The sequence below is a fragment of the Balaenoptera acutorostrata genome, chromosome 4, assembly GCF_949987535.1.
Source record: "Balaenoptera acutorostrata chromosome 4, mBalAcu1.1, whole genome shotgun sequence".
Classification (NCBI taxonomy): domain Eukaryota; kingdom Metazoa; phylum Chordata; class Mammalia; order Artiodactyla; family Balaenopteridae; genus Balaenoptera; species Balaenoptera acutorostrata.
In genome coordinates, this window is record NC_080067.1 from 136,987,389 (window position 1) to 137,131,567 (window position 144,179).

Sequence of the window (144,179 nt, forward strand, 5' to 3'; positions counted from 1 at the left end):
TTTATACTGGCTGTCTCATCTACACTGAAAAATCTGTTGTTTAGTGTAGCCACCTTTATTAAAAATCTTAGCTAGATCTTCTGGATAACTTACTGGAGTGTCTATGTCAACACTTGCTGCTTCATCTTGTACTTTTACGTTATGGAGATCACTTCTTTCCTTAAACCTCATGAACTGACATCTGCTAGCTTCAAACTTTTCTTCTGAGGCTTCCTCAGCTCTCTCAGCCGTCACAGAATTGAAGAGAGTTCAGGCCTTGCTCTGAATTAGGCTTTAACTTAAGGGAATGCTGTGGCTGGTTTGATCTATCCAGAGCACTAAAACTTTCTCCATACCAGCAATAAGGCTGTTTCTCTTTCTTACCATTTTTGTGTTCCCTGGAGTAGCACTTTTAATTTCCTTCAAGAACTTTTCCTTTGCATCTACTACTTAACTATCTGGCACAAGAAGTCTAGCTTTCAGCCTATCTTGGCTTTAGACTTGTCTTCTTCACTAAGCTTAATCATGTTTAGCTTTTGATTTAAAGTAAAAGATGTGTGATTCTTCCTTTCACTTCAACTTTTAGAGGCCGTTGTAGGGTTATTCATTGGCCTAATTTCAATATAGTTGCATATCAGGGAATATGGAGACCCAAGGAGAGGGAGAGAGAGATGGAGAAATTCCCAGAGGAGTACTTAGTACACACACACACAGTATTAATCAATTAAGTTTGTAGCTTATATGGGTGTGATTACGGCTGTGGTTCAAGGCACCCCTCCCCCAATTACAATAGTGTTCTTAAAGATTACTGATCGCAGACCACCGTAACAAATATAATAATAATGAAAAAGTTTAAGATATTGCGAGAAATGTGACACAGAGACACAAAGTGAGCAAACGTTATTGGAAAAATAGGGCCAGTAGATTTGCTCAAGGCAGGGTTGCCAAAAGCATTCAATTTGTAAACAACACAATATTTATGAAGTGCAATAAAGAGAAGTGGAAGAAAATGAGGTCTGCCTATATGAAATAGTAAAGTGAACGTAGTTGGTCTCTCTGTAGGAGGCATCAAGTTTTAACAAAACTCCCTGGTCTGTTTTGTCAGATTACACCAAGGAAGGTCAGAGAAAGATCAAAGGAAGATCTGCCATCTTCCTCTTCCATTTTAATTGTTTCCTTTCTGTTCCAAAGGCCATGGAATGTTTCACACTCACATCTTGAGAAACTCATCAAAGGAATTGGTGACATTGTAATAAATAGACTTCAAAACCCCACCAACAAAAAAAGTGGTTCACAAAAAGCCAAATGTTAGCTAGGCTTTGCATTTGGCTCTAACAGTTTTTACTTTTAGTACAAGTAATGTGTGTTAGCATGACTGTCTTTATAGCGATGTGAAGGTGATTCTCTCACGAAAAGAACTTCCAAGGCAAGCAGCTAATTAGTTTTTGTACAGCTACCAAAGGAGCAAAGGAGATTGAACAGTAACTTCAGTTTCTTCCTCTGGAAGGGGTAACTTGCTTACTTGATGAGAACTGGAGATGAATGGAGACTTTTACTTTGTCAGCTAAAATTAATTCATACTACAAGGGGAACGTATCTGGATGGTATTTGGAGTTGCTTTAAACAAATACAGGAAGGCTGAAATGCTTATGAGGAAATTTTGTCAGGGAGCAGTTGGCAATTTTACAGTGATTCCTCTCTCTACTGTTTTTTTTTTCCCCCCCTCTAGAAATTTCTCGTATATACTTTGCTTGGCAAGACTGTGTGGCTGAAGTAATATGTATGTTCTTCGTGTGCACCTTGCTGGGGAGGTGAAGAAAGAGAAGGGAGGTGACAGGATTAAGTAAAATATGTAGAATTATGATACTGCAATCCTATACAATAAACATAGTTTCATCAAATGAATAAAACTCTCTTTCTTTAAATATACAGAGACATAACTATTTAATAAGGCTCTTCAAATGCAGAGGCTGAGGTAATTGAAGCAAAGGAGTACTGGTTGCTTAATTAATGTGACTATTCTGGCCTCGAAAACAGTATTTTTGTTATAAAAGCTCCTTTTCTTTCCCCAGTTGTTGGGATTTTTCCCACATTCAGTACAGTGTTTCACATTGAACTTGGGATGAATGGATTTATCAGGATTGGAATAATTTTATCTGTTAAGGGTGTTTATATTTTTAGGTAACCCACAGGAATTCTTAACGAGTAGTGTAATGGGTAGTAAGTTAAAGTATATGACTTCCAGTTTAGTCCCTTATTTTAATTGGGGTCTGTAACCATATGGGCCATCAACTGAAGAATGCACACCTTCATAGCAAACATATTGCCATATGTATTGGATATAACAGAATTTTAAACAATGGTCCTAAGCTTTGTCCTTCAGCCAAGTAAGAACAAAAATGATTTGTTCTCTCACTGTGACTTTCTTTAATTCTTTTGATTTTAGTAAATAACAAAATTGCTTTCCTTTAAAAGAAGAGGAAGCTATGAAAACTCTGTAAGAAACTTGACTCTCCTACTATTCTTGTTGGGCTGGAGTGGGCTAGGATGTGGGAATGACAAGGATCAAACTGCCCTTTTTTTGGTTTCATTTATTTATTGAAGTATAGTTGATTTACAATATCGTGTTAGTTTCAGGTGTATTTTATATATATATATATATTTTTTTCATTCTTCAGATTCTCTTCGCTTATAGGTTATTACAAAATATTGAGTAGAGTTCCCTGTGCTGTACAGTAGATCCTTGCTGGTTATCAAGGATCAAGCTGCCTTAAGCCCTCATTGACAAAGGTAGTGAGATGGAGTAAAAGTTTAAGGCATAGCTCCAGCTCCCTGCCTTTTTCTCCAACAAAGGCATGAATCTGATGCTATGTGCCATTCCACTGCCCTGAAGTGAAGTGACACGTACCAAGCAGGAGGCTTGCAAGAGCATGGCCTACCAGCCAGTGTGCAAAGAACACACTAACAACCGTACAACTACTTTGTATTCCTTCAATTAGATAATTATGTTGCTAGAGGATCAGTGTGGGTTCTAGAATTCCTATGTCGGGGGACTTCAGACATGAAAATCTGGTTTGAGAGGTGACTAATAAAAGCATTACTTTGAACTTGCATACAATTTTTACTTTATGTTAATTTGGGCTTGCCTTTTGTAGCTGGAGTAGCGCATGTGACAGGTTGTCCCCGAGAGCCAAATATACAGAGCAAGAAAAGTATTTATTCAGAATGAGGGTGTTAGCTGGACAGGCACATGTTGGACTGTTGCTTCCATGTTGCCATCCAGGCTAAACCCTTGGCGATGTCCCCTGAGGTGAGTGTACCTTCTCTCTGTACCTCAGAGTCAGGATTTTATGTTGAGTTAGTGCTCACAGTATTCGAATTTCCATCTTTGCTCTCATATCACTAAATAATAAGCTATATGGCCATCTGTACTGTTAAATCCCTTTACAATGTTTTAGTGCTTTTTGAAATGTCCCTGGGAGACAGTCAGTTGCCATCACTTTTATTTAACCAGTAAGGAAACTGAGGCACAGTGAAACTAACTGATTGTCCAAAGAACTAATACTCACAAGCTTACAGCTGAGTCTACAAAATTGAATTAATTCATCCTTGAGAGAAAACTATATATTTCTTTTGAAGGGATTCTTAAAATAAGTAAATGTTTATCATTTATTTATAGGTATGAAAAACTTAAAATTTTTTGTAGAAATGACGCATATTTATTACTCTCCCTAAGATGAACTTCAGCTCTTATTAACGTAAATGTCTATGAAGGGAACTTTACAAAGTCTAAAATATTTAAATGTCATTCAACAGCATAATAAAATCTTGAATGTGTAAGGAAAATTTATTTTTTTTAGGAGGGCGTGTATGTTGGTAACAGATCTTATTGTTAGGAAATTCGCATTAGGTTTTTTTCAAGGTCAGGTTTCTTTTTTGACACTTTAATTTCTTAAGGGCTGAAGGATTTACATTACACTTAAGGGAAAGTTTTGTGAGATGGTAGTTATCACTGAACCATAGCATCAGAATACTTCTGTCTGCTTTGCATACTTCAGTTACTTTAATTTAGGTTAGGAGGTGGAGGCACCTAATGCCATCATTACTGAGATGTTACTAGAAAGCTACCTAATCAGTGCCATACATTAAAAGCAAACATCAGTGAACTCGCATCCTTTAAAATGCATTTTATATGTCATATTTTCTTCCTTTTATTTCAGTAATCACCTTATTTAATAAAATAACAGTTGTAGCCTGTGGAGCACTTGTGAACTTTGACTGCAACCAAAATGGCACTTGTAAAATGCCTTTAAGAGGGATTTATTTCCTTTAGATGCTGACTGGGAAAGGTATCACCTATCTGGTCCATATAATCATATCTCACACTTGACGTTTACAATCGTAAACTTCAACAATGAGTAGAGTATTACAGGGGTCACGTAGAAATTTATCAGTGTTATGAGATCATTTCACACAGTTTTAAAGAAGAGTTTCTCAACCTCAGCACTTTTGAAATTTTGGAACGCTTAACTCTGTGTCTGGGGGCTGGGGGTTGTCCCGTGCCTCATGCATTAGAAACTAGTAACACGTGTCCAGTTTTGCCAACCAAAAAATATCTCCAGACATCGTGAAACGTTCCCTGGGGCTCATAATCAATCCTGCAATGAAGAGTGCTAAATGATTGTGGGTTCCTGAGAAGGTGTGTTGCCCCTGACCACCCCCTAGAAGGCAGAACCTTGTAGGCACTGTGGGACCCTCAGATGAAGTTGAGATTCCAAGAACAGAAAATACCCTGCTTTGCTTCCGGGGTGACAGAAAACTTTATAGAGAACACTGACCCAGTGTGGTTCTGGAGCAATAGCCTAAAGATGCCTGGGCACTATCTGAGTCAAGCGGTTCAAACCAGCCTCAGGATCCCTGAGCACTTTAGCATAGCCTTGAAAGGAAAAGACGTTCTCCTGAGGTCTCAGAGTATGCAAGCAGATGCTGAGAATGGGCAGCCTTGTGGTCAGGGGGAGATGGGCTAGAAGGGATCTATGGGGACCTAGAGTGTCTCTGTAGAGGCCCACGGCAATAGATAATGATAATTTGGGACTAGTTTCCATTCATTCTGCCAATACAGCTGATACCCTATATATGATCCCTAAACATAGATTAAATCCACTACCGTACAGTAAGTGATTATTAATTATCCTAAATTAGGTGAGATTATATTTTAACCAACCCAGTGGAATGGGGACTCCAGATAAAATTAAATTGAATTATAGCAAAAAGTCATACATTTGCATAATTTATGCATTAAGGTTCATATCTGCTTTTGTTGACATGGTATGCAGAGATGTTGAGATACCTCCCAAGGTCAGTATAAATGTCTTCTTTCCCTGTGACTCTCTTTTCCAGCAACTAAAATCAGGAGACACTTTTTTATTTTATATCTGTATTCTTTCAAAAGAAATGTTTAATCTTTGAGCCAATCAGGGTTTCAGAAGCCAAGATTTTGACTGCTTTGATCTCCCATATTTTCTTTACAACCTGAGATAGTATATTCTAAGTGGAGGGAAGGGCAAAGAAGTAAAAAGAAGATATGCATAGGGAACAAAAAAATGTCTAAGACTATATAATATATATGAAATCTTATGCCACTCTTTGCCTTATAAGCCTTTTAGCACGACAACAACTGGAAAGATGGGACCCAAGACATTAAACTTCCTCAAGACACCAGGCACTATGCCTTGGACCTACGTAAGGCAGTAACTCCAATAGAGGTGGAGTCTTAGAGTAGGGGAGACATATTTATCAAATAAAAAATAGGATGCCCAGTTACACTTGAATTTCAGATAAAAGACACATCATTTTTTGGTGTGATTAAGTCTAAAGAGATATTTGGGACACACTTAGAATTAGAAAAGAAAAATTGTTCTTTACTTAAATTTCAAATTTAACTGAGTATTCTATATTTTATCTGGCAATCCTAGCCTGAGAGAGACTGAGGTGGATTCAAAAGGTTTAGGAGGCTTCCCTGGTGGTGCAGTGGTTGAGAATCTGCCTGCCAATGCAGGGCACACGGGTTTGGGCCCTGGTTTGGGAGGATCCCACATGTCGCGGAGCGATTGGACCCGTGAGCCACAGCTACTGAGCCTGCGCGTCTGGAGCCTGTGCTCAGCAGCAAGAGAGGCCGAGGTGGCGAGAGGCCCGCGCACCGCGATGAAGAGTGGCCCCCGCTTGCCGCAACTAGAGAAAGCCCTCGCACAGAAACGAAGACCCAACACAGCCAAAAATAAATAAATAAATAAAATTTAAAAAGCTTTAGGAAACTTGGTCTTTTGCTCAAATAAATCAGAGAACCTTTTCACTCTATTGTCTTTTCTTTCTCTCTCTTTCTCTCCCTCTCTTCTTCCCTTCCTTTAACTTCTAAAGGCCTCCAATATCAGATCCAGTGAGAACTGCTACTACTACTACTACCACAAAAAGATAAATAGGCAGAAAAGATTCTCTCCCTCTCTCCTCTGTTTCTCTCTTTCTCTTTCTCTTTCTCCCCCTCTCTCCCTCCTCACAAAACCTTTAGAAAAGACTGGGGCTGTGCAGGCTATAATGACCTATATAATCTAAATATATTTTATTTCTATTTTAGTAGAAAAAATAGATTCTAGGTGTCTTCTCTGTGTGTTCAGTGATTTTAAAATAAGAATACCACAGAGCTGAGGGTAGGTGGATGGGATACTGAAATGCAATCAGGATAAGTGGTACTGCCTCTGTGCCTTTGGCTGGGGGGGAACAGATAACTGGAAAAGGGCAATGACGAGGGTGGAAGAGGCCCCGCCCTCTGCCCTTCCCCATCCTCCCTCTGTCAAATGGAATGAAGGGCCGGGGCTGGAGTCTCTGGAAGTAGATGGTTCCAGCGTGGGAAAGGCAGGGAATAGGTAGTGTGGGCAAAACGAATTTTAAGCAGGGAGAGAAGTTGCATCTCTATGTCTCTACAGTCGCTGTTCCTCAGAAACACTGGTAGGAAGGAATGCCAGTCACTAAGCCTATGTATGCACGTTTGAAACTCTCAGAATGAGCTTAAATGCTAATTCTGGGCACAGCTGGGGAATGACATAGAAATTAAAACCAGAAGTAATAAAATATCAATATCCACTTACTTGGGGTTAGTGAGCACTACGTTTGTCCTATCAGCACAGGAAGTACCTCATTATATAGACATGAAAAAGACACTATGATAGTTTATTCCCACATTTATATTCTACAGTCTTCCTTTCTGTGTTGGGACCTGCTCTCTCCTCTTGCTATTTGTATCTATTTTTACTCACTAGATACACCTCACATCTTTAAGCTATTTTATACTTTTCATTGAGTTCAAATGTATGGAAACTATTTCAAGGAAAAAAATCTCTTTTAATGACTTCACTGAAAAAAAAAAAAAAAGGGCTTCCCTGGTGGCGCAGTGGTTGAGAGTCTGCCTGTCAATGCAGGGGACACGGGTTCGCGCCCTGGTCTGGGAGGATCCCACATGCCGCGGAGCGGCTGGGCCCGTGAGGCACAACTGCTGAGCCTGCGTGTCTGGAGCCTGTGCTCCGCAACAAGAGAGGCCGCGACAGTGAGAGGCCCGCGCACTGCGATGAAGAGTGGCCCCCGCTCGCCGCAACTGGAGAAAGCCCTCACACAGAAACGAAGACCCAACACAGCCAAAAATAAATAAATAAATTTTAAAAAAAAATTCTATGAGAACAAAGTTTAAAAAAAAAAAAAAACACAATTACTGAAAGCCAACTTTCCTGGCTATGTAAGATATTATCCTAGGCAATAGGGCTTGAGGGGACTTAGAAAGATTTTTCTAAAAAGTAGTGAAAGTGCAAAGAAAGAATATAGCCAGAAAGACTGGTTAACTTACCTCTCTGCTTAACTTGCACAGTTTCAGCTAGCTAGCTAAATCACAGCCTTCTCTAGAAGGCATGATGATTTCATCATCCCCATGAATGCTAATGTTCAATTCTCCTTTACAAACTTTAAATGAACAAAAGTTCGAGTGAACAAAAGATAATAGAAAAATTAAGGTAAAAAAAAGGAAGCCATTTTCTTTTTTTTTAAATTAATTAATTAATTTATTTTTGGCTGCCTTGGGTCTTCGTTGCTGTGTGCAGGCTTTCTCTAGTTGCGGCGAGCTGGGGCTACTCTTCGTTGAGGTGCACGGGCTTCTCATTGCTGTGGCTTCTCTTGTTGCGGAACACGGGCTCTAGGCACGTTGGCTTCAGTAGTTGTGGCTCAAGGGCACTAGAGCACAGGCTCAGTAGTTGTGGCATGTGGGCTCAGTAGTTGTGGCGCACAGGTTTAGTTGCTCCGTGGCATGTGGGATCTTCCCGGATCAGGGCTCGAACCCGGGTCCCCAGCATTGGCAGGCAGATTCTTAACCACTGTGCCACCAGGGAAGTCCCAGAAACCATTTTCTTAAGTGACAAAGAAGACAGCAGATTTGCAGAAAGCATTTGGTGTTTCAGCCCCTATAGATTCTTATCTGAGCCAATGCCAAAATAAAGACAGCTCTTGGAGGACTTCAAGTTATGTCATGTCAGCTCTCTATGAAATATGGCAAATTGCTTGCTTTGCACTTATGTCAGGAATGGAGATAAAATTTAAAAAAAAATAGTTTTAAGGGAGGCAGTTGAATTCTGGGGCAGAATACAAAATCTCAAGTTTAATTGGAAGGTCAGAGAGAAGGAAAGAAACAAATAAGCTCAAAATGTACACTTATGAGCTACACTGACTATCTTACAGACATCATCAATTCATCCCAGGCTTTCATTAATGTATCGTAAAACACCATGGTTAAATTAATGAGAAAGATTGAGCAGTTAAGCCAAACATCTATGAAAGATCAAAACATAAAAAATATACAAAACTGAAATTCTTGTAGTACAGCTGTAAATTGTTTTCAGTACCCACAAAGGAGTATATGTAACAAGATGTCAGAAGAACCAGTTTAAGTAAATAGAAATTCAATTAAGGAAGAAGAGAATCAAGGAGTCTCAGAAAAACAGAAAAACAAGAATGTATATAGCAGTGCTCAGTGAGGCCTCTCTTCTCATCAAAGCTACTGGTTTACTGTCCTCATAGTACACCTAGTACACTGTCCTATATACACATGCCCTCTGCAGAATACCTTGTTCACACCATGAATCACTGAGCATCAGACCTTGTCCATCACTGCTTTAGATCTGTGAGCTCTTTCATTTTAAAATGACGGGTAGTAAATAAAATAAAATAAAATAAAATAGCTAGTAGTGATTGGCATATTCTATCCCAACTTATGCTTAATATATCCATGAAGTCTATCCCAACTTATTCTTAATATATCCTCTTCACTTGCAAACAACACCACAAGCTAGGGCTATAAATTAACCCATTGCCAGAATTTTGAAAGGATTTCAATTATCTTAAGGGTAATAGATTACTCAGTTAATTAAGAGTAATGGGAGTGAATGTAAAACACAAGAGTGGACCATACCCATTCTAATCACCCCCCTGCCCAGTCTCTCCTTTGGATTAGAAAATTGGACAGTAAACCATGGCTTTGTAGCTGCTATGTTCTGAGTGAACCAGAGTATTTCTTCTGTCCTCTCACCGTAGTACCTTTTTTCATATGTGGAGAATGCATGTTCTAGTAATCGTCTAAGCCAGAAATAAGGATTAGATGTTGGGAGGGAAAGGGTGACAGCAACAGAATAGAAGTTATCACTCTGAAAAGCAAAGGCTTGTTGGTGGGAGTGGGATGGAAAAAGTGATATCAACAATGCAGTCTGAAGAGTGCACTTTTACAAATATTTATATTAGAGACCATTCCAGCCAAATGGATTCATATTAAATAAAAGCCTATTAGACAGTGGGAGTTATGAATACAGATTCATATTCAAATAGAGAGTAGTGTCAATGCAAACCACACATTCTGCTTATTGGCAAACATTAGTATAGATAAATCTCCCTTTCGCTTGATGATTAGTGAAGACAAAAAATTTGAAGCAAAATCTTTGTAATTCTAAGTTGAAGCCTAAGAAACAATATAGCAGAACAAGTGAAAACATTGGGTAATTATTTATTTATTTTATTATTATTTTTTATTGGGGTATAGTTGTTTTACAATGTTGTGTTAGTTTCTACTGTACAGCAAAGTGGAGTTCCTTGGGCTATACAGCAGGTGATCATTAGTTACCTGTTTTATACATATTAGTTAGTGTATATATGTCAGTCCCAATCTCCCAATTCATCCCACCCTCCCTTTTCCCCCTCGGTGTCCATACATTTGTTCTCTACATCTCTGTCTCTGTTTCTGCCTTGCGAACAGGTTCATCTGTACCATTTTTCTAAATTCCACATATATGCGTTAATATATAATATTTTTTTCTCTTTCTGACTTACTTCACTCTGTATGACAGTCTCTAGGTCTATATATGTCTCTACAAATGATCCAATTTCGTTCCTTTTTATGGCTGAGTAATATTCCATTGTACATATGTACCACATCTTCTTTATCCATTTGTCTGTTGATGAGCATTTAGGTTGCTTCCATGATCTGGCTATTGTAAATAGTGCTGCAATTAAAGGAAGGACACATTTGACATCTTCAATAAGATACACAGAAATAGGAGGTGGGATGAATCTACACGATTGTTGTCATGCTCTAAGATCAAAAACAGAGAGTAGTGGTTGAGAATGAAGCTCCTACAGTTACTGTTCCTTGCAAGAATTCCATGCAAGACAGGGGCAAGCATTCCATGTAAGACAGGGACAAGGGCAAGAGCCTGAAGTCAGGCTCTAGAGAGTGCTCTGCCACCCCTGTGAGGACATTGAAAGAAAATGAGCCTTCTATTGGCTGGACATACTGTATAGTTTATCAGATACTTTGGGCTTAGGGAAGTGGAAGGACAAAGGAAGAGTCTCCCAACAATGAATTGACTTGATTTTCCATATCACCCATGCCACAGTATAGCTGCAGGCCAAATAGGAAGTCAAGCAGAGCCGAAAGAGAAGGAACACAAATTCTAAAGTCTCTGGCTCAAAATAATCTCAAAGGCAAAGAAATCTATTGCTATGAATGACAGCCAACTAAATAAAGAATCAAAATATTAATTCACCCAAGATAAAATTGATTTTCTGAGAATAGATTGACATAGACTTTCAAGTAAGTGCATTTAGGATACTCAATAAAGGAAAAATTGTGTTATGAGTGAACAAGAATATATGAAGAAAAATAGATAGGTATGAATGAAACAAATACTTACCAACATAAAAAAGAATCAATTTAAAATTGTCAATGAAATAAAAAACATTTATTGAACATGGAGAATAAATTTAGAGTTTCCAAGATGCACCAAGAGAAATTCCAGAAAAAGAGAATGGAGGGAATGACAAGGAGGATAGACTTGAAAATAAAAAAGCAGTTTTGTTTCTTATTTTTTAAATGAAGAAACACTAGAATCCTCAGATGTAATTGCCACTCTAAGTACTGAGCAGTAAAGAAAAATATATTACCATGTATTACCATGTTCATGGGCAAGAAGACTTAAAATAATAAAAATAGCCAGTCTTCCCAAACATATCTTTAGATAGAATATAATTCCAACAAAAATCCCAGCCATGTTTTTCATGGAACTCAATAAGATGATTCTAAAACTTCTATGAGTGCTGAATTTTACCATTATTAGTTTTTAACAGTATTTCCCAGTAGCCTCTTCCTTGTGTGATTTCCTGTTAGAGTTGGCGCAAAGGGAAATTTTTTCAAAATTTGAGAAGCAGAAGTAAACCCACAGCCATTGCTTTCTGAAGGTCACCATGGTTAGATGTGGTAATAGGCAAACATAGAAGTGCTTGTCCTTATTCTCCTAGGCTTTGCGTCCAGCTCTTTTTTTTTCTGACTGGTAGCTCTGGTGACCAGATATGATGCCAAGCCCATCACCAGATATTTAATGTGACCCAAAGAGTTGACAGCTTCTTGTAGAATTTTCTACTAACTTCCCCTTTACACTTTAATTTCAGAAGCTAGATTTGCTTGGCTTCTTGACAGATGCACTGGAATTTCTCTTATTCTTCAGCTTCCCCTATTTCAGTTATCTACTGGTGCTTAACTAGTTATTCCAAAAGAACAATTTTATTTTGATCACTTTGTGTGAGTAAGAATTCAGGAAGGGCTTAGCTACACAGTGTCGCTGTCATTTTCATTATAGAGGACCCACTTCCGAGTTTGTGTCACCTACTCACATGTCTGGTGTCTTAGGATCCTTGGCTTCTTTCTTTATCCACATGACATCTCATCTTCCAAGGATTCTCCATGTGGCTGGACTTCTTCTAGCATGACTGTTTCAAGACAGCCACTTTTTACATAGCAGCAGAATTCTAAAAAGCGGGAAACAGAAGCTACCAAGCTCTTTCAGTTCCTTCTACATTTTCTCTCACAGATATTTCCCCAGTACTGCATTGCGTGTTTCATCCCATCTCCATGTCTGCTTCAAGAAGGTCCAGGACTAATACAGACTCTGCCAATAAATTCAGCAAGTTAGATAAAATGGATATATTCCTTGAAATACACTAGCAAAACAGATGCAAAACATAGATAACTTGAATAACCTTAAAGGAATTTTAAAAGTTAAATTTATAGTTAAAAACTTTCAAAGCAAAGTACTGACATGGATGGATTCACTGGTGAATTCTATGCAACATTTAAGTCATAAATAATACTGATTCATACATAAGAGGAGAGAACAATTCCCAATTCACTTGATAAGGCCAGTATTACCCTGTTACCAAAAACAGACAAAACCAGACCAATTCCCAATGAACATATACATGAAAGTTCTTAACAAAATTTTAGCAAATAGAATTTAGAAATATATAAAAATGATACCTGTGATAGTTAATTTTATGTGTCAACTTGATTGGGCCATGAGGTGTCCAGATATTTGGTCAAACATTATTCTGGGTGTTTCTGTGAGGGTGTTTTTGAAAGAGTTTAACCTTTAAATTGGTCAACTGTTGGCCATCGAATTCACTGGTTCTTTTTTGCTCCTTTTAATTAAGAACACAGTAAACTTTCAACAATATGGAAAAAAATTAAGGTACTGAGCTTCAAACATTTATGTTTTTCAGTAGAGTTAAGTAATATGAAAAATGAAACATCCTTACTCATAATAATTTTAACATTGATGAAATCAGTGCTCATTTTCTCAGTTGAGATATTCAATCTGATAAAAATAATGAGTCACCTTTTTGAGGTACTGTTTTTTTTGACTCTTTTCCAGAATGTGGTGCTCTGGACACTTGTGAATTTAATTGCATGGTTCTATAATCCTTTCAAATTAGTTGCTGAGCTTGAACAACTTACTTTTAAAACAATGTTTAGAGTATTACCCCATTTTATAACTGTAATGTATCTCCTAATTTGACTCCTTAAAGAGAACACAACTTTTGAGAAGTATAAGGTTGAAAAGAGACAAGTCATCAAAATCAGCATTCGGATATATATTAATGATAATTTTGCAGTTGTTGACATCACTGAAAATGCTTACCTGATAGGGAGAACTTTGAAATTAATATATAAAATCCCTGGGTTTAATTGTTATGTACTTCATCAGGTACCCAACTTGTATTTTTTTCTTAGTATAGATGGATTATGTATATGTACTCCTTAGTGGTAGAGCTGCTGTTTGTATATCGGCAATATACAGTGTGTTTTTGTAGGGTTTTTTTGTATTTTTATTGTTCCATACAACTGTAATAGTCCTTTGTCAAATATATTTTTCATCACTGGACATAAAAACTATGTCTTTAATTTCTCTCATTGGATGTAAAAGTTTATGATGTGCACAATAATGTGATATTGATAAAAGATTTCATGTTTTACTAAGATAATTTGAAATCACTATTATACATATGCCATCCAATGCTTCAATTGTTTTCATTTATGACATTTAAATATAGAAATTTCATATTACATGATTTCTGCCCAAGAAATCTTATGTATCTGAAACTAAAATAGCAACTGGCTCAGCTGTTTAGACTAAGGATTTATTCACTTTTATGATTTTGATTTCCAAAAAGTTACCTGACATGTATATCAATATCTTTGTTACTATCATTTTCTGTTCTTATCTGAACACAGGCAATTTAAACTGCTCAAATTTCAGTAACATATTCTTCTGTAAAATAGTGACTGTAATCTATTTTTATATCATAAGAAAACTTAAACTCATTGTAACCTTTTGTCACTCTGAAGTTGTTCCTCTGCTACATGTGAAATTTAGTCTAAGTACTGTGAAATATTCAATTTAATATTGAATATTTATGAAACACATAAAATCCATATTTATGATGAGCATATTCGTTCAGATCAAAGAGAAGCTTTACAAGAACTGATAACGAGGTGCAATGATCACATTTGTCAGGGTCTGAAAGACCAGTGGTAAGGTTGCTATTTGTGTTTGAAGTTCAACTCTCAATCTAGTATCACAGAAAACTGAAATTTCTTTTGGAATCTATTACACATTTTAATCTGATTTCTCCGTATAATGTAGTTAGCCTCAAGCCTGTATCATGGTGGGGCAAATAGACTCTGTAGAGAAACCGCTCTCTTCTTCCAAAAAAGATGACGAGGCCACTACTTTCTAGCAGCAGTATCAGACTTTTGAAATAAATGCTTAAAAAGTATTAAGACTCTAAACTAGTTCTGTATGGGGCTGGTTCCTTTGGCTTCCAAGAGCAACTGTGCACATCTCTCAAGTCCATGTTCAGCATCACCATGTTGGGAGCTTGAAATCAATCATGATGGGACCATTGAACTCAGAAACATTACAAATCAGGGATTTTAAAAACATAAACACACCACTGCCCTGACCCAAACTTCTTAGGCTGGTTTTCATAGTTGGACCATTCATGAAAAATATATAGGATTTATCAATGATTGATTATACAAAGCAAGTACAACCAACTTTATAAAGAGAAATGAAATGTGATCACAGAGAATTAGTTCTTTGCTTTTAGAGATTGTATTACACACTTGTCCATGTGGGGATTTTTGAAGTTGATTTTATATAGAGATTTGTATTCTTCAGAATAGTTAAATGCCCTATACAGTATGAAAGAGTTCAGTGATTTTCCAGTAGAATGGACCATATAATAGATTTCTGTAGTTAAAATTTAAAAACTAAAAGAAAGAATAATAGCCAAAGAAACTTCTTACTAATGCCCAGGGATTTATGGAGGGGTGGGTGGTAATTTAATTACAATTTGCTGATTTAAAAAATTCAGTTCCATGAGCATGTGTTTTTATCTAATGGAAGTTTTTGAGCATAGTCTTGTTCACAAGCAAAAACTTTGCTTTCTACTATCTATAGACATACTAGTCATGTTCTGTTGCTTTTTAAAAAGACAAAATTGAGCCAGTATAATGTTCACCCACAAGGCAAAAAGATCATTTGAAAAACAGACATGTCATCATTATCTGACCACTCATAAACTGCAATAATGTCATGAGAACCATATTTTGTTTCTTGCCCACTTTTAGCACTATTTCCTTCATCTGCAAGTCCAGGGATTGACGTTTTCTGTAAAGAGTCAGATAGTAAATATGTTAAGCTAGGCAAGTCCCATAACATCTTTGTCACATGCATATTTTCCTGTTCTGCTTTTCTCTTCTTGAATTTTTTTGTTTTCTGTTTTTTGTTTTTTTGGTTGGTTGGCTTTTTTGTTTTGTTTTGTTTTCTTCAACCTTTGCAGTCTTAGCTTGCTGGCAGGATTTGACCAGGCTTTGGGCAAATCAACTCAGTTGTGCCCATTTTCACTCTCTCATATGTATTTTCCCAAAAATATCCTGCCAAACCTCCCATGAGTTCTATTCGTTAATCCTGCTATCATTGTCATAGATACCCATATTCTCCTATCTTATAAACGCTGCACCCTCTCATAATTATTTTTTCAAAATTGCTTCTTTATTTTCTCTTTTGTTCTTAGTATTTCTTTCCTGGCTGTTTTTTATTTTTCTAATTCTCTGCCACCCTCTCTTTTAGATATTAGATATTTTAGATTATAAAGTGTCCTAGTTATCCTAATTTCTATTAGTGACTCATTCTCATTTATTTTGTGTAGAGTGTATTATTTATTTCTTTTCTTTCTCTCTCTGTCTCTCTCTTTTCAATCTGTGGTCTTTCTTGACTTCCTCTTTATTATTTTTCTCTCTTCTTGTAACAGTCAATCTTGTTTTTTCTACCTTTATCCTGTTGTTTATTTTTGTTTACCTTATTCACACACCATACAGTGTATTTTCTGATAGCTACACAACAGTTCTTTCAAAAGTAAAGAGAGAAGTTCCCTGTGAAAACCTCATTTACTATCAATGCTTTACACCTGATAACTTTTATCATTTACACCTACCATTTGTGCAAAGGAAACACATAAACAGCCCTATCTAAATGCTTCCCCCTTTGCCCTTAATGGCATTATTTTGTTGTCTTATGAGCTCCCATAAAAATTTTGATAGATGTTTAGCAAATTATATAAAGAAAAGCTAGAGATGGAAATCTACTGTTCAATACTCAGATTTTTCTTTTGGAGATAATTTCCTGGAAGGTCTTTGACATGTATTTTAAGAGGAGATTATGATTTAAAACAATAAAGGCCATTTAACAAAGAATAGAAAATAAAAACAATTATCTTTCTACATTAAGGAACAAAAAGAAACAACTGAAATTTTGAAAACCTGAATAGTCTGTATATGTATAAAATTCTCCACAGTATTCTGTATATATGGATAGACATTAAAACAATGTTATATATTATTCTCAAAATTGTTCAAAGAAGTTTATAAAGAGGTCAAAATATTTTATTGATTTATATATTTATTTTTTTCATTTTTTACTAATTATTTGTATATGTGTCTTTAAGATGATTTCTTTAGTAAATGTTTCCCTACAATTTGAATGCATTTTTACTGAATAAATCAAATTGACTTTGCTTCATAGATAGTACCCTAAGAGAAGTTCAGCAGATTCAAGACCATTTTTTACGACATGTTTTCAAATAGGAATCCATTATGTTATCAGACTGCCCTTTGAACTTATTTTAAAGTTTGTGAAAAGTAACCATGTTACCATTTCTTTCCTTTCCAAGTCTTTGAGGAAGCATTTAATCTGGTATATTTTAAGAAGTAATCAAGACATAAAAAGTGTTGAAGAATTGTCTGCTTTACAACACAGCAGTTTATTGGTCTAGATAAGAATTGGATTTTAAACTTAGATGATTAATATATAACTCTTTTAATAGACTTCTATTATTTTGTCAGAGTAGTTGATGTGAAATCTTTGTTAAACACCTTTACATGATAAATCTCCAAGTGGCACATACCTTCTAAAATAAATTCTGGTACTGGAAGCCCAAATCCTCTTTCCTCTAGTAACTTAATAAAAGTGCATATTTCAAGTTTTCTTAACTTTTTTTATGTAAGTCAACTCCTCTGGATAGTATAAAGGCCATAAATTATAAAATGGCTACTTCATAGTAGATTAACAGATTATGTAATGCATGGGTCTGAACTACATTGATTTTAATTATTTTAACTTGATAAAGATTTCTGGTTTTAATATTTCCTATTAAAATTAGATATTGATTTATAATCACTTATTTTCTCTTAAAGATAAAATACTTTAAAATAAGCAGTACGGGGTAATTTTCTTAAATAACATAATTTGTTTCAATCTATTCCTTTAAGCATCTTTATCCAAAGTAATTTCCTAAGTATCTTCTGAATAAAGTTCTCTACTTAGGCTTATTTTGGATTTACAGGAAATTGCAGATGGAAACAAATTAAAAAAAAGATTAAAAGATTAAACTGGGGAAGGTCTGGAAAGAGGGGAGGAAGAAGATATGATAATGGTAGTAATACTGCATGATATTAACGTCAGGATTCAAGGATGTGAGTGCTGAAGCTTATAGACTCTACTTGAGCACAAGAGACTGTTCAAGTCTCAGGGGAAAGATACAAATCTTTGCCGTGCAGAAGCTTTTTAGTTCAATGTAGTCCCATTTGTTTATTTTTGCTTTTGTTGCCTTTGCTTTCAGTTAGATTAAAAAAAAAAAAAATCATCACCAAGACCAATGTCAAGGACTGCCTGTGTTCCTTTCTAGGAGTTTTGTGGTTTCTGGTCTCATTTTGAGTTAGTTTTTGCATATGGTGTAAGACAGTAGTCTAGGTCTAGTTTCATTCTTTTGCATGTGTCTGTCCAGTTTTTCCAAAACCATTTATTTAAAAGACTGTCCTTTCCCCATTGTATATTCTTGGCTCCTTGGTTGAAAATTAATTGACCATATACATACTGGCTTATTTCTGGGTTCTCTATTCTGTTCCATTGACCTATGTGTTTGTTTTTATGCCAATACCATACTGACTTGATTACTATAGGTTTGTGATATAGTTTGAAATCAGGCACCATGATGCTCCCAGGTTTGTTCTTCTTTCCTAAGATTGCTTTTGATATTTTGTGGTTCCATACAAAGTTCTCATCTCAAGAAAAAAGAAAAAAAACAAGAGAAAAAGAATTTTTGTAACTATGTATGGTGACAGATGGTAACTCAACTTATTGTGTTGACCATTTCACAGTGTATACAAATAATGAATCATTATGTTGCTCACCTGAAACTAATATAATTTTATATGTCAATTATACCTCAATAATAAAAATAAAGGTACAAACCATTGACCACTATAAGGCAACATTAAATGAAATGTACACTGAGTAGTTTGCCATAGAGATATGATTGAGATACTAATGCACTTCTAAGTGTTTTTCCCCACAAGTTTTACTAAAACACAACTTTACCATTACCTAAGATTGATACATTCCCTGGAAGAAGAGTGGACCTACTTATTAGTAATATCTTCAAGGTAAACTACAGTTAATACTATCTGACTACATACTCTTTTCATCCAGCATAATAATAAATGTGAGCAATGGAACATAATATTCATCCATACCTAGCACTTAAACAAGAGTACCATCAAAATGAGCATCTTCATTTTTTTTTTTTCAAGTAGAAAATCAAACAGGTAGAAAGAGACAAATGCAGCAACCATTTTATCCTACATAGACATTAAATAACTCACATTAATGCTTTAGACTACTCCCATGCTCCCCAAAGTACAGAATAAATCCATAAATTAGAGCTAACACATGAGATTTTAATAATACTAAATGCTGATTATATGTATTTAGGAAAAAATCCCTTAGTTTATTTTTACCTTTTTTAGTTGTTATTTATATAGAAAACTTATAGTACTGTTTTCAGAACACATTATTAGGACTTCGAGACTATTTCTCTACTTATAAGAAGAAGCATAGTTGTCTACCATGTTAATTATTAAAAATGAGAACAAAATTATGGCTTAATTGTTTAACATAATTTTTGAGTATCCATCATGTTCCTCTTCTGTTCTATTGCCAAACTGCCACAACAGTAATTTGTACCTATATCTGAATTTTTTAACCATCAACTTATTTTAAAAACATTTCTGTTTTTGTACCTTCTCCTATTCCTAAATGTTCATCCAATACTTGAAGTGTTGAATTCTCATTTCCTAAAATGGACAATTATGGACTTTCTCAATCTGACTGAAGGCAAGTATTCTTCCTTTTCTTCCGTGACCTTTCTAAGTGAATGACTATGCTTCCCCAGTCTAGTGTTTATTGAATAGCTTTGTCCGAATTCTATGCCTTTATTACTGTCATTTCCCATGCCTGGAAATGCTTGCTGAGCTAATTCTGTTCCAACCTTACCCAGTGAAAAGGGTCAGCTTGAGTCACACTTAACTATCAGTCTTTCTAAGTCTATTCTTTCATCTATAATGTCTGAAATCTAATCTGTATTATCAAATATGTTAGTCTATGTTCCTTTACTACTGTGTTGTCAGATGGGTATATTTTAGTGCATTTATACAAGGAGTTACAAATCCAATATCTCTGATGGTCAGTGTGATAAGTTAGTGAATCAGCCCAGTGTGAGTGCAGTATGTGTACATTGTAACAGTGGAAGGAGCTGTTGTGACTTGCAGAATGTGCCACCCCATTCAAGGAAGCAGTCCTTTCTCAGCTCCACCCAACTGGTCCTCTATAAAGATACAGGGCTCGTGTTCCCAGATCTTTTTGTTAACAAATAAATAAATAAATAGATAAATAAATAAAGTTTAATAAATAAATTGGAACTTTGAATTTTTTTGTTAATTTTTTTGATTTTTAGAAGTTGGCTCAAAATTTTGAAAAATATAGGATGAACTTCATTCAGCCATAGGTCACAGTGTGTATGCAAACTCTTACTTATATCACTACTGAATCCATTCATCCACACATTTAACAAATGCATTTCTATGTATCAGGCCCTATGCCGATTACTAGAAAGAGTGGTGAATAAGGTAATGGTGAATAAGGTAAGGTCCTTATTCTCAAGGATTACAATCAAATGAGCACACATTATAATATTTTCCAGGCAGACATATCCTGATACATATTTAGTATTTTGATTTGCTTGAACAATAAATTCTGTGACTAATAGTAAACCTTTGCTACAATAAAAACAAAAACAAAATAGCAAAAGAAAAATTTCATATGAACCAACAAAGGTCAAAACAATAACTGTCCTCTTCACACACATACACATATGTGCACACATGTGGATATGGGTGAAATAGATCAGATAATACTATATTCTGACACTGAATCTTCTGTCATGCTCACCTGCAACTGAGGAATATATATATATATATATATATATATATATATATATATATATATACACACACACACATACACACACATATATATAACTATATTGTATATATGTGTGCATATATATATGTATGTATTAATACTGGGCTTCAAAGCAATATTCTGTAGGAATATTATTGTACTGTCTCAATTTAGCACTGATTTCAACAGTATCTTTATGACATTCATGAATAGTCTGTGATCTTTTTCAAATTTTCAGATAAAGTGAAACATGAAGTAGCTTCACTAAAGAGATAAAAAACTGTGCAATAAAAAATAACCAATAATTCTAAATTCTGTTATATTTTTTAAAAAGCGGAACCTATCACCTACAGGGTACAGAAATAAACAAATTCTCCAGAGAGTTTTAAATCTATGTTTCTCATCTGGTGTTTTCTGAAAATAAGGGACATATTTATAAGACATTTGCAGAACTTGTGCTTTGACAAATCTATGGAAACTATTTTTAAATTGCTTATTTATGTTTATTTATTTATTTATACTCATTTTAAAATGTCCCACAGGTCTGTCGTGTGAAACAGTTGAAAGAAATGTACAATAAAGAAAATAGGAAAATATGAGAGTGGGGAAGAAAAAGGAACATTTAGTGTATAGTGTATACTGGAGAAAGTCTTTTTTTTTTTCCTCATCCTTATCCTCATTCACCTCCAATTCATCATCATCCTCCTCCTCTTCTTCTTCTGTCCCAACTATACCTTAATAAGCAAAATAGGGATTATAAGGAAAAATACAATTTATCTCTCACATTTAAGTACTGGAAGCAAAATGGTTTGTGAGTTTGATTGATACAGAATATTCTACAAAGTAATCAATAGCCAAACAGTTTCTTTCATAGATCAAACATAAGATTCAACAAATTATAAGGACTGTATTTATTACACAAGAAATCATGAGAAGGGAAAATGCTTTCCCCTCCTTTAGAGCAGCTCCATGCAACTGGATTACAGCTAGAAGGTCAACGTGTCCTCCCAGTGGACGCAAATCAGTTCTGATATGAGGAGCTAGAAACAGAAAAGATTAAACTCTGATTACTTCTTTGAGGATGAGATGATTTTAAATCAGAGTTGGCAAATCCTGCCACAAGTGCATCTGTCAGGGATCAAACTCTATTGACCTTAGCGGTTCAATATAAAATCCAAAATGCACTTCATTAAGTATTTTTTCTTTAAAGCTATCATGCAGACTTCCATTTACAGTAAGTGCATAAGGTTTTGAAGGGCTTTAATGATCATTTTTTTAAGTTCTTTGATGTCTAGAAATTTCTTGAAATAAAATCTTTTAAAATTAATTGAAAGTGAAATTTACGAAAGGCAAATGTTCACACAAATCAATTAGTTCAGCCTTGATCCAAAAAGCTAAATCCACAATTTCTAAATGGAGTCTAAACTTTGAAAATGAGTTCTCCTTTCCTTCCGTAGAATGAATAATTTGGGAGAGAAATCTAAAAATAAGATGATGTAATTAGAATTAAAATTCCAAATTGTAACATTCATGGGGTATTCTTATTTACTAAATTCTTCTGGTGTGTGATTTATAAATGCTCCTCAAATGTAAAATTGATATGCAGACACAAGATTTTCAAAACCTTGAAGTAAAAATGGCCACCTAAAGTAGTACAGGCTGAAAACTAATGGAGATCCCCATTACTCTAGTTTAGAGCATTCCAAGGTATTGGACTCCCATTTCTGCTCCAGGAGCTCTGCTGGTGAAGGGAATCTTCTGGTGAAAAATCTGCCAACTTGTAGAAAATACAGGATTAGAAAAAGAGGAGGATGTGGTGGAAGACTGAAGAGGAAACATTTACAGAAGCCTGCAGTTGCTCTGCAGTTAGAATTGTTAGAAACTATAGAAAGATTTAGGGATTCAGCTTATTCGCTATGGAGAGAAGAGACTGGAAAAATGGCTAATAAGAAACATGGAGAAAAATCATCAGGAAGAGTTGCAGAAGTGCTAAGCACAATGAGATTTATGTAGTTTAATACAATAACATTGTTTTTAAACATCTGCTGTATGCCAGACACTCTTCTAAGGTACTCACATATATTGATGTATTCACAGGTAGCAGTCCTATGAAGGAGGAACAGAGGGTCAAGAGAGGTGAGGTACTTGCCCAAGGTTCACTCACCAAAAATGTCTAGCTCAGGATCGAGCTCTGAGCTATCAACCACTATTGTATTTCGTGGACTCAATCTTCTGGAAAATAGATTGTCAAACCCAGAAATCAGTTAAAGAGACCGGGCATCTATGAATTAGTTCAACCAACATCATCAAGCCATTTTGTACTCGGGACATTTTGTGACTTGTATTCAACATATGTACTGTAATTTTACATCAAGGTAGTAGAGGATGTGTTTTACGCCTTCTAGCTTTCTTCTCTAACAGTAAGCATAACTTCTCTGACCCCTCTTTTGCCGTGTTCCCACTCTGCTAGAATCCTGTATTTTCTATAAATTGGCAGATTTTTCACCAGAAGAGTCCCTTCGCCAGCAGAGCTCCTGGAGCAGACATGGGAGGCCTCCACTTTATTTTATTTTATTTTTTTAAATTAATTTTTATTGGAGTATAGTTGATTTACAATGTTGTGTTAGTTTTGGCTGTACAGGAAAGTGAATCAATTATACATATACATATATCCACTCTTTTTTAGATTCTTTTACTGTATAGGTCATTACAGAGTATTGAGTAGAGTTCCCTGTGCTATACAGTAGGTCCTTATTGGTGGTCTATTTTATATATAGTAGTGTATATGTCAATCCCAATCTCCCAATTTAAACCTCTCCCCCCATCCACCTCCCCAGTAGCCGTAAGTTTGTTTTTTACATCTATTACTCTATTTCTGTTTTGTAAATAAGTTTATTTTTACCATTTTCTTAGATTCCATATATAAGCGATATCATATGATATTTGTCTTTCTCTGTCTGACTTACTTAACTCAGTATGACAATCTCTAGGTCCATCCAAGTTGCCACAAATGGCATTATTTCATTCTTTTTTATGGATGAGTAATATTCCACTGCATATATGTACCACATCTTCTTTATCCATTCCTCTGTCGATGAACATTTAGGTTGCTTCCATGACCTGGTTATTGTAAATAGTGCTGCAATGAACATTGGGGTGCGTGTATCTTTTTGAATTATAGTGTTCTCCAGATATATGCCCGGGAGAGGGATTACTGGATCATATGGTAGCTCTATTTTTAGTTTTTTAAGGAACCTCCATACTGTTCTCCATAGTGGCTGTATCAATTTATATTCCCACCAACAGTGTAGGAGGGTTCCTTTTTGTCCACTCCCTCTCCAGCATTTATTATCTGTAGATTTTTTGATGATGGCCATTCTGACCGGTGTGAGGTGATACCTCATTGTAGTTTTGATTTGCATAGCTCCAATAATTAGTGATGTTGAGCATCTTTTCATGTGCCTCTAGGCCTCCACTTTAGAATGCTCTAAACCAGAGTAATGGGGACCTCTTGAATTGAACTTTGTTTCTCATAACAATTGTCAAAAAGGAACCCAGGTGTTCAGGACCACCTATAAAGAAGTTGACTCCTGACCATATGTTGTAGACACAACCCCTCCATCTCTGTTGTTGTGTCTGTTGATCAAAGTACTCCTTTGAAAATCTCTTCCCATGGCCCACACTGTAGCTGTTGGTAAATATCAGGAATCACCAGGATTCTCTACGGCTTGCAATAAGCTCATAATTAATTATAATTTTAGTTCTTAATACTCAAAAGGAAAGTATGGAGAAAGGTAGGAGTGACAATTCAGCAAACCCCAAATGTTGAAATATGAGCACTGAGAACTTCTTTCTTTCTAGAATGTATTATCAAATAAGACTTCCCCTTCAGTGGGAGAGTTGACAGAAAAAGAAGCCAGTGTAAACTCTCTACTGATGCTGATGTCCTTATTGGGAACTCAGTTTACTTTGGAAGAAAATAACTTGCTCAAAAATGGCATTAAAATTAAGTAATAAGAAATATTTAAGGGCATATAAACCATTATTAATACTTAGCTCACAAAAAGATAGAATTAACTGAAAACCTATCTATGCAACTAAAAGATAAAACATAAAAAAATTAGGTATTCAGAGTACATTTTTTCTGTCTTAAACTGTTTGAGAACGTCAACTATTTTTATAAATATTTTGAGCTATGTTGGAAAATATGGACCCAGATTTTTAAGATGACTTGATGGTTTACTAAGAACTGACTTCGGAAAGAAGAGAAGTACAACTTGAAAGCAGAAGGCTTCAAATTCTTCAATTCCTTGACACATCAAAGTTATAGTCTTCCTTTTATACAGGAATATAGCCTAAGATCTTTTCTAAGAATTTGTGGTCAGCAGGGGTGGGGAGATTTGTAACACTCTAGGTTTGTACGACTTTATGACACTCAGATAAGGGAAACCTTGAAGCATTATCAAGGGGGATAGAAGGAAAGAAAAATATTAGTCTGCTGAAATTTTAACTCTTTCTCTAACTGGCAGCATACATGATGTGTAGCTGCGTTTATCATGAGGACCACTTTCTTCTCTGCATCACCTAGTCTCCCTCCAAGCTACTGGCAATTTCAGAATGAAAACACACCCTGTTACCTACCAAGGGCAAGAAAACAAGAAATACTAGAACCCTGTCTCCCACAGATGCCTTTGCAATTTCTCGTTCATCCCTTCTGCACAGATGGAGACAAAATTCTCTGGAAAATATCTAACATATATTGATGTTATTTATGCTAATCAGGCAAACAAAGAAATGTGGGTGAAGGGCCACTGAATCAACTGTGTGCATGTTCAACTTCCATTTCAGAAAGTTTTTTGGTTTACATTGCTTATTTTGTTGTTTTATTTTTCCTTCCAAATATGAGAGATGTAATTTCTGTGGCCCTGCTTCAGTGTATGTACTGTCTTTGCCTTGCTCCAAACGGATGCAGACTCTCTTTTATTGATACCAAATCCATCTGTTAAACCTGAAATGCAGAAGGCTCATGACTGGTAAAGATGCTTTGCTTCTTAACATCCTAAGTGAAGGACCATAAATTAACACTCTAATTTTCTGTTGTAAATTATCTGTATCAAGGGCAACAGTGCCCCAATATTTCATGTATTTTCCCTATAATATAATAATATAAAGAGAGAATATATGTCTTAATTTAAACAAGTACAGCTGTTTATTGACTAGGTCACCAGGAGTTGGATTCTCATAGTGTGTTTTAAAGAAAAATAATGCCAATAATTATTAATTTTGCCAGAGTTTCCTTTCCTATCTCTAAGATCTGACCTAGAGGACATGGGGGTGGAAATAAAGGTGGGGATGGTATATATGGATAATTCATGAGTATCAAGACAGGGTTGGATTTTGATAACTTAGGAAAAATTGGTTATCAACTTCTATAAAGAGCCACATGGAAGACAAGGAGGTACCTTGAATTTGTTTCAGAAGAGTATGGGTTTTGGGCCAAATATTATGAAGTTGCAAATAATCCTTCTCTCCCTTCATCAGAACAGAGGAGAGAGAACTCTTTTCAGGAAAGATGAGATCAATCAGCTTTTGCTCCAGCCACACAATCCTTTGTCCTTAGAGAAAAGCTTCTAGTGCCTTTGACACTAGGCATCTTGCAGTAATCTGTGCAGAACCACTGAAGGATAAAGCTTTCCTTGTCCCTTTAGTTCCTTACCATGTCTGAGAGCAATATGTTAATTAAAAATACTCAAAATTACATAGACCTCATGTAGCTATTTAGGAAGATATAAATAATTCAAAGCAAAGAACGGTTACACTAATTAGTTTCTTTAATTGATCATAAAATATGGTCTGTGAAATGTTCTTATTGACTGGTCTTGGGGTGCAACTAAATCTGGAAGCTTGATACCTAGGTGGAGAACTCACAATATTTGTACAGTTCTTACTAAAAGCATCTTTACAGTTAATCAAATATTTTGTTTGTTTCAGGCACCTGACTAGAATAAACACAAAAGTTCTATTTTACATGGAGAAAGCAAATTTGGATTTACCAAAAATAAAAGCAATAGAACTTATTTGTAATGTATTTTATCATTTCCAGGGCTTAGGTACATCAAATAATAACAATAATAATACATTATTATTATTATATTATTATTAACATGTCATACTTACAATGTTCCAAGCACTATTTCAAACGCTTTGTACATATTACATTAACTTAGTTAATCTTCACGATAACTCTGTGAGGTTGATATTATAATCTCTACACATGAGGAAACTGAAACATAGGTAGGTAAAGTAAAACACCCAAGATCATAGAGTTATTAAAAAATAAAACCTGAATTGAACCCAGACAGTCTAATTTGAACCCGGAGTCTAGGTTCTTGATCATGACATTGTTATTGCATCCTTTGGTATTTTTGTTTTTTATCAACACATAACCTGATAAACTCCAGCCTGGACATTACGATTCTAAAAGATTTCACCTACAGTCAACTTCTTTTATACTTCATTGTATAAAAGTTAAGTATTATTGGGTTCACTATTATTAATAAGACATTACATAACTGTTTGATATTATTTTACTATATTGACAATTTCTCAATTATGATTGATCTTGAAAGCACTATCTCTAATATTACATCCTTGCTTCCACATACTTAGCTCTGTTCTTGATGATTTCAAACAAAGTGGTGAGTATAATTAATAATTGATCTGATTTTGAATCATGGCAAATATGCATATTTCTATGGACAGGAGCTTCAGGTCAAATTTCGTCTTCTAAAGGAATGGGTCAAGACATCCACCTTTGTGTAAAATTCAAGCCTCCTGTCTCCTCTTCATATCTTCAGGGTTTTTTTTTACCTAAACCTTAATAATCCATAAAATTTCAGTAAATGTTGCTACTTTATTTGCTTTTTTTCTCTCATTTAACTGAATTCTGGAAGAGTGTTCATTATCAAGATAATAATAATATATAACCACTATGTTACACTACACACAAAAATTAACTCAAAATGGGTTAAAGACTTGAATGTATGACTTGAAACTATAAAAATCTAGATGAAAACTTAAGCCGTAAGCTCACTGACATAGGTTTTGGTGATGATTTTTTGAATCTGATATCAAAAGCAAAAGCAACAAAAACAAAAATAAACAAGTGGGGCTGCATCAGACTAAAATGCTTCTGCATTGTAAAGGAAACCATCAACAAAATGAAAAGACAACCTACTGAATGGGGGAAAATATTTGCCAATCTGTATCTGGTAAGTACTAATATGCAAACTATATAAAGAACTCATACTACTCTAAAGCAAGCAAACAAACAATTAGAAAACAGTATCATTAAAACATGGGCAGAAGATCTGAAAAAACATTTTTCAAAAGAAGACAGAGAGATGCCCAACAGTTACGTGAAAAGATGATCTACATTATGAATCATAAGGGAAATACAAATAAAAACACAGTGACATATCACCTCATACTTGTTAGAATGACTATAATCAAAAGACTAGAAATAACAAGTGTTGGTGAGAAGAAAAGAGAACATTTGTACACTGTTGGTAGGAATGTAAATTAGTGCAACCACTATGGAAAGTAGTATGAAGGTTCCTCAAAAAGTTAAAAACAGAGCTACATATGATCCAGTAGTTTCACTTCTAGATATTTATACAAATAACAAAAACAATAACTTGAAAAGATATATACATCCCCATGTTCATTGCAGCATTGTTTACAATAGCCATGATATAAATGAGATCTTGCCATTTATAAAAGCATGGGTAAATATTCAGGGAATTATTCCTAGGGAAATAAGTCAGATAGAGAAGACAAATATCATATGATCTCTCTTATATGTGGAATATTATCTATATACTGTTGTCCCTCATTATCTATGGGGGATTGCTTCCAGGATCCCCTGGGTATACCTAAATCCATGGATGTTCAAGTTCCACAGTAGGCACTTTGTATCCATGAGTTCTGCATTCAGGAATTCAACCAACCTCAGATGAAAATTTCAATCCACAGTTGGTTGAATCAGAAAATGCAAAACGTGCAAATATGGAGGCCTGACTGTATATTTATTGAAAAAAAATCTGTGTATAAGTGGACCAGTATAGCAGTTCAACCTCATGTTGTTCATGGGTCCACTGCATATAAATAAATAAACAAACAAACAAACAAACAAATAAAACCAAGCTCATAGATACAGAGATCTGATTGGTAGTTGTCAGAGCTGGGGGGGGGGGTGATGGGAGAAAGGGGTAAACTGTTTCTGTTTTCTAGTTTAAATACATTTATAATTAAAATGATATGTCCCCTCACTTTTAGCATTGATTGAAGAAATCACTAAGCAACCTAGATTCAGGGAAGGGGACATAGAGTCCCTCTTGATAGGATACGTGTAAGTGGATCATGACACTCTAAGGTGGTTTCCTGAATGCAGAGAGAAGGGCAGGAATGAACTCTCTAAATATATGCAAAGTTTTGTCTATATGAGCACTTTACTGAAGGAAATATGCATAGCTTTCATTAATTTCTCAAAGATGTGATTAAAAAAATAGCATCTCCCTTAGGATGTCAAAATTTTTTGTTATTCCTCCCATCAAAAGAGGGGTTTATATTCCCTCCCCTGGAATCTGAACTAACTTGTACTGCTTCACCCAAAAGAGTATGGGGGAGATGATGCTGTATTACTTTTGAGGCTGTCATAAAAGAGGATACACTTCTGCCTTGTTCACTGGAACAGTCAAGCTTGGAGTCTGAGTTGCCTTGTAGGCAACCTGACTACCCTATGTCTGCTGTTCTCTGAAGAAGCCAAACCACTTGGAGAGTCTACTTGAAGATGCTACAATCAGGAGACCTACCCTTGGAGTCATCCTATCACAGGCACCAGACATATGAGGGAATAAACCTTCAGATGGTTCCAGTCCTCAGTCATCAAGTTACCCCCAGCCTTCGATTCTTCTTGACTAATGGCCTCAGATATCATACACCCTCAGATATTAATCTCTGAATTCCTGATCCAAGTAATCCATAAGCATAATAATATTATTTTTTAATTATGATATTTCATGGGACCGTATTATTAGTAGAAGCAAAATATGTGAACAAAATCACAAAGAATGGGAGGATGATATTACACAGTTCTAAGGTTTTAACATTATATGTGAAGTGGTATAGTACTAATTTAAGGTAGACTAGGATAAAGGGAATATGTGTAGTGAAATCCCTAGAACAATCATTTTCTTAAAAATATGTATGAACAAAAGCCCAAGGAATGAAGAACCAATGGGATAAATAGAAAAATAGCAATTTGGTAGACTTCAACCAACCATATCAATAATTACATTAAACACAAATGGACTAAACACCCAACTGAAAGGCAGAGATCATTGAACTGGATAAAAAAACCAAGACCCACATTTGGATTCTAGTCTGTGCTCTGGGATAAGTAGCTTAGTGATATTTTTTGACTCTCAGTTTCTTATCTGTAATAAGGGGAAAAGCAAAACTGTCTCACAGCAAATGGGAAAGTGGGATAAAATAGGTAACCGCAAATTTATGTTTATGGAATGAATGAAAGTAAATGTAAACATGCAAACATATTTATTATGTATATAAAGATTAAAGTCAAAGTTTTGGTGAGCCCTTTATTTTTCTTGCAAACACTGGGAAATGTAGCCAGGGAGATTTTAATAGTGACAGATGGAAAATAACCAAAAGAGAAAAAGGCTTTTCTGTAATGGCAGCAAGTCTTGATGCTGGACTGAAGGGAGAAGAGATCATTTCCTCAGCAAGAGCCAAAGAGGACAATAAAAATCTCCTGCTGTGGAATTCATAGACACAGGCATATGTGGAGTCAGACTCTATTCAGGGAAAGCAGCACTTCCAACAGTGAACATATTTATGACTCAGGAGGAAATCACAGTGTCCCCAGAAGGGAAGTTGACACAATGGACTTGACCTACAAGGTTCAGCATTTATTATTGGAGATAACTGTGCTTATTTAAGTCACCACTTGCTACTTGGACAGTCAAACTCAATAGCCAGAGACAAAGAGCTAATCTGAAATGCTCAAACATTTTGAATGCTATCTTAGCACAGTAACATGCTTTTTTAGAAAGAACATTATACCTATAATTATTAGCTTAGAAACATAAAAAAATAGTTTTCATTTTTCAATTACTGAATTTTTGGCAGTTGATAGCAATAATTTTAGCAAGTTTTTGTTTAATATTTGGCCTCCATAAACTCTAAACTATAAGGAGATTTCTTTCTAAACTATTCTTGTAGAAACCAGTAAAACCCAAAAATTGGATCAGTGAGAACAAAATATATTTTGAAAGTGAGAGAGTGGCATGGGCATATATACACTACCAAACGTAAAATAGATAGCTAGTGGGAAGCAACTGCATAGCACAGGGAGATCAGCTTGGTGCTTTGTGACCACCTAGAGGGGTGGGATAGGGAGGGTGGGAGGGATGGAGATGCAAGAGGGAAGAGATATGGGAACATATGTATATGTATAACTGATTCACTTTGTTATAAAGCAGAAATTAACACACCATTGTAAAGCAATTATACTCCAATAAAGATGTTAAAAAAATGTATTTTGATAACTCAATTACTTTTCTTCTACTTTCTTCTTTTCCTCAAATTCTTTATCTCTTTAGTGACATTTACATAAAAGATGATTTATCATAAATGATGCTTAGTTACCATTTTGGAGTTTTTTTCATCTTGTAAAACTTTTAGATAGCAAAGTTGATATTCTGCTTCTAATATATCTTCATAGGGTGTGAAAAATTTCCTGTAGGACTTTTAAGATTCATGATCTAACTAACGTGAAATAAATTTAATACATTTAAAATAAAAGGAATCTTTAAAGTTGATTTTGCTTAACATTATGAATAGTATTGTAATAAGCAAGTTTAAAAGACTAGAATATAAATTTATATCTAATCTATTAGTCTGTCTCGTATTATTTAACTTTTATATACATTTGTTAAACAATATATTATTCTTAAAATAATTCAGCTAATGTATTATTCTTAAAGTTATTTAGCTAATATATTTTCTCTTACTTTGTAATTATTATTTTATTTCCATATTTCACTACTTGAATGTTCTTAATTTGATATTATTCATTTAAACAGCTGAATTCACAAAAATCATTAATTTCCCGCATGTAATGATAAATCATCATTATATGTTATGACTGGGAGTTTTTTATATTTTTCAATATAAAAAGCAAATAATGAGATATTCAGTCCAGGCTATCTAGAATGCTACTAAGCTTTATATGAGAATTGTCAAATATTACTAGTAAATCTAAATAAAATGCTTTGCTCACGTTAATGTGAAATAAAATTTATATTTTATGTGAAAGCAAGAAAAATTTAAACATAAAAAATTCTTCTCTGCGCTTTGGCCTTCCCTCTCTCCCGCACTGTGCATTGTGTATCTGCATTATGCATCGACCAGACTTTCTCCATCTGCAGGAATACCTGTTCAACAGTAAAGAGCAACATTCTTCTAGCATCAGCAAAACGACTCCTTAAAAGCTAACATTCCTTCTTGATCTCCTAGGGGTCACATGACCCACCATGATGACACTTAGATCTGAATTACATAAACTGTCAATAATATGTCATTTGATGTACAGCCCTCTGTCTCAAAAAAACTTATATTAAGTGTGCCTTGACTTCTAACGGGCAGAACAGTTCTCAGAGCTTTATGAGATGCTCTTCCCAGATTATAATTCTCAAATTTGGCTCAAATAAAATTTTCCATTTCTTTCTTAGATCAACTGATTCTTTTTTTATCAACATTACTTGTGCTTTTTTTCTGATAAAGATTTGGTGATTGCATGTGCTATCATGGATCATTAATCATGCAAAGGTCAGTTCAGGCAGGCCAGAAATGGCATTGGAAAAGGTATCCAGAGCTTCAAACTTCTGAAGGCTGAGACTGAAACTGAAGATGAAGAGCAGATTTTGGTTAAATCTGTGACTAAAGTCCAGCTCTGTGCATCTTTAATATAAAATATATTAATAAAACAAAAACACTAGTTAAGAAAGTACTTTGCGTTGTGTTCAGAAACTTTCAATTCAATCTGGTAACTGAAACATGTGCTCTGATACCAGAATTTTTGCAAAACTTGACCCAGGAGTCAAGACTAATCTGAATCTAGTATAACTATGGATATACTAGACCTATGTACCAGTACCTCAGGTGTCTGTACTGGTAGGGTGTTTTGCCTTATTGAAGGCAGTTTAAGTTAGATCTTCTGCTACCTGTGTAACCAGAAGAATCATAATAGAAGGGAAGATTTTGCAAATGTAAAGCATTATAGGAATAAAAATAATATAGAAAACAGAGCCTCTAATTAAAGCCAAATTTGTTCTTTAATTAAAGATCTTTATTTATAAAGTTATAGGGACATAAAAGAGAAAGTAAAGTTAAATGGACATACTAACTCAGGGGGGAAAGTAGCAACTTTTCCTTAGGAGTTGGGAGATGGTGAAGGTAAAGCCTAGAATACTGAATGATAAATTGGTACCCCAATTTTTTTTTAAAGAATTTAACTTAGGTAATGACTTTATAATGTGTGAGCAGGGTTAAGGGAAATCATCAAAGAATGGGAAAATATCCCATTTTACTAGAAGGAGTGAGAAACTACCATTACCCCCAGAACTGAAGATAGGAGTTGTTAATAGAACCTAGTGAAACCTACAGGCTAAAAGAGCCTGACAAGAGCTGAAGTTGTAGCTAGAGGAATGTAGCTACTGAGAAACTAAAGAGAGGTCTAGGCAAATAGGTATACAAAGCTGTCCAGCTAAATGGCTACTTCCTGTTAGTCAAGTCCAATCAATATGGCCAATGTGATGGACTAAAGTGATGTCCAGGAGAAGAGAAATCAATCAAGTTGCCTGAACACTAGACTATACCAGAAGGCTGGAGAGTTGCTACAGCCTTGAGGTAGGATTGTGAAAATTACTGCTAGCCCTGCTAGAAGAAAACAATCTGGTCCAAGGGTCTTTTACTAGCAGAGGTATCGTTCACTAGCTTGATAGGTTCATATCAAGTGGTAGGGGGTGTATTCATTTTCTCCATTAACAAAACCACATCTGGAACAGCAGCTGCATTGGAATCACCACCAGATAAAGTGTGCACTCCATTTTATTCTGCAAGATCCACGTGTCTTATGCCTAGGCCAAATAGTAAAGTTGAATAAATATGTGGTAGGAATCACCATCCCTGAACCCTTCAAGTTCTTGATGGTGGCCTTAATCTTGGCAGCCCCTCCAGTAGTGCAGTAGTGCTTTTAGTTAGTTATCTTGGTAGGTAGAGGCAGTTCTAGTGGCTTCCACTTGGCCTTCCTAATCTTAACAGACCTTACTCCACAGGTCAAGAAATCAATGTACGCATTCTGCCAGTTGCTGAGTATGTCTATTCCAACCAGGCATTACAGAATTGGAAAATAACCATGGGTTGAGTTTTGGAACCCATTTGGCCTACTGACAGTTACAATCAAACCCAAACTTCATCATCACCTCACTTCCATATATTTCCATTCTGATTGATAGACCACAAAGACATTTTAGACCTCTAGGAAATAGTTGGTTCAGAGCCAGTGACCAGTAGTCACCAAAAACCTAGTTATTTTCTCTTCCCCTGTGTATAGTCACCCTGCTAAATGTCTGCAGTTCTCTTTATGGAATGTTAACAGGAAGATTCATAGAATAATATTTTGGTAATATAGCAGGGTCCTTCCTTAGGATGACCCAGTTTTTCCTTCATTCAAGGGACTCTGGAACTATGAACTGACTCAAGATGGGGAATTGTTTGAAGGCCTATTACTCTCTATTGCAGTGATTTAAATCAATCTTCTGTTTCTCAGACCTAGAACTTTTCCCCTTATACAAATTAACTAAGACTTTAAGTAAGCTGATCACCTATTTCCTTATGGACACAATGACTAATGAACTAACATTAATATTCTAGTTAAGTCAAAGCATTCTGATTACTGATTTTGCTCTGCTGCCCAATATAGTAACCATGCATCCTTGGCCCTGGCAATTCAGTGTCAACACTTTACCCCTAGTCCAAGATACATTATCCCCATTTAATTTAGAAAAGTCAGTTTGAGGGCAGCAATTTACACTCTCATTCCTGGCTAGCAGAGAATAATTACTACAGAGCTCTTCAAAGAGGCTGGTGCTCTCTCACCAAGTTTTCTCAAAGCTACCAAATTATTTCTCAAATATAATGTCCTCTGGAATCTCCTGCAGAACATGGTTAGAGGATGAGTGAGCAGACCTTATAATAAACCAACTTCAGCATGTTAATTTTCCTAGGCTTGTGATACCCTATAATCCAGCAAATTTACTCCTAGGTACATATAACAAGAGAAATGGAAACATATGTCCACACAAAACACTTGTGCACAAATGTTAATAGCAGCATTATTCATAATAGCCAATAGACATTTGAAATAATCCAAATGTCTATTAACTCATGAATGGATAAATAAAATGTGCTATATTCACACAATGAAATATTATTCAACGACTTAAAGAAATTAAGTACTGATATGTGCTACAGTACAAAGGAACTTCGAAGACATTAAGGGAAAGAAGTCACTCAAGAAGGATTGCACATCCTATGGTTCCATTTATATGAAATGTCCAGAATAGGTAAATCTATAGAGAATAGATTGGTGGCTGCCTGGAGGTGGGGTCTAGAGGAATGGAGGAGTTGGAAGGATGATAGCTGACGGGTGGGGTGAGGGTTTCTTTCCGTAGTCATGAAAATATTCTAAAATTGATTGTAGTGATGGTCACACAATGCTGTGAATATACTAAAAGTCACTAAGGTACAATTTAAGTGAGTGAATTATAAGGTACATGAATTATATCTCAATTGAGCTGTTAGGCAAAGCAGATGGTGAGGGTGGGTAATAAGGACGGATTTTCCCTGCAAGGAAACTACCTCGTGGGAGGGAAGAAAAGACTGCTCCCACTGACAAAAGAAGGTCAACCAACCAAACTGGGGGTTAAGATCCTCAACCGCATCAGAAACTACCTACATGTCTCCATTCCATTTTTAAGGGTACCACTTCCTTCCAATCAGTGCCTTAAATTTAACATAAAAGATGCTGTGAGGATTTGAAAATATTTGGGGGGGGGGAATCTTCAAAAATTTTGGCTTTGCAGCTTCAGGAAATAAGGATTTCTTTCAGGGCAGTCATAGAAGATTTATGGTTTATAATTTCACCTTAATCTGGGCAATTAAAGCCCTGCACTCATCATTTTCTTTTTCTTAGTTCTCCAGCATATTTAAAAGCAACCAACAAAACCCACATTCTTTATTTTTTTAGTTCCCCTATAATATTCTATGTCAGCAGTTACTTGGTCATACAGAGTCTTGCCTTCTGAAGGCACTTGATCCTAGGTGACTACAGGTGATAACTTAAGTATTGTTTATCACTGCATTCCATGGACTAACAGTTTACTATTTACCATGGAAATAAAATAATCAATGTCTTTGTATCTAAGCAGATGAGAAAATCAATTCCAGATCCTCATCTTTAAGGTTTAATTCTCCTGGAAACACATTTGGGAATAATCACTGTATCTGTTAGAATTCAAGAAGGAATTCAGAGCCATTATTAGTGTTATGGGGTTGGGATTTGTTGTATGAATTAGATCTCCCACATTTGTGAACAGAGTCTATATAAGTGAAAGTTCAGAAGGGGAATTTGTAGTATCAGGTAAAAGCCACCAGCCATTCCTCCTGAAGCTTTGACTAGGAGACAAGTTAGAGGGGATTATAAAACCAAAAATGTACAGTGACCAAAGTGGAACAGCAAAGGCTGAGTTCAGGTAGAGGACTATGGAAAACTGTTACATCTGTGTGATTATTTCCTCAGGGTTCATAGCTAAAAATTTCATGGTCATCCTGGGGATACAGTTATTCAGCTAGAAGAGAGCAGTTGGGACAAATATCTGAAAATATTATATAGCAGAGGGAAAAAACGCAGAAATTGGAGAATGTAATTCCAAGATTATCCAAGTTGACTTTAATATAATTCAGCACATTATCATCCTGAGTCATTGGCCATAGTGGTCTCTAGAGGAGTGGGGTAGGCTGGTAATGAGAAGAGAGAAACAGAAAAAAAGCAGACCTTTTGGTTTTACTTTCACCAGTCACTCTAGGCCAGTTATTCAAAATCCAAGACCTCTGCAGTCATTGGTTCCTATTGCCAAGTCTTGAACACTTGATGCTATTTTTGGTTTTCTCACATCTCCACTAGGTAAGACCTAAAACATAAGAGGTCCTCAACATGTATATGTTAGTTGTTCGAATGAATTCATGACTGAATAAATAAGGATTTGGTTTTCAAAGTCCTCTAACTGCTTTTTAGCTTCATGCTCATGTTATTTTTGCACCCTGTACTGGTAATAGCCACTTGCCCTAGAGATAAGGGACTCAGGGACCCTGTGGTTGATGCACAATGAAAGAAGAAAGGAATAGAGTCAAGCGTTTCATGATTGAAATGGAGATTCTGCAGACTGTACAGTTTAAAGAGAGTGCTTTCATTCAATTGGAAACATCACAACCTTCCTTATTAAAGAAAAACATGCTCTCTCCTGACCTATTGCGGAGAAGTGGCCACCAGGAGCCATGATTGTGTCTACCGGAGGAGAAAATTAAGGAGTGGATGATCTATAAATTAACCTCATTTCTTTTTTTCTTTATAAAGCACCTTTGAAGGAAACGACATGTCCTGAAAACCATTTCCCTATAGTCTGGGGCTAAAATGGATAAGTCTGAAATGCCCAAATATGGACTAAGGTTACCCAAACTCTCAGAATCCGGATAGGATTCAAGCTTTTGTAGAACTTAACACATAGTTAATATGAGGAGCTCTTTTTAAGAAAAATAATACAAAACTATGAGAAAAATTAAATGCTTACTTAGAATAATACAATCAACAAATTACAAATTTAAAAAGCTAGTAGCTACCAAAAATATAACAAATCCCTCCCCCAAATAAAACGTAATATCTTTTTTTAGATATAATCTTAATATTAATTAACTTCCCAACCACCTGTTTAATACTTTTTCCTACATAATCTGGCTGCTTTACTTTTTGAATTCTTCTTCATATGACAGTGATCTTGGCATATCATTTTCTATGGAGAGAATAGAAAGATAATTCTGTCTTTAGAATGACTGATTGAAATTTGTTTTTATTACTGGTAATTTAGACCATTTTATTTTATTTTCACAATTTGTTATGGTAACATCATTTACATGTTTCGAATTTTTGTCATGTTTGCAAAAAGTTCTGTCAAATGTTCTTCTTATATGAGCTATATAATTTCAGGGCATTTCACATGTTCTTGTGTATTCACTGGTATTTTGAAATGATGACATACATGAAACAGTTTTCATCAATGTCCTCATTGCAGTGTCACTGACATTTTCAACATTTCATGTCAAATCAGCAGTCTTCATTAATTGGCTTATCAAACAATTTAAGAGCTACTCATTACTTCCATTTAAAATTTTCATTATCTTCATTACTTCTTTGACATGATCTGAACATTTTTTGCTCAGTTTTTTCATTATATTAACATAATTCATATTAATTACATCACTCATCTTAGCTCTTTCAATTCACATTTAATTCATTTTATTTCAATTTTCCCCAAAGCTTTAATAAACACATTTAAAGAAGACAAAAGAAGGCACTCTTCATATGCATCCAAATCATCCAAATAATTTCTCACTTATTTTATCAAAAGATTCCAAAATAACTTTTCAAGTATAAATAATGTATTTAAGCTTTATCAACTTTTGAATAAAATTTTGCATCTTGGCTTTTTCAAGCTTCTTTCAAGTATTCAAAACATATTTTTGAGTCCTTTAAGTTTTGCAACAGCTTCATAAAGAGTAAGCCATCTTATTACATTTGACTTTTTAAAATATAAAAACCCGGCAAGGGTTTTAAAGTACTCCACTGACAAGACCTATTGAGAAAATACATAAAGTTTACAAAATAGTGAAATAGTCGACAACTTCAGGTACCACGGGGGCAGGTCTTTTCCAAAGATTATGTTTTATAAATTTTAAAACGTTGTTCAATGGTTGGTTATAATTGTCCAGGAGTACTTTCATTTTGTTGAATAACATCACAGATGCATAGTCTTAAGTTGGTGAAAAAGTTAAAATCACAGGGTTTTCTGCTCTAACAGAAACACACAATGATTACAAATAATCTGTGTTTATAATATCTACTGTGGAATCTACGGCAAGGCCATGATATTTGATGTCTGGTTTTTTTGTTGTTGTTGTTACTTCATTTTATGGAGACTTCCAATTATTTTGATTAATTCTTTTGGGCAAATGAGTTGCATTTTGTCCATTTTGATATTTTCCCGAGTGCTTGTGCAAAAATCAATCAATTCAGCAATTAACTTGAAGTTATCCATTATTTTAGGATTGCAAATTTTCAAAGTAATCTCTGAAGGACAAGTCTCTTTAACCTAAAAATGTAGTAATTGCAACTACTCATTTAAAAGTGATACTATTCTTTCTTGTGTTTAAGACATTGTCCTGGTGCATTTTTATTTATTTACATGAAATCCAAGTAAACACCTGCTTAGTCTTTATGGAGTTGTGTCGAGAGCACACATGAGCTGGAATGGAAAAATTCAGCAGACTTAAGTGATTGCAGTTGACATATTTTACTTTGGCAAATTATACAAAGACCTGTGACCAAGAGAGTACATTGAGGGGGCTTCACCCAGGGCCTGGCTAGAGTTAGTATAAATGAAGGGCCCTGTAACTTAAGCTCCATTGGCTTCGTGGTATATCCACCTCTGCTCAAAATTCTTTCATCTTTTAGTTTTCAACTTTCATCTGGGTAATAGTATACATGATGTCTCATGAAACAGTGTGGACCAATTCTAATCAGACAGATCAGAGGGCATTGTAGTGACAACAGTTGTAAGGAATACCAAAGAAGCTCTAGTCAGAGGAGTTTTTGAAGTTTAAAGCAAAATGGCATTTCATGATACCATTCCCTGCTGCCATCTTTATATCTCTATTTTCTTTTCACCACATTATAAGTAAGAGTGTGGGTCCTGGGCCCCTCTTGCCCTTAGGAAGAGCACGTTTTAAATGAACAAATTTTATACCTCTTCACATCTAGTGCTTGGAAGTTGGGGGATGGAAAAGACAAAAAAATTGCAGAATTCTGGGAAGAAAAGGACAAGTGCTCCTATGTTTTCTTTAAAATATTAACTTATTATACCCATTTGCTTACTCTATTTATGTGCGTTTCCCTTTGTCCATTTCTCTTGGACGCCTGACTCTTCTGGGCTAAGGCGAGATTCCAAATACCAAGTCACAGAAGCAGGGTAACTATTGCATTGACCAGGTAGTGAATCAAAGCCACTTGCTGCAATTGTAGAAACTGACACAGCCTCAGTGACACAGCTGGAAATATCTACCAGCAATGTCATTCCTTGGCACTAAGATTTAGTTCTTCTAGAACATTCTCACTGAAGCACTTCCAAAAGCAGAGGAGAGAGACAGTGTAAAAAAAAAAAAAAAAAAAGCCCTCTGCAGACACCCCATGCCCAGCAGCTGTATGGATTGGGATCTTTGTGTAAAGCAGACCCACTCCAAATAAGATCCTTCTGTAGATCTAAATTTTACATTGCATTGAGTAACTTTTACATTAAAAGTGTTTCCTCACATATCCTTGTCTAGTATTATTAGTATTATTTCTCCATCTCCAACTAGACATGGGAAGGGATAATGACCAGTGTTTGAGAGAGGCATACCAAGTACCCAAACCAGTGTCTGGGTCAAAGCAGGCATTTTGTTGAGGAAATACAATATTCAAGTAAGGTTCATGCTCCAGAGAGATGTATTATGTTTACTCTGTGGATTGGCAGACCTATAGTTCTAACCTTCTGCATCTATGCAAGCATAGGACAGCTAAGTCATGTCTTTAGAAGGCATCAATTAAAATATTTTTTCTGTTACTAGTGAGATAAGATTTTAATACAGATTAACCTGAGCTAGCTGTCAACTAGCAGGACCTTGAAGGCGTATGACACAGAGAAGCTATTAATCTGGAGGTCTGGAATGAAAAAGGGAGTTTATGTGTTATTGGGACCCAAAGTGGGGATCGAGATGCTAAAATAAATTAGAGTGACCTCCCATTTGTTTGTTTGTCTAAACATTTCAGGCACTGGTTCTGCTTTGGTATGATTACAACATTTTCCTCGATTCATAATTTTATTTTGGAAGCTTGGGAGCTTATCTTCTTCAGTCCATCCATATCTTTGAAGCTGAAATTGGAAATTCTGACTGCCATCCGAGAAAAGCTCCACAGTTGATTTGCCCTTTTTTTTTCTGAAGCAAAACCAGTTGAGAAATCCCACGCTGCAGACCTTGTCTTTTCTCTGTGATGTGTTAAATATTTTGACTCCATCTGCAAAAGTTTATTCTGCAATTTGTCCCTAATATTTTAAATGTTTATGAGTCCACTAAAATTTTAAGTATTTTCTTCAAAGTAAAGCTAAGTCTCCCAATTTAAAAAATTTTAAACTTTGGTTATCAATGACACTCTAATTCGGACTACAGTTAGTTTCTAGATTCAGGGATGCTGTACACAAAAGACTTGATCTCTTAACTGAAGATCAAATGCCATCGTGGTCTGACCTCAATCTGTGTAAGAATTTCTGCTATTTGTCCAAATGGTAAGCAGGGCAGGCACCTGGAATCTCCTATACCATTAGTTTAATTTTACCCACATATAAGCATTGCATTTCAAGTCTCATGTGTTTCTGATAGATGACTATTACATTTCTTTATGTTCCAACTTGATTATCAGTTTGCTGATTTTAAGGTTAAACATACCATTAATTATAGAGAGGGCTAATTGGTCCAATTTGGAGAAATGCTGATAATCAAATTGGTGTACCTTCTTGTATTACAAATGACATTTGAAACAGTTTCCAGCTTTTAATTATGGTGAGATTGCATTTCAAAAAACAAATAAGGTACCTTATTGTTTCATCTGCCACCAAAAATTTTACCCCAAGGTTACCTAGGAAGAAAACACAAAGGCAGAGATCAGCAGATTGTTTTTAAGTTTTTGATTCTTTTTTCTTTCTCTATTTACCAAAAAGGCTATATGTTCAGGATAAAGCAGGGTGGGCAGTAGCACAAGACTACTCCTTGGATTCTTGGCGCTCCAAAATGATTCAGTGGTGGTTTGATAAGTCCAAATAGATTTCTTTGGTAAATGAGTGAACAATAAGAATGAATATGTATTCATTCATTCATTCATTCATTCAAGAAATGTTTGTTGAATGCCAACCAGAGGCTAAGCAATGTTCTCTGTACTAGGGGTAGTAGCAATGCACAAATAAAGTCTTTGCCCTTCTGGGAACTGCAAAATTGTGGAGGAGATAGAAAATATATATGTAGACAAATGCCTGTATTTTCTGCATGTGTAGAAAATATACATATAGATAAATGTGTAGAGAAAATACACAGGAAGCTTATTTATTATTACGTAATTTCAAAATTGTGAGATGAAAGTAATTTGTAACTTGCTCAGAGATGTATGCCCTCTATGCAGGAGGCCTGAAATGAAGAGAAGTCCAGCACTACACTATAGAAATAGAATGTGAGCCCTGAACCTAAGACACATATGGAATATTAAATTTCCTAGCAGTCACATTTTAAAAAAGTAAGAAAAGCAGGTGGAATTAATTTTAAGATTACGTTTTATTTAACCCAATATATCCAAAATATCATTTCAACAAGTCAACCTAATAAAATGTATTAGATGTTTTACATTCTATTTTAGTACTAAGTCTTCAAAATTGGGTATATATTTTCCACTTACAGCACATCTCAATTCAGATTCATTACAATTCAAGTTCTCAGCTACCACATGCACCTACTGGCTACTGTACTACACAGTGCATGTCCCTGTCTCTAGACTGTCAGTTCTAGCTGTCACCACCTGTTTCCAGTTCGTCCATATATTTTCTCTGTAATATGGGTTGTTGTCTTGACAGATGTATCCTATTTATTATTCATTTATTGCACTTTTAATGAGTATTTATTGATCAACTGCTAGTTGCTAGGTGTGATTTTAGATGCTGAGTATTTTATAGCAAATAAAAACAACAAAAATCCCTGCCCCAATGGCATTTACCTTCTAGTGGGTATTGTTACCTGGGACCATCTCAGATCCCAGGTTATATTTAAGTGTTAGCCCTTCTCAGCTAGTTTATTACACAGTTTTCACAAGGTGAGCCTAAAATGCATATTCCTACTAAAACCAGAACCTCACTTTGCATTTAATAATTTCCATACATAAAAACCTAATACATATTATTCCCATTCTGTATCAGTCTGAATCAGAAGTGTAGTTTTTACAAATGGTGTTGAGTGAAAAAGAGTGGAAAGAAGGTTGAAAAAATGACACCTAGTACCCCAAAATTTCTGTGCCATTCCTTTAGTGAATGGTATTTTCAATGTATTGTAATTTGTCTTCTCTTTATTAGAAAATCAAGTGAGGAAACTGTTGGTAGAGTTCTTGCTCTGGGAAACTGATTTTAATTTTCTTCCCCACTCACTATCACCTTTGCTATCTCAAACAGTCAAAGAAGCAAACAAGAAAAAAAATATTTCCAAAACTACTCAACTAGCAGTAACCCATTAAATGAAGGGGAAGACACATGTGTTCAACGATGTGTTTTCAATTTGCTTTTGTTTATTTGAAAGTAGATTTTATTTAATGAAAAATGTGTTAATATAACTTGAAATCAACCTATTAGACTGGGCTTGTTCTGTGCCTCAGCAGTGATTCTCAACCTTGGCTGGACCTGGGAATCACCTGATTGTATTTGAAAAATTCTGACATTACTTTACAATGCAGGTTTTAAAAATTATTTACATAGGACAAGGTTAACAGATTAGGATATTACAGCCATTGAAAATATAGTTTTTAAACTCACAGATCCTGAGAGGAGAGGGCATGCCATGCCATGGGGGGACCACATGGAGAAGCACCAGGGTTGGCAAGAGGAAGAGAAAGAGGGAAAAATGTGGGCAAGAATATTTATTATGGTTCCCATGGAAAGGAATAGGTGGGGTCGAGTAAGCAGGCTTAGGATTGGCTAATTTGAACAATTTCAGCATGCTCTGGGACATCGGGGCTGTTCCTAGTTGGTGCTGGGTGATTAGGACAGGTGGCCCACTCTGGACCACTATTTAGAAATTAGCTAGCCCTGGGACGGGCAGTCCCTCCAGAGTCAGCAAATCCTCAAGAGTTCAAAGCATGAGAGTACATAGAAAATAAAATGCATGGGTAATGAGGATGCCCAGACTCAATCATTTTGATGTAGCATTTAATTATGATTTAATTATGATGCAAACCCCTTTGAGAAAGTGGAGACGGCCCTAAAATTAGTTACAAAATCCACTGACTTTCTGAAAGCATTCAGAGCCTGGGTACTCAAAGCATGGCCAGGAGACTGGCAACATCAGCATTCCTTGGACATTCATTACAAATGCAGATTCTCAGGGCCCTGCCCCAGACCCATCGGATCAGCTTCTGCATTTCAACAAGATCCCCAGGGGACTAGTGTGCACACTGAAGTTAGAGAGGCCAAGGGTAGGTATCAGTTAGAGAGGCCAAGGTTAGGTATCAGTTAGAGAGGCCAAGGTTAGGATCAGTTAGAGAAAGGGTGTCACAAACTTAACTGGACATATTTAGTGCCCACACTAATTCCAAGTGATCTCTCAATTTCCATGTATTTCTGCTCAGACGTGCCAAAGCCTGCAGCACACACCCTGCAGACCTCCAGCAGTCTTTCTGCTGAAGAATCTCTGTTCTGAAGCAACTAACAAACAGGATTTTTTTTTTTCCTTAAAGAGCAACGGAGATCAAAACATCTCAGTGTGAGCTTACCAGTGGGTATGGGTTCTTTATATTTGTCTCCAGATCTGTTCTAATTCATTCTGGCAGCCTCCTTTGACGAGGTTTTTTCCCTCACTTCCGTTTTCCCTTTTTTCCAGATTTTGCAACCAAATATGCCTCTCACTGAGAAGTTAGCAATTATAGTTCTCTTTCCTTCAACGCGGGCCCGAACTTTAGCAAGGTTCATCTTGACCTTGTTCGCAGGCAGAGCTTCTCCCATTTATTAGCCCTTCCATTTTAGAGCTAACATCTCCCATTTATTTTCCTTGCCATCATTTACCTGAATTTGTGAAATACAGAAAAGCATTAGAAATAGAGTTGCAATTACATATCCCAAATAATGAAATACAAAGTCATTTCTAAGACCATTTTCTCCTCCTTATTCAGCTTCACTTCCTAGAGAGATTACTTAGCTTGTTCCTTAGTACTTCTTTTCTGCCTCTAAAACTATCCAGTGAAGAAGTATGATCAATCAGCCTTATCTTAGTTAGGGAGGCAGGAAGGCAGAAACAAAGCTCTAAAATTCTAGCCCTCTGTCCTTGCCTACGTCCTGCAGGGTTATGTAGTGGTCCTTGTTTCAGTTTTTTTTTGGCTGACTGTCATGTTAACTTGTTCCAAGTTCTCTGGTTTTAGAATCTAGACACTCATATAGGGAGGAGGTGAGGCAGGCTTCAACATGCCTCACACTGTATATTCCATCATCCTGGCAATGGTATTTGGATCAGTGGTGGTCATATGACTTAAGCAGAGCCAATCAGGGGTCCTCCCTGGGACTGCAGTTCTTTCTCCATCGAGGATTCCAAGAGGAGGCTTGCAGCAGTGATATCTCTTACCTTGTGGAGAAGGGTCTGTTGGCAACCGAAAGAAGAAACAAAAGTCAGGAGCAAAGTCAAGCAGAGATGGAAGAGCACTGAAGAATCCCTGAGGCATACATTCCTGTAGCTCCCTTTCTCTCTGGCAATTTTTCTCTCAGGGGTGGGCCAATAATTTAGTCTTTTGCTTAAGCTGACTTGAGTGGGACTTTATCACTTGCATTTGAAAGAGTCCCAACCAATGCCAATGTATTTTACATTGATATTTATACATTTCTTATTCTGCTGGTCTCCACTTTGCCAAAAGCTTAGCATGTGTGTAGTGGGTTACACTTAAATTCACAGGCAAGTATTCAAGGCATTCCCACTTTAGGCAAAAAGTGAAAACTGCTATTGGAGCAGGTCAGGAAATGAGCTGTTTTGTGATGGAAATACAGATCTAATTCTAGACTCTCAACAAGCTTCCTGCAACCTAACTGAGCAGTGAGATTGCCATAGTGAAATCTTGCAAAGGGTCTAATGGACCTATTAAACCTACACTAACTCTGCTGCCAGATTGCCTGGGTTCAGATCCTTTCCCCACTACCACCTAGCGGTATCTGCATGATGTCTTCTTAACTCTCTGTTTCTCTGTCTGTAAAATGGGATGATAGGTTTCTTATGGGGATTAAACAAATATTTTGTAAAGCATTAAGGACAGTGCTCTGTACAAAGTAAGTGTAATACAATATTTGCAAAAACAAGCAGGTGGACCATTTTTTTCCCCAGCTTGAATGCCACCCACTCTTGAAAAAGATATAACACCCCGTCACAGAACCCTTGATAATCCCAGCTTCAGTGTTTCCTGAAAGCCATCTGGTGAGAATCACCTTAAAGTATGGAGACCAGAGGAAATCATAGTCTCTAGCTAATGCCAGTGAAATCTCAACAGATGGAATGCCGTAGACATTTCCAGTCTTACTTTGAACACAGATGATACTTCAGAATTCATTTGTGGGAGAAGAAAGATAATGTGAAGATAAAGGGAGAAATGTAATTTTAAAAAGAAAAGAAAAGCGAGTTCAGTGTTCTTTTCTGAAATGTTCTTTCTAAATCCATTTGGAAGATATAAGCAAACCTAACATATATATTTCAGGGACACAGATGGCACATGGACAATATGAGATCTGAACAGTGACTTGCCTATCTTGTTTAAATTATTGGCTTCACTAGAGCCCAACCCCATGTTCCATAGTAGGTAGAATTTTTTGACCTCCTCCAATAGATCCGCCCCAAATTCTAAATTAGATGAAATGAGGGAGGAAATTTTCTATTAAGAAGAAAACAGCTCTATTTCCTTTTCGGATTACTGTGGGTATACTACCTCATTACTTACACATTGCTATTCAAAGTGGTGCCCACTGGCAACAACATCACCTGGAAGCCTGTTAATCATGCAAATCCCTCCGCCTTTGTCCAAGGTGACAGTTGTCCTGGCTTGTACAGGCCTATACTAGTTTTCAAATTAAAATTCATGCATCCTGGAAACTCCAACAGTCCTGGGAAAACCAGCTTTCTGGTCATCTTACCCCAGACCTAGTGAATCTGAGACTCTAGGGTTGGACCCAGGAATCTAGGTTTTACCAAGTTCTCCGAGTCATTTTTTTTTTTTAATTTTTATTTATTTATTCATTTATTTTTGGCTGTGTTGGGTCTTCGTTTCTGTGCGAGGGCTTTCTCTAGTTGTGGCAAGCGGGGGCCACTCTTCATCGCGGTGCGCGGGCCTCTCACTATCGCGGCCTCTCTTGCTGCGGAGCACAGGCTCCAGACGCGCAGGCTCAGTAATTGTGGCACACGGGCCTAGTTGCTCCGCGGCATGTGGGATCTTCCCAGACCAGGGCTCGAACCCGTGTGCCCTGCATTGGCAGGCAGATTCTCAACCACTGCGCCACCAGGGAAGCCCTTTTTTTTTTTTTTTTCCGAGTCATTTTTATGTGCACTGACGTTTGAGGAGTGCTACTTTAGGCTATCTGCTCAACGCACAGAAGAATGAGCCTCTGGGGACACAGTAGTCACCTAATTTCTCTCAGTGCTCTCTTTACCTTCTAGTTTTAGGTAGCTTGTGTATCTGACAAGACTAAATTCCACTCACCAGCATCTGCTGTACCATCTCAGAACACTGCCTTCCTCTGCAGAGCCTGTACCATGGCCCAGCCACCAGCCCCGACACTGCATTTTAGATCCATTGTCTGCACTAAGAAAATGAATATATTCACTGCCTGCTGGCAGGGCTGGAGGCCAGGCCACCTTTCCATTCTTTCATGGGATTGTCCTCATGGCTCTCACAGAATCACTTAGAGGAACATCTTCACTGGTGGAAACTGCTGCCTTTCCTTTGGCTTTCCTGATCTCTCTCTGCATTTTTATCAATGAGCTTTGCATGAGCCCCGTGGTTCAGTAACTTCCCACATGGTTTCTCAATTATCCTCTTTGGCTTGAATGTGTGACTTCAGGTCTATTGCTTGTCCATTGCTGTGAGTTCTCCCCAGTGTTGTCTCAAGTCAAGCCCTAGCAGTCTGCAGCAAGAGTGGTGGTTTTTAGACATATTTCCAGAGTCATCCCCAAATAAAATTGTGTGTTGGGCCATGATTGACTTTGTCACCTACTAGTTTACTTTCTTTCCTTCCTGAGAGTTTCTCACCCCACTCTCCATCTCAGTCACTTGTTCTGTGTTGTCTTTAACTGACTATCAAGGAATCCATGCTATGGTTCTGATAGATGAAGTGTTCCCTCAGAATAAAAAGTGTGACACTTCTTCCTCCAACTCAAATGGAAAACAACGTGGAGATCTCAAGGAAAGTGATGGTTGTAGAGGAATTAGTGAGTCAACATATTGCTGCTCAAATATTCTCCTGTGGTAACCTGGATGGATATCGGCCCTCAAACGTGTCCAGGTCCAAGTCCCTGGAAGCTGTGAATACTACCTTATATGGGAAAAGAGACTTTACATATGTGACTAAGTTAAAGATCTTGAGATAGGGAGATTATTCTGAATTTCAGTATTTGGGTGGTCCCTAAATGTAATCACAAGTGTCTGTATAAGAAGGAGGCAAAAGAGATTTGGCAGCATAACAAGAAAGCAATGGGATACTAATGCAAGATGCTACACTGTTGTCTTTGAAGATGGAGGAATGGACCACGAGCCATGGAATGAAAGAAATGCAGTTCTTGAATCTGGAAATGGCAAAGAAATGGACTTTCCCCTAGGGCTTTTGGGGAAAATGACACCTTGATTGAATGAAACCAATGTATATAAATGAAATTTATATAGTTATACATACTGATCACTTAATAATAAATTAATATTGTTTTAAGCCATTAAGTTTGTGGTAATTTGCTATGTCATCAATAGTAAACTAATACACTGACCAACTACATGGACTTTTGCTCAGACATCAAGAGAGAATGCCCTTTCAGTGTTGCTTCTTTTGCTTCTCCAGCAAGGCCAGGCCAGACCACTTTCTCTTACAGCAAGACTACAGGTAACACCTGCTGAATGACCACGTGAAGGCTCAGTTCTCCATGTCTGAGAAGCAGACACTTCCTGCTGTCCAGCAGTGTCTTGAGCCCCTGACTTTTTATCTCTCAAGTTGTGCAAAATAGAAAAATAGCTACTACTAGCTTCATCTCCTTGTCTCCTTTGCCAGACTCTCTGCTTCACTTCTTGGTCACATGTTGTCAGATCCCACGTACCCACATTTATTGGTGATAATTGCCAATGACGATTGGCTGCAGCTTCTACTCTGGGACTAAATCTTGAATCTAGTACTAAGATCTTATTCTTCTTTAGGATAATGGTTCTCGCTTCCTTTACTCCAAAGCTGGAAAGCTCTGTCCTATACACCTTTATTCTGGTACATGTGAAAGAGAAAGAGATTTGGGGATCATACAGCTGGATTTGCATCTGGACTCTGCCACAGAGTAGCACTCTGTTGCAGGATATTGAGCAAGTTTCACTTCTCTGAGTTTCAAATTTTCTTTCTTTCTAATTGTTTTTTTTATCTGTAAGAAACGTGTAATAATGCCTACCTCCTTGGAGGAATGTAAGGACTAACAAACTGAGCTAATATACACTGTATTAGTGAGGGTTCTCCAGAGAAACAGAACTAATAGGAGATAGATATATGTGTACACACACACACGTGTGTGTATATGTACACATAAATATACCTATATGTATATATATATATGTGTGTGTGTGTGTGTGTGTATACACACACACACACACACACACATATATGGAGATTTATTGTACAGAATAGGTCACATAATTATGGAGGCTGATAAGTTCCACAATCTTCCATCTGCAAGCTGGAGAACAAGGAAAGACAGTGGTGTAAGTTCTGGTCTGAGTGCAGGAGAAGACCAATGTCCCAGCTTGAAAACTGTCAGAGAGAATGAATTCTCCCTTTCTCCTCCTTTTTTTTCTATTCAGGCCTTCAAGGGATTGGATGAGGCCCACCCAAATTGGGGAGGGCAATCTGCTTTATTCAGTCTACTAATTTAAATGTTAATTTCATCCAGAAATGCCCTCACAGAGACATCCAGAATAATGCTTGACCAAATATCTGGGTATTCTATGTCCCAGTCAAGTTGACACATAAAATTAACCATCACACGCACAAAACATCTGTTACCTTCCAGGGGCACAACAAATGCAAGTTGTCTGTATTAGCAGCCTTACTTGAATCCAGTGAGTAACAGGGAAGGAAGGAAGGGAGGAAGGAAGAAGGAAGGAAGAAGGAAGGAAGGAAGGAAGGAAGGGAGGGAGGGATGGAGGGAGGGAAGGAGAAAGGAAGGGAAGGGAAGGGAAGGGGAAGGGAAGGGAAGGGAAGAGAAGAGAAGAGAAAAGAAAAGAAATTAAAAGAAAAAAGTGAAAACTCAGCTAAACTGCCCTAAAAGGCTAGGCATTGTGTACCAGGTAAAATAAGTGAAAACAAAAATGATTCCTTGGTGGATACATGTCATTACACATTTGTCAAAGCCAATAGAATGTACAACACCAAGAGTGAACCCTGATGTAAGCAATGGACTCTGGGTGATACGGATGTGTCAGTGCAGGTTCATCAGCTGTAACAAATGTCCCACTGTGGTGGGAGATATTGATAATGGGGGAACCTGTGCACGTGCTGGGAGAGGAGAAAGGCGCATATGGTAAATCTCTGTACTTTCTGCTCACTGTGAACCTATGCTTACCCTAAAAAGTAAAGTCTATAAAAAACCATAAGCAATAACTATCAAATAAAAATACGGTTCTCCTAAGTGGTAGAAATGGATTTCAATACAGTGAGTGTCTCTTATGGGCAGTGGGGTAAATAGCATTTGCAGAGAAAGCTGAAGGATGCTTTGCTTCCTAGTGTCTTTTCTTTTCCTGCAAAAATGTTTGTTCCTTCTTAAAAGGTATTATTTTTCATTGTTTGCTGAAAACCAGCAGAATACAACTACAAATCAAAGCTCACAGAAGGGTTCATGACCAGGGCAACTTTTCAACTCAGTCTATATTGCTTCAGCCCCTCACCTGGAATATTTGCTCTGCCCTAAGAACATTATAAAATCTGTTTAGTATGTTAAAAAAGTCACAGAATGTTAAATGTTCTCTTCCTTAAGAAAATTCACCCAGCGTGCTTTCTTATTAATATTTAACCACGAGGAGACGATGTAAAAAAATATATGGAGAGAACATTATTTCCTCTCAATATCAGGGAAAATAAAATGTCTAAAGGAGAGTTTTTAATAATCTTGAGTTCACCTCAATAAACTCGACTTAAAGCAGAGAGTTTATCTGTAAAGGACCAGACAGTAAATATTTTTGGTTGAACGGGGCGATATGATCTCGGTCACAACTACTGAACTCTGCTGCTGTAGCACAGAAGCTGTCATAGACAAAACATAAATAAATGATCCGTCCTGTCCCGTGTGTGGCAGTAAACCTCTGTTCACAAGAACAGGTTTGTGGGCCAAGGCCCATGGACCACAGTCTGAGTACCTTTGATTTAAATCCTAGTACCATCCATTACCATGTCACACCCTTTTTTTTTTCTTTTTTTTTTTTTGGCTGTGCCACTCAGCATGCTGTCAGCATGCGGGATCTTAGTTCCCCTGACCCGGGATTGAACCTGTGCCCCCTGCAGTGGAAGGCCGGAGTCTTAACCACTGGACCACCAGGGAAGTCCCACCTTGTCACACATTTTGCATCTTCACCAAAGCAAACAAACAAATATGCAAGAAAACACCCCATGACCCAAACATCTCAGTTACTTCTCAGCTCCTAGACATCAGCAAATACTTCTTCAGGGCCCTGTAGCTTCTTGGCATTGAGGTAATAGATCTTCAAATCAACGGAATTCAAAAACATTCATTAATTTCCCGCTGTACACAGACCTGTGCAAAATGCCTTCTTATTCCCTCTTTTTGTCCAGTAGTTGCTATCACTGCCACTAACAGTCATTTGGGTGACAGCATCTCTCTTCCAGAATCTCCTTCAGACCCTCTCAGCAGCCCTCAGGTGCTGTCTCAATCTTTTTAACTAGAAGCTCAATATCTAAAAAAAATAAATTGTAAAAGGTTTTCAGAATGCTTTTGTATTTCTGTAGAGAATGTAACTTTCTTTTTTGTTATACACATGGCGTTTTATAAATAACAGAATAAAAAAGTCAAAAAAATACAGAAATGTGTGATGAGGACAGGGAACACATCTATATAGAGGAAGATATGTAGATCTTAGACTTTGGAACTTTGCTAGTTGAAACTAGTGATAAGACTATTGACACTGAATCTCAACTACTAGGAGAATAATATCTGTGAGTATTTGAAAAGTTAAACTATAGAAGCACCTTCTTAAGTTTTTATCCTCAACGTAGATCACAGGTTGTGTTAGCAAACCAGGTAGCCTGTATGTGGTCCAGTGTTGCTCGTACCTGCTCTAAGCAAAATGAGGTGGGGAACCCCAGTTTCTCCTTTCTTGTCAGCAGCCACTCAGATCTCTTCATAAAACTTTAACCCTCCTGTTCTGAAGACATCCCACTGGGATCTCTATCCTGTCTTTTTAATTCAATTCTAAGACCAAGGCCATGCGATGAATTTGTCAGACTAGTTAGACCAGAAAATATGAGAGGTGTCAGAACAATTTATTTCACTTGGAAAAACAACACTTTAAAATGAAAAAATTCAAAATCTATTATGTCCAGGAAAGCTTTTGGTGACTTTCCAAGATCTGGTGAATATGGGATAATTGACAAATGGAGCTTGTTTATCCATGGAGTGCAGCAGAACAGCTAATTGAATAAATCTCAGGCTGAAATGTATTTTCATAAACAACTTCCTAATTCAATTCAGCATTTTAATGTCTTGTTGCTTACTTTGATTTGAGCTATGAAACAGCTAAATCTTTTTCAAGTGTTTCACAAAAATAATCTTCCCCTGTGTAAGTCACCCTATGCTTCATCAACTAACTCTCCTGTGGTCAAAAGGCAAATAGAATTGACTGCTGGCAATTCTCACACTTGGACCAGAAGGTACCAATTATCTCGGGTTAACCAATCAAAAGATCAAAGACACAAGATCACAGGGATGAGGGATACAAAGTGAGGGAAGCTGGACAAAAAGTATCACTTAATGGGCTGATTGGTGAAATTGATGGATGCTTCTTCCTTTTCTTCTGATAGTAGATAAGCATAATTCTGAATCCTATTACTGCACCTACCCACCCACTTACAAATATGATTTGGAAACAAGGTGTTAACTGATTTCCCCCTCTGCTTCTCATGTGTATATAACACATGGATTCTACTGTGAAACAAAATTAAATTTTAAAAAAGCAACATAGGCTATACTCAATAGAATTTATAGTACCAAGCCGGGATAGGGCAAATTCACTTTTTCACAACAGTTAATATTTTCTGTTTTGTCAAGGATAATGTAATTTACAGGTAGTTTGATTTTCAATTTTCCAAATACTGCAGATAGTCTTAATTGTTGTTATCGATGTGCTTTCCCCTCAACATGCTGAGACATGATTTCTCGATTTATATAAAAAAGTTAGTCCTCATTCTTTGGATGATAATGAAAGGTCAGCTTAAAGGAGTCATGCCCCTCACAGGCAGAGATAGAGCACTTTCTTGCTGGAAGGAAAAGGAGAAGAAGAAGCAGGTTAGGATTCTATTATAAATGTTTATTGATTTAAAATGATCCCTTCTCCCTCCCTCCCTTCCTTTACCTTTTCTCCCCCTCTCCCTTTTTTCCTTCCTCCATTTCTCTCTTCTTTTATTTATTCCTTAGTATTTCAGTACAAAAGCCATTGCTTGAAAACACGCACAAAGAAGCATCTGCACGGATGGCAGGGTGCAGCAGTGTTCTGGGGGTGTCAGGACAGTATGACAAGGAGGGCATCATTGCAAAGTTAGGGTGCAGAGTATGGGTCACTGCAGTGGCCAAAGAGTGGGGAAAGAGCCTGTGTGTAAGGAAGAGCACATCTATGGAAAGGTGAGGGCAAGTGTGGCTTTGGTCCAGAGTGGGGTGCACAGCCAAAGAAATTTGAGGAGGGCAGGTACACAGAGGGGTCGCAATCACTCAGCCAGAGCTGATTCACCCCAATTGTGACAAGGAGGACATTTGAGTAGAGGGTCTCGCAGATTGACATGATTAGCATAAGAAGAGTAGGGTGAAGAGGTCTATGTTGGGGAAAGGCAGCCAGAGGTAGAAGCTTGGGCACAGGGCAGCAAAGCCTGACAGGGTAAGGAGGGTGTCTTAGATGTGGGTAAAGACCCTTAAGTTAGAAAGCTGGTGCTGCTCCAAAGCAAGGTGTCAGAGCCTGAGCAAGGACTACAGAGCATGTGTTGGGGGTTGAGGGGACAACCGATTGATGGTAAAATGGTTATATTCCAAGGTGATTCACGCAATAAGTTGGTATTTTAAGGTTAATAGGAGCTAGTTTCTCACAACTGAGAGAAGAGAATTTCAATGTATGAAAAGAAGGCAAATTAGAATGAACCCTTTTTGTTAATTCCAAATTAGAGTTACCAGTGTTAACTCATGATTTTCAATATATATAGAACTAAATAATGATGTAAGTGTGCTCATTTTTGAAATTGAGTTGTCTTTTTATTGTTGAGTTGTAAGAGTTCTTTATATAAACTAGATAGGAATCTCTTATTCAATTATATCATTTGCACATACTTTCTCCCAGTACTGTGAGTTATTTTCTCTTTGTTGGTTATGTCCTTTGAAGCACAATGTTTTTAATTTTGATGATTTTTTTTTAAATTGAGATATAGTAGATTTACAATATTATATTAGTTTCAGGTGTACAATATAGTGATTCAAAATTTTTACAGATGATACTCCATTCAAAGTTATAAAATATTGGCTATATTCCCCATACTGTACACTATATCCTTGTAGCCTATTTATTTCGCTCATAGTAGTTTGTACCTTTTCATCCCCTACTCCTGATTTTGATGAATTCTAACTTACCAATGTCACTTGGGGTTTTGTGTTATATCTAAGAGACCACTTCCTAATCCAAGATCACAAAAATTTACTCCTCTGTTTTCTTCTAAGAGTTTTGTAGTCTTAGCTCTTATACATAGTTCTATAAAATTTTAGCTAATTTTTGAAATGGTGCGAAGTAGGGAACCAACTTCATTCTTGCGTCAAAAAAATTTTGACATTCTCACTACCAAATTACGGGAAGATTGGTTACACTGGTGGTGAAGGTGGGAGGGAAGACTCAGACTCCATCCTCACCATCAATGACACACAACAAGAAATGGATAAATAGCTGTGGGTGGTCATGCTGGAGAGATGGTATAGCAGACACTGACAACACAGGAAGGGGCACGACCCCTCCACCTCCCAAGCTGTCTATAGTTGGGTCATGCTTTTTCAACACATTGTGCTAACCTCGGCCTTCTGTTTGGAGTGTTTAACCATTCACATTTAATATTAATACTGATTAAAAAGGATTTACATCTGTCATATTGTTATTTGACTTTTATATGTCTAAAGTCATTTTATATTTATTTATTTCTCCATGACTTCTTTCTTTGTGTTAAGGAGGTATTTTCTAGAGTTATTTAATTTTTTTTTTTTATTTTGCTCTACTTTTGAGTTATATTTTTAATTATTCCCCTGGGCAATACAAACATATATTTATACTGTCTTTTCTATTTACTTACATAGTTACTTTTACCAGTGCTATTTTTTTTTTTTTCATGTGGACTACATTTACTATCTAGTATGCTTTCATTTCAGTCTGAAAGACTTCTTTCAATAATTCTTATGAGAAATGTCTTCTAGCAACAAATTATCGGTTTTTGTTTTTCTGGGAATGTCTTACTATTTCCTTCATTTTTGAAGGATAGCTTTGCTGGATGTGGTTGACAGGTTTTTTCTTTCAGCACTTTCAATGTCATTCCCATTGCCTTCTGGCCTCCATAGTTTCTAACGAGGTGAGCTAATAATTTTATATGGGGTCCTTTGTATGTGTTGAGTCACTTTTGTTTTAGTTCTTTCAAAATTCTATCTTTCGTTAGTTTGGCTATGATGTGTCTAGGTGTGGATTTGAGTTTATCCTAATTGGAGTTTGTTACACTTCTTGAAAGTATAGATTGTTTTTCATCGAATATGGGAAGTTTTTGCTATTATATCTTTAAATACTCTTTCTGCCCCTTTTTTCTCTCTCTCTCTCTTCTTCTTCTGAGACTTCCATCATGTATATTTTGGTACACTTGATGGTATCCCACGGGTCTCCAAGGATCTTTTTTTTATTCATTCTTTTCCTTTCTCCCACCGGACAATTTAAATTGACCTATCTTCTGATTCTTTTTTCCGCCAGTTCAAATATGCTGTTGAGACCCTCTAATGAATTTTTCATTTCAGTTATTTTACTTTGCAACTCAAGAATTTCTATTTGGTTCCTTTTCATACTTTTTTCTTTTTTTTTTTAGTATATTCAATTGTACTTGTCTATTTATTTATTTATTTATTTATTTATTTATTTATTTATTTATGACTGCGTTGGGTCTTCGTTGCTGCCCTCAGGCTTTCTCTAGTTCTGGCGAGTGGGGGTTAATCTTCATTGCGGTGTGTGGACTTACTGCGGTGGCTTCTCTTGTGGAGCACAGGCTCTAGGCTTGCGGGCTTCATTAGTTGTGGTGCACGGGCTCTAGAGCACAGGCTCAGTAGTTGTGGCGCACGGGCTTAGTTGCTCCGTGGCATGTGGGATCTTCCTGGACCAGGGATCGAAACCATGTCCCCTGCATTGTCAGGCAGATTCTTAACCACTGCACCACCAGGGAAGTCCCCTTTTCATACTTATATCTCTTTATGGGTACTCTCTTTTTGGTGAATGTATAATGTACTCACACTTTCCTGTAATTCTTTAGATAATTTTTTCTTTGTGCTTTGAACATATTTATAATATCTGATTAAAAGACTTTGTTTCATAATTCCAAAATCTGGAAATCTTTAGGACAGTTTTTTTGACTGCTTTTTTTTTGACTTATGTATGGATCATACTTTTTAGTTTCTATGTGAGTCTCATAATTGTTTTTTGTTGTTGATAGTTGGACACTTTTAATATCAAGTGGTAATCCTAGACACTAGATTATCCTCTTTCCCCAAGGTTTGCTGTTGTTGCTGTTAATTTGTTTAGTCATTTTCCTATACTAATTCTGCAAAATCTGTATACCTTGTCACATGCAGCCACTGAAGGCTCTGCTCAGCATGAGTGGTCAGATAATGATTGGATAGAGATTCTCTAAATTCTTTGAGCCAATATGTTCTCCATACTTTGCTGAAACACCCGGGTTCTGAAACACTGTGTGTGTTTTGAACACACTGTCAAATATTCAGCTATTTTCATCTCTGCCTTAATTCTCACTTCCTATTTGTGCTGTACCTCCAAATCTGCCCAAGGTGAGAGATTAGGGCCTGCTCAGGTCATTTTTGGGCATACATGCAACTCTGCATATGTGTATGGACTTCTAGATTTCCAGGAATAGGCAGAAACTTTTTGAAATCCCCTATAGGCATCTCACGCCCCCAATTTGCCTTTTAAATGTTTTGTCCAGACTCTGGTTTGACCAATTGGCATCACTGCATTAGGCGGCCGCAATGTTTAACAATTGCTCCTGGATTTTTTTTTTTTTTTTTTTTTTTCGACAAATGCCTTCAAGCAGGATTTTTCTCACTGAACAATCTCTAAGTCCGGTTAAATAAAGACAAGCTCTGTGAATGAGACTTTTGCAGGAAGCTTCCACATTGTATTAATGCTGGGATGGGTTTTTTGGGGGGAGCTTCAAGCCCATTCTACTCCCCTTCTGGTCACTGCTAAGCTGTTATTTTTCACAGCTACCATGTTTGTGAGGCTTCTGAATTTCCAGAAAAAAAGGGAGACAGGAATAGAACAAGTAAAAACCCCACAAAGCTCATTATCATTTATGACATGTAGCTTTTTTTTCTGAATAAAGCTGCTGATATCATTGCAAATACTTGGATAATTTCAAAAGTCTTTAAAAAGTTGATTTTCATCATTTTGGACAAAGTTCTTATTGTTTTTATACAGTGGGTTTTCAGCAGTTCTTACTCTACCATCCTAGAAGTGTTTTCTCTAAACTCTTTATGCAACTTTTCTGTTAGTTTGTTTCAAAACAAAGAAACAAATATTAATTTCATTATTTACCCTTTATCTCACCTTTAGCTCCTTGCATTTTCCTCCTTTTTAGACACATTCAGCCCACTTAGTTGCATAAGCATTGCTATTTCATTAGTCAAGATTCAGAGGTGCTTGGAACCTATACATACTTGTACAATGACATCCATGGAAGCTTTAGTTTCTTATTTTTTTCCATTATTCATCAAACTTATGCCAGCCAACTTTATCTTTCTTGTAATACCCATCAATGCCATGATCTTATTGGGGATAAGACACTCCGTTGTCTTTTAAATTCACATTTTTGTCTTCTTCATTAGCAGTTACATTTTTTAATGTGAACTACATTTCAGATATATACTCTACAATTCACACTGCAGAGAGAGCTTCATTATTTTTCCATTTCAATAAGAATGGCCATCACAACTAATTTACAAAAGAAGTACTCCCCAGGCATATTTATTATTGACACAAGTTAATCAAGGGTAAACTGGTAATTTTTGAACAAACAGCCAAAGGTTTATGTGACATCAGAATCTTGAAAAGTAAGAATAGTATGGATTATAGTTTTTTCTATATACCTGGATGCTTTTTTGCACCTCCTGCTTAAATTGTCCATTACAGATGTTGCAAACATTTTTATTTTTTAACAGATGACTAAAAGAAGTGCTCTCCATCTTCCTTGTCCTTACTCTTTCTTCTGTTTCAGCCTCCTTTATTTTCTTGTATGATACTTATTTCTAAGTACTTAAAAGTCATGGTCCAGTTTAAATCACTGCAGTGCTGCTTTGTTCCACAAGAGGGCACTCAAAAGACTTTCTTTTTCTGGTTTTCTGTTTTCTCGCTTGTTTACCACATTGGACTGTGGGACTGATGGATCCCCAAATCCTCTACCGAACCAAGACGATACATATATACATGCAATTAAAATTAAGTTCTCTTGCTGAGCCTGCGCGTCTGGAGCCTGTGCCCCGCAGCGGGAGGGGCCGCGGTGGAGAGAGGCCCGCGCACCGCGATGAAGAGCGGTCCCCGCGCCGCGGTGGGGAGTGGCCCCCGCTTGCCGCAGCTGGAGAGGGCCCTCGCACGAACCGAAGACCCAATACAGACAAAAATAATAAACAAATAAATAATAAATAAATTAAAAAAAAAAAAAATTAAGTTCTTGTGAAAGGTGAGCATTTATATGTTCTCGAAATAGAAAAATAGAAAGGAAGAGACTAAGATATCCCACTATGACATCCATGACAATTTCATTTGCTTTCCCAGGGAAGGCTTTGGATATGGAGTAGACATGATTCCTGAAAAGGAGGTGAGGCACATGTAAAGACATATATTCTGCACTGATGAAATATCACTGATATTTGATCATTTCCAAACTAAATAGAATAGGTAAAGTCTTTTTTTCTTTTCTTTTCTTTCTTTCTTTTTTTTTTTTTTTTTGATAAAGCTGACAAAATAAATTCACATAGGTAAATGAGATGAGTATCAATAAAGAGATTATGAAAAACAATACCTGAGTTTTTTCAGAATAATTGGTGAGAAGATGCTGAGGAAATATTTGCTTTGCTGACATTAGGATGGCAGAAACGTAAAGAAATGAGCTCATTGCTATTATTATATTTTAAATCACACCTTAATGCTACCACGGGAAGGTATTAGACCAAGTCTTAAGCCATCCAAAGATGATCAAAGTAGTCTTTTTCTAAAGGTTAGACTGGTGAGGAGCAGAAGTGGGGTGGAGAGATGAGTAGTGACAGGGTGAGGCATATGCTATTCAGTCATCCCGGAAACTCTGTGTAGTATTCTGACTTTATTAGAATTTTTCTGGTCTACCTGGTAAGAGATCAAACAACACTAGATGCCTTTAGAAAGGACTTTGCCTAGGTTAAAGATAACCAGGACTGACTATTAGAAGAAAGATGTCTTTTTTTGAGGGAATATTGCAGAAGATACTGGGGGTGTCAAAGCACAGCATTACTCTCATAGCTTTTGTATTCGACCCAAAGAACCACATGTTACAATGTCAGTCACTTTTGCTGAATTCTGGATCAAATCTGATAGCCCTAGAAACAACTCTTTGATAACTCTATAACCACCAGGGAGCAAAGGGCAGTATAATCTCAGCATGAAAACCATACAAAGAAAATGCAATTTTTAGTTATTGTGTTTGTTATTTTATTTTATTCTCTTTTATGCCTTTATCTTAGTTGAAAGCCATTGGATAGTGGCTTTCTAAAACAACTGTTTTAATTACTACCATTGGTAGTTCTCAAATAATTAGCTGTTATTTTAAAGATGATTACTTTTTCAAATACAGACAATTTGTAAATGATTAAAATTATCCATGCCTGAATGAACTAGAAACCAGTACAATCTGATAGATTGCTTTGGAAATTTAATCTTTATTAATTTTTTGAAACACTCAATATCCCCTTTGGGGCAATGAATTTGACACTTTTATTAACTTAAATGTCTTCATATCAATTCCTAAACAGGAAAAAATAAGGAACACAAGAGAGTCCTATGAATAATTTTGACATATTTTCTTTAAAACATAGGGGAAAATGATGAAAGACTGTATTTTTTTTTACCACCCATTTTATTACTTAGCATCCTAAAGACCTGTTTCACATCTGTTATTTTTTAGTTATCTGTGCTTCCCATATGAGTTTTCCTAGCAGCATCTGAGGGAGTAGAGAGAACCAAAGTGGTCTCCTTGGTAGCCGATCACCCTGCTATTACAGGTTGGCAAATTCTGTGCATTAAGCCAAAACACCAAAGTTGATGATGAGGTCTGCAGATATTGCTTCTCCAGCTGTTTGAAACACAAATGACATCCATCCCATTCAGGGTGCAGCATCACCCTGAATCACTTCATAATGTGGCACTTGGCTTATTTGACAAATCTCTGGCAATAGATGGCAATCAGAAGCACATTTTAAAATTTCTATAGTTTTGGAGGTTTTCTTAATACATTAACCATTTCTGAAATTAATCAATGCGAAGGTAAAATAGCCCCAAGGACATCCGGGTCATGTGTGTGTGCTCGCATGTGTTCACGTGTGTGTGTATTGAAACTAACTAGAATTTGGTAACAACACTACTATTCCATGATTATGTTTTTTCTTTCCTTCTAATGCTCTATATCTTTCTCTCAAAAAATTGAATGGACACCACTCAAGGAAAAGCGGGAGTTTAATAGATCTCTATGCCTGCAAGATCCACCATACCTTAAGAGAGAAGAAATTAATCTTTGAGGTTAAGTTTACTTACCATATGTTGTCAGTGTTGCACTATAAGAGCACAATTAATGGGGCGGGGTTTGCAAGGGTTGTGGGAACAATCTCCTGGGGAACAAGGTTAATTTGAGTGTTGAGGTTATCAGATTTAGATAACCCATCACAATCTGAAATGTCTTTATGGAGGCTGACACAGTTCTTCTTTTGTAGGGAGTCAACCGTCACATTCAACTACCTCTCATTCAAATTCAAAACATGACACCTGTCAAACACAAGCTAATTTTTTTTCGTTTCTTTTCAAATAGAAGCCACATCAAGATGCTTGCTAATCTTAGAGATCTAAAGTATCGTCCAACACTTTGAATGAAAACGTATGCATATTCTATTTCCAGATGAATAAAATGCAATTTAGCCATGCATAATCAACTTGAACTCTGTCCCTCCATTTAATTTCTCAGTTGTTTGTGTTTACAGGAAGCCACTCACTTCAAGGACAAATTTAATAAGGGCAGTTTAGGAGGTTATAGGAAAGTGGCAGGCAAAATGGAAAATGTGAGTTGATTTCAATTTAGATAGGTACTTAGCTGGGTCTGTGATTACAAAAGGTACCAGAAGGCAGCCCCTCTTACAAATCAAACATAGATATAGATGTTTGTTTTCTAGTCCTCTAGGTGTGCCTTTTTACTAAGAAGAATGCATACCACAGATGTGCTTATTGTATAGTTAAGTAGCTACTCTCTTCCTCACCAATGCAAAATTCACCACTGTGAAAAATATATTGCTATGTGTTTGAAAGAATGAATTCCTCTAGATTAGTTACCTGCCCTGGCTTGGAGGATGCAGTTTATATAAACTATTCCAGTGTAATCAAGATTGAAGCTTGTCAGAGCTTGAGGAATTTTGTTTTTTAATATTCAAGTTGGCTTAGATCTCTTATGTACGCTTAATGAGAACTCCAGAAAATCTTGAGAAACTACAGAAATTACACCACAGATATAGGCAAATCCTTCACTCACTAAGGATTCAAATACAGTCAATATCAGTGTACTAGCAGAAATTATAAAATGTAGGGAGACAATCTTTCCATAACATTTCATTTTCTGCTTCCTGCAAATCAAATTACAGACATATGCATTCAATATTGAATTACTTTTGTAAAGTGCTTTCTTCTTTGACACACCATTCAGAGTTTTCTTAGGGTGACAGCTTAACTGTTTTGAAATATTATTTTTATTGCTGCCTCATTCAGCTCTCTAAGCTATCAAAATATGTCCTTCTCACCCACCTCTGCTCTGTTATACTAGAATATTAGCCCCCCCAAAGGAACATCAATAAATTCTTCCTCTAGAATAGGAAGTATTTAAAGGCTCAACCATGAAGCAGTGAAATCCCACATAGGCAAATCCACAACAGTAGGATCCTATACTTGAAGGAAAACCCCATACTGTAAGGTCCCACCTACACCAATACATAGATGATAGATAGATAGATAGATAGATAGATAGATAGATAGATGATACAGTAGATAGACGATAGATAGATAGGTAAAATAGATATATGATAGATAAAATAGATAGATGATAGATAAAATATATGATGATAGATTAATGATAGTTAGATAGCTAGATAGATAGAAATTAGAACCTATAGAACCAAGACTTTTTCAAGGTTTGGCAACTTTTCTGAGCTGCCTGTCAAGTACTTCTTAGAAGTAATGACTCAAAAGAATTGCACAGGCTGAGGGTGGTGGAGAGGAAAGCGAGAAAAAAAAGTCAAAGTTAGTGCTCGCAGACTTTCATGTGCACAAATTCATGGGAATCGTGTTAAAATTCAGGTTCTGATTGAGTTGGTTTGGGTGGGGAGGCCTGGGATTCTGCATTTCTAACAAGCTCCCAGCAACTGCTGCTGGGGGTTCACGGGCAACACTGAGCGGTAAAGACGTAAGGCAAAGAGTTTCAAAAGGGGCTCAGAAGGCTGGAGAAGTCCTGGCTACCCCCTTCTCACTGGGGAATAAATACAAATACAGATTCCAAGGCTTTGTGCTTCCTGGTTTGAGTGAGTAGAGCTTGATGAATCTGCATTTTTAAAACATTTCCCAGGAGACTCTGACACAACACTAGTCTTGAGGTCTGAATACGATGAGATTTTCTCCAGTGAGCAGCTTGCAAATGAGGTAGTAGTTCACCCATCTGTAATTGCAACGGCATCAATTAACTCTTGAAAAACAGGGTGGGAGAGAATTAGGCTGATTCAGATCTGTCATCCTCCATGCCTTTGAGGTTAAGGGTTGCAGAATATGGTCTCAGTGGAGAAGAGATTCTGTGAACTATCAGAAAGGGAAACTGTCTTTGATAAGCTGAAACTCTTAATTCAAAAATAAAAGAGCCTGAATTGAACCCAGTGTGTTCCAGATACATTATGTTCATGTTCTCATAAAATTCTCACATCATCCTGAGAGGTAAGTAATACTATATTCATTTTACAGTTAAGGAACTGAGAGAAAGGACTATTAAGTCAATTGCATAAGGACATAAAGCTAAGGAGAAGGAGAATTGGGATATGAACAAAGGTTTTTCTAACAGTAATCTTAAGTTTGGGACATGAGGTTTAAGATATTTTGGTGAGGCAGGATGGTACAAATGTTACTGACCAGGGTTCTTGGCCTTCCTCAATCAATAGAAATTGATTAGAGGCCAGGAAAGAAATTCAGGCGAGGCTTTATTGGGGCTCCTGCTGCAGCAGGGGGGAGGGAGAACAAACCACAGGTTCCCTTGCCTGCTCACTCGCTGAGTGGGGCAAGCTTGTTCCTTATATGGGGTGAGGGTAGGGGTGTGTCCAGGGGTCGGGCCGGAGGGATGGCTTAGGTGTTCTGCCCACCCCTTAGGTGGTGCTGTGTGCAGGGGGCATGCGCAGTACCCTGCTTTTGCTCCCGACACCGTGTTTTTGCTCCAGGGTCTTCAAAAGTGGCAGTTGGGATTTTTGGTCTCTTTGTAACTTTTGGGTCCAGAATTTGCCCCAACTGCGCATGCACACAGTTATTTTTAGTCCCATACAGTTTCTTTGTATTTTGTTACTCGAGGAGAGGTGTGTTCAGGTGAAAGCATTGCAGCACTGCAGCAAAAGGTCCCAGGTCCCAGCAAAGGGTCCCAAGTCCCAGCCTGTCTCACAAAGACTAATTCAAAATTTTTGAAACTTTGCAAATTTTCCATGTGCATTATTTTCGGCACTCCATAATGAGAATGGCAAAATTTCTAGAAATTGTTCACATGTTGGTGTAAATGCATACATCTGGGCATAAAATGATTAAAGAGAAATACCCTCTGAGCTGTCTCAACCCATTTGTGATGGTGGCAGTGACAGTAGAGATGTTTTGTAGAAATCATGTGGTTGTTGAATATCTTCACACCTTCCCTCCCTACTATGCAAGCCATGTATCTCCACATTGACGAAGCATGATAGAAAGAAATCCATGTGGCAGAGAGTAGTTATGATGATAAATAACAAGATAACAAGACATTTAAAAGCATGCTCTTTTGACATCAACCCTTGAATCTGCAGGCATTTAGAGGGGTACACTAAGAGAACAATCCTCTAAGTAAATAAGTAAAGAAAGGTTTGGTACACAGTGATCTTTGAATACTAATATGCATATTGATTAATAATTTTTTGCAACCCTCAGTATGAATCTCACTATAAATTAAGGATGCCTCGGAACACAGAAATTGATCCCATTAGCTAGATGCTCATCCAGTCATCCAGTGGATGGTCCTCGTGGTTTTTGATGTGAGATAACAGAAGAAAAAGAATCTTCATTCTTATTCAGTGAGAGCTACATAGAACAACAACCGACCAAAAACCACAATCCTATTTTTCTTTTAGTGTCCCAGTTCATGCCTCCCATTACAAACTTAATTCAAGGTTATAGGTTAGTGGGTGGAGTGCAGATTTTGGAGCCAGATTACCTGGCTTTGGTTCCCAGCTCTACCCATCCCTAGCTGTGTGACCCAGGACAACTTACTTAGTCTCAGCTTCCTATTTTGTAAAATACAATTAAGAGCTGTAAGTTGAATTAAGCAGTTGTGAGACTCAAATGAGTCTATATCTGTAAAGCGCTTTAAACAGTGCCTGTAAGGGGTATTTAAATATTAGACATCATGAGAACAAATTATGTGAAGATGCTAGGCACTGTGGTGTATGTAAAAGTTGTCCCTGCCCTGAGGGGTATTTATAACTTTGAAAAATAATGCATTCCCTCCATAGCATGCATATCATGGTTTGACAACCTGAATAAATGTCATTTGCCATTTGGAAATGAATATTTAGGATATAGTAATAAGTGAACATATGCATTTTACAGCAAAGAGTTAAATATACTGTTATTTGGTTAGAAGCTATCTTCAGGGGCAGAAATGGGGTATTAACGGGGGATAGGGGACACACTCTGAACTACGTTTTGGTAAAGTTTGCGTTCTATCCAGTCATCAACAAAATAATTTAACACAGAAGTGAGTGATTCAAAATCGATATTATTGGTCCTTGTCTCAGCTAATGTAGTATTGCTGCCCACTTTATTTAGCACAGGCATTTTTTTTTTTTTTTTCTGTAATTCTGGTCTGCCTTGCAGGCTAGTGCTATGGTTGTCTCCCCAAGGACACCCTGAATAGAATTTAAGTCATTGTGGTGTCGACCCCTTTCTAATGGCCTTTGGAAAGTCTCAATATTCTCCCTGGAGAATAGGAATGCAGATAACTGCCCATTTCAAAGACTTGTTGCAGAGATCAATTACCTACTGCTTTTGCAAATGTCTTTGAAGATTAAGTACTTTCCCAAATTAAACGGTGTTATTAGGCATCTTAGAAATACTCCCCTAAAACATTGACTCACAATGACCAATAATAAAATACATGAGCCTCAAATACACACACACTTTACCATTCCCATCTCTGGACAAAACTGTCTCCAAGATACAATCTTTTGATTTATGGATATGGCCTGAAAAAACAGGGGAAAATGCCACTTGAAAACTTATTTAAATTTAACCAGCATTATAGTCATTCAGTATAAAGCATTGGGCTCTGATGTTTAGCAGAAAATGGAGAATAATTCTCTAATCTGATCTTCAAGAAGCTTAAAACCTAATTTGTGAGATTAGATATCGGAAGTGTATACGTCCACAATGGAAATGTTAAATCAGCGGTATTCAAACATTTTTCTTCCACAGATTACATCTTAAATGAATCTTAAGAGGAAGCCCAACATGTAAAAGAGATACACTTGTAGTGGTTCTGATTGGAGCACTCTGATTCCCACCTGCCAATGTCCTCCATTTGAAAAAATTCCAAACAGCACACTTTGAAAGCCACTGATTTCATTAACCATTCCAGACACTGAAGATGAAATGCTGTGATCCTGTAGAAGATTTCAGCAAACACTGTAGACTGCCTTCCCAACAACCATTCTCCCATCTTCCACCCTTCTTACAGGGCCTAAGGTTCCTTTTCATCCTTTTCCAGGTAATCATGGCCTCAGGAGAGGCTGCTCTACCTCTAGTGGCAAAGGGGGATTCCTGATTGGCCCATGGATTCTCAGACTGTTTGTTTCCAGACTCCTTTATACCTACAAAGATTAAGGCCCCCAAAGATCTTTTGGATTAAATATCTATCAAAATGTAACATATTAGAACTTAAAACTGAGAAATGTTAAAAATATTCATTAAATATATACAGTTAAATATTTATTAAAAATAAAAAATAAGGTCACTAATATTACATTAACAAAAATAACATATTTCATAAAATATTGCTGCATTTTCCAAAGCAAAAGCAATTAGTTTAAAAAGTTGGCATTGTTTTATATTTTCACAAACCTCTTTAATATCTGCCTTAATAGAGGATAGCTAGATTCTCCCATCTGCCTTGCATTCAATTTGTTGTATTATGTTATTTTGTTTGAAGAATATGAAAAAACTGCCTGTATGGTTAGATTGTTGGAAAGGAAAGAATGTTTTAATAGCCTTTTCATATAACTGTGGATATTCTTCTTTGATAGAAACAAAACTTAACAAGTGGTCATTTCTTAACAGTAGTCTTGTGAAATTTGAAAAGATATTGGTGAAACGTTTGGTCATGGTTAAATTTAAATTCTTTAATTTATATGCACTAATAATGAATCCTTTACTCATGCATAGTTTTATAGCAATATTCACTGGTCATTTAGAAAATGTTGGTTCAGTGAGTTATGCAGATCTTCCAAATTTTGATACATTTCATTTTACAATAGCAAAAAATCACATTTATTGACATGATCATCAATCTCATCAGAAAACTCGTTAAGTATTAGAAAGCTATACAGCTCATGGTAACAAAATAGTTTTCTCAAATTCCAATATTTGTTTGGAAGATAATATTTTATCATTGGCAAAAAATAGTGCTAGTGGTTTCCCTTGAAGTCACAGACTCACTTTGTTCTTTTTCAAAAGAATATCTGCAAATGCCCAAGTCTGAAAAATTGCAATGTGTCCACCAGATTTCATTCAAGAAAAAATGGTGATCTATGAAAATAGTGGCTGGTTCAGATTGTAACTCAAACACTGCATAAGAGCTTTTCCTAAACATAAGCACCATACTTTGGTCCACAATAGAATTGCTTTATGTATACTTCCAATTTTGTCACACAAAATAATAAGACATATAAACAAGTCAAATTTTTGTATTGAGATATATTTGATATACAGAAATTTAATACATTAATATTTTTTCCTTGCTTTGTCAAGGACATTCTTAAATGAAGCAAGCTCTTAACTTATTTGCTTAATTCAGTTTTTTATGAGTGTACGGTGGTGAAGAATACAGTGACCCCTAGTACAATTTGATGTTGCTGCTGAATTGGTGCTAAGGCACCAACTGTTTTACCCACCACTGCCTTTGCACTATCGGTGCAAATTTCACCAACAGAAAAAAGGCAAATAACACCAATATTTTTATGACACTAGTTTTGATTTTGCCAATACCCCGAAAGAATTTTGGGGACAGCCAGGGGTCTGTAGACAACACCTTATGGACTGCTCGTCTAAGCTAATTGTGAGTATCTTAGTCACAGGGCAGTGATTGGTATAGGATTCAACTCTGGCCAGTGAGATATAAAGGAGGTATGCTAGGAGTTTCCTCGAAAAGTTCTCCTTGCTCATAGAAAGACTTATTGGCAGAAGTAGCCCTCTTCTTCCTCTGAATTTTGTCACATCTGTATGTGGCATCTTGAACTGCAGCAGCCCCCTAACTATGGGATAAACTAGGCTGTGAAGAGGTCCCCACAGACAGAATGGCAGAGCTTACATGCAGAAGAACCTTCTGCAGAAGAACCTTCATCCTTGATGGTGTGTGAAGCCACTGAAATGACTAATCACAGAGTCATTGTCTCTGAACTTCTTGGTTTGGAATTTAGTAAATTTCCTTTTTGGTTTTCATATTATTTGTAATCAAAACCATCCCAACTGGTACTAAGATACATTTTCTTACTTTCAGTTTGGCTGGGGCCACATTATGAATGAAAGAGACTTAATCCGCTAACTAGCAAAGGAAAAATATCAGGATTTATATAATTTTCCCTTAATATTATGCAAGAAAAGAAATAAGTGATAGTTAAAACATTTTGAGGTTTAAAAATGGAGCTTATTTGAGCAGATGGTCCTCCTTACAATACCCAGCTGGCTAGAGTTTCTTTAGAGGGCACCATGTTCTCTCTTCTGAACAAATTAAATATGTCACGAGAGCAAAATAAAGATTATAAACCTATAAAATTAGGTTTCACTGATCTAAGTCGGAGTTATTTAGGTGCTCCCTTCGTAAACATACTACTCTTTTTTATGAAGAAGTTTTAACTAATAAAGTAAGTGCAATCACTTCCTGTGGTACTTTTTTTATTTTTGTCACATATTAAAATTGGAAAGGGACCAGTAGAAGTGTGGAAAAAAAACAAGTTTGTGAATGCTAAAATGTGTTTTAGGTGAAAATACCATTTGAGCAAAAATATTGTAGACCACAATGTCCAAACTCTCTGTCATATTCAGTTATTTATTTCAAATATTTATCTAAAATATCTGAGAAGTGAAACTATATCCCAAATTATAAAGCAAGCAAATGATGACATTTAGAATCACCATTTTAGTATTGATTCCATCCTTCAAGAAAAAGAAGAGCAATCAGCAAACCATGCTACTGAATTGATGAACCCCCTTCCCATATGTTTTTCAGAAACCAGAATTACTACGTGGAAATGAGACAGAAAATGCTTTTAAGGTAATATTCAACTTTGTTATTAAAACATGGCTCATTAAATGTCATTCCTAATTACCTAAAGGTTTAATATCTGAATCATCCTTAACAAACTTTGTAGCTGCAGGGTTCTAAATATTTTTTTTTTCCTTTTCTTTTATTGCCTATAAATATTTTTAAATATAATATATAGAATAGCTACTTTCCATGAGAATAATCACCAATTTATAGAATTACATTTGACTGTTAAAAAATAACTTACATGAATTATATTAAAAATTAATTATATTAAACTAAATAAAATTAATTATATTAAAATTATAGTAATATATTAAATGTATTTAATATATATGCTAACTCTAAAGACTTCCAAGCTTAATGTGATATTTTCTACACCTTCTTTTCTTCTTATGTAGAATTATACATTGGGGGGCATTTTTTTCATCTATAAAATGAGAGAATTTGTTGCTCATTAGAAATGACTCCTGCTTAATAATCTTTTGTTTTTCACTTGTAAGACAGTTGAAAGCTAATTCCCATTTCAAGATTCAGTTCCTCCTACAAAAATCTAACAAACTACTGTGCATTGAGATACGATTAGGTAACCAAAACATGAGGATATTATCTACACAAGACATCCAATGACCAAAGCTGCAGATATTTTTTTATATTAGCCTTAATTCTTTCTAGTATTAATCAAGATACTTAGCAATGTGTTCAGCTCCAAGCTCAGCTCTCAGTGTTCTGAAAAGGGAGAGGAGGAAACTAATATTTTTACAGAATTTACCCTGTGCAAGGAACTCTACCTAGACAATCTAATTTACTCCCCCAAACAACCCTATGAGGCCACCAAAATTTCTCTTAGAAATATTCTTTGATGTAGACCATAGTAAAAGACACTGAAGAGGGGTAGTCTGTTGCTTTAAGTATAAAAGAGTAAAATCACTTAGAAAAAGGTCAGGAAAGGGAGCTCAAGGCTTAAGAAGGCTCAGGAAAGACTGCTACGTCTTCTAGATCATTAAAATTGTCCTGTTTTCTTCTAGTTTATACTATAGATTTGTGTGTTTTATAAGATAAAAATAATATTCCTCTAATGCAAAAATAAATGCTAAAACAAAACAAAACTCCATCTCCTCCTCCCTAAAAAATACCTCTCACATATATTTTGAGCACAGGGGACCTAAAAATGTCATTGATAACTGAGGAATAAGTTATGTTCCTTGTGGCTAAGCAAGTGTTCAAAGACTTTTTAATTCTCTTTCTAATGAACAAAATACAATCTCATGGAAAATCTCACGTGGCTTTTTGGTCTTGCATATAACAAGAAAACGAACCTAAGTATTAGTCAAGCCGTCTTTGCCTGAATTACTTTTGTCCTTAACTGTTTATTCAGCCTGTAAAGTAAATGGTCTGGAGTAAGGAAGGAAACCCCAATGGTATTATGCCCTGGCTTCTGAAGGTTCTAATGCCCTTGGGTACGAGTGTTGCCCCTCATTTCTGGGAGACTAACTCAGGGTCAACGAAGCTCTACAATGAGCTGGCCACATTATTATAATTTGAAAACTCATTTCTTCTTACACCTAATTCCTGATATTCTGTTATGTCTATTTTTAAAATTTCTCACTTTTCCAAAAAATGTACAAAAGTAACCCCTGTCAAATTGTACAAATTCTTGTCTTGCCCAGAGTTTTTTTTTTTTTTTAACCTTTCCATCTTCCCCACTCCACACCCAATGTGGTGCTCTAAATAATCCTGCCAATCACCAACCTAGTCTCTACAACTATCCTTCACAATATTGGCACAATTATTTTTCAATCCCATCAATGTACATACATATTTCTCTACAGGAAGATGTTTGGCTTTCTCAGTCTTGTAGTCAAACCAGCCAACATGGAGCTCCTCCTTTATTCCAGCCTTATCTGTTAATAAAGTCCCTCTACCTCCAGCCTCCATTGGAGGCTTACTCGCCACCCATTGTTTGTGGAATAAACCCTGTGTTCTCTCACTTCTAAGTACGTCATCCAGAAGGCCCTGTTGGCATTCCTACCTGTCCTTCAAAGCCAATTTGAATTCCACCTCTGCCAGGAAGCTTCATCCCAACTGTCCTGAGCGGGGCATAGACCTCTCTTTCCCATAATAATATGGCACTTTGTTTATCTTCTAATTTGGTATTTACTACAGTCTTCCTTGAAACTGAGTTGTTTATGAGTGTCTTCTCCCATGCTGAAGTACAAGAGCTCAGGAACCATGCATAATTTATCTGAACAAACCCCCAAATGCTCAGCATAGTCCTTTGTATACGATATCCATGGACAAGTGTTTGTTGAAGTGAACTGAACTGAATTTGCAGTATTTTTAAATTTGAAGCAATTTTACATTCAACCACAAGAATAAGGAAACTAATTAGAAAAAAACTTTTGATTTGGTTTGCACTAATATTGGATAATGCATTCTCCAAATCACTTGTCAAAAGATAGGGGTCAAAGTGAATTTGGGGACCTAACTCTTCCTCATCTCCACCGAGTTTCTATTCACACTCTAATGAAAGTAAGTAGAATTTTATTTTCCTCAGGCTGCTCATTCTTTAATAATATCTCAATATTTTTGCAACTTATGGACCAGTGTTGATGACATCACCTGGGAGCTCATTAGAAATGCAGAATGTCAGGTCAAATCAAGACCACCTGGATCAGAATCTGTATTTTTTAAAAAAAATCCCCAGTGATTTTTGTGCACATTAAGTTTGAGAAGGATTGTTATCATATATTCTATAAGAAACTCTCCTCTCATCCTCCCCGTCCATTGCCCCCTCATATACAAGTCCCGTTTGCCTTTTGAGGCGATTTCTAGCTTCTAGAACCTTAATAGAGATAGTAAACAACTTTTGTTTCAGTTTTTACTAGATGATCTTCACTTGGGTATGGACTGGAGGATGCTTTTATGTTATTAAAACTTGTCCTTTATCTTCAGTGTTACTTCAATTCCAAGGCTCAGTATAAGGTTAAGAAAAACATCCTGTCTGTGAAGCAAGAATAGTCTAGATGTTTAAAGTTATGTAATACATTTCGGCTTTTCATCCTTCAAGAATTATTTATATTTTTCTAGGCTTCATGCCTGTGATTTTCATTGCTTCAATCAGGTAAATGGTGATGTTTTCTTGCACCTCAATTGTAATAACTAACAGGCTAAACTTCTCAAACTTTATATTATAGGAAATAAAGCATTCACTAAATACCAACTGTGTACCAGAAATTCAGCTTAAAATTACAGTAAGTTCCCTACCTACGAACCTTCAAGTTATGAACTTTCAAAGATGCGAACGTGTGCTTTATCAAAGTCACACGTGAGTGAAATTGCAGCTTGCCCTTGGTCTCCTATTGCTGATGAACCTTCAGCTCTACCATCTCCCACCTCCTCTCCCTCCTCCAGTCAGTAACTCTTCTTGCCTGTTCACTGATGCCAGCCCCTGTATGCCAGCTGTTGTACTGTACTAGTGTACTTTTCAAGATACTGTACTGTCAGATTAAAATGTTTTCTTTATTTCTTGTGTTTGTTTGTTTGTTTGAATGTATTACTTGTGTGAAAAGTATTATAAACCTATTATAGTACAGTACTATATAGCCGATTGTGTTAGTTGGGTACCTAGACTAACTTTGTTGGACTTATGAACCCACTGTTGGAATGGAACTCATTTGTATGTAGGGGAATTATTGTATACTCATACTCAAGTAGATTTTCTTATTTCCGTTTTATGGGTGAAGAAAATTATATGGTTTTTTGGGGATTGGATGATTTCCTCAAGGTCACTTTTGATATCATGTATTTGACTTCAAAATTTATGATCTACCTAGTATATTCATACATCCAATGAATATCAGTTTATTGAACACTTCATATTTTCCTGTTCTAGGATTACAGATTAACAGTAAGTAAAACACACGGAGGCTTTGCCCTCAAAAGCCTGCATTATACTAGGAGAGTTGAAAAATATTAAAAGCATTTAGTGAATTAGTTAATGGTGTCTATGAAAAACACTTTGAAGGAGCGTTTCAGGAAATAATGAAAGTGTGCTACGTGGGAACCTAAATTAGTTTGAGGAGCAGAGAAGACTTTCCTGAACTGTCTTCTGAGTTGAAATCTGAAAAATAAGTAGTAATTAACCAGGCAATATGGCCAAGTATGTAGAGGAAGAGTGCTGTCTTAGAAAGATGAACTTGTGTATGACCCTGGGACAGAAAGAGGCATTGGTCTATCACCACACTAGAAAGACAGTTTTAAATTCTGGGATTTGATTTAAAGTTTGTGGAATAAAATGCCAGCTTTGCTACTTGTAGGCTTCGAGATTTCTCTGATTACTAGATTTATTGAAAAGGGGATAAAAACCATAATAATAATGACAAAGCAATAACAGCAATCACAACCACAAATCAACAATAATAATACCTACTACAAAGTGCCTGGCACATAATAGACACTCTAGAGATATTCAGTGAATAAATGAATTATTATCATGAGGATCAAATAAGATAGTAAATGAGGCAAAACCATAATCATTCATTTATCCCTTCATTTATTTGTTCTTAATTCGACAAGCATTTATTGAGTTCTTTTTGTGGGCCCAGTAATAAAACGTTGAACAAAAAAATCTTTATTATATAGATGATAGCTCTTTTTGCTATTATATGTTATGATATTAATAAGGCCTCCGTAAATATTAACGAATCATAATTTCCAACAGTCACATGCTTTTTAAAATGAGGTTACCATTTGGATAAAAATTTTAGTAATCACATATTTTGAAATATATGGTCTTAGTATTTCCTTCCGATTTAAGTTTTGGTAGTTATTAATCTTGGTTTCATGTAACCTAGACTTTCCCAACTGGATGAAAAGCTGCCTATACTGATGAACAACACAGCTTTGTTCTGGGAGACTGCCACTCAGATTGTTTCCTGCTGAGAAGAGCAGCCAATCGGCCTCTTATCTCAGGACACCATATTCTCTACTACATGGCTTCACCACTAAGGTAATAAATAGCCAGTTGGACCAGCAACGGATAATTGACTCAACATCGTCCATTGATTTGTGAAGTGGACTAGGGTGAAAGCTAGACAGGGCACTCTAGATTGGATGGTAACTACTAAAACCAAATAAAGCCTCTCTTTTGGAATATGAATGCAGGAGTTACAGAGAATGAATAGTTGGTCAGTGTGAGTGGAAACAATGGAAATGGAGAGAGAAGCTGAGTCATAATAGGTATAAATTAGAATGAGAGAAGAAGAACATCAGTGTTTGAGGAACAAATTACTATAGTTCTAATGAAGCCCTAGAGATGATGTCGATAATTCTAGCCATCTAGTTCTCAAATTATATTCCAATCTTAAAGAAGCTTGGTTATTTTGTAGTTCTATTTTTCCCCATAAGAGCTATGTGGTAATACTGGATTTTTGAGTTCTCCACGCAACTTTAAACAAATGTCAATTCATTAAGCTAAAACCTAAGTAGTAAACTATGCCAGATTCAAGTTTTTAAATCAGGACCCCATGTCGATACTCCTACTTTTTCAGAAAATGCCAGAAGGTGCTTCAGAACAATTTGTTTCAGTAGCGATTTCTAATTTTTTCTCAAATATCATCAGAAAAATTTATGACTGTTATAAATTATCAAGAGAGAAGTTATTGTTCTAATTCATGAACATGCGATACTGACTGACATTCTATTCTATGCCTTGTATACATGGAACGTGTACACCAGATTGTTTTCAATCAGCAGTATTTCTACCTAACAGCTAAACTTGCTGACTTAAACTCTATTTTTCCTTGGATAATGGTTAATCACCATTGTAAATCACCAGAAATCACAACAGGTCTTCAGCAAAATATTAAACTTGTTTCTATGCATTTCAAATGAAAGATGTCCCATTTCCTTCTAAACACTAAAAAACAAACACAAAAAGAAAGAAAAAGGAAACACCACTGGACATGATTTTACAGGTTTTTAAAATAATAATGTTCAAAGGTGTCTTCCCATTAAGGTAAAATATGAAGTGAGAAAGGAAGTAAGCTCTTGATATTATAGTTCCCATATGAAATATATTCCTTTTGATAAAATAACAACTGAAAATATAATTTTCTATAATTGTATCATTTTTATTTAGGTAAATCAAAATCAATTAATTTACTTAGGTTAATATTTCCTATAACATTCAGTGCTTGAAGTATAAAAATAAACACAGGTGAATTTATCTGATATTTATTCACTTAGCAACAAAATGAGAATATGTCCAAGAACCTTTACCAGAAGATCAATAATAAAGGTCTTTATTAACCCATTTTTGTCACATTTGCAATAGTGAAACAGAGCAATAATGGGGAAAAAAACATTGCTTATAACATTAATGAATTAATGCCCTGCTTTATTTATCTATTAATGATTCCATTTGAGCCATGAAAAAATCATGCAAAAATATGAATATAGACCATAGATAATTATTCTACAATTCCACATCCATTCTCCCATATCCTGTTCTCACTCCTTGTAGCATAATCCACAACCCACACATAGATCTGGAGTAGTGTAAGCTGAAAGTTTCACATTCAGCGTTAAAAAGTTCTAAAGAGCTAGAGGCATTAAAAGCTATGGCAACCCCATGTTGGCTGGGATAACCAACAAGAACTTTCAGGAGGAGGTGACACTTGAAATCTATCTTTAGCCAAATGTTGAAAATGCTGGGTGGCCAAGGAGGATGAACTTTGAAGGAGGAGTGTGGTAAAATCACAGAGGAAGAAAAATTCATGTTTCAAAGTCGAAATAAATTGGGCAGGTAGTTAAAAAGACCATACAGTTTCAATTTAGAAAGATCCTGATTATACCAAGACTCATTTATAGTAAAGTTACTCTATTTAATCTCCTAGATTCTATTAATAATTTGCACAATTATTTCTTATTTCAGTAAGTGGGGAGCTGTCAGTTATAATATTTCACACCATTAATTATAAGATATCTCTTAATTTCAGAGATTTGAAATAGGGAAAAATATATAAACAAGAAATGATGAACTATCTAAATGAAAAAATCATAGTCTTTACATGTAGCCATAAAAATATTCAACTTTCTTTTCTTTTTTGTTATCTTTAAACAAGCAGTTTATTTGAGAGTTACCAAGATGCCAACTTGCATAAAGTATAATGGCTATCCAGGTAGTTATTCAAATAATTTCTGCGAACAACTTAGTTGGAGTTAGATATAACATAACTTTATCAAACAGCAGGCAAGAACAAAATGCTAACATTACTGTGTGCTTGGAAAATGATGAAAGCATAAAAGCTAACAGTTCAATTCACTTGTGTGATGCTTATATCATAGTATAAGAGGTCTTTTTGTACCTCTCTTGAATTTCAACAGTTCCATTCACTGAGCAGTACCACTTCAATGCGTGGCCAGAAAACTGACAGAAAGCCAGTTACATTTTTCTTTTCTCAATTACTCTATTTCCCTCCATCCACTCAGAAAGTAACAACCTTGAGAGACTAAAATTTTACACTGTAAATGCAAATTTCCAATTAAAAGTTTCTCTCCCTATGACTCTGACATGTTTTTCTCTATTTTCCACATAAATTAGTGAACCTGTGGGCTCAACTTTTACATAGTAACTCCAAGGGTCTTAGCATATGTCATTTTGTCTGACAGTTTGGGGTAAAAAGCAGTTTGATTATTTTTCTATCAAAATAAAAAGGCAAAACCGTCATTATATTTCTGGAAATAACAGGGATTGCACAGGTTGTAACACAGCCTCAGAGAGTTAAATAGCCTTTAGGTAGTTATTATTTTGTTTTGCTTTACATCATCCGCAAGTTCATTTTAAAGTGATATAGTAGATTAGGTTTTTTCTTTTCTCCTGTGGAAAATGACAAACATGTTTTTTCCAAATAGATACAAATGAAAAAATGTGTAGCTAATGGAAAATTAACACCTGATAAATTATAAATAGATGCATTCATTAATCAGTTTCTGTCCAGGATATGCATACAGCCATGTGGATAGATACGCATACTGAAACTAAGAAGTTATGGGAGACAATGCCATCTAGCACAAGAAACTCTGTTCTAGGAATTAGGAAATGCAGGTGAACTTCCAATTCGTTGATGATATGGCTATTTGACACGGAATCAGTTATAAAGGGATATTGAATACCTATCAGATGTCTGATCTACATAACATCAACTGAACAATGTGCTCTCTTTTTCATTGAAATAGTTAAAGATTGAAAAAACCCTGTGTCACCGATACATGTCTCTAATTTGAGGTCAAACTTATAAAATATCCCATCATCAAAATATTTATTTATGCAATTTAAAATTTTGTCTTCTCTTTCTTTACAGATTATGAAATTTTATATGTGTCCCAAGATTTTAAATCAAATATGTGTATTTGATTTAGCCAACTTGTAAGGAAAATGCCAAATGCCACAGTCTATATACCATTCCAGTTGAAGATATTTTTGTTAATTTTTAAAATAACAAGTGAAAGAGATTCTTTATGCCTATTTCCAGTCCATACATAACCCCTAAAATTCTTTTTGGCCAGTGGTGTCACCCTTCTAGTCTATCAACTCTTTGAATAAATGGTTAAATGCACTAACTTGACTTCCATGGATTTTCATTGCCCTAGTGTGTCATCATATAAAAATGTTAATCAAGCATGAAGTTGCCAAATAACAAGTTCAAGGATATACTAATTTGGATGTGTTTGGATGCATGCAATAAGAAACTCAACTCAAAGTATCTCACATGGTGAAGAAAATCTATTACAGCACATTGCAGTTCTGTCAAAGGATGGTAGCTCCCAGGTGGGTGAATTTAGTGGCTCAAAAACTACATCAAGGATCCAAGTTTTTGCTGTTCTTATACTCTGCCGTATTTCATGGATTAGCTTTATTTTCAAGGCAGCCCTCCTTGTGATTTCCACTGCAGTTCCATAGGAAGACCTGACAAATTCCATGAGAAGAAGAAGGATATTTTTATCCAGTGTTCAAATTATGAGAGGTAAGGGGAGGCAAGACATCTTTCCCAGAAGCCTCCGCATTCTTCTCTGTGTCTTTATTGACCAGACATGCTCCTGTGCTCATGCTTAAACGGATTACTGACAAGCAGGAGAATCACAGCTTCCCGGTGAGCACATGACCATGTGGAAGATGTTGGATGGCTGAACAAAATGGATACTCTGTAAGTAAGAAAGACGGGGCTGAATATTTGCTGAGTGGGCACAACATTTAATAAGAGGCAGAGAAAGAAAACAGCAGATAAGTTTCAAGCAGTGCAACTTGACAATTTGACTTTTAAAAGGTATATGTATTCATCCCATATACCTTGCGGACCAGAGTCAGGCGGCTCCTTACTGACTTGGCCACGATTCCAAAGTTCTATCAGCCCCACTATGCCTCGTTCTATACTGCCTTATTTTATTCTATATTGCTTTAACTTATTATTTTAATTCCTTTAATATGTGTCTTACCTCACCAGGTAGATCTTGAGCCCCCTGGGCTTGGGGCATTATCTCCCTTGCCCCTTCTTGTCTCTTTCCTGGCTCTCACTCTTACCCACTCCCCTTTGTTTAAACTTCTTATTGGTCACTTGCTTATTTTGATACCTTCAGATTCTGATGAATATTAAAGTCCTGTATGCCCTTGTCAAAGGATGGGAGTAAATTCTTTCATACATGCCTTCTCCAAGTTTAGCCAATGCCAAGTTCATTATAGGTTCTCAAAGAACTGCTTGTTAAAGAGTACATATATGAAAGAGACCAGTTAGTGGTGCCCATAGGACACAGAAATAAAAGACGTTGCTTATTTACTTCTCCAGTAAGCCCAGATTTTAATGTTTTATGGTCTAAAAAATTATCACGAAAATGTATCTTTATCTAAAGTAAAATGGACTCTTCACTAAAAATATACCATTCTGGTGCTTTACTTCTCCTAGTTTACAATGGTCTTCATAGAATACCTGTTCCTGTCACCATTCAGTCTTTCTGTCAAAAAACTTACATTAAATATTGAAATAGAATAAACAAGTCATCTGCATGATACAGCTGACAAGGGTTAAACTCCCTGATCCCTTAATCTGAGAAGCCAAAATATCTGTTCTTGATTTTTAGAAGGTAAGGAGCTTCGCTTATCCTGAATGTATTAATCAGCAAACAAATAATAAAGAATATTGATGCCAGGTTAAATGTGAAGTATGAAAAACTGAGCTTTTCCTATAAAGGAAAGAATTTACTTGGCTAGAGAAACAAGCATTTCTCATAAAGTTACCTAGCAGCAGTGTCCAATCCAGTAACATATGTGACTCAGGTTTGCTGTCAAATCGTGTAACTTGAAGCTATTGGCCAGCAGCATCCTTGTTGGCAGATATTGTCATCTTGGTGTTTGAACACCAAGGGCAATGACACTTCTTAGAGACAGCTCTATTCCTCTGCTCCATCTCTCAGAACCTGCTCATTCTCAGGTCTTTCACATCAGTATGTGTCTTGGCGATCCTTTTGAATAATATCAGGATGTAGAGATTGAGGGCAAGATAGCTTGAGTTAACATATTCATGTAAATGGAACTGATAAATGAACAGTACTGGCTGGCAGACTATACCTTCAGCTTGGGTGCCTCAGTCTTCCTAATGGGACTCTTGAATTTAAAAATGAGCAACGTTACTTATGCATTATGTTTCTCTAACTTGATTCTCTCCTTGTCTCACTCCCCAATTCTGACACAGTGACAGGATAGAAAAAAAAAAAAAAAAAAAAAAACACTAAGAAAATTTAGCTTCTGTATCTTGGACCTACAAGAAATCCAAGGTTAGAAATTCTTAAGAATCGATTTAAGATCTATAATAAGTTTCCCTTGAACAAGAGGTAATGGTTTCTGAATAAATGTTTTTATAGAATATCTTTTTCTTTGTATAGTTTACCGATATAATATCTTTGTTCTCAATATAATATCTTTGTTCTCAAAAGGGAACAATAGATTGACTATAGGTAAATTATAGAACTGACATTCTCCAAAGGCTAAAATTCCAGAAAATATTTTATACCAGTTTATGGATGGGAAATCAAAAATATTGCTCAGATTTAAGCTTGAATAAACTTACTACAAGGCACAGATATTGATTCATCCAGGGTTAATATTTAAGACTATTTTACCATGGTTTATTAAGTCATGGGTCAACCCAATCCAAAACAATATTAGGAAAAGAATGTTCTTATGTTAATGACTACCCAAATAATTTGAAATCTTATAAGATTTTTAAGAATTATCTTAAAATAGACATATTTGAATGATTAATTTTTCATTGAAAAATTTATACAAGTATAGGGGTATTCTTTTAAGAACTTCAGTTCTGTAAAGTAAATTATGGTAATAATTTATTTAATTTTGTATAAAAGGGAAAGTAATCCATATCTCACTGAGTTCTATAAGGATGAATTGAATAGTGTATGGGAAGCACTTAAATGTTGCCTAATACACAGTTCATGTTCAAAAAATTGTTCAGAAATATGTTTCTGCTTATTCCTCTGTGGTAGGCAAAATAATGGCCCCTATAGAATTCCACAACCTAATTCCCAGAACCTATGAAAGTCACTTTGCAGATGTGATTAAGTTAGGTTCTTGTGATAAAGAGATTATCCTGGATTATCTGGGTGAGCCCAATGTCACAGGGGTCCTTTTAAGAGGGAGGCAGGATGGTCAGAGTCAGAAAGAAGTCAATGTGATGACAAAGCAAAGGAAAACAGAACCAGAGAGAAAAGACGCTCTGCCACTGGTTTTGAAGACAGAGTGAAGGGGCCATGAGCCACAAGATGCAGGCAGCCTGTAGAAACTGAAAAAGGCAAGAAAACAACTTCTCTTTGGAACCTCCTTGCTGGCACCTTGATTTTAGCCCTGTAAGACCCAATTTTGGATTTATGACCTCCAGAACTATAAGAAATAAATCTGTGCTGCTTTCAGCCACTAAATTGTGACAATTTGTTACAACAGCATTAGGAAACTAATATACTCCTTTCTGTCAATATTCTAAAATTTCTATGACAGCTTTTCAATTCTTCAGTATTAAGTATCTCTCTGCCTGTGAGTCCATTTTCACAAGCTTTGTCAGAAAATAGATAAAGCTTTCTTCCATGGCTTTTTCAATGCAAAAAAGAGAAAGTGGGAGAGGGAAGGAAGAAAGGGAGGAAAAAAGAAGGAAAGAAGAAAAGAAGGAACAAGAAAGTATAGGAGGGAAGGACAGAGTGAGAGCTACAATAAAAAGGTAACATGAGCTGATGAGATGCTTCAGGGAAGAAAAGGCAAACTTTATTGCTACTAGTAAGAAAGATGAATTTCTGTACAAAGAGCTACTTCATTGTCAAGCATAATCAAGTCTTAACTTGTATAAGTGATATCCAGCATTGCTTTAAGAAAAGAATGAGAAAAATAAAACACCTGTGATCTTGTTCGTCTGAGAAGAAGGCTGGTGACAAGAATGACTCAGTCATTTCCAAAAAGTTACAGGCATTCTTCTAGAAAGGAGGTGGAGCCCCTACCGTTGTTTTCCAGAGGAACTCTACTTGTGTCAAATGTCAAGGATTCTTATATTTTTGTTCTGGGAGGAATAATCCCTCTCAGTCTCAAGATGGGAACTGAGGGGTATTTAGGAAAAACTACCATAAATAAAGTACAGTAAGTCCCCAACATACAAACCTTCAAGTTGTGAACTTTTAAAGATGCAAACATGCATTCGCATGTCCAACCACGTAAGTTAGTTCACGTGTCTGGCGTACATTGTCACGTGCGTGCGTCCTCGTCAAGCGGTTCTGCTTTTGTGTACTTTACTGTGCAGTACTATATAGAGTGCAGTAATACAGTATCTTTATTTCAAGCCGAGGATGTCTGGAAGCAAACATAAATGCAGTGGTGATGTAGCTGGGACAGTACTACCCAGACATCACTGGATAGTTTTTAAGAGGGTAGATAGAATTGAATCCAGCAAGGAACCGGAACCTGTGCCATCAACGTCAGGCGTGAGTGAAATTGCAGCTTGCCCTCCGTCTCCTATTGCTGACGATCCTTCAGCTCTACCATCTCCCACCTCCTCTCCCTCCTCCAGTCAGTAACTCTTCTTGCCTGTTCACTCGATGCCAGCCTCTGTATGCCAGCTGTTGTACTGTACTACTGTACTTTTCAAGGTACTGTACTGTAAGATTAAAAATGTTTCCTTTATTTTTTTCTATTGTTTTTTATGTATTACTTGTGTGAAAAGTATCATAAACCTATTACACTACAGTACTATATAGCCGATTCTGTTAGTTGGGTATCTAGGCTAACTTTGTAGGACCTACGAACAAATTAGACTTAGGAATGCGCTATCGGAATGGAACTCGTATGTAGGGGACTTACTGTACTTCAAATGATCAAAGAGCAACCGATGGCTCACTGTTTCCTTGCTTCACCAGCCTGGGGCCAGGACAACTAGCTCTGCATTTTCTCCACCATGAGGCAACCTTCAGAGACTTCTCTGGCATGCAGAAATCAGACTACTTAGAATCTAAGTGAGTTGTAGCCTACACACTTCCCTTCCTCAAGAAAAAATCATGTGTCTGTCATCTCCTTGCTGACTGATTTCATTTAGCCCTTGATTTTGCTTTTCATTGATTCCACTTAAGAGACACATCTTTGTCATGGAACTGCTTTGTCTTCTGCCTGATCCCCAGGGATAACTTTGCACAGTCTCTTTAAATATTTTTCACACTTTGGAAAATTTTCAGTGTGTTTGGTACATAAATTTAAAGAAAATGAAAGAAAATCTCATTCCAGTGGTTTTGTGTGTAAATCTATCACTGCTTTCCTGTATTGGTTAGATATTGCTGTGTAACAAACCAACTCAATTTCAGTGAGTTAAAACCAAAAGCATTTAGTATTGTTCAGGAGGCTAAAGGTCAGCTGGATGGTTCTTCTGGTCTCAGCCAGGCTCAGGCACACATCTGTGGTCAGCTGTCAGAGGGTACTAGGTGGTTCTGATGACCTTGGCTGGACTCTTTCACATGTTGCAGAATCAGCTGGCCACAGACAGGTTTAGGACAACTGGGCTCTCTTCCGCACGATCTTTCAGTCCATCAAGCTAGCCTGAGTTTGTTCACATGGCAGCAGCAAAGTTCTGAGAGAGAGAGTGGACACACATAGGGCCACTGGAATCTAGCTTGGCCTTGGCACATCTATATTTTCACTGCATTCTATTGGCCAAAACAAGTCATTAGATCAGCCTGAGCCAGGGGAGATACATGCCACCTCTTGAAAGGAGGGGCTGCAAAAGGCCTCTGAGGGGTAAAACACTGGGGATACTTTTAAAATTAAATTAACACCTCTTCCTGTGTGGAAAAACTAGCCCTTGCCCTGTTGCTGCTTTAACAAAGAAAATTTTCCTTAACTTGGACTCTGGCTTTAAACACTGAATTTGGTTCAATGGCTTTCACAATCCAGATGTAAATCTTTGAAAACATGGTCTGTCACTTAACTCTTGCTGTTTAGATCTTCTCCCAGTGAATCAACTGCCTCCATATATATAAAATAATAAATAATAAAAACACACTATGTGATTTTAATACTTCAAGTTCATCAGAACATACCTTTGCTTCTGCAGTGTCTTTTATTTAAAATAGATTTAAAAATGAAAATTAAGATACAAAACCTTTGGTTCTTCTTCAGATTAGCAAAGAAGTACACACTTTGCTTCTTTTCAACAACAAGCTTTCTACTAATACTACTTATTACTATTATTGTTATTAGTTCTTTTGTCTGTGGTCACTTCTGGATGGAAAAGTTTCATTATCTCATGTATACAAGTAACTAAGCTGCTTCAAGTAATAAAGCAAGGAAGTTTTGCAAGAAGAACCATGAATGATTTTTTTTGTTTCCCTTTTCGTGCCTAGAGAGGTTATTTAGCACCTAGATTATACACTTTGTGGAACACAGCAATTTCTTCCTGTTTCACAATGAATTTGCCATTGGTTTTTGTTTTGGATTTTTTGTTTGTTTGTTTGTTTTTGTTTTTGTTCTGAATTAGTGTAAATTTTCTTCTCAGAGATCTCAGGCATTCATTTTCATTTGAAATTTCAGGATGTTTTCTCCTAATAAGGGCGCCAGCCTGAGTCTGCGGGTCACCAGTTTTATCCCCAGCCTCCAGAGGCTTTCTGTAACTCTCAGTGTCATTTTTTACGTGAACAATTTTTAAAGGAAAAAACAATTTTACATAACTTTTTCACATTCATTTCTCTGGAAATTTGTCATTTGTCTCTCAGGAGACAAATCTGCTCCTTTCAGTGTGGCCTCATGTAGGCTGCAGTGCAAGGAATTGTTGTGTAAAAATGAGATAAAAATCCGCACCTAAGGGACAAACAAATAGCTCATAAATTCTTTGTCTTCTCCCCTTTCCATATTTTCTTTAAGTACTTTTAGTTACTAAAGTCTTATTTTCAAATATTTATGCAAAAAACTGCTTGAAAAGACTTCCTTTAATTACAATACACTCTTGTTAATAGCTTGGAAAGGGCCACTGGCCCCTCTGGGCTTTTCTTTGGAGTTGATTAATTATGGATACATTAGAAGGAAAGATTCAGTTAACCAATGGGAATATTTTTGATTAAGACTCCTAATCTTACAAAACCTAACTTCTGAATTCCCCTTAAGTGGTAAAGGGACACATACTCCTTTATGAGGCAGAAATCCTGTACTCTGGTGACTAGACAATAAAAAGCAGCTGCAATGCATGTTAGAGTTCCTTGCCCCCTCCCAACTCATTCCCCCAAATTTTAATTCCTCAAGAGATAAATTCCTGAAGCTATTCTAGCCAAAGGCACACACATCTATCTTGAATCCTTGCTTTCTTTTCTTAGAGAAGCAAGTCGGAACAATATCATATCTCTTTGTTGAGCTAGAAACACTCAAAGAGCATTGTCACCACTGGGTCTGACTTACTGCTCTAGTATTAAGAAGTCTGTTTCTCATTATAATTATAGCTAACCTTTTTTGAACTCTCACTGTGTGCCAGGGAGGAAAGCTGAATTGTATCTTTGAGTGTGTGAGTACTCAAAGGCTTTGCTTTAGGGCAAGATGTTGAGAAATCAGTTCCAGGTGGAACCACTACCTGATTCTGGTTTACCTGGTGGATCCAGGTAACCACTCCCTCATAGCTGCCTTATTCCTGCCAAACAGGTCTTCTGATTTCTTTTTGAAAAAGCTATTTATTGTTGTGGTTATTTTTGTCACATTGCTAGGAGACGTAAAAGCTTTGCTGCCTGCATTTCTGCAAGTGGTGCTGGGAGGTGTAGAATATCAGCTCTTCAGGATACAGACTTTCTGTTCATTCCTTCTCTATTCCTTAGTCCAGACCTTTCCAGGGTGCTGTCAGGGAGGCCGGCTGCCTCCTTCATTGAAGCTCCTTTGTAGGCATTCTAGGCTGTAACCATTTACAAAGTGTTTTACCGATGTTATCTCATCCACTTTCTTTCAAGTGGAGTTTTGTTTAACTTTCTTCTTCCTCTCTTGATGCCTCCATCAACCTCCCAGCCAACACACATTCTCTTTGCAATTGTGCACGTTACCGGAAGAAAGACCCCTTCCAGGGCCTGAGAGTGGGCTCTTGTCTAACACTCAGAAATGAATTGTCCGAGGAGACACTTGCTGACAAAGCAAAAGACTATTGGAAAGGGGTACTACTCGAGCGTCTAGTAGCAGGGTAAGGGAACTCGGGAGAACTGCTCTGCCACGTGGCTCGCAGTCTCAGGGTTTTTGGTGGTGAGGTTAGCCTTCTGGCTTGTCTCTGGCCAATTATCTTGCCCGTGTCCATATTTGGTCGGATTCAAGGCGCTTCCTGCAGTGTGCCTCTCTCAGTCAAGATGCGTTCCAGAGTGAGGGTTTCTGGGAGGTTGGCAGGAAGTATTGTAAGCTGGTGTCTCCTCCCTCCTTTTGGCCTCTCCCAAATTCTTCCAGTTGGTGGCAGATTGTCAGTTCCTCTTCCTTACTGGAGCTCCTGTTGTGAGATAACTCATGCGAGCAGTTATTATCGTGCCTGGCCAAGGCAGGCGGTTTTGGTCAATGGTTCCCTAACACATTTATACCTTTTTATTCTATTTTCTGAAAATTTAAAAGGACCCCAAGAGAGGGGGAATAGGGTTGCCCAATTTGGCAAATAAAGTACAGCACACTCAGTTACATTTTAACTTAAGGTAAAAAACCTTTTTTTAAGTATAAGTATATCCCATGCAGTATTGGGGATATACTTATATTGGGAAAAGAATTTATCTGAAATTAAAATATAACTGGATCTCTTATAGCATATCTGACAGCCTTAAGAGGCGTGTCTCACTACCTGCACATACAGGCTGCTGTCTTTAAGTAGAACCTTGTCTTAGATTTATGATACTTCCTTTCACATCTCTAGTGATCCCGAATGCCAAGAATCTATGAGCGTGGACTCAAGGTAATTTTCAACTTCCTCACAGTCTTTTCATTTCTGTGGTTGCTCTTCAGTTATATTTCTTATCATTTTGTTCGAATAAAATATAATATGTTGTTACTCTAAGTGACCTTTCCTCAGCCTTTTTCTGAGACAGTAATAACGACAGACTAAAATCCATGCACTTATAGAACCATATTTATTAATGTTTACACAGAATCCCTTTTGAAGTTCAGGCTCAGTAGAAACAATTCTTTCATAGTTCAGGCAATTTTACCAGAAGGCTAAAACAGGGGCATTGTTTCTTTTTCACTTAATTAACCTGGATTGCTGTCATTTAGCGCATGTATGCTCCTTCACTATAGCAAGTAGAAACAGAGCATAGTTATACAGTTACACATGCAGATGGCATGGCTTTATTGTCATGAAATAGAATGGACCTAATTGACAACTAGCCATGCTATTCAATTACTGCCAGAAAAAAATAAAATAAAAGTCAATCAAGTATTCCAGAAACAATTTCATTATTTGGGGTAGATCATAACTTGTCCAATTTATATGCCTAACTGCTTTAAACAACTTATGAACGCTTTCATTTATCTTCGAATTAATTGTGGAAAATTTTAATTTGGAGGAACACCTTAAATTTACATTGCTTACTGTATGACAGACTGGTTGTTAATAAGTTGCGTGTGTTGTTTTTTAATAATCTAAGTCATTGTAAAGTTACAATGACTTTACAATTTTTCTAGAGTCAAGTTATTGCCACAGGCACTGCAGTGCTGAAAGCTGCAAGGTCTTCATTGGTCATTGATTTGTTTGTTAAAAGTGTAGCCCATGCGACAAAATAGATAGCTAGTGGGAAGCAGCTGCATAGCACAGGGAGATGAGCTCGGTGCTTTGTGACCACCTAGAGGGGTGGGATAGGGAGGGTGGGAGGGAGACACAAGAGGGAGGGGATATGGGGCTATATGTATATGTATAGCTGATTCACTTTTTTATAAAGCAGAAACTAACATACCATTGTAAAGCAATTATACTCCAATAAAGATGCTAAAAGAAAAAAGTGAAGCCCAAATTAGTTCTGGATGACAATTTAGACCCTGTTTGCAAGTCCTTCTTGGGATCCTTTTGTATGAAAGCTGGGTGACTTTTGTTTAAGCCTCCTTCTGCCCCAGGTTCCTCACTGCTCAGGAGATTTCCATATGGGCTAGCTGCATTTCAGATTCTCACAGGATAAGAGACCTAGAACTTGTCACTACTTAACACTGCACCAAAGTTCAGGCAGGAGAAATACTGTGAATGGACAAATACCAAGCAGATGCGTCATCTATCTATTCCCATATGCTCCACACTCAATTTGCGTGGAAACCAGGACTGTAAGAAACCTGGAATTTATCTAGGCCATTTTATATTTTCCACCTTAAATTGGCATCCTCACTTTGTCATACTTTTTTTTCTCATTTAAATAACTCTCAGAGAAATAGAGTTATGCAAATCATGGTTGTATTTACTACCAGAATATTGTTAGGGTGGTGAACACTCCATTACCCAATGTCTTCCTTTTACAAAGACCCAGAGATTTCTCTTGGATCCTAATATCAAGATTAACTATGTTTCTCCTCGGAAATCCATTTCTTTGTATCTTCTGAATACTGTGAATCTGATGACATGTTTACATCTTTTCAATGGTTGCGGGAAAGCTCAGAGAAAAATTTGCAGATGTTGAGCAAAGTTTAGCTCAGAGCTAAAAATCATTTTTAGCCTTAGGTACAACACCCAAGGCATACTTTCTTTATTTCATTTATCTCTTCCTAGGTTTCACTTAACTTTATTTTCTTTTTTTCTAATTTTCTCACCTATTTTCTTTGTAGTAATTTTATGTTTACAGCAAAATTAAGAGGAAGGTATAGAAATTTTACATACATCCGCTGCCCCACGCATGCATAGCCTCCTCCATTATCAACATCTGTCACCAGTGTGGTACATTTGTCACGACTGATGAGCCCTCATTAGGGTTCACTCTAGGTGTTATACATTTTGTGGGTTTAGACAAGTGTATAATGACACGTAGCCATCATTATAGTACTACACAGAGTATTTTCACTGCCCTAAAAATCCTTTGTACTCTGTCTGTTCATCCCTCTGCAACTACGGATCTTTCTACTTCTCCATAGTTTTGTCTTTTCCAGTATGTCATATAGTTAGAACAGTATGTAGCTTTTTCAGATTGGCTTCTTCCACATATTAATATGAATTTAAGGTTTCTTCATGTTTTTCCATAGCTTGATAGCTCATTTCTTTTAAGCACCAAATGAATAATATCTCGTATTGAGGTACCACAGTTTATTTATCCATTTACCTACTGAAGGACACTTTAGTTGCTTCCAAGTTTTGGCAATTATGAATAAAGCGGCTATAAACACTTGTGTGCAGGTCTTTGTGTTGACATAAGTTATCAGCTTCTTTGGGAAAATATCAAGGGCATGACTGCTGGATTGTATGGTAAGAGTATATTTAGTTTTGTATGAAATTGCTAAACTATCTTCCAAAGTGGTTGTAACACTTTTTAAAATTGTATTCCACCAGCAATAAATGAGAGTTCTTGTTGCTCCATATCCTCATTCATGTTTGTGTTATCATTCTGACCTGTTTTTAATACCTTTCATTTTTTAGGCACCAGGATTAAAGACATTTTATGTAAGACATTTAAAAAATCCCAGAAATTAAAATAAATTAAATCAATTAAGATAATTTAATTTTTTTAAATTAAAAATATCAATAGCAGAAAAACCTTCAACAGTTTTATCATGTACCTCTCTCTACATATGTGTGTGTGTGTATACACAAATATATGTAACCATGCAGGACCCGATGGGACCTTCCTGGTACAGACCCCTCCCCCATATCATCTGCTTTAACACCTCTCTCAAGTATCCAGATAACAGTACCTGATGCACATTTCCTGAGTTGTTTCACAGATGTTAAAATCCCCACCAAGTGGTAGATGTTAACTACTTGATGACCATCAACACATAGCCCCCAGGCCCACTGGAGCCTAAGATGTCACCCTGTGACCGCACCCTATTACCTCACCATCAACCAATCAAAGAGTTGTGCAGGAGCTGATCACACACCCTGTGACTCCCCTCCCTCACTTGGCCTTTAAAAATTCTTTCCTGAAAACCATGTAGGAGTTCAGGTGTTTTGAGTGCTAGTTGTCCTGGGCTCCTTGTTTGGCGCCCTGAAATAAACATTGCACTTTCCTTCACCACAACCTGGTGTCAGTAGGTTGGTTTTACGGCACGTGGAGGTGAGCGGACCCAAGTTTGGTTCTGTAACATAAATATGTAAATTAGAGCATACATATTGTGTACAGATTACTCTTGTACATATTTTTATAAAATTCTTTTTTAATTTAAACACCAATTAAATTTCCCAAATATGGCTGTATAACATTGTATTTTATGAATGTGTTTTAGTTTACTTAAACATCCTTTTATATTGTTGGACATTTGGGTAGTTTCCAGACTTTTGTCATTAAAAATAATGACAACTCTTTTTGCACTTTACCCTGAATATGCCTTTAGGTCAATAGTCTTAAACATGACTGCACATTAAAATTATTCTGCCTAATAATCTCTTTTCATCTTTTGAGACCAAACAAATTCCACTTTTTCTAGAGAGAATTTCTAGGGTGGCCTGACCCACCTTACCTAGAGAGAATTAAGAATATTTTCATATATGTTCCCATAGACTTTTTATATATCCTTGAGAGATGTTAAACTTTTTTTTAGTATATTTATTTCAGTAACTATGTATTGTGCTAAAAATCATTTTAACCAGAAATATGCATTAGAACTTTACCCTTGTGGACTTAAAAAATACTGAGTTCTGCTTCACCTAAGGATGTAGAAAACTTGAAGAGAACATCATTCTCAAACTGACAATAGAAAAAGCTGGGTAATCAACTAAATTATAACTGTATTTTTGAGTTCATCAGAGAGTTGATGACCCCTTCACCACACAAGCAAAAAATTAGTTTCATTATAGAAACTAATAAGAAGAAATCAGCTAAAACTTTAATAAATTCATAAAGGCCAAGTGTGGGCTAGTGTATCCCTTTGGAATAGCTGAAAGCCACAGGCACAAAGAGGGTGTCCACTTCCAAGCTATTTTCAAGGGCTTCCACCAAGTACTCAAGTTTGGAGCAAAGAGAGAGAGTCCCCTCAGTGGTACAGGCATGCAGGTGGTGATTAGTGGGCACTGGAGGACAGGCGTGGCTCACTGCTCACTTCTCCAGACCCTTCTCTCATAGGAAAGGGCATGAGACACCCTTATCTCCTGGATTTAAACAAAGATCCATTGCATCTGTGCAAGGGGTAGAAGTAAAAGCCTCTAGCAGGCAGGAAACCCTCATAGGACCTGGATCCTACAGGAATACAAAACAGAATTCTGCTCCCTCTAGAAAGAGACAGGAAAACCTCTCTTGTCCCCAATCTACCACAGGTACAAGAAAGAGTTTTGCTGCCCTGGGAAAGAGGAGCAAGAATGCTGAGAAAGACCCTACCCAAAGCCTAGGTGTACAAACTGCACCAGGAAAATCAAGAATTCCCGTTTCCACCACAAGGCTAGCACTAGATAACAAACGACAGTACCTAGTCTATCACTGGGGAAGGAGCAAAAGCGTGGAGAGAGAGCCCTATGTGGGGTAAGCATACCAGGAACACTAAAAGCTGAGAGGGTAGAGGAACACTGAGAAGACCCTTTTGTACACTGGGTCCTAATTTAAGCAGAAGGTAACAGCAGTTCACTATAAAGAGACTATGAAATCTGTGGAGCACTGAAGACAACGATAGCAACACAAGTCCCAAACCCGGCACAACTTGTTAATAGATTGACTCAAACTTCCCTCCCCATCCTCACACACGCATACAAAAAAACTCTCCAAAAGAAAAGGCATGGCTTTCTCCAAGAATAAATACTATTTGCCTCAGTTTCTACTGACATCCTAAACACAGAATTTAGCACTCAAAAAAAGATTAGAATACAAAAAGGCGAGATAAAAAATCAGACTCAGAGATATTAGAGCTATTGGACAGGGACTTTATGACTGATATGTAAAGGGATCTAGTAGAAAGGATAGACAAAATGCATAAAGATTTAGAGAATTTACTATAGAGATGAGAGTCACATGACAGTGCTAGAAACAAACTACAGAGTGGTCAAGATGAAGAAATTCTTTGATGGATTCTTTAATCTACTGGATACAGCTAAGAGAAAAACACGTAAATTTGAAGATAGATCAATTGAAATTAACCAAACTGAACTACAATGAGAAAACTTAAAAACTAAACAATAACAAGACAAAATAGAGCATCCAAAAACTGTGGGACAATATCATATGATCTAACTCATGCATACATGGAGTTCCAGAATGAGAAGACAAAGAGATTAGGACCAAAAGAATATTTGAAAACATTATGGTCAACAGTTTTCCCAAATTAAAGAAAGACCACAAACCACAGATCCATGAATTGTAAAGAAATATTTAAACACTAAGCAAATCAAACTTAGATGCATCATACCTAATCTAAAAACAGAGATAGGGAGAAAATCTTGAAGGTATCAGAGAAAAAGAAACACATGCAGAGAAACAGATAAAAATTAATTCAGACTTCTTTTTGGAAACCACATGTATTAGTTTCCTAGGGCTGCCTTAACAAATTACCACAAACTGGGTGTCTTAAAAGAACAAAAAAATTTTTTCTTGCAGTTTTGGAGGTTATAAATCTAAATCCAAGATGTCAACAGGACCACACTCCCTGCCTTGGAAGGCTCTAGGGAAGAATGCTCATCTGCAACTTCCAGCTTCTGGTGGTTGCTGCAATCCTTGACATTCCTTGACTTGGAGCTGTATCTTTCCAATTTCTGCATCTGCCTTCTTCCTCCTGTATGCTTCTGTTCTCTAAATCTCCCACTCCTTATAAAGACACCAGTTCTTGGATTAGGGGTTACACTAATTCAGAATGGTCTCATCTTAACTTGATTACATCTCCTAAAACCTTATTTCCAAATAAAGTTTTATTTACAAGTACCTGTGTTTAGGATTGTCATATATCCTTTGGGGAGCACAATTTAACCCTCAACAGATGTCCAAGAAGATTTAATTAAATGAATGTGTAATCAAAGTTTAGATATTGGGGAAATTTATTTGTTAAAGCCCTAAATTTTGATTAATTGGTATGTAAATATTCTGTGAATATTTTAAAAAATATAACTTTAGTGTTTAAAAAGTAAGCTCTTTTTTTAATACATTGACAGGATAAATAACTTTTCATTAAACAAAGCAAAACTAAACAAAAAGTATACTCCAAACCTTTTGAACCTGAATCTACATGTATGGGGTTTATTATCTGTAAATTTAATGTTCTCAGAGGATGTTGATGTACATACAGAATTAAGAACTATTATACCAGGCTGTGGGTCTATAAAGAGGCAAGGACCTAATCTGACGTTCCTGAAGACTGACATTGAACTTACTAGTTATTTGTAATGAATTAATGAAGAAAAGAAAGACTTGGAGTAAGAAAAAAAAAATCACCCATTGTTGTCAATTTGAGTACAAATAACTGAAATCGATTATTAAAAAGGAGGCAACAGGCCCCAAATGGAGTCACTTGTGCTAAACCTCATGTCAACAAACCAATACTTAATGCCTAACCTAACTGCAGTTTCAACTTCCCCAGCAATGTAACATTTAACCAGTCAACCTGGAATTACCTGGTTGAATTAGTGAGGTAATTCACTTGACAGACTCCTTCCCTTCCCCTTAGATGGGAGACCTTGCCTGAAACAATGCATTCTTTGCTAATCATTTCCTTGTTGCACCCTCTTTCTGCCATGAAAACCCGTTGCTTTTCTACAGCTCTGTAGATCTCCTTTCTATTTGCTAGATGGGATGCTTCCCAAATCATGAACGTTTTAATAAAGCCAGTTTGGTCTTTAAATTTACTCAGGTGAATTTTTATTGCTTAACACAATTCTATCAAACTCTTAGAGAAGAGCTAACACCGATCCTTCTCAAACTCTTCCAAAATATAGCAGAGGGAGGGACACTCCCAAACTCATTCTACAAGGCTGCCATCACCCTGATACCAAAACAAGACAAAGATGTCACAAAAAAAGAAAACTACAGACCAATATCACTGATGAACATAGATGCAAAAATCCTCAACAAAATACTAGCAAACAGAATCCAACAGCACATTAAAAGGATCATACACCATGATTTAGTGAGATTTATCCCAGGAATGCAAGGATTCTTCAATATATGCAAATCAATCAATGTGATACGCCATATTAACAAACTGAAGGATAAAACCATATGATCATCTCAACAGATGCAGAAAAATTTTCTACAAATTTCAGCACCCATTTATGATAAAAACTCTCCAAAAAGTAGGCATAGAGGGAATTTACCTCAACATAATAAAGGCCATATATGACAAACCCACAGCCAACATCATTCTCAATGGTGAAAAACTGAAACCATTTCTTCTAAAATCAGGAACAAGACAAGGATGCCCACTCTCACCACTATTATTCAACATAGTTTTGGAAGTTTTAGCCACAGCAATCAGAGAAGAAAAAGAAATAAAAGGAATCCAAATCAGAAAAGAAGAAGTAAAGCTGTCACTCTTTTCAGATGACATGATACTATACATAGAGAATCCTAAAGATGTTACCAGAAAACTACTAGAGCTAATCAATGAATTTAGTAAAGTTGCATGATACAAAATTAATGCACAGAAATCTCTTGCATTCCTATACAATAAAGATGAAAAATGTGAAAGAGAACTTAAGGAAATACTCCCATTTACCACTGCAACAAAAAGAATAAAATACCTAAAGAGACAAAAGACTTGTGTGAAGAAAACTATGAGACACTGATGAAAGAAATTAAAGATGATACAAACAGATGGAGAGATACACCATCTTCTTGGATTGGAAGATTCAACATTCTTAAAATGACTATACTACCAAAAGCAATCTACAGATTCAATGCAATCCCTATCATATTATCAATGACATTTTCTACAGAACTAAAACAAAAATTTCACAATTTGTACGGAAACACAAAATATCCCGAATGGCAAAAACAATCTTGAGAAAGAAAAACGGAGCCAGAGGAATCAGGCTCCCAGACTTCAGACTATACTACAAAAAGTTACAGTAATAAAGACAGTATGGTACTGGCACAAAAACAGAAATATAGATCAATATTAAAACCCACACACATATGGTCACCTTATCTTTGATAAAGGAGGCAAGAATATACAATGAAGAAAAGACAGCCTCTTCAATAAGTGGTGCTGGGAAAACTGGACAGCTACATGTGAAAGAATGAAATTAGAACACTTCCTAATACCATATACAAAAATAGACTCAAAATGGATTAAAGGCCTAAATGTAAGGCCAGACACTAGAAAACTCTTAGAGGAAAACACAGGAAGAACACTCTATGACATAAATCACAGCAAGATCTTTTTTGACCCAGCTCCTAGAGAAATGGAAATAAAAACAAAAATAAACAAATGGGACCTAATGAAACTTAAAAGCTTTTGCACAGCAAAGGGAACCATAAACAAGATGAAAAGACAACCTCGGAATGGGAGAAAATATTTGCAAATGAAGCAACTGACAAATGATTAATCTCCAAAATATACAAGAAGCTCATGCAGCTCAATATCAAAAAAAAAAAAAAAAACCAAGCAACCCAATCCAAAAATGGGCAGAAGACCTAAATAGTCATTTCTCCAAAGAAGATATACATATTGCCAACAAACACATGAAAGGATGCTCAACATCACTAATCATTAGAGAAATGCAAATCAAAACTACAATGAGGTATCACCTCACGCCAGTCAGAATAGCCATCACCTAAAATCTACACACAATAAATGCTGTAGAGGGTGTGGAGAAAAGGGAACCCTCTTGCACTGTTGGTGGGAATGTAAATTGACACAACCACTACGGAGAACAGTATGGAGGTTCCTTAAAATGATAACAATAGAACTACCTTATGACCCAGCAATCCCACTACTGGGCATATACCCTGAGAAAACCATAATTCAAAAACAGTCATGTACCACAATGTTCATTGCAGCACTATTTACAATAGCCGGGACACGGAAGCAACCTAAGTGTCCATCATCAGATAAATGGATAAAGAAGATGTGGCACATATATACAATGGGATATTACTCATCCATAAAAATAAATGAAATTGACTTATTTGTAGTGAGGTGGATAGACCTAGAGTCTGTCATACTGAGTGAAGTAAGCCAGAAAGAGAAAAAGAAATACCATATGCTAACAGATATATATGGAATCTAAAGAAGAAAAAAGAAAAAATGGTTCTGATGAACCTAGGGGCAGGACGGGAATAAAGATGTAGAGAATAGACTTGAGAACATGGGGAGGGGTAAGGGTAAGCTGGGACGAAGTGAGAGAGTAACATTGACATATATACACTACTAAATGTAAAATAGCTAGCTAGTGGGAAGCAGCTGCATCACATGGGGATATAAGCTCAGTGCTTTGTGACCACCTAGAGGGGTGGGTTAGGGAGGGTGTGAGGGAGACACAAGAGGGAGGGGATATAGGGATATATGTATACATAGAGCTGATTCATTTTGTTATACAGCAGAAACTAACACAACATTGTAAAACAATCATACACCAATAAAGATGTTAAAAAATAAATAAATAAATAAATAAATGTATTCAGTTGTATTTTTGTTGTTTAACACAATCTATCTCTCAATCCTTAGACTACTTCTATTCTGTTTTCTTTTCATTATTGAACCATAATTTGAACTCTACTTTTTCAGCGTTCTGATGACTATTCTTTCTTTTTTTGATGTGCTGTTGAAAAGCAGTGTGTGTTTGTGTGTCTATTAGTTGTGTATACATTGAAGATGACCTGTAAATATATAAAGAATGTATTGTTGAATTGATCCTTGTTTCTAGGCTTATGAGCAGCTAGTGTGATGTATGAAAAATGACCTTAATGAAGAGTCTTTTTTTCCAGGCCCTGTAGTTTTGTGTTGTGATGTAGCCCAAGGTGAGGGTGTCTTCACTTTAATGCTGTCTTTTGTCCCAGAGGCAATTTTTGCTTTAGTTACCCCAACTGACATTGGAATACACTCAGTGATGTTTTATTCATGAAAGTAGACTTTGTGAATATAGCTCATAATACACCAGAGAGACAAAATTATCACTACAATTGCACCTAAACTAATCTGTAGTTGTGTAACAAATTGACACACAAATTAAATTTTCACTGCTAATGCCTGACTTAACTCCATAATCATTCTCTGGTTTGGAATTCTGATAATGTAATTAGTTTAACTCAGATTTGCTCATCAAAGATTACTGAAAACTGGAAGATATCAGGACTTCTTAAGCAATATCTGTCATACTCAGGGAAGATTTTAAGGTTAAATCAACAACTTTGTACCTATTATTTTACATTGTATTAGACTTAATGAATTTCTAGGTGGTTTTATTTTTCCTTGAGTATTGATTTATCCCACTATGGACATGTATCTACCTCCTATACTTTCCCTTCCTGTTCTATGGTAAGTCATCCTTGTGCTGAAAAACTTTCTGTTTTCCATGTGATTGATCTTTTAGGTGGTGAGTGTGACCTCTATGAAACAGAAAAATCACACCCTTTCATCTTTGGTTTCATCTTCTGAAAGAAAGAAGAATTGAGCTATTTACCAGTTGTTGTGAACTGTTCAAATTTCCTCTGGGGGGAAGAAACCAGTTGCTTTCAAAGCTCTGAGGAGTCTAAAAAATGCTCCTGGGCTCAAGAAAGTAAATAAAGTTCAATAAAGACTCTCAAAGACTGCTCTGGGGGCCTGAGATAAAAGTTTAGTCACTGTGAGAATCATTGAAACAAAAACCTGTGGAAAATACAGACAAAATCAGGAAGAATATCTGTTCAGTTAGCTTAAGTGTAGCAATACCATTTATGATCCTGATGAAGTAATAGACTGAAAGAAAATATGTGTGATTTCTTTCCAGAATCTGTGAGCTTGCAGGTTAAAAATAAAATTTACTGATTCTTGAGATAGATTTATTAATATAGACTCACATTTGCTCTTTGTTGTTTTTTTTTTTTAACCTCTTTATTGGAGTATAATTGCTTTACAATGGTTGTTAGTTTCTGCTTTATAACAAAGTGAATCAGTTATACATATACATATGTTCCCATATCTCTTCCCTCTTGCATCTCCCTCCCTCCCACCCTCCCTATCCCACCCCTCTAGGTGGTCACAAAACACCGAGCTGATCTCCCTGTGCTACGTGGCTGCCTCCCACTAGCTATTCACATTTACTCTTTAATCTCTGTTTATAGGTTCCTGTTTTTACAACAGGCACCTCCTTCCTTGTCTTCTGGATTCTGGACTCACCACTGCAAATCTAACCTGCATGCTCACATAAAAATTTTTAAAATTAAAAAGTAATGGAAGATACTATTTTCATAACATTCTGTTGTACACAGACCCCAAGATGACCTCCAATCTTCTTCTGGGAGTCACACACCCATGTAGACCTTTCTCACACTGAATAGTGTTTATTCTGTGTGTTATGAGATTAAATTTGGGGCGGGGATCTTTTTTTCTTTCTTTTTTTCCTTTCTTCCTCCCTTTCTTTCTTTCTTTCTTTCTTTCTTTCTTTCTCTCTTCCAGGTGTGCCACTACATTCTTATGCTATTGCTTCTACTTGAAATATGATTGGTAACATCTTAACTGCTCTTAAATTCCTTCCAGTGATATTCAAGGCCTTTCAAGTATGGACTCTTACCTACCATTTCACTTTTATCTCCCAGTGAAACTGGCCTGCTTCCGATTTAATTATATGCCTCACAAATAGGATTGCCAGATATAACAAACAAAAATCCAGGAAACCCAGTAAATTTAAATTTCATATAAACAATAAATAGTGTTTCTTCGGTATAAATATATCTCCTGTAATATATGGAATATATTTTTCTTAAATATTATTTGTTGCTTGTCTGAACTATAAATTTAACTGAACATTCTGTACCTTATCTGGAAACCCTACCAGTGCTCATGTTTTTTCCCTTTATCTTTCATATCTCTCTCCATCTCTATATTTAAGTCTTATCTATCACTCAAGGAAAAACTTAAATGCCACCTCTATTCAGGACTGTTTAATGGCTGTCCTGGAAAAAATAAAAGCTTTCCCATATCTCAACTTTTATGGAATTTCTATATTTTGAACTTAGAAATAACAGAATATAAATCCACAGACATTAGGGGTAATTTGGTTGGCTGTGAAATATCACCTGATTTATTGAACACAAGTTCTGATAAAGAGTTTTCTGTAGTATTGTGATAATGCAATCTCTATTACCCTGGTGAAATATTTGATTAGCTGGCAATCTCCTCACTAGTTCACTGCGGTGTAGCAGTTTTCACTCTTAGCTATTGCTCAACAAGAGTTAGTTTCATTTTTTTCCCCTCCAACCTGTTTGTTGTAATCACATAAATTAACTAAACAATGAAACTTGAGAGTGAGAATTGTTATTTTTATGAAAACTAAAATATGTGTTTCAAAGATCTCCATAAAGGCAAGTTGCTAAAAAAAATATTATTAAATTGGATGTGGAATTAAAAACAAATACTGCAAAAGATTGAGAAAACAACAACAATAAGATCCTGAATGATATTGTATTCAGATTGTTTTAACTATATTTAAATTCTTAATTCACTTTAAAGTAGTCAATACTGGAAATTCTAGGTGACATGTTATTAATACAGTTTATGTTAGAAAAAGGAAAGGAGTTCCAGTCGGTTCAACTATACTCACACACAAAAAAGTCCTGGCTATACCACAAAGGGTGGATGAAGGAATATATCTTTTTAGGTGTGGGTTCAAAAATAAAATGATTACAGTAAATACGTATTCATCTATGCTATCATTTTAATTCAATATTTTATTTTACTTTTTAATTGAAGTATAATTGACATACATTATATTAGTTTCAGATGTACAACATAATTATTCATTTGTATACATTGCAAAGTGATCCCCACAACAAGTCTAGTTACAATCTGTCACCATACAAAATTACAACATTTTGTTCTTGTGATGAGAACTTTGAAGATTTACCTTCTTAGCAACTTTCATGTTTGCAATACAAAATTATTGACTATAGGCACCATGCTGTACATTAGATCCCCATGACTTTTTCTATAACTGGAAGTTTGTACCTTTTGATTCCCTTCACCAATTTCACCAATTTCCACATATAAGTGATATTATACAATATTTGTCTTTGGCTGATTTATTTCCCTAAGCACAATACACTCCAAGTCTACCCGTGCTTTTGCAAATGAAAAAAATATTCATTCTTTTTTAGGACTGAGTAGTATTCCATTGCATATAGATACCACATCTTCTCTATCCATTCATCACTTGATGGAGACACTTAGGTTGCTTCCATATCTTGGCTATTGTAAATAATGCTGCAACAAACACAGAGGTACAGATATCTTTTCAAATTAGTGGGTTTTGAGAGGGGGATTAACCAAGATGGCGGAGTAGAAGGACGTGCTCTCACTCCCTCTTGCAAGAACATTGGAATCACAACTGACTGCTGGACAATCATTGACAGGAAGACCCTGGACTTCACCAAGGAGGATACCCCACGTCCAAGGACAGAGGAGAAGCCACAGTCAGACGGTAGGAGGGGCGCAATCAGAGTAAAATCAAATCCTGTAACTGCTGGGTGGGTGACTCACAGACTGGCGAACACTTATACCACAGAAGTCCACCCACTGGAGTGAAGGTTCTGAGCCCCACATCAGGCTTCCCAACCTGGGGGTCTGGCAACGGGAGGAGGAATTCCTAGAGAATCAGACTTTGAAGCCTAGTGGGAATTGATTGCAGGACTTTCACAGGACTGGGGGAAACAGAGACCCCACTCTTGGAGGGCACACACAAAGTAATGTGTGCATCGGGACCCAGGGGAAGGAGCAGTGACCCTGGGGGAGACTGAACCAGACCTACGTGCTGGTGTTGGGGGGTCTCCTGCAGAGGTGAGTGGTGGCTCTGTTTCACCGTGGGGATAAGGACACTGGCAGCAGAGGTTCTGGGAAGTTCTCCTTGGCGTGAGCCCTCCCAGAGTCTGCCATTAACCCCACCAAAGAGCACGGGTAGGCTCCAGTGTTGGGTTGCCTCAGGCAAAACAACCAACAGGGAGGAAACCCAGCCCCACCCATCAACAGTCAAGTGGATTAAGGTTTTACTGAGCTCTGACCGCCACAGCCACAGGGAGGGAACCCAGCCCCACCCATCAACAGTCAAGTGGATTAAGGTTTTACTAAGCTCTGACCGCCACAGCAACAGTCAGCTCTACCCACCACCAGAGCCTCCCATCAAGCCTCTTAGATAGCCTCAACCACCAGAGGGCAGACAGAAGAAGCAAGTAAAACTACAATCCTGCAGCCTGTGGACCAAAAACCACAGTTACAGAAAGATAGAGAAGATGAAAAGGCAGAGGGCTATGTACCAGATGAAGGAACAAGAAAAAAACCCAGAAAAACAAATGAAGTGGAGATAGGCAACCTTCCAGAAAAATAATTCAGAATAATGATAGTGAAGATGATCCAGGACCTCGGAATAAGAATGGAGGCAAAGATGGAGAAGATGCAAGAAATGATTAACAAAGACCTAGAAGAATTAAAGAACAAACAAACAGAGATGACCAATACAATAACTGAAATGAAAACTACACTAGAAGGAATCAATAGCAGAATAACTGAGGCAGAAGAACGGATAAGTGACCTGGAAGACAGAATGGTGGAATTCACTGCAGCGGAACAGACTAAAGAAAAAAGAATGAAAAGAAATGAAGACAGCCTAAGAGACCTCTGGGACAACATTAAATGCAACAACATTCGCATTATAGGGGTCCCAGAAGGAGAAGAGAGAGAGAAAGGACCAGAGAAAATATTTGAAGAGATTATAGTCGAAAACTTCCCTAACATGGGAAAGGAAATAGCCACCCAAGTCCAGGAAGCGCAGAGAGTCCCATACAGAATAAACCCAAGGGGAAACACGCCGAGACACATAGTAATCAAAGTGGCAAAAATTAAAGACAAAGAAAAATTATTGAAAGCAGCAAGGGAAAAACGACAAATAACATACAAGGGAACTCCCATAAGGTTAACAGCTGATTTCTCAGCAGAAACTCTGCAAGCCAGAAGGGAGTGGCATGATATACTTAAAGTGATGAAAGGGAAGAACCTACAACCAAGATTACTCTACCCGGCAAGGATCTCATTTAGATTTGATGGAGAAATCAAAAGCTTTACAGACAAGCAAAAGCTAAGAGAATTCAGCACCACCAAACCAGCTCTACAACAAATGCTAAAGTGGGAAACACAAGAGAAGAAAAGGACCTACAAAAACAAACCCAAAACAATTAAGAAAATGGTCATAGGAGCATACATATCGATAATTACCTTAAACGTGAATGGATTAAATGCCCCAACCAAAAGACATAGACTGGCTGAATGGATACAAAAACAAGACCCATATATATGCTGTCTACAAGAGACCCACTTTAGACCTAGGGACACATACAGACTGAAAGTGAGGGGATGGAAAAAGATATTCCATGCAAATGGAAATCAAAAGAAAGCTGGAGTAGCTATACTCATATCAGATAAAATAGACTTTAAAATAAAGAATGTTACAAGAGACAAGGAAGGACACTACATAATGATCCAGGGATCAATCCAAGAAGAAGATATAACAATTATAAATATATATGCACCCAACATAGGAGCACCTCAATACATAAGGCAACTGCTAACAGCCATAAAAGAGGAAATTGACAGTACCACAATAATAGTGGGGGACTTTAACACCTCACTTACACCAATGGACAGATCCTCCAAAATGAAAATAAATAAGGAAACAGAAGCTTTAAATGACACAATAGACCAGATAGATTTAATTGATATTTATAGGACATTCCATCCAAAAACAGCAGATTACACGTTCTTCTCAAGTGCGCACGGAACATTCTCCAGGATAGATCACATCTTGGGTCAGAAATCAAGCCTCAGTAAATTTAAGAAAATTGAAATCATATCAAGCATCTTTTCTGACCACAACGCTATGAGATTAGAAATGAATTACAGGGAAAAAAACGTAAAAAAGACAAACACATGGAGGCTAAACAATACGTTACTAAATAACCAAGAGATCACTGAAGAAATCAAAGAGGAAATAAAAAAATACCTAGAGACAAATGACAATGAAAACACGACAACCCAAAACCTATGGGATGCAGCAAAAGCGGTTCTAAGAGGGAAGTTTATAGCTATACAAGCCTACCTCAAGAAACAGAAAACTCTCAAGTAAACAATCTAACCTTACACCTAAAGAAACTAGAGAAAGAAGAACAAACAAAACCCAAAGTTAGCACAAGGAAAGAAATCATAAAGATCAGAGCAGAAATAAATGAAATAGAAACAAAGAAAACAATAGCAAAGATCAATAAAACTAAAAGTTGGTTCTTTGAGAAGATAAACAAAATTGATAAGCCATTAGCCAGACTCATCAAGAAAAAGAGGGAGAGGACTCAAATCAATAAAATCAGAAATGAAAAAGGAGAAGTTACAACAGACACCGCAGAAATACAAAGCATCCTAAGAGACTACTACAAGCAACTTTATGCCAATAAAATGGACAACCTGGAAGAAATGGACAAATTCTTAGAAAGGTATAACCTTCCAAGACTGAACCAGGAAGAAACAGAAAATATGAACAGACCAATCACAAGTAATGAAATTGAAACTGTGATTAAAAATCTTCCAACAAACAAAAGTCCAGGACCAGATGGCTTCACAGGTGAATTCTATCAAACATTTAGAGAAGAGCTAACACCCATCCTTCTCAAACTCTTCCAAAGAATTGCAGAGGAAGGAACACTCCCAAACTCATTCTATGAGGCCACCATCACCCTGATACCAAAACCAGACAAAGATACTACAAAAAAAGAAAATTACAGACCAATATCACTGATGAGTATAGATGCAAAAATCCTCAACAAAATACTAGCAAACAGAATCCAACAACACATTAAAAGGATCATACACCACGATCAAATGGGATTTATCCCTGGGATGCAAGGATTCTTCAATATACGCAAATCAGTCAATGTGATACACCATATTAACAAATTGAAGTATAAAAACCATATGATCATCTCAATAGATGCAGAAAAAGCTTTTGACAAAATTCAACACCCATTTCTGATAAAAACTCTCCAGAAAGTGGGCATAGAGGGAACCTACCTCAACATCATAAAGGCCATATATGACAAACCCACAGCAAACATCATTCTCAATGGTGAAAAACTGAAAGCATTTCCTCTAAGATCAGGAACGAGACAAGGATGTCCACTCTCACCACTATTATTCAACATAGTTCTGGAAGTCCTAGCCACGGCAATCAGAGAAGAAAAAGAAATAAAAGGAATACAAATTGGAAAAGAAGAAGTAAAACTGTCACTGTTTGCGGATGACATGATACTATACATAGAGAATCCTAAAACTGCCACCAGAAAACTGCTAGAGCTAATTAATGAATATGGTAAAGTTGCAGGATACAAAATTAATGCACAGAAATCTCTTGCATTCCTATACACTAATGATGAAAAAATCTGAAAGAGAAATTATGAAAACACTCCCATTTACCATTGCAACAAAAAGAATAAAATACCTAGGAATAAACCTACCTAGGGAGGCAAAAGACCTGTTTGCAGAAAACTATAAGACACTGATGAAAAAAATTAAATATGATACCAACAGATGGAGAGATATATCATGTTCTTGGATTGGAAGAATCAACATTGTGAAAATGAGTATACTACCCAAAGCAATCTACAGATTCAATGCAGTCCCTATCAAATTACCAATGGCATTTTTTATGGAACTACAACAAATCATCTTAAAATTTGTATGGAGACACAAAAGACCCCGAATAGCCAAAGCAGTCTTGAGGCAAAAAAATGGAGCTGGAGGAATCAGACTCCCTGACTTCAGACTATACTACAAAGCTACAGTAATCAAGACAATATGGTACTGGCACAAAAACAGAAACATAGATCAATGGAACAAGATAGAAAGCCCAGAGATTAACCCACGCACCTATGGTCAACTAATCTATGACAAAGGAGGCAAAGATATACAATGGAGAAAAGACAGTCTCTTCAATAAGTGGTGCTGGGAAAACTGGACAGCTACATGTAAAAGAATGAAATTAGAATACTCCCTAACACCATACACAAAAATAAACTCAAAATGGATTAGAGACCTAAATATAAGACTGGACACTATAAAACTCTTAGAGGAAAACATAGGAAGAACACTCTTTGACATAAATCACAGCAAGATCTTTTTTGATCCACCTCCTAGAGTAATGGAAATAAAAACAAAAATAAACAAGTGGGACCTAATGAAACTTCAAAGCTTTTGCACAGCAAAGGAAACCATAAACAAGACGAAAAGACAACCCTCAGAATGGGAGAAAATATTTGCAAATGAATCAACGGACAAAGGATTAATCTCCAAAATATATAAACAGCTCATTCAGCTCAATATTAAAGAAACAAACAACCCAATCCAAAAATGGGCAGAAGACCTAAATAGACATTTCTCCAAAGAAGACATACAGACGGCCACGAAGCACATGAAAAGATGCTCAACATCACTAATTATTAGAGAAATGCAAATCAAAACTACAGTGAGGTATCACCTCACTCCTGTTAGAATGGGCATCATCAGAAAATCTACAAACAACAAATGCTGGAGAGGGTGTGGAGAAAAGGGAACCCTCTTGCACTGTTGGTGGGAATGTAAATTGATACAGCCACTATGGAGAACAATATGGAGGTTCCTTAAAAAACTAAAAATAGAATCACCATATGACCCAGCAATCCTACTACTGGGCATATACCCAGAGAAAACCGTAATTCAAAAAGACACATGCACCCGAATGTTCATTGCAGCACTATTTACAATAGCCAGGTCATGGAAGCAACCTAAATGCCCATCGACAGACGAATGGATAAAGAATATGTGGTACATATATACAATGGAATATTACTCAGCCATAAAAAGGAACGAAATTGAGTCTCAAGTCATCCATTGAGACGTGGATGGATCTAGAGACTGTCATACAGAGTGAAGTAAGTCAGAAAGAGAAAAACAAATATCGTATATTAATGCATGTATGTGGAACCTAGAAAAATGGTACAGATGAGCCAGTTTGCAGGGCAGAAGTTGAGACACAGATGTAGAGAATGGACATATGGACACCAAGGGGGGAAAACTGCGGTGAGGTGGGGATGGTGGTGTGCTGAATTGGGCGATTGGGATTGACATGTATACACTGATGTGTATAAAATTGATGCCTAATAAGAACCTGCAGTATAAAAAAACAAACAAGACAACTAATACTAAACTTTCATTGGGTTATTTGTATGGAAATATGTTAATATAAATGTTTCAGACATTACATGAAATTTCTAAAAATCTTATATTTGTATTTGTATGGAAATATGTATGGAAATATGTTAATATAAATGTTTCAGACATTACATGAAATTTCTAAAAATCTTATATTTGTATTTGTATGGAAATATGTATGGAAATGTGTTAATATAAATGTTTCAGACATTACATGAAATTTCTAAAAATCTTATATGTTCTGGTATAATGTTATAAGTAATAATCCTAGTTATTACTTTAAAATGTATATCTCAGAAATAACTAATTTTCTTGTCAACTGCATTATTATGAACTTTCATCAAATCTTTAACCGTGGTCATTTTTAAGTCTTTTGTCATTTACAGACAGTTCTGGGTGTACTCTGATGATTTTGCAAATATGTTCCTATAAAAGGGTTTCATTTTCAAGAAATTCATGGAAAAGACTCTGACAAGTACAAGTTTCTGGTAACTGACTGTACTGCTGAACTGAATGAATAAGCATTTTCAGAACTCTAATGAAAAACTGATGAACTCATAAAAGTGCTAACAAAAGATCAAGATGAAAAAAAAATTAATTACATGGGACTGAGTGAACTGATGAGGATGATTATAATTTTTGTGACTTTCTGTCTGAATTAAAAAAAAAAAAAATCCCACAAGGACTCAGAGGCAAAGAATATACAAATCAATTTTCACTGCAAAGTAAAGGAGCTGTTACAGTGGAGGATTACTGGACTGAATGTCAATATTATGACATAGTATGAGTGTGTTTCATGTTTGGTAATTGCAATCATTGTTGCTTTTGTTGTGGTCATCCATGTACAATGCTTGGTGTCAGTCTATCTATCTCTTGTAAAAATAAAATACAGTGTGTGTGTGTGTGTGTGTGTGTGTGTGTGTGTGGAAAAAATAAATAAATAAATAACAAATTAAAAAAAAAAAAAAAATTAGTGGGTTGTTTTTTTTTCCCATTGGATAACTACCCAGAAGTGGAATTGCTAGTTCATATGGTAGTTCTATTTTTAAATTTTTGAGGAACCTCCATACTGTTTTCTATAGTGGCTGCACCAATTTACATTCCCATGAACAGTGCACAAGTGTTCCCTTTTCTCCACATCCTGGCCAACATTTGCTATTTATTGTCCTTTTGATAATAGCTGTCCTGAGAGGAGTGAGATGATATCTCATTGTGGGTTTGATTTGCATTTCCTTGATGATTAGTGATAAAGAGCATCTTTTCATATGACCATCCATATGTGTTTTTTGGAAAAATGTCAATTTTGAACCTATGCCCATTTTAAACATCAGATTTTTTTTTTTTATTGAGTTGTATGAGTTTCCTATATACTTTGGATATTAACCCCTTATTGGACATATGATTTGCAAATATCTTCTCCCATTCAGTAGGCTGCCTTTTTATTCTGTTGTGGTTTCCTTCACTGTGCAGAAGCTTTTCAATTTGATGTAGTCCCATTTGTTTATTTTTGCTTTAGTTGCCCTTGCCTTTGGAATGAGAGCCAAAAAAAATATCACTAAGGGCGATGTCAAGGAGCTCACCACCTAGATTTTCTTCTAGGAGTTTTATGACTTCTGGTCTTGCACTCAAGTTTATAATCCATTTCGAGTTAATTTTTGTGTATGGTGTAAGATAGTAGTCAGTTTCATTCTTTTGCATGTGGCTGTTCAATTTTCCAAACACAATTTATTGAAGGGACTGTTTTCCCCATTGTATATTATTGGCTCCTTTGCCATAAATTAATTGATCATATATGTGTAGGTTTATTTCTGGTATCCCTATTCTGTTCCAATGATCTGTGTGTCTAATTTTATGCCAATACCATATTGATTTGATTAATATAGCTTTGTAATATAGTTTGAGATAAGGGAATGTGGTACAGCTTTTTTCTTCTTTCTTAAGATTGCTTTGTCTAGTCGGGATCTTCTGTGATTTCATACACATTTTAGGATTGTTGGTTCTGTTTCTGTGAAAAGCGCCACCAGAATTTTGATAGGCATTGCATTGAATCTGTAAATAGTTTTGGTTAATGTGGACATTTTAACAATATTAATTATTCCAATTCATGAGTGTGGACTATCTTACCATTTATTTGTGTCTTTTTCAATTTCTTTCATCAATGCCTTATACTTTTCAGTGTACAGATCCTTCATTTTTGTTTAAATTTATTCCTAGGTATTTTATTCTATTTTTTTATTCAGTTGTAAATGTTATAGTATAAAAGTGATGCTGGCTTTGTAGAATAAGTTTGGAAGTGTTCCATCCTCTTCGATTTCTTAGGAATAATCTGAGAAAAATAGATGTTAACTCTTCTTTAAATGTTTGGTAGAATTCATCAGTGAAGCCATCTGGTCCTGGACTTCTGTTTGTTGGGAATATTTTTATTATTGATTCAATTTTATTACTGGTATCAGTCTCTTCATGTTTTCTATTTCTTGCTGATTCACTCTTGGGAGATTGTAAATTTCTGAGAATTTATCCATTTCTTCTAGGATGTCCCTATTGGTTTTCAAAGCCAGACCTTCTGGGGGCTCACCCAAGGGTTTGGGTGCCTGATGTGGGGTGTAAACCCCTTGCTCTTCAGGGATAAACTCTGTATTTGTGAGACCCTCCTGATTGTGGGTCTCTGCATTAGGAGTGGTGTTTTGACAAGACCATGTCTCTGCCTCTCCTAACCATCTCCATGTGGTCCTTTTATCTTTTGTTATGGATGAGGTGTTAAGCTAGTTTTCAGGCCTTTTCTGCAGGAAATTGTTCCACATGTAGCTACAGATTTATTTTGTCCATGGGTACAGACAAGTTCAGGGTCTTTCTACACCACTATCTTGCACTACTTCCCTTGATTCAATATTATACTCAAATAGGGTGTACCAAAGTTAAAATATTTATTGGAAAGTTAAATCTATTTAATAACACTAACATATCTCAAGAAAAAAAGATATAAATAGAAGATTCTCATTCACAAAGATACTTTGAAATAAAGAGTACAGAATATTAAACTCAGTAAGGGAACATATAGATTTGCTCAGGGCAGAAGAAATCTTAATTTAGACACTTGGAGCATTTGCATTGCATTTATTGAAGACTCTATAGCCCTTGAACTCTTTCACACTATCTAAAATGAGGACCTTGTGTCAATTTATCTAAATTCCTTTCCTATTGATAATGTTGTTTTTTTAAAAAAACAGCCTTTTATTTTGATTTTTATTTGTCATACTTCCTAACTTATTTACCAAGATAGATTGTGGCTAAGTAGATGATGGAGAATTTGAGTTTCACTGTTTTCTGAAAGTTATCTCATACTCAAACTAACTTTCTAATGTCTATCACTTTTATTTTTGTATGTATATTAGTGCATGAACATTGATTTCACTGGTTCTCATAACTCTTTGAGAGAAATTAGCCCCTGGTTCCTTCAAAGAAGAAAACAAATTTTACAACTTGACAAACTATCTTAAATAATTCTGTTTCTAGATAAATTCAGCACTGTTTCCCCCAATAATAGCAATACCATCCTTGGCACCGTCCTTGGCAAACTTCTGTATTGTGGCTGTCTTTTATAGTAATGCTCATAGTACCTTCTGATGTATAATTATCTATGCACACACTTTATCTCACTGTTTTGTGTCTTCTACATCATTTTGTGAAGTGCCTGGCACATAGTGAGTTGCATATTGAATGTATTTGAGTTAAACTCAGCTGATAAACTTCTTGATGTCCAAATCTAGTACTTAAGGCAGGAAATGCCTTATACTTGAGTGTACACAGTCACAGCTTGGTTACTGAAGGAAAACTTTAGGGAAAAGACATTTCTCATTGGCATGCTGTAAAGAGCTTTCTTCCTCTTTCCTCGACATGCTGTCCTGTTAAAATGAAGCATTTTTCCCTTTAGACCCATGGACAAACAAAGCAGCATACTTAATTGTAAGACAGTGATGACTGCCCTTGAACCATCTTGGCCTTGAAGGTTTCTCTTTTCTCTGCAGAAGAACACGTGTGATTCTAAGATAGAAATGAAAGCAAATGCAAGAGGTAGAATTTTAGGGTCTGACTTTTATCTGACAATCAGCTATTTTTGTTCCTATTAGGGAAATGATTTTTGGCCAGGATTTATTTACTTAAACTTGGCATAAAATATACAAGCAGGAACATATATTAATCTTAGAATATGGATATATTTAAAGAGTTTTGCATAGGGTGTCTCTTAATTCAGATCCAAAATCTCCCTCTGTTCTCCACTCTTCTGTCATCTCATTTGATGCTTTGAGGCATGCCACAATGAGAAAATTACCCTAACCTTTACACCATTTTCCTCTGGGAACAGTATTTGAGATGGCGTCCCTTAAGTTCAAGAGCTTAAATCTACTTTTATATCCTCTCTCATATTTAATGTAATGTCTTCATCATTCTTATCTCTATTTTTTCCACTCTTTATTTTACATATTTTCTACCTCTATTATCAATTTTAAAGCATATCTTTTGTAGAAATAGTAAATCTTTTTGTATCTTTATGATTCAAATTTTTGATTTATTTTAAATATTCCTACTTACTGCTTCATTTTTCTCTATTGTCAAACCGGGAATCTTGCATTTATCTCTGCTCTTTTAAACAATCTTTATGCATTTTTCCCTACTTATTACCTTTTATTTCAACTATAGGTGAAATTTGAATCTCTCTCTTATCCTATGCTGTGTTAGTAAAAGTTCATCTTGATTTTACTCAACAATTATCGAGTCTAAAGTTCCAAAAAAAACCAAGATTTGACATACACATACTCATGTACATTTATTGAACCAACTTTGGCTTTGTGACATCTGGATAGTACATAGATAAAATTTCAAGAATCTTTCATTGTATATTTCTGTCAGTATTTCTTTAACTAAAGCATGCATTTAATTTATTTGGAAGATTTCTAGGTCCCAAAAGAAAGAATTATGATTTAGTAAGTAGGTCTGAGATGGAGTCTAGAAACAGATGTTCTTTAATCAATATCTCAGGTCATTTTGGTGAACACATGCATTGACAAACACTAATTATACAGTACCCATGAGAAAAATTCTATACTGAAAATCTGGTACTTTCAATGAATATTAGTCAAAGTATTTTACAACACTTTTTGTTTTATATAATCTTTCTAAAGAGTCTTGGAAATCTTGGACAAGATTATTCATATAATCATTCATATAAACATTTATCTTCTCTAATGTGATAGTCCTTGTAAATATAGTAGTCAAAAAAAGGAAGCAAAAATCCCTGGCCTCATGGAGCTTTAGTGAAGTGATAGACTATAAACAAAATAAATTACTGAAATATGTAATATATTAGTTACTGATACATCCAAAGGAAAATAAATCTGGGAAGAATCATGTGGTAGAGTTCGAAATTTTAAATCAAGAGGTTATGGAAGGCTCCCTAGGAAAGTGACTTTACTGTGTTATTTTTTACAATGCTAAGGTGATGCTTAAAATACTTGGTAAAAAAGAAAAATGTGGCCTGGGCTTGCCCAGGTCTCTCTGACTGGGAAAGACTAGCTCCAACATCCTCCAACTCGCCATCATCCTTTCTCTGACCTTCTCACGCCTGCTCCAGTACTGAGTTTCTTCATTGCATCTGGTTTCTTTGGTTATAAGGAAAAGATACTGATAAGGCTATCATCAGGTAGTTTACAAAATAAATGGGAAACCAGGTCTGTAGAAGAAGACTCAGAAACAGACCAAGAACCAGAGCACCAGAGATCACTTGACTATCTCATCACCATCCTTCCTCTTGTAGAAAGAAACTTTATTAAATTATTTCCCAGTTTGTTTGACACTCATCTCTACATCCAAAGTCTAACAAGAACCATCTGACAACAGTCAAGTCACATGCATACTTTTTGGTCATACTGGGGTACAACAAGGAAGCACTTGACAGAGGGGATAGCTTAAGCTCTTGTACAGGCAGAACCTCTAGATTTAAAGACTCATCCAGAAAGCACACACTACAGGAGAGATCATACCCATTATCATCATGATTCCCCCCAGCTCTGCAGGCTCCACATCAGTATATATAAGCACCTGGTTTAATCTCATTAGACACACTCTTTCTATTAGTGTGTTATATAAACTTTTCTGTGCTAACAGACTGGTGAATATAATGAGTTATACATCAAATGACAACTCTTACAATGAATCCCATTGAGAGAAATAACTTGCAGAGTGAAACACATTCTCTCCTTCAGGACTTCTTTAGCTGTTTAGCTGGACAAATGCCAACTTATATGATTGACATCTAGAGAACAGAAGCCATTGAAAGGAAAGAGGCAAGAAAATTGGGACTAGCTGACTACTTAAAAAAATAGGAAAAAATAAGTTAATAAGAATTTTCAAACTGTGTGCCTTATCTTCTTTTTTTGAACTGACGAGAAAATTTCATTTTCTTTTATTTTGTGCACTTTGTTTTTCATAACAGTGTTCTGATCTCAGTGACCTCTCCTTTCTCTGCAGTCGGCTTTGTGCAAAGCCTGTTCTGGTTCCCACAGGAGTGTTTGCAGTAGTGGCATTTGCAGTAGGTGGAGACGGCATTTCTAAAAATTTCTGTCTGTGCTGGAAAATAAGACATATGCATTGACATTTCCAATTTGAGCACAATAGCTCTTCTTTAATTCTGTATTGTAAATGCCACTTCTGTATTTAATTTCTTTGATTTTTCGTGTGCATTCATTTCAATAATTTTCTTTTCTACAGAGCCTTCTTACCTTTATTTTTGGTATGTTTATTCTAGTATTTTTCCACAGACCCATTTTTATAATTCTATGTTACTTAATTTACATATGGGAAAAAAAGGGAGTTGAGTTGTTATACGATGGATTTACTTTAGTGTCATAGGCATATGTTTTAAAATGTAAACATTCTGGGGAAAGGCAAATATATTTAGATTTACTTACATTCATAATCAAAGAAGTACTCCCTTTACTCAAACAAATGATTAGAGTAAAAATATTGGAACAAAAAGATGTGTTATGAATTATCTAATTTTGCCTCCCCATCTGAACATTAATAAGTTTTTCTGCTTGAAATTGATACCCATGGTCTCTGAGTGTGGATAGAAGGTATTGGGAATTTTTGCAGTAGTAACTTATTGACTTTTGAGATTTTGGAGGAAATTTTTCTGTTCCTAAATATTTCTGTCCTCATTCTCTCTGGGAACCAAGAGCTGTGATATTATGACTCTCCTCAGAAGCAGTATGGGCCACAGAATCACCTTCTGGTGATTTATTAGAGGCCAGGTACCTGAGCCCTACTCAGAACATAATGAATAATAATATCTAGATCTTAGCTTCTACATTAAAAAATCTCAGATGAATCTTACATTCTCTAGAGTTTGAAAAATAGTTATAAATAGTCCTTCTTTCCCCATAGCTGATATCATTTGATCTCCAAATTCAGAAACTTTTCTTATCTCTAGAACACATCCTGAAAGTAACCTTGAAAACAGTCAACACAAAAAGGGGAAAGGATAGTCTTTTCAATAAATGGTGCTGGGAAAACTGAACATACATATGCAAAAGAGTGAAACTGCATCCCTATCTTAGACCACTCACAACAATTAAACTGAAATAGATTAAAGACTTAAATTTAAGATCTGAAATCATAAAACTCCTAAAAGAAAGCATAGGGGGAAAGCTTTTTGACATTATCTTGAAAATAAATTTTTGGATATGATTCCAAAAGCATAGGCAACAAAAGCAAAAATAAATAAGTGGTATTACATCCAAATAAAAAGCTTCTGCAAGAAAAAGAAACCATCAACAAATGAAAATGGAATAGGAGAAAATATTTGCAAATTATATATCTGATAAGGAGTTATTATGTAAAATATATAAAGAACTCTCATAACTCAATAGAAAATAAATCTAATTAAAAATGGGTAGAAGATCTAAATAGACATTTTTCCAGAGAAGACATATTGATGGCCAACAGATACTTGAAAAGATGCTCAACATCACTAATCATCAGGGACATGAAAATCAAAACCACACTCAGATAACACCACACACCTGTTAGAATATCTATTTTCAAAAAGACAAGAATTAACAAGTGTTAGTGAGAATGTGGAGAAAGGGGAGTTAATAATAGGAGGTGATGGATGTGTTAATTAACTTGATTGTGGTAATCATTTTACTATATATATATATATATATATATATATATATATATATATCAAATTTCCCCTTTAAAAATATACAATTTTATCTGTCAATTATTCCTCAATAAACTGAAAAAAATAAAAGGTATCGAAGAGGGGAAAAACAGTCCATTCATTGAATAATTTAGGATTCAGCATCTAATCACTCATGTTTTTCCTTCTTGTCCTTTTTTCTCTCCAGACAGTGTCCAGTATGTTTTATAATCTGTCTAATAACCTTGCCCCTAGAGGGTTAAGGCACTGGAACATTCAATTCCCAGGACTGCATTCCTTTTTGTGACCTAGTTCATAGATTCTTTCTATTTTTCATTCTCTACCCATGTTCAGATTGACTTTATTGGTTTGAGATCCTTCAAGTCATGGCTAAGGTGCCATGTATTATCACAAGACGCATGCTTCAGTCTCTCAGGCTGAGTTCCCCCTCTGGGCTTCTACCTGCCCCTACCACTAAATTAGCTTTGTCCAGTTACATTGAATTGCCGGTTGGTTTCTAGGGTAGGCTTCCTTACTAGACAATAAGGAAATCTAAGGCAGGCATTTTATTGTATGAATTCTTGCATTTGCAGAGCCTATGAATTACTTTACTTCCAATAAGCACATCATAAATACTTGTTGCACTGAAAGGAATGGAAGCAACCACAGTTTCTGTGCCAGAGAATGATTATGATGAAAAATCTGATTCTTGCTGTGCTATTTCACCATTTAATTCTAATTTTTGCTCTTTGATCATAACTTGACATATTGAAGCAAAAAAGAGAGCCAGGAACATTTTGTTCTCTGAGTAAATAACGTTTACTTTAAAATTCCAGAGAATTGAGAGCTCCTATTTTCTTTAGACTTAATGAAAGTCCGTGATTTAAAATAAACTGATTATTGTTGAAGTCTAGTTTTCAATATGAGTGAAAGAAAATGTGACTTTTTAAAATCTTAATTAAGCCTCTGGCATAACAATAATAATCATTTTCTTTTCACTGATTAAGTCAGAGAGCTCTGACATCTTTTGTCAGTGAGTAAGCCACAGATTGGAACAAAAGGTTTGATAAGAGTAATGTGCTAATGGCTTTGAAAACAAATATTTATTTGAATTTTCTTGAACTTTTGCGAGCTCATGAAAGTCCATTATTCTCAAAATTCTGGATTTGGCTTTAGCTTAAAAAATGGTAAATGTAAATTACATAAGATGAATTGAAGTCATTGCTGTATGTTTTTCTTCTTTGAAGTATGTGTGTACTTACCTCATGTGTCATCAAAATAAGATCTTGAAAGAAAATATAAATAAACTTAAGTGATAGAAAGTATTCAATTGCAAAATCATGCTAATTTCTTCTGCTTTTAAAACTGCTTTACCAAATTATCTACTATCTTACTATGATAATAATTAGGTCTGCTAAAATTTTAACTAAATTTTTTGAATTAGTGAGTTATTTATATAATTTCGGTGGGAGAAAAATTGGTAGAAACTTTTGGAGGGAAATTTGGCAAAATATAACAATGCAAGTGTACATACTCTTAGAAGTTTTTATGTATAGATTTATCCTAAAATGTGCTCAAATATAGGAAAATGTTTAGATAAATATATTTATTGCAGATTTTTAAAAATAACTGTTCAAACTTGAAAAAAATTGAAAGTTCAACAGTTGAACAAGATTACCACTTGATTTAAGGGTTGTGGTTACTCGATTATTTTTCTTTGTATGCCTTTCTTATGCTTTTCAAAATGGTTATGATGAACAGTTATTTCTTTGGTAATCAAAACCAAATAAGAAAATTGTACAGTTACTTGAAAAAATATAATGAATTAACAGTTTACTTAAAATGGTTTCCACTAGGTTTCTAGTTATAGTTCCACTGAGTATTAAAATTGTCTATAAATTACCCTGTTTGGTGTTGGGTCTTGACCAAGCTATTCATCCTTTTAGCGTCAGCAGATCCAGGGACAGAAAAAATCAACTTAACAAAGTTTTACTAAACCTTAGACCCCATACTAAGACCTAGGAAATATTCATACATCAGAAATTCCCACTCATATTGGAAGCTACTACCTTCAAGCTTAGGTACCTACAAGTATCTTTCTACTGCATGAAAAATCACACACACACACACACATACACACACACACACATACACACACATTTAAATTGATACATTTTCATATCCTTGGAGAATGATGATGCCAGCTTAATCCATACTTCTTCTGAAAGGGTAATGTGTGGCACAGAGAAATATATTTAGCTATCACAACATTCTATGAAAGGGAATAATTTGCTTCCTCTTGGAAATAATTGATGCTGAGATGGATCAGATTAGACACTGTCTATGTCTACGTCTATACCTATGTCTGCCTATCTATCTATCTATCTATCTATCTATCTATCTATCTACCTATCTACCTATCATCTATCTATCTAATCTAACAGTTCTTGAAAGGGCCCTTTAACTCGGCATTTTATCACAACAAGCCCTGCTTAGAATCCAGAAACTATATTCCACCAGAATTACACATGCAATCTGGATGTTTACTGACATGCTCCCTTCAAAATTAGCCTCTTAAAATACATGGGGTAAGAACGATATTAGTTTTCACTAAGCCTATTGAACTGTCTTCTCTGAAGTACCCCTTAGCTTGGGTGCCTCCAGGAGACTGTTTACTGCTGCTCATTGGTCACTTCAGTTTGTTCAAATGTTACTCCTTGGAATGATGTGTGTCCTCAAAAGGAGCCAGTAAGGAGATGGGCTGGAAGGAGACTCTTCCTCTTTACCTTGTAACATGATGTTATGCAGATATACTTGTTTCTTAATTTTCCTAATGATTAACTGAAGAGTTAATGAAGGGGAAAGCTAAAGTGTTTTAAGGACAAGAATGTCTTCTAGTGTCCTCTGCCCCAATATTTACATGCTAATTTTAGATCTCATTTCCCTTGCTCTCCACTTAAAATTTTCTCATCAAAAAGTCCTCTATTTCAAGGCTGCCTATGTCAATCTCTCCACCACCCTCCCCAAATTGTTTTCCAATGGGAAGGAGCTCTTGGCCCAGACAAGTGATCAAAAGTATTGGCTCTGGAACCTATAATTTGGATGTTTTATTTAGCTGACACCACTTGTATTAAAGAAGAAGCTGATATTTCACAATAAAAGAAATTTAAATAAAAATCCAAAATTTTGTCTCTTCTAGTAAATCCAGATGCTCTGACAATAATTCACTAGAGTTGAGTAGGAGCTGGTTCCTGTAGATAGAGCAGCTGCTTTACTTGTTCAGTTACCTGGTCCCTATAGGCACCTGAGTTTGAGACCTTTGCCCAAGAATCTTCTCCCTCTTCATCCACATTAAATTTGGAACCATTGACTATGTACTGTTCCCTTGGATTTCAGGTCTGGTGGTCACAGTAAATTTCAGTTTATGGTGCAAATCCAATAAAATGTTGAAGGGAAAAGTGGGAAAAGAGGAGAGTCAGTTTTCCCCTAGTGAGTGAAACTATTAGAATACACACACACACACACACACACACACACACACACACACCCCTAAAGGGTAAAATTGATTTTTATGGAAAACAGTGCACTCAAGAGCCTAAATAACAAAAGAAGGCAGCAAGACCCATTTTTTAAATTTCTTTTTTACCTTGACACCTCCTGAAATAATAAAGGAGCTATATGTCCATTTTATCTGAGCCTCCTTTAATTTCCCAAGGTCTTCTTAATCTCCCTCTGAGACTTGGGGTTAGCACCATAAGGGGATAATTCTTCAGTTACTTCTATTCCTTTACAATATATGTAAAAGCATATTTTTATATGACACAGGATAAGGAATAAAGTAGAAATAAAAGGACAGGTTCAGATATAAAGTCCCATTTCTTCTCATTGTTGAATTGGTAAGAGAAACTTACCTTTAGCTTTCCTTTTTTTGGCTTTTTGAAGTGCCTCACCCTGCCCTTTCCTGAGGCTGGTCTATGCTTGGATGTTAGTTTTTCATGCAAGGTCTCACTAAATAATATGTGTTCTGTGTTCTCAGGCTGTGTTTATGCCATTGTTCACACTTCCCTTTATCACCAAGATGTTTATATTGTTGTTAAGGAGGTTTATTTTCTCCAACAGCCTTGACAAAATGATAGCTTCCTGCATTCATTATTTGCCTGGGAGAGCTGCAGTTCTATGACCCACAAATCTGAGACTTCAGCTATGTGTGTCTAACACTCTTGGTTTTCTCTCTGTTCTTTGCCCTGACTGGAAAACATGCTTTACACTTGTTAGTGAAGAAGTAGGGTCCTGGTTGAGACAAGGTAGAGAGAAGCACATGGAGATTGTAATTTCATTGAAAACCCTCAGGTTAACCTCAAAAATAATCATTTCATGCTCACTGTCAAGTGGGATACAAAAAGAATCAGTCTTCCTAATTATATGCTTTCAGACTCATTGTTGTTAATGTCTTCCAATGTAGTATAGGAATTATATTATCTTGACCTAATATATTTTCTGAACCTGACCAAGGAAGACTATGCCTTTCACTGGATGCTTTGACCTTCTTGCCCTTACAAACCCAAAGAAATTTTTCAGAAAAAAAAAAAAGATAAAAGAAAATGGGTAACTGGTGATTAGGGCTTTATTGATATGAAGACCAAGGAGTTATAGGCAGGGACTTCACAGGATCTCATGAAGAGGACACTTAACAGCATTAAGAGCTGAAATCTCCCTAAAACATGAGGGCACAAGTACTAGAATTTTCAAAAGTGATAATAGGGGGCAACAACTATGTTTCCTGGTTTAAGAGATGATTGTGGAAGCCAGTACTACTCGCTCATAGCAATACAACAACCTAGAAGCTGAAAGCCCACAAAGCATCCAAAGACCCAAAGACCTTGTTACCAAGTGAGTCCGAGATGGGCTGAAACTCTGCGGTAGCAGCAAAGACTGTAATCTTGTGACGGGATTCAACCTGGAGTGAGAAAACATGGCAGCTGGGAGGCTCTTTGGGAGCACATGAAAGCCCTTTGGAGCATCACAGTATAGGCAGTATTCGATCAAGTCTTGGCTCTCAATGAGTGTGGATAGCACAGGTAGGAAGGATACGCAAAAGAAGAGTGAAATGGTTTTGTGACTTTGTCTTGGTTGTATTTTCAAGCTGGTGTGGATTAGCAAAACATGGGGTTTTATATGAGCTACCATAATAAAATAATAGCAGAGTTGACTCTCAGTATAACCCAAAATATCCCCATGATGTATGCTTTGTGGAAACAAAACGGTTACATTAATATTAATATCTGAATTTCATTAATGTGGAGTGCCATCTCCAGCTGTTTCAGGATTCAATTTCTTTTCTCAGAGTTTCCTTCATTTATATTTGGGAAAACTTCTTACATTTTCTTCTTAGAAGCCAAGGCCTAGAAGAAATTTTCTGGAAGTAATTGATGACAGGAGCCACTCTGCTTGCTCCTCCATGAGTAAATTGTTCAGCCAGGTGACACGTGTCAAGCTGATCATTGTGTACTGGTTCCACATGCCAAGGGAAGACTCCAGCTACATGGAGGAGAGCAAGACCATCACAATGCAAGCCACCAGCATCAGAAGTCCAGACACTTCTGCCCACTGCATCTTGGTACCTGAGTTGCCAAGAAAAACACAATAGTCAAGCACTGGATGAACAATGCTTTTACTAACATGCAGAAGAGAGGGCAAGAACAGCTCCAATAATATGCAGGTTCATGGCCAGCAGGTTCCTCCAGCAGCTGATGCAGGGCAGTTGGCCTATGAGCACAGCTCTTGTGACACGTCAGAAAGACACCTGTCCCTCCCCACTAGAATCTGAAATACTGGTAATTGAGAGCATGCCTGAAGGCCATTGATGTACGTGTTTATGCAACAAAGGAATACTCATTTAGCCTGAAACAGGAAAAGATATTCCCACACAAGGTGATAAGCCCTGCACAGGCCATATGGACTCTTTATCTCTTGGTAAGGAAGTTTCAGGCTCAAGGCACATTCTCACATGGCCAAGTGAGGGTCAAAAGACTGTGCACAGGAGACTACTTTTCCCAACAAGATAATTCCACTGGGCAAAGCATTTCTCTGGAAACAACTACCCAGGGCATTTAGACTGGCAAAGTTCTATGATAAACTATGTTAAAATGAAGGGAATGGTTCACTGCTCAACTCTGTCCTAAATATTCTCACCTAGACTCTAGAAAGAAGCAGTCCTGAGTCTGTGGGTTTCATTTCCTTTGTCAAAACAAATCCTCTAGTTTTATCCAATATCTTTTTTCGGATAAGAGGTCAGAGCAAGAGTCTTGGGTTAGATTGAAAACAGAAACTCATCATGTTCTTCTTTTCAGTCACCTTTCCAGGGTGCCGAAGCAGAAGAACATGCTTTATGCTTTCCAAACAAAGTCATCATCAAAAAAAAAAAAAAAAAAAAAAAGTCCTCTATTCCCCACAACACACACATTAATTAAAGAAAACCAAACTACAACAGTGTAAAAATGAAACAGAGATTTTCTCCATTATAGCTTAGAAAACCCTTGAGGAGAGGGTGTTGATTCTCTCACATCCAAACCAGACTTTGCTTAGGCTCCATCAAGCCTACCTTAGCTACCTAAAGTAGCTCACTCTAACTCCGATTTCTTTCATCATGCTTATAAACTGAATTTACAAACTTAGTCCTCTTTGTCTAGTTTCCTTAATTTTGATTCTCTTTCTGCTTCTCTTATTCCCCTACAACATTCTCCTCATATTCAGAATTTCTTTTTCAACAGTTTCTATGTATTATTCTCTCTAGCACATGGACTTGAGAACAACTTTAATATGTAAAGTCATACGTGTGCCTATATGTCAGAAAGGATTCTATGTTATACATAATGGAAATAATTCAAGCTGTCTTGGGGTGAAAAGGGAAAAGTTGGGGAAAATGGGCAAAATATGAAGAGCTCTGGTGTGCTGGACAACAGGACTCATAATGAAGGTCATGCTAAAGGAAAAGTCTGGATTACCAGGCAGTTCGCTTATGATAAACATGATGTCTAACCATCCCCATATAGTTATATAATTTGTGCGAGATTCAAAGCCTGAAGAGGAAGCCTGAGATTGTCTGATCCTCATTCACATGTCTGCCTGACTCCTGACAACCCCAGGGTGTGGGAAAATAGCCACTACTTCCAAAGTCTATACATATTAGATATTCCCCCCAAGGGAAAATTGAGGTAATGATATAAAAGAAGCTTAGTATTGAGTGGCCAAAAAGTGACAGATACTCACCAAGAAAGGCAAGCTTGGTGGTCCCACAATTTTAACTGGACTTTGTCCTGGAAAATACTATACACCTATCAAAAGTATTATTAATCATGTTTTTAAAGATATTGACCCAATCTTCTGTCTTTAGCATCCAAGAATTTATCCTACACTTACCTATATAAACTGAATAAGGTTTGCATGACTATTATTAGACTAAGGGGAATCTTAGTATAAGGACTTGTATATCTTTAGCATTTTCCATGTTTTTATACAGTCTTCATATCAACTGCTTTGATGGTTCTATAATTTCATCAAACACATAAGTCATAATTTGCTTATGACCCCCTGCCTCAGCCCATGCTCTCTCTATTCACCATTTAGGTTATTTTTGTTTTGCTGGCTAACATAGATAATAACATTTATACTTATGTATAAATTATTTTCCTACTTTTGGATTATTTTAAGGTTAATAGCCAAGAGAAAAACTACAGTGTTAAATGTTATAAACATGTTAACATATCTTGATCAGTATTAGCACATTACTTTCTAAATATAGTGAATATTTCTAAGGTTGTTTTTAATGAGGCAGTGCAAAGATAAGATGGTTAAAACTTCAACTAAGGTAATGTAATGGTCACTTTTAAAAAATTTTTATTGGACTATAGTTGATTTACAATGTTGTGTTAGTTTCAGGTGTATAGCAAAGTGAATCAGTTATACATATACATATATCCACTCTTTTTTAAGATTCTTTTCTCATATAGGCCATTACAGAGTATTAAATAGAGTTCCCTGTGCTGCCCTTATTAGTTATATATTTTATACATAGTAGTGTGTATATGTCAATGCCAATCATCCGATTTATCTCTCCCCCTTCCTTACCCCCGGTAACCGTAAGTTTGTTTTCTAAATCTGTAACTCTATTTCTGGTTTGTAGATAAGTTTATCTGTACCCTTTTTTTAGATTCCACATATAAGCAATATCATATGATATTTGTCTTTCTCTGTCTGACTTACTTCACTCAGTATGACAATCTCTAGGTCCATCCAAGTTGCCACAAATGGCATTATTTCATTCTTTTTTATGGATGAGGAATATTCCACTGTATATATGTACCACATCTTCTTTACCATTCCTCTGTTGATGGACATTTAGTTTGCTTCTATGTCCTGGGTATTGTAAACAGTGCTGCAATGAACGGAGGTGCACGTATTTTTTCGAATTATGGTTTTCTTCAGGTATATGCCTAGGAGTGGGATTTCTGAGTCATATAGTAGTTCTATTTTTAGTTTTTTAAGGAACCTCCATGGTGTTCTCCATAGTGGCTGTACCAATTTACATTACCATCAACAGTGTAGGGGGGTTCCCTTTCCTTACACCTAAAGCAACTAGAGAAAGAAGAACAAACTAAACCCAAAGTTAGTAGAAGGAAAGAAATCATAAAGATCAAAGCAGAAATAAATTAAATAGAGTTGAAGAAAACAATAGCAAACATCAATGAAACTAAAAGCTGGTTCTTTGAGAAGATAAGCAAAATTGATAAACTTTAGCCAGACTCATCAAGAAAAAAAGGGAGAGGACTCAAATCAATAAAATTAGAAATGAAAAAGAGAAGTTACAACGGACACCACAGAAATACAAAGGATCATAAGAGACTACTACAAGCAAGTATATGCCAATAAAATGGACAACCTAGAAGAAATGGACAAATTCTTAGAAAGGTACAACCTTCCAAGACTGAACCAGGAAGAAATAGAAAATATAAACATTACCAATCACAAGTAATAAAATTGAAACTGTGATTAAAAATCTTCCAACAAACAGAAGTCCAGGACCAGATCTATCAAACATTTAAAGAAGAGCTAACACCCATCCTTCTCAAACTCTTCCAAAAAATTGCAGAGAGGAGAACACCCCCAAGCTCATACTACGAGGCCACCATCACCCTGATACCAACATCAGAAAAAGGTATCACAAAAAAAAGAAAATTACGGGCCAATATCACTGATGAACATAGGCACAAAAATCCTCAACAAAACACTAGCAGACCAAATCCAACAACACACTAAAAGGATCATACACCATGATCAAGTGGGATTTATCCCAGGGATTCAAGGATACTTCAGTGTATGCAAATCAATCAATGGGATACACCATATTAACAAACTGAAGAATAAAAACTATATTGCATCACCATAGATGCAGAAAAAGCTTTTGTGATTCTTATTTGAGGAGAGAAGCTGATTGCCCCAAGCTCTACAGAGGGATCAAAAATCCCCCCTCACATACTTATTACACTCACTATAAAGAAACACTATCTGAATCTGATAGATGGTATAACTGTACAATAATCTTGACAGGAATCTGGCCTTGGAGCTCATAAGTAGTAACATGTTAGCACTTCATTATGTATTATTGACTTTCACTCATATTTGCTAAAAAACCCATTCCAGAATCATCTGCAACTGAATAAAGTGCTCAGTCTACATGTTGGGAAAAGTATAAAAAATGACTGCATGAAAATAAGGCAACATCTGAGCCTCTGAGGCTGCTTATCACTTTTAAAGTTGACAGTATGGGTCTCGGAAAGCAGCAGAGTTCCTTATGGATAAACACTGCAGGTAGTAAGAGAATTTAAATGCCAAAGATCATTTTACCTTAGAAAAGAGGTAGAGAGGGAGCGATGAAACTAAAGACAATGCTTAGGGCCTTATTCCTTCAAAACAATTTCCTTTTTTAAAATGTCAGAAAAATTACTTTAAATAATTAATTGATGGAATAGTATGTAAACTATTCAACTGAGCTAAAATTATTTTGAGTGTCCCTCCACACGTTCACAAATTTTAGGTAGGTCCACATAGGGCAAGGCAGAGAGAATTCTAAACAAGTTTGCCAAGACTTAATTTTCCTTTTAGACACCAGAGTTTACCTTTCTGATATATGATAGTGGAATGAGATTGTGAGATCCCTAAAACATGGTTTATATCATATTAACTTTATTTTAATTAACCAGATCTATGTATTTAGAAGACAGTCCTTTACCCAGTGTTCTTCAGTATGACATTTGTTGTAAATCAAGCATTCATATGTGTCTGTTTCTAAAAACTCTATTCTTTTTGATTGGTCAGTTTGTCCATCTTTGCACCAGTATCACACTGTCATTACTATGACTCTATAAATATTGATATCTGGTTGAGCAAGTTCTCTAAACTTACTTTCCTTTCTCAAGAATTTTTTAACAGCTTTATTGAGATATAATTCATACACTGTATAATTCACCCATTTAAATTATACAATTAAATGGTCATTAGTATAGTCATACATATGTCCTACCATCACCATCCTTATTTTAGGACATTTTCATCATCTCACCAAGACACCCCATACCCTTTACCTGTCATCCCCTTACCTTCACATCTTCCTCCCAGCCCTAAGTGATCACTGACGAATCTAATTTCTGGCTCTTTAGATTTATCCACTCTGGACTTTCATATGAATGGGATCATAGAATGTGTGGCCTTCTGTGGCTGGCTTCTTCACTTATTATGTTTTCAAGGATTATTCATGTTATAGTATGTATCAGTATTTCACTCCCTTTTATAGCAAAATAATATTCTATTGTATGGATATACCACATTTATTAATCCATTCATCAGCTGACTGGCATTTGGGTTGTTTCCATCTTTTGACTATTATAAACAACACTGCTATAAACATTTGTGTACAAGGTTCTATGTGGATATAGGGGTCTTCTTTTGGATCTATACCTAGGAGTGGAATATCTGGGTCATATGGTAGCTCTATGTTTAATTGTTTGAGGAACTGCCAGATTGTTTTCCATTCCCATTACCCACCAGCAGTGTATGAAGTTTCCATTTCCTCTACATTCTCACTAACACTTGTTATTATCTTTTTTAATTCTAGATATTCTAGTTTGTATGAAGTGGTATCTTGTGGTTTTGATTAGCATTTCCCTAAAAACAATGATGTTAAGCGTCTATTCATGTGCTTATTGGCTACTTGTATATCTTCCTTGGAGAGATGTTTATTCAGATCCTTTGCCTATTTTTAAATTGGATTATTTGTCTTTTTATTATTGAGCTGTAAAAGCTCTTTATGTATTCGAGACAGAAGTCCCTTATCATGTATATGATTTGGACTTCTTTTCTCCTGTTCTGTGGGTCGTTTTTTTCACATTCTTAATGGTGTCCTATGAAGAACAAAACATTCTTAATTTCAATGAAGTCCAATTAACCTTTTTTTTTTTTTCTTTTGTTAATCATGCTTTTGGCTATCTAAGGATCTTTTTCCAAATCCAAAGCCATGAATATTTATTCACATAGTTTCTGTCTTATTCATTCTTTTTCTTAAATACAGTTTTGTACACAATTAAAATCTGCTTAATGCATGTTTACTCACTGAATTTATCACTAGAACATCAAAAGGAATGGATGTAAAAAGTATAGTTTGCTTTTTAACACTGGTAAATTTCCACTGTAGATTATGTATGCCGTTTATTGGGTTAATCACTATTTTAGAGAAAACATTACAGTCCAGTTTTATTGCTAATATATTTTAGCCTTCTTTCTCAAAACTACAATTTTTTAAACTTTTTTTTTGCTTTATTTATTTATTTTTTAAAATTTTATTTATTTATTTATGGCTGTGTTGGGTCTTCGTTTCTGTGTGAGGGCTTTCTCTAGTTGCGGCGAGCGGGGGCCACTCTTCATTGTGGTGCGCAGGCCTCTTCACTATCGCGGCCACTCTTGTTGCGGAACACAGGCTCCAGACGCACAGGCTCAGTAGTTGTGGCTCACGGGCCCAGTTGCTCCGCGGCATGTGGGATCTTCCCAGACCAGGGCTCGAAGCCGTGTCCCCTGCATTGGCAGGCAGATTCTCAACCACTGCGCCGCCAGGGAAGCCCTAAACTTTTTAAACATCCTAACAAATTCATTAAATTTTCTAAAACAAAAAAGAAAGAAAAAAAACTGCTTTTTGGCCTTGTTCTAATTTTTACAAAACTAATGATTTTAATAAATTCATGACATGTAATTTATATAATCTCTATCAGTACATTATTCCTGGAATGCTCCTTTTTTTTTTTTTTTTAATTTTCTAACAGCCTGGTGTGTACTGGGGGGCAGGGGTGGGCGGGTGGTGTGCAGGTTCTGGGCTGGAGTGTTAAGATGAGGCATGCTGAAGAGCAGGGCATCATCGTGGGGGCTTGCGTTTCATCATCTATAGACTGGGGTCAACCACAGTCCTTAACTCACAGGGTTGTTATGAGGACTCAGAGTTCATACTGGTATAGCGCATACCTAGGGAGGGGCCTGGTATGTGGGGAGAACTCACTGTCAGCCATAAGATTGCTTTTTTTTTTTTTTTAATTTATTTATTGTTTTATTTTTGGCTGCGTTGGGTCTTTGTTGCTGCACGTGAGCTTTCTTTGTTGTGGCGAGCAGGTGCTACTCTTCGTTGCAGTGCTCGGGCTTCTCATTGCGGTGGCTTCTCTTGTTGCAGGACACGGGCTCTAGGTGTGTGGGCTTCAGTAGTTGCAGCACGCAGGCTCAGTAGTTGTGGTGCACAGACTTAATTGCTCCACACCATGTGAGATCTTCCTGGACCAGGGCTCAAACCCATGTCCCCTGCATTGGCTGGTGGATTCTCAACCACTGCACCATCAGGGAAGCCCTTGGAATGCTCTTAAGAAAAAAAAAAAAGTAAAATTATCTTTGAGCCTTATTTCATGTGACAGGGTATATTTATTTGGGGGAAAAAGCTATAAAATATGAGTAAACAAAAACTGTAAGAAAGATAAGTGAACAGTTGAACAGCCGATACTATAACACAAGGAATAATCAGTAAATTATACAGATACATATTTTAAGTAATTAAAATTTTCAAAGCATTCCCTTCTTCTATACAATTCCATTTACATTTGGATAAAGCTAACTGGAAAGGGCAGTTTGTAGATTTTCAACATTACAGCAATGAGCACTGGATTATAAAAGGTGACAAACTCAATATGTAGACATCTTATATCAGAATTAGGTTTAATGTTGAATGTTGCAAGAAAAAATTGACAGATTAGAATAGATGCTTATAAAGAAGAACTGACAGAATATAAAAGTTCTGACAAGTATTTTGTAGAGGAAGAGTTGAAGGCATTGAGGTATATTAATCTAACAAACAGATACATTCAGGTAACACCACAGTTCTTTTAAATTTTTGAAGGGTTACTCAATAGAAGACTGAATTATGTTTATAGCAAAAGACAGATAGATGTAGGGTTAATGTATAGAAAGTAACCAACATAAAGCAAAGATTCTCATGATCTTTTCAGAAGTTCAATAGCTGCCTCAAGGAGTAGAAAGGAGCCTGAACTCTCCTCCTTGGATGTTGTTCAGGGTGATACCTCTGACCAGGTGACCTTTAGTAATTTGTCCAACTTGTAAGCCCTACAATTCCATAACCTGTCTTATATCACATTTTAGAAATTCTGAAGATACTATTGAAATGATTTGCTCTGATCTTTCCTCTTCTTAAACTGGAACCAAATTACTAAAATCTTTCTATTATTTTTGGCTAGTATCAGGCACAATCCCATGACCACCAGCCCCTAGAGTGCAATTGAACTGGCTTTGTTATTTTGGGAGTTTGATGATGCTTCTGATGCAATCACAGAGGTGAACAGAATGTTCTATATTCTCAGTGTCACTGGAACTTAAAATAGTTGACATTTTATAAAGCACTTAGCTGCTTGATGAGAACCCATAAAGATTCTCCCTAGGCACTAGCATTAGATAGAGACTTTGAACAGGAAGCTATGTATGACTCAAATTGGATAGATCATTTTATTGTAGCAGGTGCATTCCAATTTGAACCTGCACTTCCTTAGAGAAATTGCCAATTTCTCAACAATATTCTTTATTATAGATAGCAATATAGAATATTTTTGCCTGATTTAAGGTCAAATGATTACATGTGTAACTATTTTTCTTCTTCTCTTTTTCTCCACTCTTTCCTTCCTTCTTATTTTAGTTAGTGATTGTTTTTTCTTTATCATGATGAAGATTGAGCCTGGGGTCAAGAATTATTTTTAATATCAAGATGGACCATGTGTATTCACTCATTATGAACACCTTAATGACAAATACAGGGACACCAAAGCTTGGAATATTTTAAGAGGGTACAAAATTTATGAATTTCTTAAGATTTTAAGGCAGTTGATTTTAAAACACATGGTGAAAGTCACAATTTTTTTAAAGCTAAAGTGTAATACAGAACCTAACTTTAGTGATTTACATGTAATGTTAGGTATTTAGGTGAAAGCTTGATGAGTTGAATTTAATATTTGGTCTTTTAATCAGATGTTCTACTTTTTTCCCTAAAATTCAGATGGTTTGGAAAATGTGCTGTTGAGGACACAAACATACTGGCAGCTTCCACTGTTGTACCCTACAACCTGGAAAAATGTAGTGTGCCTTCCAAAAGTAGAACGTAATTCACTTGGGAAAATAGAGCTTATTGAACCCCTCAGGTATTTCACAGTGTGTTGTGTTGCTACACCTTTGCGAATCCCTCCTACTCTTCCTATAAAGAGGAACTGCCAGAAATTTGACTCTTTTCCAAATTGCTATGGGTCCTGTTTACCTTTGTATTATGTAGAGCCACACTGCAATATAGGGGCCATTTTTCATACTAAAATGGAATGATTATATTTTAGGATCACATTGATAAAATTGTGTGCACATTGGATAACACTACACACTGATTTTTCCAAGAATAAATCTTTATCATAAATGAATTGCCAAGCTATTTCTTAAGCCATTTTAACTGGATAAGTGTCAGAGGAATAGCATGTTTCAAATTCTTTACATTGCTCTAACTTGTGTGTGTGTGTGTGTGTGTGTGTGTGCACATGTTTCTCATAAAAAAAATTACTGTTTATTCCACTGCTTGGAGTTCCCTAACATGGGAAGAAAATGTCACACTTTACCTATTTCTGACCAGGTCCCTATGATCAATTTTATGCTGTGAGAGAAAATTCCAAAGGCCTGTGGCACCAAGTATGGCATTGAACAACCTAGCTTCTGATAGTCCTTCTTTTAAGAACTCACATCTGTGTCTGCATAGTTCTAGGATTATGACTGATTATCAGCTCTTGTGACACTAGCTTAATAAATTTTTTGATTTCACACAACTCTTTCAACAAGTTTCCATTAAATAACTGAGTCATTTTCTAAACTGTCCTAGCTAGTGACAGAAATATGTGAAATAATTACTGTCTTTATATTCCTCACTTTTTTGAAGTAATAAGATATGCTAAATTAAAAGAAACAAATAGTATAATTAGATATAATGAAGGACCAAATTTAAATGTCCAAATTAGTGGGTAAATAATGAGAAAGTTCACTTTGACTGGAGTTTTTTACAACACTTCAAAGAAGATGTAGGACTTGAGATAAGTAAGGAATTACAAAGAGGAAAAACACTATTGAAGTCTTAGCAGCAAGGATGCATATGAGTCATACATCTTGTGGCGACAGGCTAGTCTAGAGTGAAGCCAGAAGTTGAAAAATAGTGGAGAACAGTCTAGGTAAGTAAAATGGAATTAAAATAACCATGAAGCTTGATGTTGAGTGTGGGAGTACAGACCTTGATCTGATAAGGTCCTGGAATTCTTGATAAAGAAAATGTCATGGTAAAAATGGCTTTCTGAAAATCAAATGTGGTGATGATGTGCAAGACAACTTGACTTTGGGAACATTAAAGTTAAGAGATCTTGTAACTTTCTATGAGTTCATTAGAGCTGGGACTAGGGCGAAGCAGGGAAAATGTGAAGAAGGAGTCAAACAGTCGAGATGTTATTAATGCATAAGATTTGGTGGTGGCTTAGATAATAGAGATGAAAGACACACAGCTGAGTCTAGTTCAGCTTCCATATTTTGTGCCTGCAGTATTGTGTTTTCAGGGACAGAAGTGGGTAAACTGGGGAAGGGATTGCAAAGAGGGAATGACCATAAAGTCAGTGTCTGGCCTAAAGAGATACAGTCGGGGGACAAATGAGGGGAATGCTATGGAGGTGACTGTAATTACAAATCAGAATGAGGTTAGGATGGTGAAATTGATTTGGGAGAGGACATCAAGGTGAAAACTTAATGTCTAAGTGAATAAGCTCACCAAGGGGAAAAAAAGATAGAGAAAAATGAAGGGCAATCAATGAATAATGTCCACCATTAAGAAATAGATCATGGATGACACATCAAAGGGGAACTGTCAGAAAAGCAGGGGATGTTCCAAAATAACATCATGGAAGTCAAAGTAGGAGGGAGCTGTAAGAAAGAACATTGAGTTAAAAATATAGGCCTTTTAAATACGAAGTCATATAAGAAAGATGAGGAAGAAACATCCCTTGTGACGAGGAGTTAAAACTACTGACTTTTTCTAGAGATATTTAGTTTAATCCCCAGGAACAAAATCCTAACTGCAGTGTGAAAGTGAGGAAATGGAGGTAGTGGATAGAGACAGCATCTTTGCAGCTGTGTGTAAAACACATGGTGTCAATAACTAGAGGACTCAGAGGATAAAGAGTGGACTTTTCCTGCCAAATGAGGGCATTTCTCTACATATTTGTAGGGAAAGTATCCAAACGGAAGAATCTCTGAGACATTTGAAGGAGTTAAAGCACAGATGGAGGGATAAGATTTCTCTTTTCCCCATTGCCAGAATTAACTGCTTTCTCTGGATCCTTTAGAGCTTTTTCTATCTTCCAAAACGTTGTGTCATCAATTATTGCCTTTGAGGTTTGCATTCCCAAGCAGCCCTCTGCACTGGCCCCTTGCTTGTCCCTGCACACATTCTCTGGTCTCCCCATCCACAAGCTATTTTCTCTTATGTTTGCTATACCTCTCAGCTGCAGACTCTCTCAGTTTTCCTCTTCAAAACCAAACTTAAGTAAAGTTTCCCCCTATCGCTCTTACTAAATCTTTCTTATTCACACCCTCTCCACACCCTCTCTGCCCCATGACTCCACTGACATAGCTCTTGTCAAGATTATCAATGCCCTTTTGCTATCAAATCAAATTGCTGACACCTTTTTCCCCTCTTTTTAAAAGAAATTTTTATTGAAATATAGTTGATTTACAATGATGTGCTAGTTTCAGGTGTACAGCCATATGTACATATATATATATATACAGCTAAAAAGAATATATATATATATATATATATATATATATATATATATATATATATATATATGTTCCTTTTTAGATTCTTTTCCATTATAAGTAATTACAAGATATTGAGTATAATTCCACTCTTAAAACATTCTTTTCCTTTGGCTTTCATGACACCTCACTCTTGGCATTCTTATCTCTCTGGTTCCTTTGCTAACTCTTTTCTCCTCTCTCCTCTTCTAACTCAGTCTACACCGCTGCATGTTGCTCCGTGAGGATCATCCTTATGCAGATGAATCCCAATTCTGGATACTGGCCCAGATCTCTCCCTTGACTGGCAGCCTGGATACCAGATTTCACAGAAGTTTCAAACTCATGTATCTGTGGCTAAAGCCATTTCGTCCCCACATCCCCGGTCCTGCTCTTGTCCAGTGTTCTGTGTCTTAATAGTAGCCCCTCTCCACCCAGTTAGGCAAGCCAGGAACTTCACTGTTGTTCTTGCTCTTTCCTTTTCCTTGTTCTCTCCTATCCCATCTATTAGCAACTCCTCTTGGTTTTATTTCCTAAGGATTTATTGAATCCAACTATGTTTTCTAACCTCTATGCCACCACACTTATTCAGGTCACTATACTTTTTGCAGAGATTGTTGTGGAAAGTCCCATAACTGATGCCTTCGATGATAATTTTTGTTCTTTTCCACCTCTCTCTTCCAATCCACAAGGCAGCTCTAAGATATGAATTAAGTCATGTCGTTTGCCTGGATAAAATACTTTCATAGTTCCCTACTGGTCTCTGTATTACATACAAGCTCCTTCATATGCTCCATATTAGCTTTTTTAAAGTATTAAATACCCGTGTACCAGATATTATCTCATTTAACCCTTATGATAGCTGTATGAATGATTCAACTAGGGTCTTTTCTCAGTTAGTTTAACTGATTTCCATGCCTTTCATGGTGGACCCCTGATGACTTCTCCAGGAACATCTCTTATCACTCCATCTTTAGCCAGATTGAATCCCTTGCTATTCTGTATATATGCTTCCCCTTGTGAACATGCTCTTTCTTATGCCTGGATCTCATTCCCTATCTCTTCTCACACCATTTTCCTGGTTAATTCTCATTAACATCTCAGATCTTAATTTGGATGTTTCTTACTCGAAGAAGGTATCACTAATCACACAACTAATTCCAACTTGTGTGACAATCTTATGTGCTTCCATACCGAACTCGTGGCATTTATAACACTTAATTGTAATCGCCTGTCAACTCCAACAGAAGGTAAGTTCTCTGAGAGCATTACTTTTCTTCTTCACCATTGAATCTGTGAAAACAGAGGCCAGCACACGGTAAGTACTTGGTGACTGCTCATTGAGTGCCTGAAGTAATGAATGGCTTAGATGCAGATTTATATCGATATAAAAATCAAAGAGGGCTTCCCTGGTGGTGCAGTGGTTGAGAATCTGCCTGCCAATTCAGGGGACACGGGTTCGAGCCCTGGTCTGGGAAGATCCCACATGCCACGGAGCAACTGGGCCCGTGAGCCGCAACTACTGAGCCTGCACGTCTGGAGCCTATGCTCCACAACAAGAGAGGCCGCGGTAGTGAGAGACCCGCGCATCGCGGTGAAGAATGGCCCCCGCTCGCCGCAACTAGAGAAAGCCCTCGCACAGAAACGAAGACCCAACACAGCCAAAAATAAATAAATAAATAAATTCATTAAAAAAAAAAATCAAAGAAACAATTCAGGAATGAATGCTCTTCATGGAAATATGAGATAAGAACATTTGCTCAGAATGAAAGTTCGGCCACAGGAAAATATAAACAAATAGGAGGAAAAATGAAGATGTGAAGTGACCTTAAACATTATCAAGAAGGAATAGGATTGTTGAGAAGGGTAAGGGAGCCACATTAAAATTGGATAGGAAAGACCAACAACTTTACCTTTCTCTAGAAGTGTCTGTGCTGCAAAGAAAAATGCTTAGAAGTTGAATGATAGAGGCCTAAGCTTGAAGATTGATCCAACGTTGGGTGATGTGTGTTGTGTGTGGGTATGTGTGTGTTGGGTATGTTGCTGCTTGTGTGATGGAGTCTAGAAAGAATATGAAGCTGGTTGTGAAGTCGGCACTTATATAACCAAAACTAGAATTTGGGCTAAAAGAGACCCATTATACTGGAACAAAGTAGATGGTCTGTGTAAATAGGAGGTTTGGAGTGGAGAGGTTTGGTGAAGGCACAGTAAGTGGAATGAAGGAATCTGGGAGAAGGTGAGCAAAGCATCACTAAAAGAAATTATTAAATTCACTGTTTATAAGTTGATGTCATTGCCTATAATGATAGGAATCTACTTTTCACAAGTATATGTATTTTATCAAAATCAGAACTGATCATATGGTATGGTAATAAGAAATAAAAAATTGTCATCAGTATGATGGTTGGAGTTTCTTCAAGGGAAAAACCATAAAGGCTAAGGAGCCCCTTTGTATATTCCCTTTCTTGAGTTCAATCAGTGTAGAAAATTAACACTGGAAGACTTGTTTTCCCCATAGCAACTAATTATCCACCTAGTACACTTATTTGTGGATGGATCAATCATTCTCCAAGTATTTATTGATCCCCTATTGTGTGCCCAACATGATGCTAAATGCTGAGGGTAAACAAGAAAAATATAAAGCATGATCTCTCCCCTCTCAATCTGCAGTGTGCCTGTAAGTCACTTAATCTACCATGATTTCACTCTTTTGTTTTACATCATTTCACTCTTCTGTTTTAGTAGTGGTATTAGTGACAGAATAACTTTTTTTGATAATTCTTTGCTATTTAGCTGTTCTTCTATAATGCTTGATGATCCTTAAGGTTATTCCAGACCTTTATTTTTTTTCCTATTTGTTTACATTTTCTTGTGGCCAAACCCTGATTCTGAGCAGATGTTGCCTAAAAAGCCGCAATCTCTGTCTGGGAGATATTTGTAAACTGCACAGTTACTCATCTGTGTAGAAACGGTTATATGAATCTTGATCAGTGTTACTGGTCTCTGAAAAATTGTCTCGGAATATACTTCTATTTGTCTAGTATTTATTTGACATTTGGGAGAATCCTGACAATAAGAATTCCTAGGTTCTAACTTTACATCTTCTCTTTCCTTGGATATTCTGTTTTCAAGCTTAGATAAAAGGGATAACTCCTTATAGCTGTTAGTAAACAGCACAATAGAAAAATCATTGCTGATCCCACTTCACATTTTGCAACATGCAAATTGATTACCACAGAGCATTCAAAATGTCAACACTCACTGGCTTATTCCCTGCAAGATGTGCCTAAATGGGGCTTCCTTTTACAATCTGAAGCTGTGTGGTCCTATATTTAGAAGAATTTCTACCAGTCCCTTATAAGGCAGGAAACTTAAGCTGAATGTTTAATATTTCATGAATATCACATGAAACTCCAGTTAGGAATGAAAACATGAAGATAAACAATGGGTACACTTATGAAGTCTGGGTGATGCATATATTTTTATTTCGTTCAGTAGCACATACATGGTCTCCTTGTTTTGCTTTCAACACTACTCTTTGCTTGGTTGTGAGGCAGTTTGTATTCAGCATTGCACAACTACATAATTATAAATGCTGAACAAGCTTTTAGATCTATATACTCTGCCCCACAGAACAGTATAACAAATTAGAGATTATAAATCAATTTAGTTATCCCAAGTTGGAGACTTTCACAAGTGAATTTATTTATTTAATAGATTTTTCTCTGTGCATTTGAATCCTTCCCCTTTGATTTATTGGGTTTTTTGTGTTGTTGTTATTGTTGTTTTTCAGGAAATGTATGGAGGTAGTAACAGGAAGTAAATGTTTATTCAGGATCCAATTGCTATATATATATTTTTTAGGACACTGGAAATTCAGTATAAGTGTTTGTTTTTAATGAATAAACATTGCTCATCAATCTGTCAAACAAATAATCTTCCAACAGAAGAAAGATGCTAAGTTAACCATCATTTTTGACATATGAAAATTTTGTACAACTTTACTTTTCAGCCACGCAAAATTCAGAAATTAAGAATCTATATCTAAAATGTGGATTTAGAAATCTTAACATAATTATCTATGATACAAATATACAGAAGAATTTCTGACTGTCAGTGGATGCAACACTCTTTCTTTTTAAGTTTAAAAATTTTTTCTGCTAAGTACTATATCAGAATTTTCATATCTGATAGGATCTTTGAGGTGCCAGGTATAGTCTGTTAGACACATTTCCTGGCTTATCTAAATCTGTGTAAAAGGTAGATCACTTTACTTCTCATTTTCAGAAACAATTCCTGAATACCAACCCCATGGATGAATTTCCTAATTAGAATTTGTGGTTTGTGGGTGTGGAGCAAACCATCCTATGTCACATTAGCTACTTCCAGGCTCATGCAATAAAGTCAGATAATTGTCTTCCGTATTTAGGTAACATAATTTTGTTGTGGATGTTAAACTCTTTTAGAGTTGAATTTTTCAAATTATTAATGTTTACAAAATGAGTTTATTGGGACACGATCAGATTTAAAATTAAGATGTAGACTAGAATATTATAGAATAGAATATAACATACATTTCAGGGAGGAATAATAATCTGTTTTTTGAAATTTTAGTTACACTATATGTGTTTGTGGGCTATAGTTGCAAAGTTATATATATATTATATATCTACACATATATGTGTAATATATGTATGTATGTATATATACACACAATATATATTACATATATAACATATTATTATGTTATATATTATATATGCATATATACATATATGTATCTTTCTTTTTAACTGTGGGTAAAAGTAAAAATTAATTTGAAAGCAATTATTCTAAAGGTATATCTTTTTTAGTATTTATATCTAACTGAATCAGTTGCATATTATTAGTTGCGCTAAATTAAGTGAATTTTTTTTTCCAAGTGTCAACTATGCACCAATTAATGTGTGGATCCTTTAACATTTTTATCTCCTGTCAATACTGATAACTCTTTGAGATGATAGTTAAAAACCGAACCATGTTACAAATTAAGAAAATAAAACGTAGAAACACACAAATGACTAGAACTTGGGACATTGCAAAAAATACATTAATATCAGCATTTTCCAAACTTGAGTTTCCAGGTTTTTAAAAGATATTATTTCAAATAACTGAGTTCTATGGCTGATGGGCTTTGGAAAATTGGGTTAAACCTATTAAGTTTACTGCAGCAATTCTTTGGGATTTTAATATACTAATGGCTACTTCAAATCACCAAGTATTGATTTATGAATATAATGTACATTTCCCAAGCCTATTTAACCACAGAATTATTTTTAAATATTATTTCTTTGGAATATTGTTTATTGGGACACACTTTGGGAAATGTTTAATTTAATCATGTTAATTGATGTGAAGTTAAGAGACAAGGCCTTACAAAGTAAGTTTGAATGATCTTATGATATGCAATAACGTTTCCTAGAAATCATAGTAAACTCTAATTTTCTTTTTAACAAGAATTTTTAAATGGGAACATTTGGTATTGTAGTAGCTCAAGATTCAACTTAAATGTACCTATTCTGGTCTACTTTCTTAGGGGATTCATTTTAGTGAATTTAGAAGTAGTAAATGCTTTGTGTTTATTTGCTTTTCTTACAATCAGTAATGTTAATTACTCATTACTATTTATATTTTAAAAGTAATGTGTATGGAACTATGTAGGTGTTGTCTTCCCTGGTCAATGTTCCAATACGCTTCAGATGAGACTTCTATGTGAGCTAGATTGATTTTCAGTTCTGTTCGTATACAGTTTCCAAAGGTGTCTATATCCCTGGAGATATTTAGTGAGTCAGCCATCTGTTTTCCAGAGAGGTTTTTTCCTGGTAAACCTCTCTCCCTAGTCACTTGCCATGAATGCAGGAGAACTGGTAAGGGGATGTGGGTCACTTATAGTAGACTAGTTGTGCTCGTTCCCATAGAAGAGCCCTTTCCTTTGGACAAAGTTCATGAGGATCCCCTACACTTTCCTTGGAATGAGTTCACTTCTTTGAGAGCCACCCTGCTGCTTGTCACCTGGCAGAGCTGCAGGGCTCACGCTAAGACATGCCTGAACATGCCTGCTCACTAGAAAAAAGAGAGTTCATTACTAAGGCAAACATTGCTTCTACTCTCTCTACTTCTATAGCAACGTTGATACACATGCTTTGTATAATTATCACATTAGAGCATAACAACATATCTTTAAGACAGGTTTGCTCATTCTCATTTTTTTTTTTTGGATGCTGGTTATAGTTATTTATTTTTCATTATTTTTTTATTGAGGTATAGTTGCTTTACAATGTTGTGTTAGTTTCTGCTGTACAGCAAAGTGAATCAGCTATATGTATACCTATATCCCCTCTCTCTTGGACCTCCCTCCTACCCCCCTCCCCATCCCACCATCTAGGTCACCACAGAGCACCGACCTGAGCTCCCTGTGCTATACAGCAGGTTCCCACTTGCTATCTACTTTGCACATGGTACTGTATATATGTCCATCCCAATCTCCCAGTTCATCCCACCCCCTTCCCCACCCCATGTCCACATGTCCATTCTCTACATCTGTGTCTCTATCCCTGCCCGGCAAATAGGTTCATCTATCCCATTTTTCTACATTCTCACTTTTTAAATTAGCTGAATGAGTCACAGAGGGGTTAAGTCATTTCCCCAGAATTACTCCCCCAAATGTGAACACAGAGCTATGTCGTTATCTGGCAAGGTTAGCCTTGGGGTAGGTGTAGCTAATGGACAGTCAACGCCTCTTTATGAGGATGTCCTAACCACACCAGCTAGCCTTATTTGGTCCCTCTTTACTCAAGAACAGAGTTTTATTGTCATCTTCATAAAAGCCTATTGGGCAAGGTCACAGAATTGCTTCTCTACAGATCTATTTTATAAACCAGAAAACAAAACAGAAACAGAAAACAAAACTTTTACTCAACACTGTTGGTTGTAGGCCTGCCAAGGGAACAGAGTGGCCTGATGGGGCTGGGGAAAAAGACAAGGGTGGCCACCTCAAGTCTAACTGACTAATAATTCAATTGGGAGTGTCAACAAAGGAAGGGAAGTGAAATACAGGTGTGAGGGATAAGGAAATAGGGAGGATTTGACATTTTGGTGAGGATTCAAGTATTATATGAGTCACTGAGTAAAACCCAAGAAGGGAGAGGCTAATTAAAGAGAAGGGAAATGAATCAGTTCCATATTGCAGAGACAAGGATTATAGGATAAAGGTGGAAAATCAGAAGGAGAAACTGTAGGTTAAATTCAGGTAATCTTTTGATAAGTCCTTGAATTTATTTTTCTGAAATTGTGGAGTTCACTTACATTTACAAAACGCCAAATTAATCAAATTATTCTGCCATTGTTAGTGCCTTACACGCAATGCACTTACTTGGCATATATTTGAGGGCACTTATTGAAATAGGTGCTGGACCAAACAACACAGAAAAAAATAAAGATTTTACTTTAGACTGTTTAAAGTCCAAAGAAAGAGGAATCTATGTATAAGCAGATACCCTCACCACATAACTCTGAGCAAGAAAGAATGTATTCATCATTGATCATAAATGGTTTATCCAGAAAAAAATAAACTATACAAAAATATTCTGACAGATGCTGGCTTAGGAGTAACAAACAAAATTTTCTGAAAAGGAAGCCAAAGTAACAACTCTGGCTGGACTAATTAATCCAGGAAGACTTGTGAAGGTGGGTGGAATTTGTTCTTGGTCTTCAAATGAAAATTATATTTGAAGACAATGAATAGTACTGTTTAAATATAGAAACACTCTGGCTAGAAGTGACAGAATGGTAAGATATACCATGAAAACACTAATCATAAGAAACCTGAAGTGGCTATATTAATATCCAGCAAAGTGATCTTAAAGACAAAGTATTACCAGAAACAAAGAGAGTCATTTCATAATGATAAAATGGTCAATTCATCAAGCAGACATAACAGCCCATAATACATAGGCACCTATGAACAGAGTTTCAGAATACATGAAGCAAAAACTTACTGAAATATATTACAAAATAAATCCACAAATAAAGTTAGAGATTTCAGCACTCCTCTTTCAGTAACTGATAGCAGAAGTATACTAAAAAGCAGTATGAATATAGCAGATTTGGGTAATATGATCAATTAACTTGACCTGATTAAATATTTAAATTTTCTTTTATATAACAGAATACCCAACAAATGAAGAACGCATGGTCTTCTCAAGAGCAAGAAAACATTCACCAAGATAGTGCATATGCTGGGTCATAAAGCAGCTTGATAAGGTGCCCTCACCCACTGTCTTCCTTGCTCAGAGACCTTGTGAATGCCTCAGGCGGCAAGACATCTTCACCTTTTCTCTACCGCCAAGTGATCTATGTGGATTAATAGGAGGGGGAATGGGCATGCAGAGCTCAAGAATCCCACCTTTGCTTCCACAAAGCAAATTTTAGCTCTTCTCAATTTTAGCTCCTCTCCATCTAATCCTGAATTGGATGTACTTTCTTTGCAAGGTGGTATTTCTTCCACCATGGTCTGTTTCTTACTATATGTTTACCCTCTCCTTCAAGACACAATTTAAATTTACTTAGTTTGTTGTCTGAGATCTTTCCAATCCACTCTTCTTTCTATCTGCTCTGAACTTTGTAAGCACAGACTACATATTATTATTTAACTCTTAATGCATTTGTATTTTATCTCCCCCATTGGATTAAAGGCTCTGTGAGAGCAGGTGTCACACTTTATACTTTTTTGTAGATATTGCCTAACTAATTGCTCAATAATTGCTTGCTAAATAGGTGTGATGAGTGAAGGTTGAATGTTACTTTTGTGGTTTCATAGCTTTAACTTTCTTGTGAAGATATACAGGTGTTTCACATGTGGCATCTATAGGTTACAAAGACATGTTTTAACAAAAGATGAATTGCTATTTTAGATGAACTTTGTTCTACTGTAAACATTCAACAGACAAAAATTGAGTGAGGAATTGGAACAAGAGAGACAAAATTTTTAAAATACTCACAAGGGAAACAAGATTTTTGAAATGATGTTTCAAATTTACTTTCAAAATAGACATCATAATATTTTAAATTAAAAAGTTCCTGATATGGGTCCTATCACACAGACCCTAGGACTATGATTCTAGGTGGTTTCTAATCATTTCCTGTAGGAAAGAACATTTGACTATGAGTTAGGAGTTTTGAGTTTTGATATTGTCAGCTAATAAGGAATTGTGTCATTGCATTGCTCTGAGATTTTACTTCTTCATATTTAAAATGTGTAGTTACACTGAATGTCATGTAAGGTACCTTCTAGGTTTAACCTTTTTCTATCTTGTGTAGTTTACATTAAAGCCTCCCACTTGAAGTGTTGTCATGAACCAATAGCAGTGGTGTCACCTGGGAGCTTGTTGGAAATACAGAATCTCATCTCAGACCTTAGCCCAGACCACGTATTCACATTAAAGTTAAAAAAGCACTGTTCTAGAGTGTATGTGTGAAATTGTACCCTAAATATGATGCATATTTTTCTTTAAAGTTTAGAGAGTTAGTCATGAACACAAACAACCTGTTATTTTTCCCCCTCAGAAAGCTATATGTCAGAGCAGGTGCATATTCATTGTGCATATAATCAACAGTGTGAATTTTCATCATATATCGGGTTGGCAAAAAAGTTCATTCGGGTCTTTCCGTAAGATGTTATGGACAAACCTGAGCGAACTTTTTGGCCAACCCAATACATAGGGAAGCATGGCATTTCGCGCTTCCAAACTTCCATCTTCACTTGCCTGTTTCAGATCTAGGAATTTGGGGGAGAATTTGCTCTTAAAAGGACAAAAGCAATACATACTTTTGAGATGATAATGTTTTATGTCTTCATCTCAGCTAGGGCTGCAGTCTCTATTTCTTCTGCACATCCTAAGTGAATAATAGACTACATTATACTGGCATGTCTTTCTGAAATGAGTGAAATAGCTGGTTTAATTAGTTTTTCCTGTTACATTGCTTGACATTAGCTATAATTAATGTGTAAAACTGGATGTTACCATTCAGAGTTTCTTAGTAAACAACAGCCCTGGAATTCATCCTTTTTCCTTTTCCTCTAGGGCAGAAGGCTTTGTTAGTTACTTAATGTTGTTGGTGATTTTCATCATGTTATGTTAATTCTCTCCTTGTATGATGTTTTTCTGCTCAATCAATTTCTTATAGGATGTACTATATGACTTTTAAATAGTAAAACATTCAATCAAACATTTACTGATTTCACTGTTAAAATGGATTTCCTTCAATGAACTACTTATTTCACTGATCGATTGAAATAACAAACTGATTGATGGACTGTTTTGACACCATGTTGACACAGGCTTTGTAGTTAATTTCTCCTTTGCTATTCTTACAAACGAAACTAAGAAAAGTGTGCTTCAATCTGCCTATATTTCTGTGTTAAAAAATCTTCATGTTTGTCAAGTTGTTGACATTTTTATTATTCTTCAATTTACACCACTTTGTTCCTATATATTCAAGTGAGCTTATTTTAACACTGCTACTAAGATCTTTTTCAGCCAAGTCCCTCTTCCATCAGTTCAAGTGTAAACAAATTAGTTACAAGGCATAGTGTGCTCTGATAGAAAGCTATAACCATCTGAGTTTAGAAAGCAGGACAATAAGATTTAGAAAGTTACTGAACAGTATGCTTACTCATAAGAACCCAAGGGCTAAGAAGATCAGTGGACCAATATCCTCAAATAATCCACATATGTAGCACATCTCTGGCTTTAGAGTGCTTCCCTCTCTCTCTCTTTTCTCCCTGATACCTAGAAAGAAACTTGTAGTTTATCCATTCCATCAAGTACAGCAAGACAAAGACTCATTTTTACTACCTAGCCCACCATTACATAAATTAAATTGCCATCACTCACTCACTATGTGTTATTTCCATTTGGACTTTAGAGATAAAATTCCACTGACGGGAAATGAGAAGGATCCAAGCACAGTCTCTAACTGAGTGATTATCCATTTCTGTATTCACAGGAACTAACCACAATGGCTGGATCTTGTCCCCATTTTATACACAAGCTTACAAACAAACATAGATGTAAACCTATTCCAATTTATGAACAAAAATAAAAATGTTAGTGTCCAAACTCACTTAATAGGGATTCAGGGATAGAAATCTCCTAATTTGGGTTAATAGCATCATCTTTTTCCATTGTTAAAGGTTAAAAAGAGTAATGGATTAGTAATAGAGATCAGTGTTTCAAATCCTGAAACAGCAGGTTTTCTTACCTGCTGGTAAGAAAACTGAGTAGCATTTGGGAACTGATGAGTGAGATGATTCTAGAACAGTCTTCTTCAGTTGGACCCATTTGTAGGTATTCTTTTTTTATCCTAATTTAAATTTGTATTGAAGGCTCACTACAGATTATCCCATTGAAGAGTTGTCACATATTACAAGATGGCTCCACTCAAATACAAAACAATCATTATTAATATCATATAGTGGCCTATATAACATCTAGAAATATTCATCCTATGCTTTAAATCCTGTATTTGAGGTATATAGACATGTTCCAGGATAGTATTGTGGGGATACTGTTTTTCTGACACTTTTTAAAGTATATGCAGATTTAAAAAAAATATCT